At 46.1% G+C, this 114,033-nt stretch overlaps 2 protein-coding genes across 2 annotated transcripts; both read left to right on the top strand.

Annotated features, from left to right (window-relative positions):
- Positions 1 to 22,614: 22,614 nt before the first annotated feature.
- Positions 22,615 to 86,120, top strand: RAB3B (RAB3B, member RAS oncogene family; the record flags this gene model as incomplete). Its single annotated transcript, XM_080690803.1, has 4 exons — positions 22,615 to 22,842; positions 67,772 to 67,890; positions 72,651 to 72,775; positions 85,933 to 86,120. 4 exons carry the CDS (start codon positions 22,615 to 22,617, stop codon positions 86,118 to 86,120), a joined length of 660 nt encoding a protein of 219 aa, XP_080546929.1.
- A 17,494-nt stretch (positions 86,121 to 103,614) lies between these two features.
- Positions 103,615 to 104,751, top strand: LOC308260085 (actin, cytoplasmic 2-like; the record flags this gene model as incomplete). Its single annotated transcript, XM_080691415.1, has 1 exon — positions 103,615 to 104,751. Exon 1 carries the CDS (start codon positions 103,654 to 103,656, stop codon positions 104,749 to 104,751), a length of 1,098 nt encoding a protein of 365 aa, XP_080547541.1. The 5' UTR covers positions 103,615 to 103,653.
- Positions 104,752 to 114,033: the final 9,282 nt, after the last annotated feature.

Below are 114,033 nucleotides of genomic sequence, written 5' to 3'. Positions count from 1 at the left end.
ATAGAAGTTCTGAAAATGCTTGGTGTGGTGGTGCACGCCTGTAATCCCAGTACTTGGGAGGCTGAGACAGGAGGATTACAGGTCCAAGGACAGCCTCAGCAATTTAGTGAGACTCTTGGCAATCTAGCAAGATCCTTTTGCAAAATAAAAAAGGGCAGGGCGTATAGTTCAGAGGTATAGTACCTCTGGTTTCAATACCCATTACCAAAAAATAAATAAATAAGCAAGAAATAACTAATGTTAGGATTTTTTTAAACTTTTTTTTCTTTACTTTTTTTTGTGTGTGGTACTGGGAATTGAGACCAGCATTCTACCTTTGGGCTACTCTCCCAGCCCTTTTTTTTTTTTTTTTTTTTGGTGGTACTGGGTTTCCTGGAAGCCCTTCTACCTCCGGGCTACACTCCCAGTTCAAAAAAAAAAAAAGAGAAAAAAGGAGAGAGAGAGAGAGAGAGAGAGAGAGAGAGAGAGAGAGAGAGAGAGAAAGAAAGGCAGGCCTCAGAAATTTAGTAAGACTCTCAGCAACCTAGTGGGACCCTGTTTCAAAACAAAATATTAAAAGGTCTCAGGAGCAGGATATCTCTGGGTTCAGCCTCTAGTGCCAAAAGAGGAAAAGAAAGAAAGGAAAGAGAAAAGAAGAAAAAAAAAAAAGGAGAGAGAGAGAGAGAGAGAGAGAGAGAGAGAGAGAGAGAGAGAGAAAGGAAGAAAGGAAGGCAGGCCTCATTAAACTTCAGACACTGGCCTTGAACCTGTGATCTTATCCTCCTGTCTCAGCCTCTCTAGTACTGGGACTACAGGCGTGCACTACCATGCTGGGCTCAAACCAGTGCGTTTTTGTACATTGCTTTAGGACCCAAAAAGACCACAAGTAGTGAAAAAGAGGAAATGGATCCTGGTGGTCTTTCCTTGATATCGTGTGTGTGTGTGTGTGTGTGTGTGTGTGTGTGTGTGTGTGTGTGTTGCTGAGGATAGAACCCAGAGTCTTCTGCATGCTTGGCAAGCACTATAAGACCAAGCTAAACTCAGCCCCCTAGATATCTCCTAAAAACCTCACCCATTCATCACCAATACTATTCATTTTCTCTTTTTTTTTTTTTTTTTTTTTTTTGAGCTGGGAGATCACATTATGTTGCCCAGGCTGATCTCAAACTCACAGTTCAAGTGATCCTCCTGCCTTCGCCTCCTGAGTAGCAGAGATTATCATGTGCACCATGCCTGGTTAAATATATATATAAATTTTTTTTTTTTTTTTTTTTTTTTTGGTGGTCCTGGGGTTCCTGGAAGCCCTTCTACCTCGGGACTACACTCCCAGACCTATTTTTACATTTTTATTTGGAAACAGGGTCTTCTAAACCAGCGCACGCGCGGCTGGCTTCAAACCTGCGCGATCCTCCTGTCTCTGCCTCCCAAGCGCGGGGATTACAAGCGTGCGCCACCACGCCCGGCGTTAAATATATTTTTAAAGCTCACCCATTTCTTGTTATGGCTGAATTGCCCCCCGCACCGGTTTGCATGTTAACACTTTAATGCCTACTAACTCAGAGTATGATTGTATTTGGAGACAGGGTCTTTAAATGGTAAATACCACTAGTGTCCTTATAAGAAGAAAAGGTTAGAACACAGGCACACAGGGAAGACGACTGTTTACAAACCACGCAGGGAGACCTCAGAGGAGACCAGCCAGGAACTCAGATTTCTAGTCTCCAGACTGTGAGAACTAAATTTCTGCACACTCAGTCTGTGTGCTTTGCTGCAGCAACACTACACGTGTGTGCCTCTTTCCCTCCTCCTCACCATCGTCTAAACCATCAGCATCTATTGCCTAGACTCGTACAGTGTAAGATCCACAGATCCACCAGGGAAGGGCTTTTATTTGTCTTGTTTATGACTGTATCCTCAAAGCCTAGGATAGAACCTGTGTGTGTGTGTGTGTGTGTGTGTGTGTTTACATATTAATGGTATTACTAAATAAATGAATATCTAGTTAAATGGTTTGAATTCATTCTTGCTCCTTTGTCTAACTGTTCTCCACAGGACTGTTTCTCAGTCTCTCTCTCTTTCTCTCTTTCTCTCTGTCTCTGTCTCCCCCCCCCCATACAGGGAATTGAACCCAGGGCATTCTACCTCCAAGCTACACCCCAGCCATTTTATTTTATTTTATTTTATTTTATTTATTATTTATTTTTTGAGAGTCTGGGGATGGAATCCAGGGGCATTCGACCTCTGAGCTACACCCCCTGCCCTATTTTTTATTCTTTATTTTGAAACCGGGTCTCACTGAATTGCAAAGGGCCTCACTAAGTAGCTGAGGCTGTCCGTGAACCGTGATCCTCAGGTCTCAGCCTCCGGAATGCTGGGATTACCAGCGTGAGCCACCACGCCCAGCTTCCCAGCCATTTTAAATTTTGATTGGAAACAGGGTCTTGCTAGGTTGGTGAAAGTCTTGCTACATTGCTGAGGCTGTCTTTGGACCTGGTATCCTCCTGTCTCAGCCTCCCAAGTCCTGGGATTATAGGTATACACCAGGATACCTGGCTAAGACTGCTCTTTTGTAGTATAATTTGCTTACTTCTCTGCTTGAGATCCTTCATCTTCACCTCTCATTCTTCAGAAATCCTACCTAAATCTTACTTTGTGAAACTTTCCCTGATCGTGCCCCTAAAACAGTTTTTTCTCCTTTACATCTTCTTCAAAATAATTGTCACAATGGTAATTAATTATTGGTATGATTATTTGTTTAGTGTCTACCTTCCTCAGTGAGAATGTAAGTTATACTGGGATAGAAATCGAGAGACAGTGTCTGCTCATCCTTCTATTTCTAGTGCTCAGTGGCTGCAGCCATGTCTGGTGTATCACCAATGAACATTATTATTATTATTATTATTATTATTATTGTTGTTGTTGTTGTTGTTGTTGTTGTACTGGGGATGGGCATTGTGCCACTGAGCTACACCCCAAGCCCTATTTTTTTAGTATTTTTATTTTTGAAACAGCATCTCACTAAGTTGCAAAGGACCTCGCTAAGTAGCTGAGGCTGTTCACGAACTGTGATCCTCTGGTCTCTGCCTCCCGAATACTGGGATTACAAGTGTGCGCAACCACGCCCAGTTCCTGTTTTTTTATTCTTTATTATGAAACAGGGTCTCACTGAGTTGCAAAGGGCCTAAATTAGCTGAGGTTGTCCACGAACCGCGATCCTTCTGTCTCAGCCTCCCAAACGCTGGGATTACAAGTGTGAGCCACCACACCTGGCTCCAATGAACATTTATTGAATAAAAAAATGGGTAGTGTTAGCTAGGTGGTAGTGTGTGCCTGTTATCTCAGTACTTGGGAGGCTGAGACAGGAGGATCACAGGTTCAAGGACAACCTCAGCAAGTAGTAAGACTCAAATCAACCTAGAGAGATCCTGTTTCAAAATAAAAATAAATAGGAGGCTGGGCATGGTGGCACACGCTTATAATCCCAGTATTCGGGAGGCTGAGACAGGAGGATCGTGGTTCGTGGACAGCCTCAGCTACTGCTTAGTGAGGCCCTTTGCAACTCAGTGAGACCCTGTTTCGAAATAAAGAATAAAAAATAGGGCTGGGGGTGTAGCTTGGAGGTAGAATGCCCCTGGGTTCCATCCCCAGCACCGCAAAAAAAAAAAAAAAAAAAAAAAAAAGAAAAGAAAAGGAAGGAAGGAAGAAAGGAAACCATCTAGAAGGTTCCTGGAAGCTTGGTGTGGTGGCATATGCTTGTAATCCCAGCACTTGGGAGGCTGAGAAGGGGGATCAGGGTTTGCAGCCAGCCTCAGCTACTTATTGAGGCTTGTTGCAATTTAGTGAGACCCTGTTTCAAAATAAAGAATAAAATACTGGACTTGGGGAGTAGCTCAGAGGTAGAATGCCCCTGGGTTCAATCCCCAGCACCACAAAAAAAGGTTCCTGTTCCTGGAATATTAGTAGGCACTTATCAAAAATAAACTGAGCATGGTGACAATGTCTGTAATTCCAATACTTGAAAAACTGAGATAGAAGGATCTCAGGTTGGATGGAGGCCAGCCTTAGCAATTTAGTGAGGTCTTCAGCAATTTACAGACTCTGTTTCAAAATAAAATGTAGCTTAGAGGTAGAAAGCCATACAACACACACACACACACACACACACACACACACACACACACACACACACACACACACACACACACACACACACACACACACACACACACACACACACACACACACACACACACACACACCCTTCTTTTCATTCCCATAACCAGGCTGATTTCAGCACCACCGCGGCTGGTCCGTCTAGAAGGAGTGCAGTTCCCATTTAGGACACAAGAGGGAGCGTGAGACTGAGCCTTTGGGGAGGGTCCCCGCCAGCCTTAGCATCAAGCCTCCCTTATAAAGTCCTCTGAGAAAGACTAAAAAGGAGCCAGGGCAGTTCTTCCCAAACAGAAAGGAATCCTGACTTACTTTATAAATTCTAAGATGATTCTTCTGTTCCACTGAAATGTATCTGAACGGGAAATCATCGGCAAGCATGATCTAAGGGCCGTCAGATCTTTCAAAGCTGCTATTATTGAACCTCCCATTATGCACCACCTATTGTACATACTTTATCACTTTTAACTTAACAGTCTCAAAGGGCCCATGAAGTAATTCTGATCCCCATTTTGCAGATAAGCAACCTATGATCTAGAGAAATTCAGTCACATAACTATCAAACGGTAAAAGTTGTACCTGATTCTTAGACGTATTGTATTTATTTTATTTTATTTATTTATTTATTTTTGGTGGTACTGGGGGCGGAACCCAGAGGCTTTCTACCTCTGGGCTATACTCCCAGACCTTTTTTATTTATTTATTTGTGTGTGTGCGTGTACACGTGTGTGTTTGGTGGTACTGGGGGTGAAATCCAGAGGCTTTCTACCTCCAGGCTATACTCCCAGACCTTTTTTATATTTTATTTGGAAACAGGGTCTCATTAAGTTGCTCAGAGCCTCACTGAGTAGCTGAGGCTGGCTTAGAACCCGTGCGATCCTCCTGTCTCAGCTTCCCAAGCGCGGGGATTACAAACGTGCGCCACCACGTCCGGCTTCGTATTGTATTTATTTTAAATCAATCCTCTTATTTAACAAAGGTGGCTCAGAAAGAGGGCTGGTCACTGGTAGGTGATAGCTTGTGAGACCAAGAGAAAACTCTGCGCCTAGATTCGGCTCACCTGCACCGAGGCCCCGGATCCCAGGCCGCAGAAATACTTGGCCCTCTGCTCTGTAAACATACTGCAAGAAGGGAAGGCGTTGGCAGGAGTCACTTAGCCAGTGTCACCGCGGCAGAGTCACCTGTCCACTCTGCATGTTAACTTCCTCTCATCTAAAACGAGTCCACTCCTTCTCTTCCATCAGGTCTCAGCTCAACGCCACTCACTCAGAGAGGCCTTCCCTACCTAATTATTCTAAAAGAGTCCTCTGCCCTGGTCACTCTACCCCACCGTCTTGTTGGAGTAGTTCCTGAAATATGTTTGTTGCCATCTGCAAATTTCTTACATGTTTTGTTTACTTATTGTCTGTCTTCCTCCCAGGCTTCATAGCTTGCATGTGAGCTGGGGTTCAGCTGGGTCATGCCCGTGCGCTCTATGCTGGGAACATCTAAAGGATCAGTGGAATCTTTGTGGAATGGACAAATGAATGATATAATGATGAAGAATTAGGAACAGAGTCTGATGCTACTAATAGGCAGATTCTAGAAAAGGAAACTCCCTAACAACAACAGTTACCCAGAGGCAAACAGTTGTCCTAGAGAGGGTGTCCCCTTCCCGGGAAGGAGCATATCAAGGGTAGAGGGCTCCCCTGTTGGATTTGAGGTTCCTTTGGGTCCTCAGCAAAACCTCAATTAAGGTTTGAATTAAAACCTTGATGCCATGATGCTGTCCAGTCACAGTTTAGTCACTGTTGAATTATGGAGCAGGCACTCTCTCTGTTTAATAACTGGGAATAGCCAAGCACAGTGGCACATACCTGTAACTCCAGTACTTGGGAAAGAAAAGAAAGAAAGAAAGAAGCCAGCTGGGTGTGGTGGCGCATGCTTGTAATCGCTGCGCCTGGGAGGCTAAGACAGGAGGATTGCTAGTTCAAGGACCCCTTCAGCAACTGAGGGAGATTTTCAGCAACTTAGTGAGAAGTAAGACCCTCCTGTTTCAAAATAAAAATAAAAAGGGCCAGAGGGGTAGCTTGGGGGTAGAATGCCTCTAAGTTCAATTCCTATTACAAAAAACAAAAATAAGAACAACCTGGAGATAATGAAGCCCTGAGAGCGGGAGAGGCAAAGACAAGGCGACAGGCCACGCTGGATTCTGCATCTAGGCGCCCAACAGGAGAGGTCTGCCTGGGACACTGTGGGCTTGATTACATCTGAGTAAAGTAAATAAAGACGACAATGAATAGTCATTTCCAGAGTAGTTACTGCCTTTACTACTGGGTTTTCATCCTTCCTTCCTTCCTTCCTTCCTGTCTGTCTTTCTTCCTTTCTCTTTCTTTCTTTCTTTCTTTCTTTCTTTCTTTCTTTCTTTCTTTCTTTTTTCTTTCTTTCTGCAGTACTGGGGATTGAATTCAAGGGCATTCTACCACCAAGCTACACCCCCAGCCCTATTTTTTATTCTATTATTATTATTATTTATTATTATTGGTACTGGGGGTGGAACCCAGAGGCTTTCTACCTCCTGGCTACACTCCCAGACCTATTTTATACTTTATTTGGAAGCAGGGTCTCACTAAGTTGCTGAGAGCCTCACTAAGTAGCTGAGGCTGGCTTCAAACCTGTGAGATCCTCCTGTCTCAGCCTCCCAAGTGCTGGGATTACAAGCGTGCGCCACCACAGCCAGCTGGCTTCTTTCTTCCTTCCTTCCTTCCTTCCTTCCTTTCTTTCTTTCTTTCTTCCTTTCTTTCTTTCTTCCTTCCTTCCTTCCTTCCTTCCTTCCTTCCTTCCTTCCTTCCTCCTCTCCTCTTTCTTTCTTTCTTTCTTTCTTTCTTTCTTTCTTTCTTTCTTTCTCTTTTTTGTAGCATTGGGGATTAAAATCCAGGAACTTTCTACCTCTGAGCTACACTCCCAACCCTTTTTATTCTTTGTTTTGAAACAAGGTGTTGGTAAGTTCTTGATAGTCTCAGGACACTGCTGAGGCTGTTCTCAAACTTGTGATCTTCATGTCCCAGCCTCCTAAGTACTGATGAGATCTTTCTAAAACATAAATCTGCCAAGATCTCCCCTCCCTTCCCTCCCCACCAATCGGCCGTGTTCCCAACGCAGACAGAATTGTCTTTTTTACATGCGCATGTAACCATATTACCCCACTCACTGTTTAAAATCTTTTTGTTTGCAAGGTAAAGTCCCAAATTCTTTGTATGTGTGTGTAGTACTGAAGATTGAAACCAGAGGCATTTTACCTCCAAGCTACATCCCCAGCCCTTTTTATATTCTTGTTTTTTTGTTGTTTTGTTTTTCGGGTCTGGGGATGGAACCCAGGGGCATTTGACCTCCGAGCTACACCCCCTGCCCTATTTTTTTATTCTTTATTTTGAAACTGGGTCTCACTGAGTTGCAGAGGGCCTCACTTAGTAGCCGAGGCTGTCCGTGAACCGCGATCCTCCGGTCTCAGCCTCCCAAATGCTGGGATTACAAGCGTGCGCCACCACGCCCATCTGGGTATATTCTTGTTTTGAAACAGGGTCTTCCTCGGTTTCTGAGAGTCTCACTAAGTTGCTGAGGCTGGCCTTGAACCTGCAATCCTCCTGTCTTAGCCTCCCAAGTACTGGGATTACAGGCCTGTGCTACCAAGCCCCGCCTAAATCCTTAATATGATTGACAAGGCCGTGTGGTCCATTCCTCTCTCTGCAGCTCTATCTTTCACCATTCCTCTCAGTGAGCCTTATTATGTTCCTGAGCGGTTTCACAGGGGCTGGTGGGCTTCTAGTGCCTGTGTTAACCCCTCAGCTGCATGAGGCAACCTACTGAGGCGTTTGTATGAGGACACCCAGCCTGTGAACACAGCTGAGTCCCGAGGCTGGCCACAGGGATTCATTCTGGGATAGAGATTTGTCTTGTGAAGGGTTGTATATTCCAAAATGACGTCCACTTATGCCACAACTCTGTGTGTGTGTGTGTGTGTGTGTGTGTGTGTGTGTGTGTGTGTGTGTTTTACTGGGGAGTAAACTCAGGGGTATTCTACCTCTGAGCCCTTTTTATGTTTTGTTTTGAAAGGTCTCAGTAGTAGCAAGACTCTTAGAGTCTTGCTAACTTGCTGAGGCTGTCCTCGAACCTGTGATTCTCCTGTCTCAGCCTCCGAAGTACTGGGATTACAGGCATGTGCCACCATGTCTGGTTGCCACAACCTTTTTGAAGTGACTGATTCCCATTTGATAAAAAGCATCAATTATATATTTCATGTAAAAAGTATGTGCTGAGAAGGCTTATTACCCTAGCAACTAGAAAAGAGTTTAGGAAACTTTGTTTGTAGGAGTGTGTGTGTGTATGTGTGTGTGTGTGTGTGTGTGTTATTGGATATTGAACCCAGAGGTATCCTACCTTTGAGCTATACTCTAGCCCCACTTTTATTTTGAAATAGGGTCTCACTAAGTTGTTGAGAGCCTTGCTAAATTACTGAGGCTAGTCTCAAACCTGCAGTTACTCCTGTCTCAGCCTCCCAAGTACTGGGATTACAGGAGTGTGCCACCATGCCTGGCTTGTAGGACTCTTAATAACAATGGTGTTCACTGAACACCCCAAATACTGGGGTCTAACAGAAAGGCCTGGCTTTGGAATCAGACAGACCTAGGATCTATCTGACCCTTATATTTATCAAATATGTGATATTGGGGAAGTTTCTCTCTCTTTACTTCTTTTATCTTTTGTTTTGTTTTTGTGGTACTAGGGATTGAACCCAGGGGTATTCTAAATCTGAGCTCCCCCCGGCCCTATTTTTATTTTGGAACAGGTCTCACTGGGTTGATGAGTCTCACTAGCTGTTTAGGCTGTCCTTCAACCAGTGATCCTCCTGTCTCAGCTTCCCAAGTACTGAAATTATAAGAGTGTACCACTATGCCTGGCTTTGGTTAAGTTTCTGACTTGTTTACCCATTTATCAAAAGGGATGACAATTCATACCTTGCACAGTTATATTGAGGATTAAATGGGATAAAACACATGTAATTTTAGTATATTTGAAAGCTCCTAGAATATTTGAATGATTATAATTAGCCAACCTGATCCAAGGCCAAAGGTGGACTTTTGACTTTCTTTCCCCACCTTCTTTTCTCTTTCTTTCTTTCTCTTTCTTTCTTTCTTTCTTTCTTTCTTTCTTTCTTTCTTTCTTTCTTTCTTTTTCGGTACTGGGGATGGAACCCAGGGGCATTCTATCTCCGAGCTACAACCCCAGCCCTATTTTGTATTCTTTATTTTGAAAAGGGTCTCACTGAGTTGCAAAGGGCCTCATTAAGTAGGTAGCTGAGGCTGTCCTTGAACTGAGATCCTCCTGTCTCAGCCTCCCAAATGCTGGGATTACAAGTGTGTGCCACCACACCTGGCAACTTGACTTTCTTACTTGGGCATTTGACCTAGAAGTGAAGACGGTCCAATGTAGTCTGATTCTGATTTGTTCTCCTTCCCCCCTCCCACTGTGGTCATCTGTCTGCTAGTGAATAGGGAGGTAGCTATTGGAGGCATAAATGATATAGCGCAAATGTCAGACCTGGCTTTTCTGCCCCTTTAAGACCAAAATGCGATGGGCATGAACCTCGACTTTCATGCTTCATAACTCTTGTGAGTTCAAAGGTCTCCACTGGATTTCTGTAAATTCCGCTCAAGCTTTTGTTTCTATAGTTTCTTCAGCCTCCAGTTTCCTTTTTCAGTTAAGACAGAACAAGGCATAGCTCAGCTTCCTTACTCATGTGCCCTCCTGAGCCCCCTTTCCCAGAAAGTATTTCTTGGTGTGACTACTTTCCCGGCAGTCCTGTGAGTCACAGAAAGTGTCACATCATATGCATGACAAACCATTTACCCCATTTTAGGCGTTCCAGTGCTTACATGCTCTTTTGCCCACCTACTATGGGAGGGCTTCTGAGTCTTTTTGTTGTAATAGGAACTGAACCCAGGGTGGGTTGCCACAACTATAGCCCCAGTCCTTTTTTAATGTTATTTATTTATTTATTTATTTATTTTTATTTTGCAGTACCAGGGATGGAACCCAGGGGCAATCTACCTCCAAGCTATACCCCCAGACTATTTTTTATTCTTTATTTGGAAACAGGGTCTCACTGAGTTGCAAAGGGCCTCACTAAGTAGCTGAGGCTGTCGGAGAACTGCGATCCTCTTGTCTCAGCCTCCCAAATACTAGGATTAAAAGTGTGAACCACCACGCCTGGCTTTAACGTTTTATTCTAAAACACGGTTTTGCTAGGTTTATAAGAGTCTTGGTAAGTTGCCAAGGCTGGTCTCTAACCTTCAATCCCTCTGTTTCAGCCTCCCAATTACTGGGATTACAGATGTGTATCACCATGCCCAGCTCCTAGTCCATTTATTTATTTATTTATTTAGATACTGGGGATGGAACCCAGGGGCCTTCTACCTCCATGCTACACCTCCAGATCTACTTTACATTTTACTTGGAAACAGGGTCTCATTAAGTTGCTGAGAGCCTCACTAAGCTGCTGAGGCTGGCTTCAAACCTGTGATCCTCCTGTCTCAGCCTCCCAAGTACTGGATTATAAACATGCACCACCACGCCCGGCTCTTCTTTTTTATTTTGAAAGAAAGTCTTGCTAAATTTCTTACGCTGGCCTTAAACCTCCAGTCTCAGCCTCCCAAGTACTGGGCTTGCAGGTATGCCCTACCATGCCTGGACTCTTCTAATTCTTTACGGTTGTAGCACCTACACCGACACCTATCTATCTATCTATCTATCTATCTATCTATCTATCTTCCTTCCTTCCTTCCTTTCTTCTTTCATACTGAGGATTGAACCCAGGAGCTTTCTACCTCTGAGCTACATACTCAGAGCTTTTTATTTTGAAACAGGGTTTGGCTATGCTGCTGAGTTTACCCTTGAACCTTTGATCCTCCTATCTCAGCTTCCCAAGTGCTGGGATTACTGGCATGTACCCCACGCCTGCCTCTGACACCTATTTTCTTACTCATCTTTTTTTACCTCTCCCTCCCATTTTGCCAAGTGAATTCCAAGTCTCCTCCCTCTTTTTCATGGAACAGTTTGGTGCTCCTGCTTCTCCTCCCAGACTTACATATTCACACTAATGAAGGCCTTGAGTAGGACAAAAGTGTCATCTTGTACATCATCAGAATATATCCTTCTTAGAAGGCGGGTGGGGTTAAAAATAGCATTTTTCTGTTGAAACCACCACAGTGCCTCCTGTTTATTGAGTGCTTCCAGCAGCTCATTTCTCATTTGCCCTTCGTGGCAGCTCCCATTGTTCCTTCTACACACAAGGAAGGGGTGCATGTGTCAGAAAAGTAAGATAATTGACATCAGACAAGTAAACAGTGGGGCTAAGCCTGAGCAGCAGGCCTGTCTGGCCCCAAGCCCGCACTCCTTCTCCTTTACTACTTTCCAGGAAGGGAGGAGAAAGCAATCAGAAGACCCGAGGCTATGTAAAAGCAAAACCATCTGTCCTCATATTGTCTCACAAGTTTAGAAGGGTGTTTTTTTTTTAATGTTATCTCATTGTTCCCGTGAAGAATGGGGAATCATTATCATCTCATCCATTTGGAAATGAGGAAATGAGGGCTTGTGGGAGAAAGGGGGAGAAGGAGCCGTCCAGCATAGGACGTTCCATTTTGAGGTTACAGTTTCCAGTAGTGGGAAGCTGCTGTGGAGCTACAGGAGCCGGTGGCTGCGGTGATATGAAGGGGAGCAAGGACCAGGAGCCACCACGGCGGCTGAAATCACCAGGCGGATGTCAGGGCAGAAGCTGATGGGGATGACCATGAGCCCAGGGCTGAAATCCTCAATGCAGAAGGAGGAACTGGGAGTCAGGATGAGGAGGAGTGGAGGGTGGAATGGCTGGTGAACAGAGGAGAAGGAATCTTTGTACAAGAGCAGGTGTGGCAAAACTGACCACCTCTGTTTATGGTGTGTGGTGAGTACAGAGGGCTACAAGGAAGCGTGTCCTGGAGGAGTGTAAGGTTTCAATAAAGATAAGGAACCTGAGTACTCTGGAGAAGCTGTGCCCGTCGGGGGAGGTTGCTGAGAAAGGAGCAGGTTTCCAGGGGGCACAGGGGCAAGGGCTGGCAGTGAAGATGCTCAGTGCAGGTTATGAGGCAGAGGGGCTGTCAACTTGAGAGGTCCCCTAGGCCCGGGAGAGACGCTGTAGACAGGGTCATACGGAACTTGCGGGGGGTGGGGGTGGGGGGCTGGTTTTTGGTATCTGCCTCAGACCGCTCAGATTTGGTCTAGGAGAAGATGTTAAGGAATTTCGGTGACCCAGAGTGGCAACTGGCTCCTGTGACCTCAGGGAGATTGGAAATGGTCCACACCAGGGTTTGACGGTGAGATGCTAATTATCTCCAGTACTTACCATCCTTGGCCGACCTGGGACTTCCTGATGCCCAGTCAGGAACATTTTCCCCTTCCAGTTGGCAGCCTCTGAGCTACTGCTGGTAACAGGGCAGCGTTGAAAGTTTCTTAAACAAGGTCGATGGTGACATTTAGAAAGGTTACCCGGGCTGCTGGTGTAGAAGATGGATCGGAGAACGCCGGCATGAATTAGGAAGCTGTTGATTAGTCTAGGCAAGAAGGGATGCGGCCGAGACTGTAATGGAGTCTGTAATGGAGACTGTAATGAAGGGATGCAGTGGAGACCAAGGATAGACAGGGGTACCCTGAGCGAGGTTCTGCCATTACCAGCCGTGAAGGAATGCGAGGCCCAGGGGACAACGCCCAGGCTTCTGGCTCAGTTTCCTCCTGCAGTCCGCCTTCCAGGTTCTCTGTCTTCCTCTCTGGACTTTGGTGAGGATGGAGGGATGGAATGGAGAGGAAAGCAATTTGAACACGGGAAAGCTCAATATCCATCATCATCGACGGGATCACGGAAGCTCTCAGATCCCCCAGTAGGTTTAGTCTAGGAAATGGGTGCGAGGGTTCAGGTAAATCACCGCAGTCACCCAGAAACGTGGGACCCGGGGATACCTTGGATCCCCACACCTGCCAGGCGCTGGGGGCGGGGCGAGCGCGGACTCCGCCCCTGGGCGGGGCCTGGACTCCGCGGGAGCCGAGCCCAGCGGAGCCCGAGCCTCAGCCCGCGGTCGCAGAGGTGGGGACCGGATCCGCCCGCCGCGCCCCGCGCCCCGCGCCCCGCGCCCGGCTCCCACCCCGCTGCGCACCCGCCGCCAGGTGCGACGGTCCGGCTGCGCTGCCCGCCAGGAGCCCAGGTCCGCAGCCCGAGTCCGAGGTGAGGGGCGCGGCCGCCCACCCCGCCCGCCGGGGGGCCGCTGGGCAGCCGAGGGACGCCGAGGAGGCTGGGGATGGCCGCGGGGAGGGGGCCGCGAGGGGGAGCGGGCGCTGGCCGTGGCAGGGGCCCGAGGGGTCTCCCGAACGTGGGGGCCACCCGGGGGGCGCTCCGAGGGCAGGGGCAAAGGGAGCCCGGAGCCAGGAGGCGGGCGCCGCGGCACTGGGGGGCAGGAGGCATTGTTGGAGAAACGGGGGGCGTTGGCGGCGGGGAGGCTTCGAGGGTCGCACCGCGAGGGGCTGTGCGGGAGGAGGGTGCGGGTGCCGGAGGGACCGGGTCAGGGGGGCGAGCGCAGAGGGAGGCTCTCGGGGAGGGGTGGGCGGGGGTCCCTTTGGGCTGAGAGGAGCCGGGAGCTGAGAGGAAGGGGCGCTGAGCAGGAGGGGCGTCTGGGCGTGAGAGGGTCGGGGCCAGGGATCTGAATATGGATCATATCCAGGGGAGCTGAAGGGTGCGGAGCCTGAGCCCAATTGGTCCCCGCGAGGGGGTCGCGGGGAGTGGGGGGTGAGGGGCGGGGCTTGGAGGCGGCCAGCTTGGAAGAATGGGCAGTGGGGCCGGCTGGGTCCACCCTGCTGCGGAGAAGGGGCGGGGCTGGTGTAGAGGGAGGCCGGGGCGCGGGTGTGGGCCGGGGGCGCCTGGGTTCTGGTCAGGAGCGGGGAGGCAACAGTGGAAGTGGAGGAGCCATTAGGGAACTTGGAGAGTTTGGGGTGATGTGGGCGTTGGGCCAGGTGAAGTCTGGAGTCTGGGAGGGGGAGGTATGAGGGCACTCCCAGGGGAACCTAGTGCTTGCTGTGTGTCTGGGCTCCTCAGAAGATGGGGAAGGGGAGCAAGTACTGGATGTCATTATACTGCCACCTGGGACCAGGGACAAGTAGAGAATTTATGGACAGAAAAAATTCATCCATAGGCTCACCCTGTTGTGGGTCTACGGGAGAAAGGGCCTTCTATGCCAGAAGCTGGTAGAGTTGTGTGTGGGGTGCTGGGGGCTTCTCTATCCCAGCTTCCCAGAACCTAGATGTAAAGGGGCAGAGGATAGTAAAAGGAGAGGTGATGTGTGTGCACAGGTGAACACACACCTGTTCTGTGCCTATAAACAGAGGCAGACAATGAAAAACAGGAAAGGTCCTATCTGTGGTAGTGGGAAGCCATAGTGTGGATCAGAGGAGAGATGTTTTAGAAAGAAGGTGGGTCAGGGAAGCCACTGGAGTAAAGTGTGTTCCCACCAAAGGATGCAATATAGGCAGAGACAAAAACCTAAAATGATCTCCAGTCCAAGAAATAAATCTCATTTCTTAAGGATTGTGATACAAAAGGAGGCATCGGTAACTGAGAATGTTTAAGTAGGTTTCCCTTCTAAGCTTGGAGCACCTTAGGGTTCCTCTCTATGTCCCCAGATTACACAAAAGGCGCAGCGCAGAGTAGGTGCTTGGTGAATGTCAACCTAATGGGTAAGCGGTGCTGGTGCTCCTGCTTCACTTTCTTCATCTACCCCAAGAATTGTTCTAAGAATCCAGTAGGGTAGTTAGGTATGGTAGCACACACTTGTCATCCCGGTACTTGAGAGGCTGAGACAGGATGATCATAGATTTGAGGACAGCTTGAGCAAGTAATGAGACTCTCACCAATCTAGTGAGACCCTGTTTCAAAATAAAAATAAAATTGGAGCCAGGTGTGGTGGTGCACACTCGTAATTGGGAGGCTGAGACAGAAGGATGGCAGTTTGCGGCCAGCCTCAGCTACTTAGTGAGGCCCTCTGCAATTTAGTGAGATCCTGTTTCAAAATAAGGAATAAAAATAGGGCTGGGGGTGTAGCTCAAAGGTAGAATGCCCCTTGGCTCAATCCTCAGTACTGTAAAGTAAATAAATGAATAAATAAATAAAAATAAAGAAAATAGGGCTGGGAGTATAGCACAGAGGTAGAATAACCCTTTGATTTCCAGTCACACACACACACACACACATACACACACACACACACACACACACACACACACACACACACACACACTCCAGTAGTGTAATGTGGGCAAAAAGAGTTTTGTAAACTATAAAGATGGCTATTTTTCCAGTCTGGATGGAAATTAACATTTATCCAATGTCTACTGTGTGCAAGATAGAATGCGTTGAAAGCAACTATTAGCTTGCTTAACATTTAGTAGGTGCCCAATAAGTGAAAGCAATTATGATACTGTTTCCATGGCTCTAAGAGGCCTAGGGAAGCAGTGAGGAGGTGGCCTGGGCCAGGTTGGGCTGGTAGTGATGGGCGGGCAGTGGGGGGGGTGATCTAAAGAGACTACATTTAAAAAGTTAGTAGAATATGTCTTTTGGGAGAAGGGATATACAGCAAAATGAGCTTTGCCCAACATTTGCCTCTTATGGTCACTGACAAGAGGTCTGAAGGGTGACGGGGATCACATTTAGTGAACACCAAGCTGTATTCCATATACTGTGCTAAATGCATTCCTTGTGATCTTACCAACAATGCTTGTTTGACAAAAGAGGAGACTGTGTCTTAGTCATGTAAAGTCTTTTGCCTAGATCTCGCAGCTAATAAACGACAGAATGACAGAGCTGGGAACTGAATCTAGTTTTTCAGTTTGGAACCCCAAACTATTTTAATTATTCAGAATGACTTTTTAAAAGAAAGTTTTTTTTTTTTTTTTGGTGTGTGTGTGTGTGTGTGTGTGTGTGTGTGTGTGTGTGTGTATGTGTTGCTAGGGATTGAACCTAGGGGAAATCTACCTTGAGCTACACCCCCAGCCCTATTTTATTTTTGAAATAGGGAGGGCCTTGCTAAGTTGTGGAGAGCCTCGATAACTTGCTGAGGCTGGCCGTGAATTTGCAATCCTCTTGTCTCAGAATCCCAAGTACTAAGGTTACAGGTATGTGCTACCATGCCTGGCTAAAAAAAAAAAAAAAAGTCTGTGGAGCATTCTCTCATATACTGTTTTTAATTCTTACAATAGAATTGTCAGGAAGAATTGTTAAATTTACTAATTTTATTTTATATTTGTTTACTTATTTATTTTTGCACGTCTAGGGATGGAATCCAGGGGCATTCAACCTCTGAGCTACACCCCCTACCCTATTTTTTATTCTTTATTTTGAAACTGGGTCTCACTGAGTTGCAGAGGGTCTCACTAAGTAGCTGAGGCTGTCCGCGAACCGCGATCCTCCGGTCTCAGCCTCCCGAATGCTGGGATTACAAGCGTGCGCCACCACGCCCAGCTTACTAACTAATTTTATATATGGGGAAACTGAGGCCCGTGATGTGATTTGCCTAAAGTCACACAACTACTGAGAGAGCCAGGGCTCAACTCGGGTCTCTTGGACTCCAGTGTTTTGACTCTATTGAAAGAGAAATACATCCACGCCCATCTTTGCTATGTTTATTGAGTTGCTCCCTCTTGTTGGGTACAGTGTCCTTTCTTCCTCTTTGCCCTCTTCCCTGGCTGCAGTCGCCGCCTGGGAGACTGCAAGGGTTGTTTGTTTCTCACAGCAACGCTTTAAGGAGCCATTTCTTTCTTTCCCCCAGCCTGAGACCAGAGATGACTTCCCAGATGGTTCCTTGGCCTTCGTTTCTATGGCTCACGGAGATAGGGAGCTACCCAGCTTTATCATTTTCTGCGACTGTCACAAAAGAGAGGGAAGATTTGATCAATCTTATCTTACAAATGCAGTTTTGCACGCACCACTGGGCAGTGACCTGTCTGCTCAGATCTGCCTCAGGCGCTGCCTGCTGGGATGCTTTTTGCCTCTTCCAGATGTCTGCCCCCCTCCTGAGAAGATCCCTGTGGGGGCTTCCATCTGAACCCTTCAGCTCCCAGCCTCTCCCTGTTCTCATACCACCTATTGGGAAAGCTGAGCTGCATGGGAATAATGTTGCCAGTGCAGTGTGGCAGGTGCAGGTGGTAGCTGAGTGTTGGGGTGCTTCTTTACTCACCCTAAATTGTTAATGTTTTTATTTTTCTTAAGCCCAGTCAAATCTGGGAGACATTAACAGAATTTTTGATCATGAATTGACTTGCTGTGTGACCTTAGCCAAAGTGCTTCTCTGTGTGGAACCTCAATATTATTTAAATTAAGAGGGAAGTGGGGGCCGGGCGTGGTGGCGCACGCTTGTAATCCCCGCGCTTGGGAGGCGGAGACAGGAGGATCGCGCAGGTTCGAAGCCAGCCGTGCTGGCGTAAGAGACCCTGTTTCAAAAATATAAAATAGGTCTGGGAGTGTAGCCCGGAGGAAGGAGGGCTTCCAGGAACCCCAGTACCACCAAAAAAAAAAAAAAAAAAAGAGGGAAGTGGGGTACATCAGACCAGGATTGAAACCATCTTTTATTCTTCTCTTCACTCCCTACTCTTACACCTGTGGGAGGCATAGCTAATAAAGGGAGATATTTCTTACCTTTCTCACTGATTCTATATAAGGCATGTGTATTTCTCTCAACATAGTGTATGAAGCACTCTTATATTTATTCTTTTACTTAAAATTCACAGCAACTAGCCGGGCATGGTAGTGCACATCATAATACCAATACGTGGGAGGCAGAGACGGGAGGATCACAGGCTTGAGACCAGCCTCAGTAACTTAGTGAGGCCCTCAGCAACTTTTACAAACTAAAAAACCAGGCCTGGAGGTGTAGCTCAGAGGTAGACTGCATCTAGGTTCAATCCCTAGTACAAAGTAAATAAATTGCAACAACTCTGGGAAAAAGTTGTTATTATCAGATGAGGACATTGAGTTTTAGAGTTTTAGTGACCTGATCAAGTTCATACTTTGAGTTATTGGGGAAGTTGGGATGAAAAGCCAGGCTTTTTGTTATAATAAAGCTGCCACTCTTAAAATAATCTTTCTAATTCTAACAATTTAAGAGTACAATGCTGGGCCAGGAGTGATGGTGTACATCTATAACTCCAGTATTTGGAAGGCTAAGACAGGAGGATCACAGGTTCAAGGCTAGCCTCACCAATATGGTGAGACCCTGAGCAACTTAATGAGACCCTGTTTCAAAATAAAAACAAAAAGGAGAGCTGGGTGTGTAGCTCAGAGGAAGAATATCCCTGAGTTCAATTCTCAGGAAAACACACACACACACACACACACACACACACACACACACACACACTGTAATGATGACTTCATCAGAAAAAAATTAAAACCAGTAGTACAACATTTACATTGGTAGTATGGCACATAAAAATACTTATTGTTTATTGAAAGAAGGGACATCTCCTGTGAACTTACTATTGATCCAGTGTTGGTGGATGAAGGATGGATGAAACCCCCTTGAATCTGAATGGGAGGAAGATCATTTATTGCAATATAATGGAGCCCAGACAAGGGAGAAGGCAGTTGAACAAAATTTAACAGTAGAAGTGAATGAAAGGGGCTGATGAAGTCATGATTATCAAGTACCTCCCATGGGCCAAGAAACTGTGCCGGAGTGTTTGCATTTAATACTGCTTATTCTATTTGTACTGTAGCTCTGCGAAGTGGGAGTCATTTTCCCTGTTGGGCGTGGTGGCGCATGCTTGGCATGTAATCCCCGTGCTTGGGAGGCGGAGACAGGAGGATCACGCAGGTTTGAAGCCAGCCTTGCTGGCTTAAGAGACCCTATTTCCAAATTAAGAAATATAAAAAAATAGGTCTGGGAGTGTAACCTGGAGGTAGAAGGGTTTCCAGGAACTCCAGTACCACACACACACACAAATATATATGTATATATAAAGGACATGAAATTGAAATGAAAATCAAACCTTTGTTTTAGTAAATGGACTGGCAATTCCACTCCAAGGAATCTCTCCCAAGGAAATAATTAGGAAGTTTAACAAGGAGTTATGTAAAAATATTCCACAGCAATTTAATTTAGAATAATCAAGAAAAGGAAAATAACTCTTCCTAAGGAGAATGACAACATTAAAGAATTTGTGATATGACACATCCACAGAATAGAATGGAATGATATAAATATCACTGAGTAGATAATTTAGGAAGAATTTTCAATATCTTGGTACTTTTAAATTATTAAGCACTTTTTACATTTAAGTACTTTGCCAAATGAGAATATACCATACATTCTAGTCTATGCCTTCTTTTTTTTTTTTTTTTTTTTTTTGGTGGTACTCGAGTTCCTGGAAACCCTTCTACCTCCGGGCTACACTCCCAGACCTATTTTTACATTTTTATTTGGAAACAGGGTCTGTACGCGGCTGGCTTCAAACCTGCGCGATCCTCCTGTCTCTGCCTCCCAAGTGCGGGGATTACAAGCGTGCGTGCACCACCACGCCTGGCTAGTCTATGCCTTCTATGCATATGATCTCAACTATTAAAATACGCCGAGAAAGTATAGATTAGATTGCATGGTATGCTATCATTTGTATACAAATAAAAAGTGTAAATAGACTTTTATGCTTGTATTTGCAAGGACTATTTCTAAAGTGGAAATGTTTGCCCCAAGGGAGGGGAAATTGAGATTGGGAACCATAAAGGAAGCAGCACTTATTTTTTAGTGTAAACCTTTAGGTACCATATTACTTTTATTTTATGCTAAAAAGAAAATAACACAAATTAAAGATGGTGAAGTAGTAATACCTGCAAGTGTTAAAAATTTAGTGCATTATTTTCAGTAAGTGTATATTTCCTTTCATATTAAGAAATAAGATACAATTTAAAAATAGACAGCATTCTTTTGGATGAAGATTTATAGAAGGAAAATACTAAAATGTTAATGATAGTCATTTTTGAGTGGGTAGGGGTATCAGGTAATTTAAAATTTTCTTTTTTATACTTTTGCACACATTTTCAATTTGTAATAATGAACATGATCATAGCAGAATGGAGAATGGTGTGAAGTTGTGGTGTCTTGCCTTGTTTTAAATAGAAAAAAATGTAGTTATTTCTAATTGCCAATTTTTTGTGTGTGTGGTACTGGGGTTCCTGGAAACCCTTCTACCTCCAGGCTACGCTCTCAGACCTATTTTTTATACTTCTTTTTATTTGGAAACAGGGTCTCTTAAGCCAGCGCGGCTGGCTTCAAACCTGTGCGATCCTCCTGTCCCCGCCTCCCAAGCGCGGGGATTACAAGCGTGCGCCACCACGCCCGGCTTGCCAATTCTTGAGAGGATTTGCATCTCATACCATGACAGTCTGAACAGTGTCGGCTCTAAGGCAGTTTAAGCAGCCAAGGATATCCTCTTCTCCAGTCTTTCCCTTTTCCTCCATGTAAGTGCCATGATGCCTAGCTGGGTGCAGTGGCACAGGCCTGGAATCTCAGCTACTTGGGAGGCTAAGGCAGGAGGATGGCAAGTTCAGGGCCAGCCTGGGCAATTTAATAAGACCTTTTCTCAAAATAAAAATAAGAAAGGCTGGGGATAGCTCAGTGGTAGAGCCCTTGCCTAGCATGGGCTAGGCCTAGAATCAATTCCCAGTACTGCAAAAAACAAACAAACAAACAAACAAAACCTTCTATATTCATCAACTTCTTGTCCTTGTAGCTTATTTGAGGGGCCCACAGAGCCAAACCCACCACTCTCAATCCCTTTCGTTTTCTCTGCTGGAAGAAAAACAGCAGGAATTCCCCAAAGATTGACAACCTCAACACTATCTCACGTTGGGGCTGTCCTTCGCCCTCCTCTGACAGTCCACCCACCCTATTTGAGTATGTTGAGTGTTGAGCAAGAGGAGTGGCCTTTTCTTTTTGCAGCACTGGGGATGGAGCCGAGGGCCTTGTGCATCCTAGGCAAGTGCTCTACCACTGAGCTACGCCTCCAGCCCAAGAGGAAAGACATAAGGTGGGGAAGCAGGGTACCCGAGGCTTCTAAGATGTAGCAGAAGCAATTAAGAGCCCAGATCAGGTCATAGGACCAAGTGCTGGTTACGGAGTTCAGCATCCAAGTGTTCAAGGGAAAGGAGAAGATGATGGACGCCTGCCACATCATAAGTGTTTTCTCAATGAGTGAATGAACAAATAGAGGATCAAGGCTTTGGAGGATGGAATTATAAAGGCTTAAATTCACACCTCTGCGGAACTTACCAGTTGATAAAGGTCTTACTCGTTACCGCTTTTGAGTCCTGTAATAGCCTTGTGAGAAGAGCAGGGCACAAGTGCTCTTTCCATTTCCCAGATGAGGAAATGGGAGCCCCAGGGTGATTAAATGACTTCCTTCATTCAGCCCGCATTGACCAAGGCTGTTCTGGGAGCGGACCTGTGCTGGAAGCTAGGCATGCAGAAATGGAGCACGTTAAGTTCCAGTGCTCAGTCTAATAGAAGAACCAGAACAGTAAGCAGTTCTGGAATAGCACAAGCATCGTGAGAGCGGCTCAGGGATGCAGGGGCACAGAAAAAGTGACACGTGATCTGGACCTACAAGGATGAACAGGAGTTCCTTAGGGGGAAAAGAACATTCTAGGCAGGAGGAATATAAAGGGACAAAGGCAAGACATACCATGGCATATTTGGAGTAAAGTGTAATTTCATATGAAGGTAGCACAGGCTGACTAGGAGAGGGCTGGGAGAGGGGAGCTTAGAGAGTTGACTCTTTGGTTAGCCGGTTCCTTGTTAGTCTGGACTGTTTGGGTTTGATAATCAGAGCCGGGGAAGCCATACAAATTCTCAAAACAAGGACTGACACCCTGTACTGAGCCCTGCCTGCCACAGGAGATTCTCCTTGACCACCGTGTCTTCAGGTTGGGTTTAGAAGCTTTTGAGGACTTCCTCAGCCAGGGCTTCTGTATCTTCTCACTTTTTACCTACAGCTGCGTTACTTGTGTTTTTTTTTTTTTTTTTTTTTTCCTGTTCTTTTATTCTATCGTGTGGCCACCCAGAAATCAGACACCATGTCTGATGCCTGATTCATATTTGTACTCCCTGGGCCCAGCACAGAGCTCACCCCAGAGCAACGTGCTCAGTAAATATTTGCTGAGGGACCGAGTGGGAGGAACTGGGTTCCACCTCAGTCCTGAGACAACATTTGGGCAGGTGCAGTGGTGAGGTGATTCTGAGAAGTGTGTATTTCTTCTGCTATGCTAGGGTGAGGAGTGTGTAAATGGTAGGTAGCCATTAGAAGGCTGGCGAGTCAAAGTCACACTAGGGCGTGTTCCCAAGTGACCACAGGTCTCTTTTCTAGATGGCTTCAGTGACGGACAGCAAAACCGGAGTCAAAGATGCCTCTGACCAGAACTTTGATTATATGTTCAAACTGCTCATCATTGGCAACAGCAGCGTTGGCAAGACCTCCTTCCTCTTCCGCTATGCCGATGACACCTTCACCCCGGCCTTCGTCAGCACGGTGGGCATCGACTTCAAGGTCAAGACGGTATACCGTCATGAGAAGCGCGTGAAGCTGCAGATCTGGGTGAGTCCAGGCTGCCTGGTTCATCCCAAGAGATGACCAGTCTGCCAGTACAAGGGCGAGGAGTTGAGTGAGCTTGGAACTTCTGAGTATTACAGCATTAGGCATAAATGCCGTTTCAGGTCTGGCCCCTGGGTGTCTATGTGCTAGTTTTATATACGTGTATTCTCTGTGGGTTCAGTTGCTTCTGCTGCTTAGCTATTCCAGAAGCTTCATCCTGGCTGGTATAAACAAGCAACCAAGAAGCGGGGCTTTGGAGTTAAAGACCTGAGTTCCAATTCTACTCCTGCCACTTCCTAGCCACAGAAACTTGACTATATTACTTAACCTCTCTGGGCCACTTTTTCTTCTTGATTGAGTATAGTAGCATCTACACTGTAGAGCTGTTGGGTGGTTAGCATAGTTCCTGGAACATAGCAAATGCATAATAAATGTTTGCTATTGTTTTGATGATCAATTGTTGTATAACGAATTACTTAATAACTTGGCGGGATACATCAACAATAGTCATTTATTATCTCACAGTTTCTGTGGGTCTAACATTTAGCAATGGCTCAGAGCTTCTCATGAAGTATAGTCATATGTTGGCTCGGATTGATGTCCTTTTAAAAATTGGCCCTGGAGGATCCATTCCCAAGGCGGCTTGCACAGATGTCTGGTGCTGGCTGTTGGCTGGAAGCCTTGCTCCCTCCCATTCTTAGTGTTTTCACAGAGCTGCTTAAGCATCTTCATTGCATGGTGGCTGACTTTCCCCAGAGCAAGAGATCTAAAAAAACAAAAAGGAAATGGCAAGGTCTCTTAGGTAGTCTTAGAGTATTCTATTGGTCACTAGTTCAGTGTGGAAGAAAACTATACAAAGGTATGAGTACTGGGAGAAAAGGATCATTGGGGACCATCTTGGAAGCCGGCCACACCACTACTCTTGTCATCTATCCATGGTACTAATAAAACATGTACATACTTTAAGTGATATAGCAACATGTAAATCATACACTGGGATTCAGAAATTTTGAAAATTTGTGAAAGTATTTAAAACATATATTGTTTATTATTGGTCCCTTATATTTTTAAAATGTACATTAATGCATTCCATATTTATTTGGGGAGTTGATAAAGGCACTTTTCTTTTTATAATTAATTTCCCACATATTAATATTATCTCAAAATTAATATTATGGGGTAGATACTATTTTTATATATCCCTGTTTTACCGAAGAAAAAAACACAGATTTTTAATTTGCCTTAGGTCAACCACACAGGTATAAATTGAGATTTGGACTTAGATGACCTGATTCTAAATTATATGCTCTTTTTTCTACGCGGTATCTGAGGTCTTATAGAGCCCATATTTCCGTGTATGGTAATGTTAAATATTAACTTATAGAGAGATAAATGTTCATTTTGTTCATTTATTCTTTATTAAAGGCATTGAGGAACCATAAATCATTAGAAATGAGAGCAGCTATACAGGTCACCTAGTTCATTGGTTCTCAAAGTGTGGTCTCAAAACCAACGGTATCGGCAAGTTGCAGGTACACCTGGAGGGGATTTGTTAGAACTGCCAATTCTTAGGCCCCATCTCAGAACTACTGAATCCAAAACACTGGCAGTGGGGCCCAACCATCTGTGGTATGAGAAGTCTTCGCGGTGGTTTTAAGGCAGCCTAAAATTGAAGCGCACTGATTTAGTTTCACTATCTCACTGTAAGAGTAAACAAGCATTTATTAAAAACACCTATTACGCCGGGCGTGGTGGCGCACGCTTGTAATCCCCGCGCTTGGGAGGCAGAGACAGGAGGATAACGCAGGTTCGAAGCCAGACGCGCGCGCTGGCTTAGGAGACCCTGTTTCCAAATAAAAATGTAAAAATAGGTCTGGGAGTGTAGCCTGGAGGTAGAAGGGCTTCCAGGAACCCCAGTACCACCAAAAAAAACCCCAAAACAAAACAAAAAACAACAACAACAAAAAAAAAAACCCACCTATTATGTGCTAGTGCTTTCACTTGTGCTATTTGACATCCTCTTTGCAGCCAGTGCGCAGAGAAGGGCGAGGGCCCAGGGTTTTTGGGGCACGGGAGCAGTAGAGTGAAACCGGAGCAGGGAAGGGGGTGCTGAGTGGGACAGTTGCTGGAGAGGATAGGCGGCTGGCTTCCATCCCCAGAACACACAGAAGGTTCTGCTGTCAGCGAGAGGGTAAGTGCCTGATGATGCCTTAGGGAGATGAAGAAGTTATTAGAGCATATTTTTATTTTTATTTTATTTATTTATTTATTTTTGGTGGTACTGGGGGTGGAACCCAGAGGCTTTCTACCTCCGGGCTATACTCCCAGACCTATTTTATATTTTATTTGGAAATAGGGGTCTCACTAAGTTGCTGAGAGCCTCACTAAGTTGTTGAGTGTGCGCCACCATGCCCAGCTAGAGCGTATTTTTAATCTGTGAATATAAAATAATTTTATTAGCATTTGCCATGAGTATTAGACACAGATGTGTCAGATGGTCATGGATCCTACTCTTGACAAATCTTGATGTAGATGGCATTCCTGCCTGCTAAGGGGCAGACAGCAGTGGTGGCTTCCTCAGCCCTTGGTTGCTTCTTGGCCTGTTGTGCCCTTTTGCAGTTTTTCTATGCCTGGTTAAGTGGATTTATTGATTATACTATTTAGTTTTAACTATATGAAACCTCACGATGGATGTGTGGCTTTTTAAGAGTCCTGTAAAGAAATCTTTCACTGAAGACTATATGCTAAGTAAAGTACCCAAGTGAGTGTAAGAAAATGGCTGAATTGATATTTCTCTGACTCCTGGCACAAGTTAATTGCCAGCCACGTTTTGAGGTAAAATCAATGAAAATCTGATTAGATCCGACTGAGTCAATCAAATTGCTTTGCTTAAAAAAATTGTCATAGGCTGGGCGTGGTGGCACATGCTTGTAATCCCCATGCTTGGGAGGCAGACAGGAGGATCACACAGGTTCGAAGCCAGCCACACTGCCTTAAGAGACCCTGTTTCCAAATAAAAATATAAAAATAGGTCTGGGAGTGTAGCCTGGAGGTAGAAGGGTTTCCAGGAACTCCAGTACCACCAAAAACAAACAAACAAACAAAAAAGTTGTCAGGGTTTTTATGTGCATGCATGTGCTTTTATGTAGCAGAATTAAAGGGTTTTTATTCATAAATACATAAAAACCTAAATTTTAAATATTATTTTATTTTTATATATTTTAACAGCTTTTGTGTACAAAAGTAGATATATAAGTAACATAAATTAAGTGAATAATCATACATCATACATACTATACCTATATTTTCTTACTTATAGGGTTATAAGTTTGGAGGTAAAATGCCACCCAGTTCAATTTCCAGTCCAAAAATGAAAGAAAAAAAAAAATCCCTGGCTTCAGGTGAAGGATAGATGAAAATGAGGCAAAGAACTGTGGTTTGGATCCAAGCTTATCAAACTGTAAGCCGGGTGTGGTGGCGCACACTTGTAATTCCTGTGCTTGGGAGGCTGAGACAGGAGGATCACACAGGTTTGAAGCCAGCCTCAGCTACTTAGTGAGGCTCTCAGCAACTTAGTGAGACCCTGTTTCCAAATAAAATATAAAATAAGTCTGGGAGTATAGCCTGGAGGTAGAAAGCCCCTGGGTTCCACCCCCAGTACCACCAAAAAAAAAAAAAAAAGAATAAAAAATAGGGCTGGGGTTGTAGCTCAGAGGTAGAATACCCCTGGGTTCCATCCCCAGTACCACCCCCCCACACACACACACACAAAGTATACATTAAATATATGTACTTTCTGTTTTGTACTGGGGGTTGAACCCAGGGGCATTCTACCTCTGAGCTAAACAGGGTCTCACTAAGTTGCTGAGGCTGGCCTCCCAGCTGTGATCCTCCTACCTCAGCCTAGTGCTGGGATTATAGATATAGGCCACCATACCTGGTGTACTTTTTGTGTGTGTGTGTGGGTCTGGCGATGGAACCCAGGGGCATTTGACTTCTGAGCTACAGTCTCTGCCCTATTTTTATTTTTTATATTTTGAAACAGGGTCTCACTGAGTTACGGAGAGTCTCACTAAGTAGCTGAGGCTGTCTGCGAACCATGATTCTCCAGTCTCAGCCTCCCAAATGCTGGGATTACAAGTGTGTGTTATGCCAGTCCATTATCTGCCAAAGACCACCAGGAGCCGAGTCCGATGTAAATTACATGAGGGATTGTATTCAAGCTCGAGCTTGGGCTCTCCATATACACCAACACAGTGGTCACGGAGGAAGAGCGCTTTGTTCCCCAAGAACAAAGCTTTTATTCCCTAAGAAGACCATCCTTCCCACCATTACATTGACTGGTTGTTTTGTAGCCAAGCAAGCACTGTTGGTCCCCAATTGGTTTAGCTTTTGTGCCATAGGAAAGGGCTGTTGTCAGAAAAATTTCAGCCATCTAAGCTGACCTTTAAATTGATTGGTCCGGCCCAGGTACCTATCTCAAGAATGTTCAAGTAGAATGGGGGTCTTTTCTCAGAGCAGAGTGACCTTGCTTGGTTATCTACTGATTCGGGACACAGAGGTACTCTGCACCGATTGGCTGTGTCTAGGTGAATGTCAGATTAACACAGTTACAGCTTCTCCAGAAGGGACAAGGAGTTATAGAAACTTAACTTCTAAGAAAAGGAAACCTAGGCCTACTTTACTTAAAGCTTTGACTGATGCCTGTCATGGCATAACTTTGGTCCTTCATGTGCACCACCACGCCTGTCTCCCTGGTGTACTTTTTAATATATTAATTCTATCTCATAAAGCTTTTAAAAATTAATTTAATTAAATATTGACCAGATATAAAAGAAAGAGAGAGGAAGGAAGGAAAATAGAAAGAAAGAAAGAAAGAAAGAAAGAAAGAAAGAAGAAAGAAAGAGAGAAGAGGCACCAGTGGTTTGTGTATGTTATAAGGGCCTTCCTAAACTAAGTGTATTAGTCTGCCTGTGCTGCTATAATAAAGTGCCACAGACCGGGTGGCTTATACAACAGAAATTGTTTTCTCACAATTCTGGAGGCCGGAAGTCCAAGATGAAGGTGCCAGTGGGATTGTAGACAGCCCTGTCCCCACTGTGTGCTCCTATGGTCTTTCCTGGGGGGGAGGCATAGAGAAAAGAGGGAGAGTATGAGCTCCTTGGTGTCTCCTTATAATGCTAATCCTCTTGGATCAGGGCTTCATCCTTATGACTTCACTTAACCTTAATAATTTCCTTAGCAGTCCCACCTCCAAATTTAGCCATACTAGGAGTTAGGGCCCCAGCATATGAATTTTGGAAGGACACAAACATTCAATCTGTAACACTAAAACAATGACAAAATGACATAAGGTATTGAAATAAGGGGAGATTTAGGACTAGAATTTACTGTTTGATGGCCAATTAGTTGTAAAGGGAGAGGGAGGAACGTATATATATTTACTTTTAACACAAGTTCTGTGGATTTTCTTTTTTTTAAGCTCTGTGAGCTTCAGTAAGTCACTCTGCTTCTATGAATATATATCTTCCCCTGTAAAATCCTCCCAGGCTTGTTGAGAAAGGCTAGTGTGATGGCATGGTATGGTGTCTGGCACATATTAGGACTGCAAGAAAGTCTCCTTCCTTCTCTGCCTCCTGGTCTACATTCGAAGGGTGACTGGGTCCCCTCTCTAGGGTTCTCATCTGTGGTTCTGAAGGGCAGCACCTTGTGACCCCCAAGCATGGTATGAAGTGCTCCCTCAATTCCTCCAGCCGGGTAGGGCTCTCCTAGAGGATTTCAGAAAGCTGTTGGCAGGGTGGACAGTGGAGAGGAGAGAGGAGGAGGTTACGAGCATCGTGGAGCAGCACCACCCATGATAGGAGTTTCTGTCATCTCTGGGGATATCAAATGATAAGGGCATTGGGAATGCCTTGTTCCCTGGGATCCCTACCACACAGGTCCCTGAGAGCCCCCCTCTATTTCCTGAGAGGCTAATTATTGTGAATCAGAGAAGGAAATCTTACTGGGGAGGTGGGGTGAGGGGAAGAGTCTCATTAATAGCGAGTGAAAGCATGCCCAAGTGTGAGGGGAGGGAGACTTGGTAACTTCACAGCAACAGACCCCGCTAGAGGCCACTTACTGCTGGTGCTGGTTGCCAAGCAACCCTGGAGACCTGTGGACTGCTGAGAGCAGGAGGGGCTTCCACTGCCTCCGTGTGGGGCCTTCTGCAGAGGCTGGCAGGTCTGATGCTGGTCAAGAAGTATTTATGGGTCTTTGGGAGGACTGAGCTAACCTGGGACTCTGGAGTCCTGGGGTCTAGTCTTGTCTCTGCCCTGCAGTGATTGTGCTATGTGGAGTGACCCATCTCTAATTATTTTATTTATTTGTTTATTTATTTATTTGCAGTACTGGGGATTAAACCCAGGGATATTCTACCTCTGAGCTACACCCCAAACCCTATTTTTAATTCTTGATTTTGAAATAAGTTCTAACCAGGTTGCAGAGGGCTTCACTAAGTACCTGAGGCTGGCCATGAACTTGTGATCCTCCTGTCTCAGCCTCCCAAGTACTGGGACTAAAAGCATGCACCACCACACCCAGCTTGGACCATCCCTGATTATGAAATGGGAAATAATTCTTTCTCTCCTTGCCTCTTGGGTTGTGAAGATCAAGAGGGAAAATGAAAGTGAAAGCCCGTGTGGAACTATGAAGCCTTGAATAAGGATGGGGGATGTTGTCAGCCATGCATTTTTTTTTTTTTTTTTTTGGTGGGCAGTGATACTGGGGATTGAACTCAGGGGTGTTCTATTTCTGTGTCACACTCCTATCTCTGTTTTATTTTATTTTATTTTTTGGAAATAAGGTCTTTCTCAGTTGTTGAGGGCCTTGCTAAATTGCTGAAGCTGGCTTTGAATCTGTGATCCTCCTGTCTCTGCCTCCCAAGCACTGGCGTGTACCACCATACCTGGCTACAAATTCTTCCTATATGTGTTTTAAATCATTCATTATGTTGGGCATGGTGGTGCATGCTTGTAATGCCCACGCTTGGGAGGCTGAGACAGGAGGATCACACAGGTTCGAAGCCAGCCTCAGCTACTTAGTGAGGCTCTCAGCAACTTAGTGAGACCATTTCCAAATAAAGTATAAAATAGGTCTGGGAGTATAGCTCGGAGGTAGAAAGCCTCTGGGATCCACCCCCAGTGCCACCAATAAGCAAACAAACAAACAAACAAATAAATAAATCACTCATTGCGTCTCTCATACCTTCCCTCTAGTTCTGGAAGATAGTTAATTCCATAAAAAAGGGTGGTTGAGACCAGAAATGTCAAGTTACCTGTGCAGTGCCAAGTGGTAAACTTTATTGTCTTCATTCAACAGACTTTTTCTGGTGCTCACTTGGTGTCAGACATTGTTCTAGAGCAGGAATTTATCTTTCCTGCTCACATAGAATTTGAACTCTAGCAGGGGAGATAGACACTAAGTTCAAGAATCAAAAGGATCTTATTTCACCTATGGTATGAATTCTGAAGGAAAGAATAGACCCATTTTTGCCTCAGATCTGGGACTCAGAGCTTGGGAAGTGCTGAACTGTGTGACTTAAGTCTCATCCTCAGCTGGCATCCAGGCTTAGCTCTGTTCACAGTTTAAAAGGCTAGTTTATGCCAGATGTGGTGGTGCACACTTGTAATCCCAGTACTCTGGAGGCTGAGACAGGAGGATTGTAGGTTCATGGCTAGCTCAGCTACTTAGTGAGGCTCTCAGCAACTTAGTGAGACCCTTTTTCAAAATGAAGAATAAAAAAATGGGGCTTGGGGTGTACCTTAGGGGTAGAATGCTCCTGAGTTCAATTCCCAATACCACAAATTAATTAATTAGAATAAAAAATAAAGAAGGCTAACTTAGCTGATAACCTTTACTATACTAGTTCACTTCAGGCCTGGTCCCTGCTAGGGGATGCAGTGATAGGGACCTCGATCACAGAAAGAGAATCTCTTCTACTCCCACCAGTAGTTTTTTTTTTTGTTTGTTTGTTTTTTGTTTTTTGTTTTCACCTGCATGTCAAAGATTTTAAAGACAAGATACCTCATACGTCTGGGGTTACTTGTATAAAGACCAAGAAATGAACTGGTGGGCCTCTCCATCATGCCTGGATTACAGATTCAGAACTGTTATCTATTTCAGTCATCATTCTCACTGCTGTAATCTAAAACAACTGATCACACAACTTAGAGGAAGAAAGATTTATTTGCTCACAGTATTTTGGAGATTCCAGAGGTTTAGTCCAGGTCAAGCCAGGTCTGTGGAGCTCAGGGCATGGCAGAGAGAGAGCAAGAATTCTGTTCTCAGATCATGGAGGCTGGAAGCAAAAGAGCAAATGAGCAAGAGGATTCAAAGACAAAAACACATCCCCTCAGCCCACACCCAATGGGACCCACCTGTCTAGGTTATCACATGGTAAATACATTATAAATATTAACTATAATGGATTTATCTACTGATGAGATTACAACCTTCATGACTTAATTATATCAACTCTGAATATTAATACTCAAGCTCCTCAAGGGATAGTCTATATCTAACCATAACACGGTCTTTGTGAAGGACATAAAAGCCATTGTCCTTGCTCCTGCTTTTACCCTGGACTGCAATTTTCCTTCTTTTCAACTCCTGCCTCTGAAGCCCATAGTGATCATGGTACTTGTGTATACCTCTATTATTCCACTTGTTTTGCTAGGTTGGCAATGATTTAAAAGAGATAATGTGTATAAAGCACCAAAATAATGCCTGAAATGCTCAGCAAACATTACTTTTTATTAAGGTTCTAGAGAGATCAATAAATGGCCCTCCTTTTCTTCCCCACCTTAGTTTGGAAATAATTTAGAGAAGGATGCAGAAGTCACAGAGTTGGGAAGCAATGTGAAAGTCTTATTACTCATAAAAGCTAGGATGAAGCACATGACTATAGTCCTGGGCAGGTGGGACCTGCTAATAATACCTTATTCTGGATTCAGCATAAACCAGCCCCAGGCCAGTGTGGGCTTCTCCTGCCACCTTCAGGCAGGTGAAATCTAGGCACCTGAACCCAACCTGTGTTGGGGTCTGCTCAACCGCCTGACAAAACTTCCAATGAATCAGCTACATGTAGTGCCGAGTGTGTTGGGGTCTACACAGCCGCCTGACAGAACTTCCGATGAATCTTCAACATGTAGCGCTGAGCGGATATGGAGGGCGTAACTACTCTCCTTGCCCCCGCTAGCCCAATTTGGTAATGTTGAGCCTTATTGGCTCAAATAATGCTTCCGTGCTCATGAACCCCTCATGCATTGGATAATGATTGGCTGCAAGTTATGTGCTTTGCACATGCAAGAGTGACCTTTAGCTTGATAGCTTAGAACAGTTTCCTGTTGGAAATCCCCCTTGCAGTTTTTTGCTTTAAATTGGGTTTCCTGAGAGAAATAAACGAGATCCTGCTTGACTCGACTCCCGGCTCGTTGTGTTCTTCTGTTCGGGCCTTTGGCACTCTCCTTCTTGCTCAGCCTCACTGCTGATGGGCTGGACCCGTCAAACCTGGAGACCAATAGAGAGTCCAAAGGGTGGCACAAAAGGGTTTGGAGACTAAACAGGGAGACTGGGGCTCTGACAAGTCTCTGTGGCTGCGGGGGTATGGAGACAGTTTCTGAAGACACCATCTAGTGCTTGGCTCGTGTGATAATCAGAATTGATTTTTCTAAGCAGCAGGTTTTCTGGTGTGGCTGCAGAGACATGCTGACACTTTCATCTCCCTGAAGCCAGTAGGAGCCAGCTGCTTGAAGAAGTTTAATCTGATTTTTCAGATCACAACAAAGACTATGGGAAGTCAAATCAGAACTGCAGGCACAGTCCAGTCTGCCTTGTATTTGTAAATGAATAACCAGTGATCAAGGGGTCTCCCAAGACACATTCTGTGGGGCCACAACCCCCTTCCATTCATCCAAATTGGTGTGGGGGGGAAAAGAAGCAACCTAGAAGCCCTTTGTGTATTCATTCATTCATTCATTCATTCAGTAAAGATGTGTCATGCACCTATTATGTGCCACGCTGTGTCATGAGAGGACAAATAAACAGCCACAATGCAATACAAATAATGTAATCAAGAGAGGAAGAAAACATTGTGGAACATGGAGGATAACAACTACCTCTACCGGAAAGTCATTGAAGGCTTCACAAAGGAGGGCATTTTTGAGCTAGGTCTTGACAAATGAATACAAGCCTTTTTAGGTTAATGTTTGGGGAAGGGCTTTGCAGGCAAAAGAAAAGGCATCTGCAAAAGCATGTTTACTTAGAGGATCCTTTAAGTACCTGGCAGCGCTAGGCTCTGCGGGGATCCAGGAAATAACCTCCCTCCCTCTGAGGGGGATCAGGGTCTGTGGTGGGAATACAACACAGACACAAATGCTGGCGATCCTGATGGATACTGAGCAGCGAAGTGACATGCTCCGGCATTTCTTAAGTAATTTTTTTTAATCTGGATAATTTCAGATTTTTAGAAAGGTTACAATGATAGTATAAAGAATTTCCCATGTAGCCTTCGCCCATTTTCTCCAGTGTTAACATATCATATAACCGTGGTCATTTGTAAAAACCAAGAGACTGACATTGATACAGCATGATTCACTGAACTATATACTTTATTCAGATTTCATTAGTTTTCCCCACTAATGTCTTTTTACTATTCTAGGATTCAAACTTAGATGTTATATTGCATTTAATAACATTTTTAAAGTGGCATATAATTCATATGCCATATAGATATACCCCCCTAAAGGATATAGTTCAGTAATTTTAGTTTATTTGTGAAATTGTACAACTATTACCAGTAATTCCAAAACATTTTAGTGGCTTGTATCTTAACATTTAACAGTATTTCTCTGAGACAGGACTATGCATGTTTCAAGAATAAATTATGCGGAGCAAAGGGCAGACGCAGGGAAAACCAGTCAGAAACTGCTACAGTGGCGGCTAGAGCAGTGATTCCTGGAATAAGGGGGATCACAGCTGTGCTAGTCAGAGTAACTAGATTCTATGGATATGTTGAAAATATCGCTGACAGGATTTTAATTGGATGAGGGGGAAGAGACAATGGGATGGTTCAAGAGTATGGTCAGTGATTGGAAGGTGGGGATGCTTCTGACTGAGATGGGAAAGGCTATAGGGAGAGCAGGGTTGGGGGAATTGAGTCTGGTGATGTTAAATTAGAGACATCTAGCCAGGCATGGCGGTGCTAACTTGTAATCCCAGTAACTTGGTAAATTGAGACAAGGGGATTGCAAATTTGAGATCACCCTCAGCAACTCAGCGAGGCCCTCAGCAACCTGGCAAGATCCTGTTTCAAAACAAAACAGGCACGGTGTGCGTGCATGCGTGCGTGCGTGCATGCGTGCGTGCGTGTTACTGGGGTTGGAACCCAGGGGGGTTTTACTTTGGAGCTACACCCTGACATATTTTAGTCTTTTATTTTGAAATAGGGTCTTACTAAGTTGTGGGGCCTCACTAAGAAGCTGAGGCTGGCAGCAAACCTGTGATCCTCCTGTCTCAGCCTCCCAAGTACTGGGATTACAAGCGTGTATCACCACGCCTGGCCAAAGCATTTTTAAAAAGGTAGAATACTTTTGGGTTCAACCCAGTACCACCAAAAAGAGAAAGGGTGGGGGCTGTTGAATAGCCAGTAGAGGTACAGAATACACAGCTGCAGGGCAGGGCAGGGGGCCTGGCGCAGATATAGATTAACAAGTCATCACCATAGAGATGATATTTTTTCTTTTCTTCAAAGACAGAAACAGAGATTTTAGGAAAGTAAGAAATACATATTCAAGAGGGAAAGCAGGCCATCTCAAGAGGGAGATGCATTTTGGGGATTCTGTTTTTTTTTTAATATGCTTTTATTGGTGCATTGTAGTCTCACATCATACTGTATTATAGATGGTATTTAAAATCACGAGATCTGTGAGGCCCTGGGTTCAATCTGTAGTGCCAAAAATAAATAAATAAAATCCACAGTGCTAACTAGGAGCAACAAGGGAAAGAATAAAGACAGCAAGAAGAAAAGTTCCAAAGATTAAACTGAGAGATATTCTTTGATAAGTAAAATAAAAAATTAAATGCGAGTAAAATAAAAATAAGTGAGTACGGCGGAGTGTGAAAAACACGAGAGAGGTCCGGTACACATGGCATGTAAAGTTTTAATGGCACGGCTCTCCCGGGGATCAGGGCGAGGCACTGTGGGGCCTGCGCGCCTGTCCGAAGCTAGAGGACGCGGGCTCTCCTTTTAAAGGCATGCATCTCGCGAGATGGGGGTTTACTCGCGGGAATGTCCAATTCTCGCGGGGGTTTCAGCCCCTCCCTTGCCCTGCAGAGGTCATGTGACACAAAGTCACATGAGTGCAGGACCCAACTTAACATTCCGGCCTTTTGATGGTAGGGATAATGGATGACGATTGGACCCTCTAGCTTCTTCCTGCTGTCAAGGGGCGTCGTCAGGGGCCCCAGGCCGGGAGGAGTCGGGAGTTCAGTCCCCCAGAAGGGGGTGCAGGTGGGTGCATAGCTGCAGTGCGAATTGGAGGTTACCCTGGACAGCTTAGTGCTGTGCGCTTGAGGAGGCTTGAATAGGCAAGGGCTATTAAAGAAAAAAACAAATCATGAGATTGAGCAGGCGACCAAAAAGGAGACTGGCTTACTCAGTACCTGGAGAGCTACCCTGAGCTGGCAAAGAGGATGGAGGTTGAGGGATCCAGGAGCCATCAGTCTTCAGCCAGGCTGAGTAGGGCCAGCGGCGGGGCCTGGTCTGGAAAGGTGCTCCCCCTGTGTTGAGGCACCTGGGGCTCACCCTTTTCCAAGGGCACTGTTCCAGTGGCCCTCCTGGCCACACGCCGAGCAGTCTGATTGGTAGGCGTGGCTTTGCCCCACTTGAGGCAGGCTCCTGGAGGTAGTTGTTGTTGCAGTCCTCCACACCTAGGTGGCGCTCCAGGGGGCTGAGCCGCCACCGCCAGCCAAAGGGCAGCTACCAGGGATCTGCTTTTTGGCAAAGTCGGAGTGTATGCTCCATTTCTGCCTGTTTCTCTCTGGAATTAAAACTTAGATGCTATGTTAAGGTTCTGTCAGCTGTGACGGACCTATACTCACAAAGAGCGCGTCCCGGGGCTGGTGTCCGGCAAGAATGGCAACGCAGACTCCCCACGGGCAGAGGGTGTCGCCCCAGCCCCGGCGTTTCCCACAGCACCTAGGGCGCGCCCACGCGGGCCGCCCAGCAAAATTGCAGTCTGGCGCGGGCCAAGATGGCGACTGTGACATCACCAGGCAGTGACTACGCGCCATCACAAAATGGCAGCTGGCGGGAAAATAAATGGAAGCTGATGGGGGAGAGCATTTGGAAGGATACCAGACCGCTTATAAAAGTTCCTAACTATTCCTGGGCCACCGCAACCCATTTCCCAACTCGTATCAAGGCAGACAGGCTCTCAGGGCATCTGCTAGTATAAAGGTTCGACTCCCCATAATTGGTTCGCGGGCGGAAACGAAGAACAGGAAATGGGCGTCCCCGATTTCCCTGCTCAATCGTTCGGAAACAGAGGTTAAGAGATAGGGAAGAACGTCTTCATTCCTTCTCAAAACCGGAGGATGACCTGGTCATCCACAGCGTGGTCCCAGTGGACCGGGGGACAATGGGTCACCAAGCGCTTGGATTTTAAGGTCCCAGTGGACCGGAAGACCCAAGTCCGGAACCCGCTAACCAAGGGAAGGAGGCAGTTTACCGGAGTATAGTGATGTCGGCCAGCGCTGGCTGTGACAGAAGCGCTGAGAAGCTGCTGGGGGCGCGGTGGAGCCAGGGCGCGCGGATGCCAGTGGCTGGTGTGGACGGCACTGGCGGCTGGCGCAGGTGGGATCAGTGGGGGTGCGCAGGCGGCATGGCTTGCCGGGCCCGCGGCGTGGAGACAAAATGGCTTCCAGGCACGCGCCAGATGCTGAGGCTGGGCCCCGAGGAGCACCGCCAGTGAGCCTGGCTCGGGGCGGGTGGGGCAAACCGGCCAGAGGTCCCGGCGGTGACCGGAGAACCAAGCTGGAACTGTGCTTTAGGAGGTCCAAGCGGCAGGCAGAGGTCCTGACCCGCGCAGGCGGTTGGCAGGTAGAGCAAGTGCCAAGCTGCCTGGCTCGGGCCGGAAAGATGGCCGCCGACTCCTAGGATTGGTTAGGAGTGGAAAGTGGGAGGGATTAAAGATTGTGAGGCCTCCAGTGAGGCCATGAGGTGGGAGGGGTTAAGGATGGCAAGGCCTCCAGTGAGACCATGAGGTGGGAGGGGTTAAGGATGGCGAGGCCTCCAGTGAGGCCATGAGGTGGGAGGGGTTAAGGATGGCGAGGCCTCCAGTGAGGCTATGAGGTGGGAGGGGTTAAGGATGGCGAGGCCTCCAGTGAGGCCATGAGGTGGGAGGGGTTAAGGATGGTGAGGCCTCCAGTGAGGCCATGAGGTGGGAGGGGTTAAGGATGGCGAGGCCTCCAGTGAGGCCATGAGGTGGGAGGGGTTAAAGATGGTGGGGCCAAGATGGCGGTCCCCCAGTGATTCCATGTGTCCAAGATGGCGGGCCAAAGCTGGCGACCCCCCCCCAGTAATTCCATGTGGCTGCTTACCGGAATGGCCAGGCCCAGGCAGCAGGGGTGGGCAGGCACAGGGTGAAGGGCGCCAGGGCGCGAGTCCGAGTGGAGGAACCAGCTGGAGCGCGGGCTGGACTTGGCGGGCTGGGGGCTGTTTAGCAGAGTGGCGGCCGCCTAGATGGAGGAGGCAGGCGGCCCCGGCAGGCGGGTCTAAGCAATGCCAGGCGCGGAGAAGACATAGGTGCACGGCGTGGCGCAGTCCGCGGGCGGCGCGGTCCCATTCCAGCGGCGGGCGGCGTGGGCAGGCGGGAACGGCGGTTTTAGGAGGTCCAAGCGGCAGGCAGAGGTCCTGGCCCGTGCAGGAGGTAGTCCACGCAGGCACGGGGCGGCAGCGGCGGCAGTGGTGGGAGCAACGCCTGCAAGCGGAGCGCTGGTGTGGGACCTCGCAGTCAGCTGCTGGCGGGTCGGAGAGTCCGGGGCTCAAAAAGAGAGTAAAAATAAAAAGAGAAAAAAGGAAAAAAACGAAAAAAAAAGAAAAAATGGGGAGGGACCCAAGAGTTCTCCCGGTTCGGCACCAAATGATAAGTAAAATAAAAAATTAAATGCGAGTAAAATAAAAATAAGTGAGTACGGCGGAGTGTGAAAAACACGAGAGAGGTCCGGTACACGTGGCATGTAAAGTTTTAATGGCACGGCTCTCCCGGGGATCAGGGCGAGGCACCATGGGGCCCGCACGCCTGTCCGAAGCTAGAGGACGCGGGCTCTCCTTTTAAAGGCATGCATCTCGCGAGATGGGGGTTTACTCGCGGGAATGCCCAATTCTCGCGGGGGTTTCAGCCCCTCCCTTGCCCTGCAGAGGTCATGTGACACAAAGTCACATGAGTGCAGGACCCAACTTAACATTCTTTTTTTATTTTTTATTTTTTATTTTTTATTTTTTTTTTCAGTTTTGGAGATGGAACCCAGGGGCATTCTACCTCCAAGCTACACCCCCAGCCCTATTTTTTATTCTTTATTTTGAAATAGGGTCTTACTGAGTTGCAAAGGCCCTTACTAAGTAGCTGAGGGTGTTCTTGAACCAGGATCCTCCTGTCTCAGCCTCTCAAATGCTGGGATTACAAGCGTGTGCCACCACACCCGGCTTAAACCCAGAGATATTCTAACATTAAGATTAGCTGGGCAGCCGGGCCGCACGCTTGTAATCCCCGCACTTGGGAGGCAGACCCTGTTTCCAAATTTAAAAAAAAAGTATAAAAATAGGTCTGGGAGTGTAGCCCGGAGATAGAAGGGCTTCCAGGAACCCCAGTACCACCAAAAAAAAAAAAAAAAAAAAAGATTAGCTGGGTACAGTGTCCATGCATGTAATCCCAATAGTGGAGGCTGAAACATGAGGATCAAAGGATCAAGGCTAGCCTGAGCAACTAAGTGATACCCTCAGCAACTTAGTGAGACTCTGTTTCAAAATAAATAAAAAGGGCTGGGGGTGTAGCACAGAGGTAGAATGCCCCTGGGTTTAATCCCCAGTGCCTAAATAAATAAATAAATAAATAGGGCTGAAGTATACCTCAGAGGTAGATTGCCCCTGGGTTTAATCCTCAGCACCATGCATATACATACACACAAAGATGTTGGGAAGAAAAGGAAGAATTAACAAAGCATATAAAAGGAAATTGTAAAGATAAAGCACTGTATCCTAGCAGCCAAGTGAAGACAGTTTTAAAGAGCAGAGAGACCAACTGTGCTGAATACAGTTATGAAGCTGAGGGCTGCGGATTGACAACCGGGAGAGGCAGCGTGGAGGACACCAGTGCTTTGACACAAGCAGTTTTTGGTGGAGTGGCGGGGATGAAAACCCACTAAAAGAAGGGAGAAAAGACCTTGCAGACCTTAAGTATTACAAAGCACCCTTGATGGGTTTTCTTTTAAAGAAGAGGAGGCAGTTGGGGTGGTCACTGATGGTGAAGAGGAAATTGGCTAGAAGAGATTTGGGATTTAAGAGGGGAAAGTTACAGCATGTCTGTACACTAGTGGGAAAACCCAACAGGGATCAACAAACCGAACAACCAACAAAGAAACAAAATCACAAAACCATTATGGCATGCAGGAGAGAGGAGCATTGCCGGCATCCTAGAGGGATGAGTCCCTAGGGCCGGTGCTCCCTGCACCTCCCTCTGCAGGGGGAAAGCAGAGGGCTCACACACAGGTGCGCTTCTGGGTTCCCTGTGCTGATGGGAGTTTTCTTGGGTACCATTTTTCTGCTGAAGGAGGAAGCAAGGGCATTGAGTAAGGACGAGGGTGGGGGAGCAAGAGGAAAGACTTAAAAAAGAGAGGAGCACATCACCCAGGAAGGTGAGAGAGTGAACAGACTAGGGAAATGGAGTTTGATTGCTGATTAGCATTAAGGCTCCACTTGAAATTAGCAATCATCAATTGGAATTCATGTATTCACGGTCGGGTTTCTCCAGTCATATTTAGCTCTGTGGAGACGGGTGGTGAAGAGGCAGGGTTGGCTTGGATGTGGTTTGCTGAGTGAGTGTGAGAAAACAGTAGTTGGTGAGGGAGTCGAGGGAGAAGTCCTTGTCACAGCTGACCATAGAACTCAAGCTCGGTGCACCCGTAATCCCAGTACCTGGAAGGATGAGATGGGAGGACCCCAGGTTTGTGGCCAGCCTCACTAGCAGCTTAGCAAGGCTCGCAGCAACTTAGTGAGACCCCATTGCAAAATAAAAAAATAAAATAGGGCTGGTGGTGTAGCTCAGAGGTAGAATGCCCCTGGGTCTGGCCCCTTGCACCACACACACACACACACACACACACACACACACACACACACACACTTCAAGCTGGGCAGGGAAGGGGGTAAAGACACAAGGGGGTATGAGGACCAGTGAAGATAATGTTAGGGGTGAAGACTATTGGCTTGGAGTCTAGAAGGAGTGTACTGGAATCATAGTGTTCTGAGTGTGGGAGGCTTCAAATACCACTGGAGAAAAACAAAAACAAATGACTGTTGGGAACAATGAGGTCCAGGGTATAAGAGTGAGCAGCTAAGGTGGGGTGAGGGGTCCACACTTCTGGAGGGGTTTGAGGACATGACAGTCTAAGAAGTTGGAAGGCTCACCTATGCAGTCATTAAGATCACCAAAAATTATAGAGAGTAATGGTGAACCTGCAGTGGCTCGCTGACCAGCGGAGGGACGCGTGGGTGGTATAATCTCATGACATGAGATTCAAAGCCCAAGGGGTTTTGTTTTGTTGAAGAAGGGAATGAAAATGATCTGGAAGCCCGGGTGAGCAGCCACAACATCTATCCCACCTCCTGGCCTGGTGATTAAAGCGTGATGAAAAAGCAAGCAACCGGCAGTTGGGCAGCTTTAGGGGAGCCACGTCCCCAGAAAGAGCTGGGTTTCCATTTCAGCCACAAGAGGAAGAAAGCTTTGAGAGGAGAGGTTGACCAAAAGACTTTTCTTTTCTTCCTTCCTTTCTTTCTTCCTTTCTTTCTTTCTTTTTTCTTTCTTCTTTTTGGCGGGTCTGGGGATGGAACCCAGGGGCATCAGACCTCTGAGCTACACCCCCTGCCCTGTTTTTTATTCTTTATTTTGGAACAGGGTCTCACTAAGCTGTGGAAGAACTCACTAAGTAGCTGAGGCTGGCCACGAACCAGGATCCTCCTGTCTCAGCCTCCCGAATGCTGGGATAACAAGTGTGCGTCACCACCCCTGGCTGTCCAAAAGACTTTTCTGATGACTGATTTTTTTCAAAAAGTACAAGGAAAGTCTTGATTGGGGAGGGAAGGAGATGGGGGTTAGAAAAAAAGATGATATATTATCATCATATATTAGAAAAGATGATATACTAGACGGGAGTGGGAGCACACGCCTGTAATCACAGTTCTTAGACGGCTGAGACAGAAGGATCACAGGTTCAAGGACAGCCTTAACAACATAGCAAGACCATCAGTAATTTACTGAGACCTTGTTTCAAAACAAAACAAAACAAAACAAAACAAAACAAAACAAAAAAGGGCTGGGAATGGTGGTACATGCTTGTAATCCCAGCATTTGGGAGGCTGAGACAGGAGGATTGTGGTTCACAGACAGCCTCAGCTACTTAGTGAGGCCCTTTGCAATTCGGTGAGATCCTGTTTGAAAATAAAAAGAATAAAAAATAGGGCTGGGGTGTATCTTGGAGGTAGAATGCCTCTGAGTTCCATCCCCAGTACCACACTCACAAAATGAATGAATAAATGAATAAATAAATAAATAAATAAATAGGGCTAGGGGTGTAACTTAAAGGTAGAATGCCCCTAGGTTCAATCCCTAAACCGAGGGGTGGGGGAGGTGATTTGCTGAACTACATGGGAATCAAGACTCCAGTGACTAGGGACAGCCCAGGAGACTTGGGCTTCTTAACCGTGCTTGACAGGAGCAGAGGGACAAAGGGGCAATCGGAGCAAATTATAATCCAGACAGGTGGCCCCCAGGCCCCCCGGCCAGACAGTGGTTGTGGGGGGAAGGAGAATTGCTGCTTTTTTTATTTTCTTGTGGTACTGAAGATTGAACCCAGGGATGTTCTGCTTCTGAGCTATCCCTCCTACTTTGGCTGGGGTGGTGATACTCTTCTTCTGAATGCCTGGCATCTCTTTCTATTTTGCACATCAATAATTGTGGCAATAAACAGCAGCTCCCATTTATGTAGAATAGCCTGTACCTGTAAATAGAGTGTTTATTTATAGTTGGGCGCACAGGGCTGATGTGAGCTGGCAGTGATGCGGGCTCAGGCGCCAGCACTGTGCTCTCTGCCTTCATCAACTCACTTCGCCCTCACAGTCACCCTGTGGACCAGGTCCTGTTATTGCTCCGATTGTGCGGTGGGGTTAGGTGGCTTACTCATGTTCACACGAGCAGTAAGTGGTGGACTATGGTGTGAATCAAGGTCTGTCTGACTTCGTAGCCTCTGTATGCTGTGTGCCCTCTCCCCTGCTTCTTCTTCACACAGGTAAGGTCTTTGTAAAGCACTCAGGAAATAGAGAAACTTAAGAATTCTGTTTATGCTGCATCACCTACATATTATGCAGGTGTTTCCCATCTTTTTTTTCCCCTTGCAATTATCGCAGTGAATGATGCACAAAACAGACGAGAAAACTGAGACAGAGAAGGTAAGGGACTTGACCAAACCTTACACACTAGTGAACGGCCCAGAGGGGATTCACACTTAGGGCTGTCTATGCCAACCCATTTTCTTCTCGCACCCGCCACCTTCTCCATTCTTTTCAGTGTCCTGTGGGACCCCAAGGACCTCACAGGAGAGTGAGTCAATGCCACAGCTAGAAATTGGAACTTATAAGCAAATACAGAAAGGGGTGTATCAAACTGGGCATGGTGGTGTGTGCCTGTAATCCCAGTATTTGGGAGGCTGAGTCCATAGGATCGTGGGTTCCAGGTCAGCCTCAGTAACTTAGCAAGACTTGTTTTGAAATTAAAAAAAGAAAAAGAAAAAGAAAAAGAAAAAGAAAAAGGCTTGAGGGTGTAGGTTGGAGGTGAAATGCCCCAGGTTCAATCCCTAATACCAACATTAAATAAGATAAAATAAAACTAAAGCAATGCCTGTAATCCCTGTACTTGGGAGGTTGAGACAGAAGGATCACAGGTTTGAGGACAGTCTCAGCAAGCAGCAAGACCCTTAGCAATCTAGTGAGAACCTGTTTCAAAACAAAAAATAAGCTGGGCATTGTGGTGCACGCTTGTAATCCCAGCATTTGGGAGGCTGAGACTGGAGGATGGCGGTTCGCAGACAGCCTCAGCTATTTGTGAGGCCCTCCGCAACTTAGTGAGACCCTGTTTCAAGGTAAAGAATTTAAAAAATAGGGCAGGGAGTGTAGCTCAGAGGTCAAATGCCACTGGGTTCCATCCCCAGACCTGCAGCAAACTAATAAACAAACAAACAACAACAACAACTAAAGCCAAAGGTCTGGGGCTGGGGTGTGGCCTGGAGATAGGATGTCCCTTAGTTCAATCCCCAGTACCAAAGAAGGGGGCAGATCATCTCTTGCAAACTATGGCCTGTTAACTTTCTAGCTCCCTTCCCTTCCCTTTCTGTCAGCCCTTCTGTCTCTCCGCCCCCTACAACTTCACAGGTGCTCAGTGGGCACCCCGGCTGAGCCACACTGGGGAACAGCTATTAGTTAAACACGTGAATGAGTTGGCACTTAGCTTAGTGGTCGCTAAGGATCCACTGCACATTCTGGCTCAGGATGCAGGAAGGGACGGGGGACTTGTTGGTTCATCTGTGATGGAATGAACACATCAGCAGTCTCTGAATGTCAGTTTCCTCAGCTGAAAAACAAAAAGAATTCTTAGTATTACACTAAAGATTTTTTTTTAAAACGGTACTGGGGATGGAACCCAGGGGCATTCTACCTCTGAGCTACTCCCCCAGCCCAGCCCTATTTTTTAATCTTTTTTTGGTGGGGGGTGGTGGTACTGGGGATGGAGCCCAGAGGCCTTCTACCTCCAGGCTACACTCCCAGACCTATTTTATATTTTATTTGGAAACAGGGTCTCTTAAGCTGGCTTCGAACCTGCGTGATCTTCCTGTCTCAGCCTCCCAAGTGCGGGGATTACAAGCGTGTGCCACCACGCCCGGCTTAATCTTTTTTTTTTTTTTTTTCCCAGTACTGGGGGTGGGACTCAGGGGCATTTTACCTCCAAGCTACACCTCCATCCCTATTTTTTATTCTTTATTTTGAAACAGGGTCTCACTAAGTTGCGGGGAGCCTCACTAAGTAGCTGAAGATAGAGGCTGTCCACAAACCACTATCCTCTGGTCTCGGCCTTCCAAATGCTGAGATTACAAGCATGTGCCACCACGCCTGGCTCTATACTAACGGAATGAGACCAACCGGTTGTGGTGGTGCATGCCTGTAATCCCAGTACTTTAGTACTTTGGAGGCTGAGATAGGAGGGACCAACTTCAGCAAGTAGTAAGATTCTCAGCAACCTAGCAAGACCCTATTTAACAAAAAATATGGGACTCGGTGTGTAGTTTGGAGGTAGAATTCCTTTGGGTTCAATCTCTAGTACCACGGGGTGGGTGGGGGCAGGAGGACTGAATAAAGAAAAGGACCTTGCGTGGTACCTGGGCGGGATGCTGGATAATGGAAGAGTTACATAGCGAGGGGTGAGTTGAGGGGTGAGCCAGGATTTGTTTGTGACTCTCTTATGCCACACTGTTTGTGGCTGCTCATGGTGGTAACTACCACTTGTAAGACTGTGAGTCATGAGGTCAGATGGAGTCATCAGCAGAGCAATTAAGTGTGCGTCTGGCCCCTTTCCCCCGATTTTCAGTGGATGGAGAGAGCAGCAGTGCTCTGCTCCTGAAAATGTCTAGCTGCCTTTGAAGGCTGGAAATGAGCTTCTTGGATTCTGCTTTCTTGGATGTGCTGCTTAGGGCAGGGTTGGGAGTAAGGAGGCCGTTCAGCTGAGGACTTAAAACTCTTCCTTCTGCAGACACCCCCCCTCCCCACTGCCCCACACCTTGGTTGCCAGGTGACCGCTGGAAACTCTCACAGCTGTGCTCTGTGCTTCTCACCTTCCTCTGTGAAGACTCTGTGTTAGTGATGCGGAGTCCCTAAGCTCAGGCCCAGATGGACAAAAAGGTCGAGTCTGGGGAGATGTCTGTGCTCCCCTCTCCTGCATCCCCCCACTCAAGGCACCTCTCTTCCTGCCTGCACTTGCCCTGCTCATCCAGCTGTTCATGGGAACTGTCACTTCTGGCCCCCACTGTTCTCCTGCATGCTTCTCCTCAGTTCTCTTCCATAAACCTTCTTTGAGACCTGGAACCCTAGTTTTCCCCTTAGCCTGTCTCCTCCCTCAGATTTCTACTCTGGCCCTCTTAGACTGTCCCGACAGTCTGAATGGGGCTTCTTGCCCCCTGCCTTGCTCTCTCCCAGTGCTCTCCGAAGTTCTTAATTAAAGTCCGGGGAGGGCTCTCCATCAAGACACAGTGAAGTCCTTGGCGGTGTCCAGGCCCTCCCTGCGTCCCCAGCTCCATCCTCCACCCTCCAGGCAGACCATAGCCCGCCCAGGAGGGTTCCAAGCCTCCAGCCCCCCACAACAAGCACTTGCATTTATTAAAAAACTTGATTTAGAATAGTTTTAGATTTACAGAAAAATTGCAGAGATAATACAAAGAGTTCCTACTTACCACACAACTCAGTTTCCCTTGCTGGGTACTATCTTACATTAGTATGGTACACTTGTTATAATTTACCAATAGTGCTACATTGTGATGAATAAAAATCCATAGTTTATTTCACTTTTCTTACATTTTATCCAGTGTTCCCCATACCATTTGCATTTAATTGTCTCTTCTCCGTTCTCTCTCTCTCTCTCTCTCTCTCTCTCTCTCTCTTTCTCTCTCTCTTTCTCTGGTACTGGGGACTGAACTGGGCATTCTACCTCTGAGCTTTAGTCCCAGCTCTATTTAATTTTGAAACAGAGTCTTGCTAAATTGCTGAGAGTTTTGCTAAGATGCTGAATCTGGCCCCAACTTGCTATCCTGTCTCAGCCTCTCAAGTGCTGGGATTATAGGTGTGCACCCCATGCCTGGCTTGACTATCTCTTTAGGCTCTTCCTGGCTATGAGTCAGGACGTGCATTCTTGCTTTTGCTTTGAACAGGTGGTTCTGTTCTCCACAGTAACTCATCTTCTTCCCTCATTCTCTACCATTTGACTTTAAAGACTCAGTTCAAGTATCATCTCTTCTTGGAGACTTTTATAGACCAACACCCCAAACCTGGATTAAAGGCTTCTCCTTAACTTTCCATACCGGTCAGCTGTGTCTGCAACTTACCTGTCTCCCCCCCCCCGAGACCACACACTCCCTGAGGGCGGGAGCCAGGTCTCCTCATCTCTACAGCTCCAGCACCAGGCACAGGCTCTTGCCAAGAATAAGGGTTCAAAGCTGGGCGTGGTGGCGCACACTTGTAATCCTAGCATTCGGGAGGCTGGGACAGGAGGATCTAGGTTCGCGGACAGCCTCAGCTACTTAGTGAGGCCCTTTGCAACTCAGTGAGACCCTGTTTCAAAATAAAGAATAAAAAATTAGGGCTGGGAATGTAGCTCAGAAGTAGAATGCCTCTGGGTTCCATTCCCAGTACCGCAGGAAAAAAAAAAAAAAGGTTCAATAAAAACTGGCAAAATAGCAGGGTGCTGTGGCACACACACACTCAGGAGGCCAAGGCAGGAGGCCTGCAAATCTGAGGCCAGTCTGAGCAACTTAGTGAGACCCTGTTTCAAAACAAGCAAACAAATAGATAAAATGCTAACAATAAGGATTGGGGACATAGCTCAGTGGTAGGGTGCCCCTGGATTCAATCCCCAGTACCTCTCTCCCCTCTCCCCCACAAATTGGCAAAAGGAAAGTGAGTGCTCAAACAATGGCTTTCTACCTTTAAAAAACAAGCCCAGCTCTTATGTCATTAGCAGGCAAATGGAGAGAACTGGAGAGCGTTACATTAAGTGAATTAAGCCAGACGCAGACACTCAAGAGTTGTATGTTTTTCTCCTTTATGTGGAAGCTAAGGAGTAAATGGGAGAGAAAGGGCGGTGATGCTCCTGAAAACAGACGGGACCAGTAGAGGATGGGAAGAGGACCAGGGGAGGGGGGAGAGGAGGGAAGGAGGTGCTAGGATGTGGGCTGACCAAATTATCTGTTTGTGTACAAATATGTAACAATGAACCCCACTACTGTGTGTAATCATAATGCACTAATTTATAAAGAGGAGGCCAGGCATGGTGGAGTATGCCTGTAATCCCAGTCACTGGGTGCCTGAGACGTGATTGCAGATTTGAGGCCAGCCTCAGCAACTTAGCAAGACCCTCAACAAATTAGTGAGACCCCGTTTCAAAACAAAAGATAAACATAGGGCCGGAGCCGGGCATGGTGGTGCACGCTTGCAATCCCTGCGCTTGGGAGGCTGAGACAGGAGGATCGCATGGGTTCAAAGCCAGCCTCAGCTACTTAGTGAGGCTCTTAGCAACTTAGTGAGACCCTGTTTCCAAATAAAATATAAAAAAGGTCTGGGAGTATAGCCCAGGGTAGAAAGCCTCTGGGTTCTACCCCCAGTACCACCAAAAAAAACAAAAACATAGGGCTGGAGGTATAATTCAGAGGTAGAATGACCCTAGATTCAATCCTCAGCAACACACACACACACACACACACACACACACACACAGAGAAACAAGGCAAAAACCATAAAACAAAAACATAGCGCAGGGCCAGCTCTTCTCCATGCATTTCCAATGTTGACTGCTCTAGGCCCCAGGTCAAGCCTTGGCCCCTCCATCCGTCTCTCCCGCAGTGGCTGGCAGGTCTGCAGCTCCTCTTGGTTGAGCTCTCTGTAGAATGGCTGAACTTACTTCTTTCTTCCTTCCTTCCTTCCTTTTTTTCTTTCTTTCTTCCTTCTTTCCTTCCTTCCTTCCTTCCTTCCTTCCTTCCTTCCTTCCTTCCTCTCTCCCCTCCCCTCCCCCCTCTCTCTTTCTTTCTTTCTTTCTTTCTTTCTTTCTTTCTTTCTTTCTTTCTTTCTTTCTTTCTATCATACTGAATCCATGGACATTCTCCCCCCAAACTAAACTCCCAACCCTATATATTTTTTTGCAGGTCTGGGGATGGAACCCAGGGTTATTTGACCTCCGAGCTACACCCCCTGCCCTATTTTTAATTCTTTTTATTTTGAAACAGGGTCTCACTAAGTTGCGGAGGGCCTCACTAAGTAGCTGAGGCTGTCCATGTAAGCGCCACCACGCCCAGCGACCTATTTTTTTAATATTTTATTTGGAAACAGGGTCTCACTAAGTTGCTGAGAGCCTCACTAAGTAGCTGAGGCTGGCTTCGAACCTGTGTGATCCTCCTGTCTCAGCCTCCCAAGTGCGGGGATTATAAGCGTGAGCCACCACGCCCTTGGCCCAACCCTATTTTTAATTTTGAGACAGGGTCTCACTAAGTTGGTGAGGGTCTGGCTAAGTTGCTGAGGCTGGTCTTGAACCTGTGATCCTCCTGAATCAGCCTCCCAAGTACTGGGATTACAGGTGTACGCCACCATCCTTGCGGGCATCCTGTTTTTTCACCTGCTATTCTCTCAGAGCCATTGTGGACACCAGTCTAGGCAGATCCTCTGATACTTCCATGATCTCCCACGATCACAAGAAGAGATCTGGTCGTCTTTACTGTACACATGAGGAAGCGGAGGCCAGAGAGGTACGGTGTGTGCACGTTACCAGCGCATCCCAGAGGGCAAGCTGGTTAAGCCAGGCTTGAACCCAAGTGTTTGTGACTCGTTCCCAAGCCTGGGTCTGCCCATTGGGCCATGCTATTTGCACATATAAAAAGTGAGAACTAGCCGGGTGTGGTGGCACACACTTGTAACCCCACACTTGGTTGTTGGAGACAGGAGGATCTAGCAGGTTCGAAGCCAGGCGCGCTGGCTTTAAGAGACCCTGTTTCCAAATAAAAATATAAAAAAATAGGTCTGGGAGTGTAGCCCGGAAGTAGAAGGGCTTCCAGGAACCCCAGTACCACAAAAAGAAAAAAAAAAAAAGTGAGAACTAAAAGAAGCAACAATTAAGTGTCACAGTGGAGCCATCACAGGACATCCCAGCCTCCACTGGAGGGACTATTTATTTGTTTTGATATGGAGGTCCCATTATGTCCCAGGCTGGGCTTGAACTCCGGGGCTCAAGCGATTCCCTTGCCTCAGCCTCTCCAATAACTGGAACTAAAGGCACAGGACACTAGGCAGGGCTACTGGGCTATTTTAAACAGTGCTCCAGAGCTGGGTGTGGTGGTGCATACCTGTAGTTCCAGTATCTGGGAGGCTGAGACAGGAGGATCTCAGCAATTTACCGGGACTTTGTTTCAAAACAAAAAATAAACAAGGCTGGGGGGTGTAGCTCAGAGGTAGAATGCCCCTGAGTTCAAGTACCAAAACACTGATAAATAAATTGGGCTCCAGGCTGAACTTTTCGGTTTCTTCAGCTAGACTGGAGAGAAGAGATAAGGCAGGCTAAGAGAGCACGGAGAGGGAATGGAGGAAGCCCCAGATGACCCTGAGGCTGCCAGGAGGCGCCCCTGTGTGAGAAAGTTCCTCTCAGTGAACTGTCCCACCCACCAGCAGAGTGTTGCTGTGTCAATTGACTGAGCCCAAAGGCTGGCCTGGAAATTTACCACCAGCTGAGGCATAATTACTCCTTTAATTTCCTTCCAGCGGAAGTTTGCTCCAGCGGCTCCCAGCCCAGCTTTCTTGGGCTCCTCCCTCCCTCGCACACGTCCCACACCTCCATCTCCCCCAGAATCCGGCCCCAGCGCTGCGCCCGGGAAAGAACAGCAGATTGAGGGCAAACTGAGCTGAGCGAACAGGACTCACGTTTATACAGAGCTTTACGGCTGCTACGGCACTGTCGCCACACATCTCATTTTATCCTCCCAACAATACCAAGAAAGAGTATTATTACCAACCCTGTTTTGCTGCTAACGAGGCTGCTGCTCGGAAGTTCAAGTAACTGCTCCACAGTTGTGTGCCGGGAAGTGGCAGAGCTGGGATTTGAACCGGCGTGCCTGATGCCCACACTGCGCTTCCTGCTGCCCCTCTCGGCACCCTGCCCTTGCCTGCTTACAGTGTCCAGTTAGATGACACTGAAGGCAAGGGGAGGGTGAGAATTAGGGTGATTTTAAAAGCCTGCATGGAGGAAGTGATCCTGAAACGGGAACAGAGGAGGGTGTCAAGGAGCAGAGATTTTATTGTATCGTATTTTGGTTTGGTCCTGACTCTCTCCCGATCACCCCCTCTCACACACACACACCGCCACAGGTATGCTGTTCCAAATTACCTCCGAAAAGTTCATTCCACCATGTAAAAACAAACAAAACCACTGAGAGGATTTGTAGAAAGAGCTTATACGTAAGGTTGCATAAAATTCACTAGAAGAGCTGACAGCCTGGTGGAGGAGACGAACACTGGCAATTCGTGCAGCATTTGGTTAGAGAGGGGAGCAGAGGGGTCATAATCCTGTAGTCTCAATGCTTGGGAGACTGAGACAGGAAGATCGCAGGTTGAAGGCCAGCCTCAGCAACTCAGCAAGACCCTGCTTCAAAATAAAAAACAAAAAGGCTGGAGATATAACTCCCTGATATGGATCCTAATACCAAGAGAGAGAGAGGGGGAGAGAGCGAGAGAGACAGACAGACAGACAGGCACAGACAGACAGACAGACACGAGGAAGGCCATGAGGTCAGACTCTCAGGCTCAGATCATTACCAGGATGACCTTAGGAGACATCTCCCTCATCCTCAGTGTCTTTGAGTTTCTACTCAATGCAAAGAGCTGGTGAAGAGGATTGTTGAAGTAATGCATGAAAAACACTGTCACAAAGCTGGGCGTGGTGGCGCACACTTGTAATCCCAGTACTTGGGAGGCTGAGATAGGAGGATCGAGGTTCTCTGCCAGCCTCAGCTACTTAGTGAGGCTCTCTGCGACTTAGTGAGACTCTGTTTCAAAATAAAAAATAAAAAATAGGGCTGGGTTCCATCCTCAGTACTGAAAAAAAAAAAAAAAAAGAGAAAGAAAAGAAAAGAAAAAACCAAAATACCTTCATAATGCCTAGCACTTAGTAGGACTCAATTCATGCTAGCAATTACTATTATTTTATAGTAATAATTATTATGTATCCTAAATTACAGCTAGAAGGGGCCCTAAAAGTCATCTAATCTATTATCCCTATTTTATTTAATTTAATTTTTGCAGTACTAAGGATTGAACCTAGGGGCATTCTACCTCTGAGCAACATCCTAAAAGAAGTTTTTTTTTTTTTTTAATTTTTGGAGCAAGGTCTTGCTAAGTTGTGGGGGGGCCTCACTAAGTAGCTGAGGCTGGCCATGAACCTGTGATCCTCCTGTCTCAGCCTCCTAAGTCCTGGGATTATAAGCATGTGCCACCATGCCTGGCTCAATATCCCTATTTTAAAGATGGGAACCCAAGGTGCAGGGCCTTTGTAAGCACACAAAGCATTTGAGTGGAGAGTTAAATCATGCCCAGGGCTCCTGGCTCCCAGCCTGTACCCTGTGGCTTCTTACTATCGTCAGGCTGCCTCTGACAGATTCCTCCTCCATCCTCAGATGGTTGTCCCCTCTTCCCTTGTGAATACATTTCAAGCCTTTTGCTTCATGGAGCTGAGTGTTGATCCTATTTTTAGAACTCTCTAGCACCTGTATGCAAATGATCCTCAGGGGATTCATCTGCTATGGTGACTTGGACTAACTCTCAAAAGAAAGCAGCTATGAGACCCAAAGGGAAAGCACAGCCCAAGGCAGGTGGAGATCCCGGACTCCCGATTTCTCTTTTTAGTTAAGTCCCTAACGTCCTGGGGAGTTCATTTTATCTCTCGCCTGCCTTGTCTATGTTTACTCCTATGTCTCCACCTGAAAAGGAGTTCAGAGGTGGGTCATTGGGTTTGGCCTTGGGAATGGCATATCAAAAGGTGTGATGGGACTGGGGACTATGGATAGTCACATCGATTACCGGGCTGGCTTAGGTTCTGGGGAAACGATTTCTGCTTCCAGAAATATGGAAGTACTGTGAGGGCCTCGAGGGAGAAGAGACCTGGGGTTCATGTGATGACAAGGAGAGAAGAGTAAAGCCTCAAGCGCCCTCCCCACCCCTAATGTAAGCAGCTGTGTCCGTTCATGACCTTATGGTGGAGCACGCCTACTGAAGGTCCCCGGGGACAGGCCCCATTGGCTTCGCTCAGCTCCTGGGTGGTCCCTGCTCTCTTCAGGACAGCGTCCATGTGCCTTGGCCTGGTGTGCAAGGCCTCCACCATCCAGTGCCAGCTTCGTCTCCTACTTTCTCTCCCTTCTAGGGTTGTAAGTACTGTGTTTCAGAGAGTCTAAGGTCCTATCAATTGTAAGATATATTCTTATTTCAGAGATGCTTAAATGTGGACAAGTGGGCATTTAGAAATCTGTGAAATATGGTATTTTATACCCCACTGAAAAGGGCACTGCCTGTACTCTTCCCAGATGCCTACTGTTTCAGGTCTTCCTACTTTTTAAAGCTGCTTATTATGGAAAATTTGAAACATATACTCAACTGAAGCAGAGAGAGTAAATAGCACGTGAGCCCCACATTCCAGCTATAATAATGATCAATTTATGGTTGGTCCTCCACATTTTTTCCCATATTTCCTTCTCCCTGGGTTATTACTACTACTAACCATGGCAAGAGCCAGTACTTACTAGGGATTTAATTTTTTCTTACTTATAAAATAACATACGGCTGGGCGTGATAGCACACAGTTGTAATCCCAGCATTTGGGAGGCTGAGACAGGAGGATCACGGTTCGCGGCCAGTCTCAGCTACTTAGTGAGGCCCTTTGCAACTCAGTGAGACCCTGTTTCCAAATAAAGAATAAAAGATAGGGCTGGGGGTGTAGCTTGGAGGTAGAATGCCCCTAGGTTGCATCTCCAGTAACACACACAAAAAGAAAAGACACATATGAGCCAAGCATGGTGGTGTGTGCCTGTAATCCCAGTACTTGGGGGGTTGAAACAGGAGGATCTCAGGGTTGAAATCAGCTTTGACAACTTAGGGAAACCCTGTTACAAAATAAAAGAGTTGGGGTATAGCTTGGAGGTAAAATGCCTCTGGGCTTAACTCCTAGTACTGCCTCTCCAAAGTAATATAGGCTAACTCTAAAATATTTTGAAATTATAGTCAAGCATAAAAAAGAAAATATTATTGGTTTGGAATTTTTGTTGTTTTCTTTCCAGTTTTTTCCTATGAATTTTTAATATAGTTGAGGTCATGTTGTATATTCAATTTTATATCCTGCCTTTTATTTTATTTAGCATTATAACGTAAGTCTACCTAACATTATTAGGAAGTTCTTATGAATATGTTTTTAGTGACTTCATTGTACTTTATGGAAAGGATGTGCCTTTCAGTACCTCATTAATTCACTTGTTTCACAATATTTGTTGCACTTACGTCATGTCAAGCACGCTAAACTGATAAAAGAATATGCGGCCCAGTCTCTGGCCTCTCAAAGCTTGTGTTTTCCCATTATTTGACTCCTGTAGCTACTTTCCAATTTACAGCTGATATGAATAATGTTGCAGTGATCATCCTTGTTTGCAAAACCTTTCCAAGGTTTCTTAGGTTATTGTTTCCAGACAATAAATTTTAAGTAGTGAAATTCCTGTTTTACTTTACCTTCATGGACATTAAATATTCTCTTAGTCATAGTTTAGCTAATTAAATGGGTAAAAAATTGTATCTTGTCATTTCAATTTGTATTTCTTTGATTTCTTCTTGAATACTCATCTCTTTATTAACCATTTCTTTTCTGTGAATTGTCTATTTGACAAGAGTACTATTTTTATTACCTGCAATTTCTCAGCGCCAGATCTGACTTTTTTCATTTCCTTTTACTGGCTGTGACCTGGGGATATATTAAGTATAATTTTGTTCCAAGCTTCTTTTTTCCCTCCTGGCCTTCTCCCACCTCACTTTTCTCTCCACTTCTTCCTGTCTTGAAGGGGAGTTGGGTGAGTCACATAAAGGCTACAGCAGGTGGCAAATTAAGTGAATTCCCCAGAGAGACTTCTCAGAATGCTGTGAATGGTGCTGATGTCAATTTGGATGCAAAAAGAGTGAGGAGGAAATGGGTTGGTAACTCGGATGCTAAATTTGTTCTTGCGAAGCCCTGGGATCTTATGGACGATGGTTCATTCAGCAGACATCTTTAGAGTATCTGTTGTGTGCCCAGATATGTGTGGGCTTGTATTTGCTGGAGAAGACACACATGAAATAGGTGACAATGAGTAATTAACTGTGTACATCTCGCAGAGATTCAGACTCAGTGGAGATGTCCAGCAGACGGTTGGAAATTTCCATCTGTGACTTAGAAGACCCAGGGGAGGATGAGTAGCTGGTACAGGGGCAGACACAGCAGGAGGGAAAGAACCAGAAGAGGGAGGTATCACAGAAGCCAAGGAAAGAGAGGGTTTCAAGAAGAGAATCTTGGCCTGGCATGCAAGACTTCCACAGTCCAGTTCCATCCTCGTTCCAGTACAAGGGAGTATGTTTGGGCAACGTCATTTAGGCAACAAAGAGATGATAGTATCATCCTTCTCTCCTTCATTCATTTCTTTGTTGATTCAATTTTCTTTCCTGGTACTGGGGTTTGAACCTGGGGCCTTACACATGGTAGGCAAGCATTCTACTACTGAGCTACATCACCAGCCCTTTTCATTTGATTTTGAGATAGGGTCTCATTAAATTGCCTAAGTTGGCCTAGAACTTGTAATCCTCCTACCCCAGCCTCCTGAGTAGCTGAGATTAGAGGTGTGGCCACCACACCCAGCTTGATTCGATATTTCTGCTGCCAGGTGCCAAGCACTCTAGACCCCGAGGGAAACAGAACCGATAAGGCTCAGCCCTTCTGCCACCATCTAAATGGGAAGCGTAGATGGGCGTAGAAACAAATCTCTGACCTAGGTGCTGTGGTCCATTTGTTCAACAGGTATTTATTGGATATCGAAGGCAGGCCAGATACCAGAACAATGGAAGGAAGCGCTATTGCGCTTTATCTGCTTTAAGCAGACTGTGATGCCTCTTTGTGGAAATCAACAGTCGTATCTCTGAGAGTTTTTGAGGCTTTTAGAGAAGAGGCCGATGCCAAAAGTAAGAATGCAGAGAACTCATCTCTCTGGGCTTCAGTTCCCCATCTGTAAAATGAGGGCTTCAACTTTGTATCTACCTATCGTAGGATTTATCACAGGCATGGTGAGTCCACTGGACTGTGAGTGCTCTGAGGGTAGGGATCACACGGGCCCTATTCCTTGGCACAGGATAGACCTGGTAAATATATGTGGAAGTGACACTTTCTCAAGGACCATACAGGTCAGACGGTCTGTGCTCTGGCATTGCTAAAACAAAGGCCCAAATACATTCTGTGATTGCCCAAAAGGAATGCTGATTAATTTTTTTAATTAATTTTTTATTTTTTAATTTTTTTAGTGGTACTAGGGTTCCTGGAAACCCTTCTACCTCCGGGCTACACTCCCAGACTAATATATATATATATATATATATATATATATATATTTTTTTTTTTTTTTTTTTTTTTTTTTTGAAACAGGGTCTCTTAAGTCAGTGCGGCTGGCTTCGAACCTGCTCCATCCTCCTGTCTCCGCCTCCCAAGCATGGGGATTACAAGCATGCGCCACCACGCCCAGCTTAATGCTGATAAATTTTGAAGCTAAATCTTGAAGGACTTCTCAGGATGGGTACCCTCTGACCTGGAGCTCAAAGCCTACAAAGGATCACAGAAGTCAGGGAAGTGCTTCATAATACTTGGTCCTGGATTCCAGTGACTCCTTTCCTCCCTAATCAGTTACTATCTATGTGTCTTTGGACTCCAATTTCCTTACCTGTAAATCATTAGTGACAATGATACATGATATGCTGGAAAGAGCAATGGACATGGAGTTGGAATATTTGGATTTGAGTCCCAGCCAAGTCAAAATGTATTTACTTCGGGCGGGCGTGGTGGCGCACGCTTGTAATCCCCATGTTTGGGAGGCGGAGACAGGAGGATGGCACAGGTTCGAAGCCAGCGGCGCTGGCTTAAGAGACCCTGTTTCCAAAAAAAAAAAAAAAAAAGGTCTGGGAGTGTAGCCCGGAGGTAGAAGGGCTTCGAAGCCAGCCGCGCTGGTTTAAGAGACCCTGTTTCCAAATAAAAATATAAAATAGGTCTGGGAGTGTATCCCGGGGGTAGAAGGGCTTCCAGGAACCCCAGTACCACCAAAAGAAAAAAAAAAAAAAAAAGTATTTACTTTGTAGCTATGTGGTCTTGGGAAAGTCACCGAGTGCCTGGGTCTGTTTCCCTGACTGTGTAAGGAAGAAGTCAGGCTGAATGACACCTCTTATGTCTACAGTGTCTGTATCACAGGGTCACTGTCAGGATCTATGAGATGGGGGACCAAAGCCTTTATAAACTGCAAGGTCCTCTATGATGTGGTCTGCAATGTGGGACAGATGGGCGTAATATCAAGTCAGCTCCAAAGGACCTTTCCCGACTCAGTCTCTGCTTCTCCCAGGCTCCACGAAGTTGCGCTTCCTCTCCAGTTTCCTCCCATCCCCTTGGGACAGGATGCCTCGGCTCCCAGCTGCTATGACACACAAAAGGCTTGAAGTGGAGCATCTGTGGGCTGGAGGGTGTGGATGGAGAGCGCCAGCCTTCAGGCTCTCATTATGTGCCACCCAGCTCCCCCTCCAGCCTGGCCTGGAGGAAGTGAACTGAGGAGGGGGAGAAAGCAGTCCCTCTGGGGAAGCAGGAATCAGGGATAGGGCCCCAGAGTTAAGCTCTCACTCACTGTGCGACCCGCAGGTTCTGTCACTGCTCTGGGCCTCCTCCTCTTTGGAGGGACCAAAAAGAGGAGGCCATGTGTAGGATGTCGCAGACCTTATTTCCACGAACTCTGAGGTTCTAAATGCATTTCCCCTCACGCAGCACATAGTCAGCCTTTGAGTTTCATCTACTAGCTTCTTATTAAGTGCCTACCTACTATGTGACAGGCACTGAGGTTGCACAGCTGAGATTTAGCTAATATTTTGTGATCTCAAAAAGAAGACAGATAAATACAGATAAATAAACCAGTAACTATAATACATACAATGATATAATGCCAGACCTTTCATGGGGAGGGTAAGAAGCTCCTCCGTGTGTGTGTGTGTGGGGGGGAGGATGTTAGAGAAAACTTTAGAGAAGACCTTTGAGTGAGGCTGTGGATTATAGAAGAGAAGGAGCAGCCAGGCGTGGTGGGACATGCTTGTAATCTCAGTACTTGAGAGTCTGAGACAGGAGGATCACAGGTTCCTGCCTGGAGGCAAAATGTTCAATCCCCAGTACCACAAAATAAATAAATAAATAAATAAATAAATAAATAAATAAATAAGGAGCAGTCTAGGCAGAGATCAGCTATGCCAGGATGCAAGGGTGTGAAGGAGCAAGTGTGTTTGGGAGACCATAGGTAACAAGGCAGACCTGGAGCTCATTGGTTCCGTCAAGGAAAAAGACCCAAGATCCTGGAAAGGAAGCCTGAGCTAGATCTTGCAGGTTACCTATCTACTGAGAAGCTGTGAACTTTGGAAAACCAGGGATGGGCCAAGCGCTGATTGCATGTATATCCTCATCACTCTAAACTTCTCTATCATGTGAGATTACAATGCACCAAAAAAGTGTATTTTTTTTAAAAAAGGAAGGGGGGCATGGTGGTGCACACTTATAATCCCAGTACTTGGGAGGCTGAGACAGGAAGATTGCAGGTTTGTGGCAGCCTCAGCTACTTAGTAAGGCCCAGTTTCAAAATATGAATAAAAAGCCAGACGTGGTAGCACATGTTTGTAATCCCAGCATTTGGGAGGCTGAGACAGGAGGATCGCAGGTTCGCGGACAGCCTCAGCTACTACTACTACTTAGTGAGGCCCTTTACAACTCAGTGAGACCCCGTTTCAAAATAAAGAATAAAAAATAGGGCTGGGGGTGTAACTGAGAGATCAAATGCCCCTGGGTTCCATCCCCAATACCACACACACAAAAAAAAAAGACTAAAAAATAGGGGCAGGGGGTATGGATCGGAGGTAAAAATGCCCCTGGGTTCAATCCCCAGGACTACAAGGAAAAAAAAAAAAAGGAGGAGCTTCTACACATTGTTTCAGGCACCCAACAAACCCATCCTTTCAACAAGTGCGTGTTGGAGCACTCCAGCCTGTGTGTGTGGTGCTGTGCCAGCCCTGGAGACGCACTAGTAAGCGAAACCAGACATCCTGTTCTTGTGGCACTTGCAGTTTGGCAGGGGAGACAGACCCTAATCAAATAATTACACAAATAAATGCAAAATTACAGCGAGGATGAGTGCTACAAAGGAGAAGCACATGGTGCCAGGAAAGCACATAATTGGAACATTTGATTTTGCCAGGGTGGTCGGGAAAGCTTCTCTGCCTAGCCGAGCTCTGAGGGAAGGAAGAGTATCATCGCAAAGAAAGAAATAGGATGGTTGGGGAAGCGGACTTTCCTGCCTAAGCACCCCCATCCCACACAGGTTTATCTTCTACAGTAAACAGACCCTATAGTTTTTAAGCAAGGACTGTGTTGTAGCCATCTTAACCATCTTGGCATAAAATCAGTGCCCAGTGATGATTTGAAAGACAGGGAGAAGGTCAACCCTGCGGGTGCTTTAGCTGTGTGAAGGTAGCAGCCCTCCACCCATCTTCCTCCAGAGGCTTTCTAGTCCACGTGGCTGTTCCGGTCATTCTGCTAACTGTCAAGGTCCCTATGGCAGGCAATTGAAATATCAGGGATGGAGGCTCACAACAGGAGCCTGAGGCTCTTGGGAGACAGAGATCTGGCTTTACTTAAGCCCCGTCATCTTCCCTGTCTTGTTCTTTTCAAGCCTCAGTTGTTCCTTTGGTGGAATGGCGATTTTGCTCCTCCTCTCACATAGTGTCTTTGGGAATTAACTGAGATAGTAGGAGGAAAAATTTTGCAAACTCTTATAGTTAAACACAGGATTTAAATATTTGGAGAGCTGCCAGGAGTAAAGCATTAAATTTATTCTCTGTGTCTCCAGAGAACAGAGTTAAATCAATGGATGGAACGTACCACATGCAGATGTCAGCTCAGCAAAAGCAAGAGCGATTCTAATAATGAGGATGGTCCATCAGCGGGATGACTGCCTTGGGAGGTAGTAGGCATCCAAGGCTGGAAATACTCATATCAGTGTGGTGTGGAAGGAATTTCTCTTATGAGCGGGGGAGTGGACTGAATAACTTCTAGCTCTCCTTTTAACTTTAGAATTTAACAGTCTGCCAGGCGTGGTGATACAGCTTGTAATCTCAGTACTTGGGAGGCTGAGCTAGGAGGATCATAGCTACTCAGTGAGGCCCTCTGCAACTTAGTGAGACGCTGTTTCAAAATAAAGAATAAAAATAGGTCTGGGACGCCGGGCACGGTGGCGCACACTTGTAATCCCTGCGCTTGGGAGGCGGAGACAGGAGGATCGCGCAGGTTCGAAGCCAGCCGCGTTGGCTTAAGAGACCCTGTTTCCAAATAAAAATATAAAATAGGTCTGGGAGTGTAGCTTGCAGGTAGAAGGGCTTCCAGGAACCCCAGTACCACCAAAAAAAAAAAAAAAAAATAGGTCTGGGGGTGAAGCTCGGGTGTAGCTCAGAGGTAGAAGACCCCTGAGTTCAATCCTTGGTATCCCCCCCCCCCGAAAAAATTAACAATCTGATAGTCAAGGCAAGGGGAAGATCTGGGAAAGGGCATGTGATGGGGAGCGTGGCACAAACAGAAATGTGGAGCAGAAATGAGCGGGGCATGTGTGGGTGATGGGAGGAATCTCCAAAAAGAAACAAAGGGTCCGTGTCAGTGAATTTTAGTTGAGCATCTGTGTGCTGGCTGCTTGTGATTTCACTGAAGCTTTGCAAGTAATTTCTAGCCTCAGCAGAAGGCAGACTGTTGGTCCCTGGAAGCCTTGGCCACGGTTGGAGGACATCCTTCCTGGGGGCCGCAGAGTGGATTGGGACCTGTCCCAGGGGGCCAAGGAGCAACAGGAATATGCAGTCTGATTGGACTATAGACTATTGAAGATGTACAGGCTTTGGTCAAAAGGTGGAATTTGAATCCTAACTGCCTTTCTGTAGCTTGTGACTCTAGCAATTGACTTAACTTCTGTGACCCTCAGTTAACGTGCACTTGAAGTGGGGATGGAGCTGGGCGTGGTGACACATGCTTATAATCCCAGCACCTGGGAGGCTGAGACAGAAGGAACAAACAGGTTCGAAGCCAGCCTCAGCTACTTAGTGAGGCTCTCAGCAACTTAGTGAGACCCTGTTTCCAAATAAAATAGAATATAGGTCTGAGAGTATAGCCCGGAGGTAAAAAGCCTCTGGGTTCCACCCCCAGTACCACCAATAAAATAAAATAAAATAAAGTGGGGATGCAAACTTGACCCGCTCCAGGCTGATGTAACAATTAAGAGAAATAATACAGAGTGAACGATATCTTGGAGAGCACAGGCTTTGGAATCAGTCCCAAGTCTGATTCTGAGTCTGCCATGAACTGACCACAGGATCCTTGGGCAAGTTATTTCATTTTGCTCATCTGTAAGTAGAGATCATGGTATTTTAGGAGGTTCTTTTAAAATTAAATAAAAAGTTGGGCATGGTGGCGCACGCTCGTAATCCCAGCATTTGGGAGACTGAGACAGGAGGATCGTGGTTTGCCGACAGCCTCAGCTCCTTAGCGAGGCCCTCTGCAACTCAGTGAGACCCTGTTTCAAAATAAAGGATAAAAAACAGGGCAGGGGGTGTAGCTCGGAGGTCGAATGCCCCCGGGTTCCATCCCCAGACCCGCAAAAAAATTAAATAAATAAATAAATAAAATTAAATGTAATGGGGAAAGTGCTTAGTGTGTGCCTGGCATATAGCAATGCTCAACTAGTAGTTTTATTTTATTATTACAAATAATAAGTGAAATCCTGTATGTAAAGTGTTTACAGAAGTACCTGCCTGGCACATAGTAGGAGTAGGTGTTCAGCTGATGCTAGCTCCCATCCCCCTTGCCTGTGTGTCTCTCCGTCACACTGCCAGGGCTGCTGCAGGCCAGGGCGGTGGTTGCTCATGCTGCTGTCCAGCCCTTGCCATAATGTTCTGCTCATACAAAGAACTCAGCGAACATCTTTTGCTTAGAAGTGACTTGATTGTCCTTAATGACACGGTCTCCTTCCTTAAGTAGCCAATGAGTCATTCCCCTTTCTTTCTCCTCCTTCCTGTCTCCTCTTTGGTTCTATTTCTGACTCTCATCAGTGGGAGAGGAATCAATGTTCATCAATGTGATTTTTAAAAATAAAAGACAGAGGGAGGTTTAGGAGCAATTCTCTGGGCTACTTTCCCTTGAGCACAGACTGGTGAGAGCGGATTTGTTTTTTAAGCTTGCTTTTCTTCACATGAAATAACAAAGCAAGATCAACAGTAAAAACATTAGCTACAGCCGGGCGTGGTGGCGCACACTTGCAATCCCAGTACTTGGGAGGCTGAGACGGGAAAATTGCACAGGTTCGAAGCCAGCCTCAGCTACTTAGTGAGGCTCTCAGCAACTTAGCGAGACCCTGTTTCCAAATAAAATAGAAAATAGGTCTGGGGGTGTAACCTGGAGGTGGAAAGCCTCTGGGTTCCATCCCCAGCACCACAAAAACAAAAACAAAACATTAGCTACTATGAGCTTTCCTGAGCACCTCATGTGCCCGACGCTCTGCCAGCCTCTACCCGTGCGTTATCTCTAATTCTCATGCGACTACTTTCAGGCCAGGATTGTTATCACCACTTTACGGATGAGGAAACTAAGGCCTAACATTTTTTTTTCTTTTTGTACAGGGGATTGAACACAGAGGTACTCTACTAGAGGTACTGAGCTATATCCTCCGTGCTCCTACCCCCTGGTCAAGACAGGATCTCACTAAGTTGCCCATATTGGCCTTGAACTTGCTATCCTCCTGCTCCAGCTTCCTAAGAGGCTGGGATCACAGTCACACACCACTGTACCCAGCTAAGACTTAATAATAATAAAAAATTTTAAGTTAAATAATAATTGTACTCATATTTGATTACTTACTGTGACTCAGGTATTTAAAAACATTTTATCTAGAGTGGAGTATGGTAGAACATGCCTGTAATCCCCATACTTGGAAGGCTGAAATTGGAGGATGGCAGGTTCAAGACCAGTCTCAGCAATTTAGTAAGGCCCTCAGCAACTTAGTGAGACCCTGTTTCAAAACAAAAAATAAAAATTAGAGCTGGGGATGTAGCTCAGAGGTACAGTGCCCTGCGTTCAATCCTCAGTACCCCTCCACACACACACATACACATTTTATTTAAACACAAAAATCCAGCCGGGCGTGGTGGCACATGCTTGTAATCCCAGCATTCGGGAGGTGGAAACAGGAGGATCATGGTTCAGCTACTTAGTGAGGCCCCTTGCAACTCAGTTAGACCCTGTTTCAAAAATAAAGAATAAAAAAAAAATTAGGGCTGGTGGTGTAGCTCAGAGGTAGAATGCCCCTGGGTTCCATCCATCCCTAGTACCACAAAAAGCAAAAAATAAAAAATAATAAAAAATAAAAAAAATAAACACAAAAGTCCTACAAAGTAGGGTTTTATTCCATATGTGAGGCAGAAAGTTTCAAAGAGATAAAATAAGCAACCTGTCCAAAATCACATGACTTAAGCTAGGTGTGGTGGCACATGCTTGTGATCCCAGCTACTCAGGAGGTTGAGGCAGAAGGATCACAAGTTCGAGGCTAGTCTTGGCAACTTCATGAGACCCTAATTCAAAAAAAAAAAACAAATAAAAAGGGCCAGAGTATAGCTCAAGGTAGAACGTTTGCCTGGCATGTGCAAGGCCCTTGGTACCTAGTACTGAACAAAACAAAACAAACTAAAACTATGGCAGATAATGGCAGAGCTGGGAATCAGACCAGCTCCTGCTGGACTCTTGAGCTCATCCATTTTTCCCTTTCCGTTAGGGGATCTAAGGGAAGCGTCCCATTGAAACTGTTTGGAGGCGTCTCTGGACAGGTTTGAACGGAGAGGAAGTGACCCATGGCATGGGAGCTGTCACTGGAGCTGGCCAGACCCTGGGAATCTGTCCCCGGGAAATGCAAATGCGATGACAGACGCTTCCATCTAGCTCACTAAGCACCAGCAATTGTTCCAGGCATTTTGCATGTAACTTTCTTCATCCTCAACAAGACTCTGGGAGGGAGGTATTATTATTCCCATTTTATAAATGAAGAAAATAAGTCCCCCAAAGGTAAAATGTCCAAGGAAGGGATTGTACAAGACCAGGAATACCAGGAGGCAGCGATCATTGGAAGCCATATTAGAGGCTGCCTATCATAGTCTCATGATAAGTTGGAGACCACCATTCACACCCAGAGGTCTAACTCCAGAGACCATGGTTTTAATCTCAAGCCTTTTTACTACTTAGCAGGCAGTGATTGAATCTCTACTGTTCAGAGCTCTGTGCTAGGAGTATAGAGATGAAACTAACTCCATGTCCAAGTTTATTAATGATTACATATTAAGATTTCCAAATAGCCAGGCATGGTGGTGCACGCTCGTAATCCTCACACTTGGGAGGCAGAGACAGGAGGATCATGCGGGTTCAAAGCCAGCCTCTCTGGCTTAAGAGACCCTGTTTCCAAATAAAATATAAAATTGGTCTGGGAGTGTAGCCTGGGAAAAGAAGGGTTCCATCCCCAGTACCACAAAAAAAAAAAAAAAAAAAAAAAAAAGATTTCCAAATAGTTGGGCATCAGTTGGATTACAAGTCTTTTCTGTCAATGAGCTGTTAATCCTTTGTCTTGAAATTTTGACCCTAAAAGATAAACTTCATTTCCCATAGCATAGCATTCTTTTCATGTAACTGGGGATTGGACCCAGGAGTAGTCTACCACTAAACTATACCCTCAGCTCTTTTTTTCTGTGGTTCTGTGGATTGAACCCAGGGGCCTTCTACCTCTGAGCTATATCCCCAGGCTGATTTTTTATTCTTTATTTTGAAACAGGGTCTCACTAAGTTTCAGAGGACTTCACTAAGCAGCTGAGGCTGGCCTTGAACCCGGATCCTCCTGTCTCAGCCTCCCAAGTACTGGGATTATAAGTGTGCACCACCACACCTGGCTACCCCAACCCCTTTTTATTTTTTACTTTGAAAAAAGGTCTTGCTGAGTTAGTGAGCACTGGTCTCAAACCTACAATCCTTCCATCTCAGCCTCCTAAGTTCTGGGATTCTAGGTATGTGCCACTGCTCCCAGCAATAGCTCTTTCTAGCTTTATTATTTACCCACTCCCATCTCCCACCATTTTAAAAATTCTTCTGGAGTAGTCATGGGCAAAAACTCTTTGTACTGCCAAAATACACTTCCTTCACTTCTCTGCTTAGAAAACCTTCCTTTAAATGGGAAGATCACAGGTTCAAGGCCAGCCTCAGCAACTTAGCAAGGTGTCTGCAACCTAGTGAGAACTTGTTTCAAAATAAAAAAGTAAAATAGAGCTGGGGGTATAGCTTGGAGGTAGAATGCTCCTCAGTTCCATCCCCAGTACCACAAGAAACAAACAACAACAACAACAACAAAACGCTCTTCTTTAGTCCCTCTGGGCTTCCTAGTTTTGTCAAATAAGCACATCTTCAAGATCATGCCCCCGGGCTCTGTGCAGATTCCACCAGTGGAGATTGTTATGTTGTCTACCACATATTTCTGGTTCTTTTTCTGGGTGTGTTGTGGGATTGTCCTTGCTTACCCTCGAAGTTGGGTTATGGATATTTGACTTGCTTTGGCCAGTGAAATGGAAACAGACGTTTTAAGGGCTAACACATGATCACGCACTCTCTTTCCTTCTGGTAACAGTTCTGTCAGTCTTTATCTTGGAATAAGAAAGACAAAGCAGCAATCCAGCCAACCTTTAGAGTGTATGTACCAGTAATGAACTCAAGCAGCTAATTATTTGGGGGATACATGTTACTGGAAGGCCCAGCCTCGCCTAACTGATACACTATCTCTGCTTTGAAGTCTTCTACAACTTCCCCAAACTACCATGTCTCCACCTTGCCTGAACTTGTGTTTCACCTTCTGTCTATACCACTTGCCTGAGTCTAAGGACATCTTGCTAATTACCAGCTGGTTGGTATGCTCTGGCCAACTCCACAACTCTGCTGAGGCTTCCTCAGAGCAGGGAGGGTGTCAGTTCTATTTTGTATCACACAAAGCATGGCTCGTGGCACGGGCGGTATACGGCAGTGGGTCTGGGAGTCAGCCGGACATTATTCGGATCCCAGGTCTGATACTTCTTGAGCAGTTTCTCGGAACTGTAGTTTCTTCCTCTGTCAAACAAGAGTAACAACACATACTCTACCTACAGGGCTTCCTTGAGTTTCTAGATAGCAGGTCAGGTGCAATCTATGAATAAATAATGGCACTGTAGTTATTATTGTTCTTATTTGTTTTATATATTGTTATAGATGGTATTCAGTAAGTGCTTGTGGAAAAATCGGTCTTTGTGCACTGGACTTGGAATCAGAAGCCCTGGGTTCAAGGCCTTGCTCTTGCCACCAGCTCTGTGACCTGGGGAAGGCCATCGGTCCTCTCTGCATTCTTAACTTTAAATATGAACGCGAGTGGCCCCTTTTCACAGCATTGGAGGTTGAATTCAAGACCTGTGAACTGCTGGCAAATGCTGAATCACTGAGCTACATCCTGGCCCTGTTTCATTTAATTAATTTATTTATTATTTTCTTGCAGTCGTGGGGATGGAAAACAGGGGCATTCTACCTTCAAGCTCCAACCCCAGCTCTATTTTTTATTCTTTATTTTGAAACAAGATTTCACTGAGTTGCAAAGGACCCAATTAAGTAGCTGAGGCTGTCTGCAAACCGAGATCCTCCTGTCTCAGCCTCCTGAATGCTGGGATTACAAGTGTGTGTCACCACGCCCGGCTTCATTTCATTTTTTAAGATTTTATAAAATTTAAATGAAATGCTATGCGAGGAGATATTTTATTCATGCTCATGCATTACCTGTAGTGACAGAGGTGGGCCAGTCCCTTGCGTGAGGATGGTGTAGACACCGTGAACACCCTGATGCGCTCCAGGAACAGCTGGCTGCTGCCCCTGCCTTGGCTCACTAGGCCTTGCCTTTCCAGCTAGCTGTGAGCTGCTCGCCATCAACAATGTCTTGGGCATGTTTTGTGGGGAGAGGAAAATGTTTGTTTTTCCTTATATAAGAATAGAGAGTAAATACAAGATGAAGCCGGGCATGGTGGTGCACCCGTGTAATCCCAGTACTTGGGAGGCTGAGACAGGAGGATCACAGGTTTGTAGTCAGTCTCAGCTGCTTAGTGAGGCCCTCTATAACTTAGTGAGACTCTTTCAAAATAAAAAATAAAAAAATAGGGCTGGGGTGTAGCTAGGAGGTAGGATGCCGTAGGATGCCCCTGGGTTCAATCCCCAGTACTCCCCCCTCCCCCCACACACACACAAAGAGTAATACAAGCCAGGCATGATAGCACATGCCTATAATCACAGTACTTGGGAAGCTGAGACAGTGGGTTCGCAAGTTTGAGGATAGTCTCAGTAACTTAGAGAGACTCTCTGTAACCTAGTGTGACCCTGTTTCAAAACAAAAAAAATAGGCTAGGGGTGTAACACAAAGGCAGTGCCCCCGGGGTTCAATCCCCAGTACCACACAAGCACAAAAAGTGAAGATAATAAAAATGCCAGTAATTCTTGTCCCTTTTTCAGGGATATCTCTATTATAGTAACCTTTTGATGTTTTTTACAGTTTTCTGCATACATATTTACAATACTGATATTATATCACATAAGCATTGTCTCATGTCATTATATTTCCTTACATACATTTGCATATATTTTCTTACACTTTAAATATTGTATCATTGAATGATGTTGATGGTACTTCTTCACTGTCTAAATAAAGTTATATTTTTAAGGACATTTATATATTACCATCATAAGGACATTTATATATTACCAAATTAATTTTTTTGGAGTACTGGGGATTGAACCCAGGGGTGTTCTACCTCTGAGCTACACCCTCAGCCATATATATATATTGTGTGTGTGTGTGCGTGTGTGTGTGGTACTGGGGTTCCTGGAAGCCCTTCTATCTCCGGGCTACACTCCCAGCTAAATAAAGTTATAGCAGACACGTATGTGCATAAATATTTGTCTGATTTTCTATTTTTGTAGAAAAAATTTTACAAGGACTATTTCTAGGTCCAAGGGTCTGAACATTTTTTAACGCTCTTGAGACTTTCAAATCTATTTCCAGGAAGGTCAAACCAAGTTCCATTCCCACAAATAAGGTTGTAGATCTCACTGCATCCTCCTCTATGACGAGAATCATTATTAATAGTAAGGTTGAAGCTTTTTAATTCAATAATTATGCACTTGTATGTCTGTGAGTCGTTCATGCCTCTTGCGATTTTCTATTGGGATTTTAATTACTTTCTTATTAATTTCTATGAGGCTTTAAAAATCACTTTATTCTAGTCACAAGCACCATGCAATACACATAATAGATGCTCCTTAAATATACCTTGGATTATTAGCTCATTGGCTTGGGGACTTTTTTAGGAACCAAAGTAGACTTTCTAGCAGGCTGACTTTTTCCTTTTCTTACCTAGGACACAGCTGGGCAGGAGCGATACCGGACCATCACCACCGCCTATTACCGTGGGGCCATGGGCTTCATTCTGATGTATGACATCACCAATGAGGAGTCCTTCAATGCTGTGCAGGACTGGTACAAGACTCCATTCATTCATTCATTCATTCATTCATTCATTCATTCATTCACTTAGCAAACTGTGAAATCCTAACATGTGCCCGGCCCTATGCTATGTGTTAGAGAAACTCAGATGAATTAGACATGGCTCCTGCCCTCAAGGAGTCCTCAGATGAGAGAAGTCAGAGCGGCAAGCCGGCAAATGTCACGTGGCAGGCACAGTGATGGAGAGAGGCGACTGGCTGTCGGAACCCAGGACAGGGTTCCCTGGCCCAGTTCAGAGTCAAAGAAGGTATTTGGGGGTTAGTGGCACACATGCCGCATTTTATAACATGGATAGGGCTTAGCTCAAGGGACAAATGATCGGAATTTCCAGAAAAAGAACACGGATGCGCAAAGCTGAGAAGGTAGGTGAGAGGACCGTGAAGGATGGTCCGTGTTGGGGTGAGAAGTTTGGATTTTATCCTCTAGGTGGTGACATTTGAAATGCAAATCAACACATTCAGATTTATGTCTGAGGAAGATTATTCTGGCTACAGTAAAGATTAAATTCACATAGTACTTCTCTATCTCTGGGCTGGGCTTGGGACCCAAGAACACATCCAGTTAAGTTCATAAAGATTCAATTTGCAATGGAAATCATTACAGCACCCCAGAGGTACAACCTCTGAGCCACTGTGTCTTTCTTACTGGGGCATTACACCCAGGAAGAATGGAGGATGAGGGGAAGGACGCGTGAGAGGGAGGGGCCAGCACTCAGTACTCAGTGCCCCTAATGAAAGGAGGATGGGAGAAAGGAGGGCACCTGTGCCACTGCTGTTCTTCGGGATCGGGGAAGCTGAGTGAGCCAGGCACCCAGCAGCAGTGCGGGCCAGCACCATGCATGTCTCCTGTTCCCTTTTGCCCATAGCTACTATAGTAGTTAGTTTTCTTTTACTATAGCAAAATGCCCAAGGCTAGATACTTTCTAAAGAAAAAGTGATTATTTAGCTCACAGTTTTGGAGGCTAAACGTCCATACAGGGTGGCACTGGTTCTTGCAAAGGCCCCCCTGGCTACATCACATCATGGTAGGAGCAGGTGCAAGAGGGAGAGATCACATGACAAGACTGGAAGCCAGAGAGAGATGGGAAAGAGGCCAAGAATAAACCTATTCCTTCTGAGGATAGCAACCCCAGTGACCTAATTCCTTCCCACTAGGTTCCACCTCCTAAAGATCCCACCAGCTCCTAACATTGACGTCCTGGGAGCCGAGCTTCCAACACATGTACCATTTGGGGACAAACCACATCAAAACCACAGCAGCTACCCTTTGAGGACTTCCTTCCTGCCGAGGAGCAGCTGTCATGACAGTGTGAAGCACCGCTGGTGGCATGGAGCCTTGAGCCTGGAGTGGTCTTGCAGGCTGCCGGCTGCACCTCCGCTCTTGTTACATGTTAGGGTGCCATGTTACTCCCGGCAGCCTTTGCTCTCTTTTTCTGCCTCCTAGCCATCCTTTTCTTCCTCCTTTCTCCCTCTTCCCTTTTGACGACTTTTTCTGCTATCGTCCTTTCTCCTTTCCTTTCCTCTTTTCCCTCTCCCTTCCCTTCATCTCCTTCAATGCTGTGCAGGACTGGTACAAGACTCATTCATTCATTTATTCATTCACTTAGCAAACTGAAATCCTAACATGTGCCCGGCCCTATGCTATGTGTTAGAGAAACTCAGATGAATTAGACAATCCCTCCTCCTCTCCTCCTCCTCTCCCCACTCCTCCCCGGAGTGACTCGCTCCATCATGATGTGCCTCCACACTGCTCATCCCCGGTTGGCCTTGACCTCTTTTCTCTTTTGCGTCAGTCTCTGCTCATTCCGCCTGAGAAACACCTGGTGACGATTTCTCCAAGAATAACCTGAGCTGGTTGCTAATCTGGGAGCCGAGAGAGAGGATGGGGTGGGAGGAGGGAGGAAAACGAGAAGAAGAGTAGTGTGGAGAGATCAGGAGAGTGGGCTTCAAGTGCCTGCCTTGAGTTTGAAGACTGTCTTTCTGAGCCCTGGCCTTTGAGATTTGCCCTGGGCAACAACTTGGTCTCAGCCTAGTTCTACCCCTCACCCTGTCCCCTGTGCTGCCTAAGCCCCAGTGCCCAGAATGGGGCCAGACTCTGCGAGCTCTCAGCAAACAGTGGGCGAGTGCATCCCGTCCTTCAAGGGAATGACTGCTAATCGGGGGTGCGAAGGTTGGTGGTGGGATGGGTTTTAGGATCAGACTCAATGATCAATAATAGGTCCACGTTGCGGTTAGATTGTTAGTGTCAGGTTAGGGTCACATTCAAGATTTGCTTCAGGATTAACCATTTGTTGGCCCAATCATTCATGAGACACTCATTAACACCTTCGCTGCTCTGTGCTGGGCGCTAGCACCCCAAAGATGAATAGGCCTGTTCCCGCCCTCAGGGAGAGACAGATACATTTAACCAAGTATAATAGGTGTCATGGTGAAGGTTCAGGGAACCCGGAGAGAAAGTGATTATACTTAATGGGGTGACTAGGAACAGAGTTAAGCCCATTTTTGCAAAAAAAAAAAAAAAAAAAAAAAAGACCCTATAATGTAGGGTCTGACTTTTTTATTTCTTTTGCTAAATTTTTGTTTCTAATTATAAAAGTAGTGCATGTTCATATGCAAACGTTTGAAAAGTACAAACATTTAAAAGGTATTTTTTAGCCGGGCGTGGTGACGCACGTGTGTAATCGCAGCATTTGGGAGGCTGAGACAGGAGAATCGTGGTTTGAGGACAGCCTCAGCTTAGTGAGGCCCTTTGCAACTCAGTGAGATCTTGTTTCAAAATAAACAATAAAAAAATAGGGCAGGGTGTAGCTTGGAGGTTGAATGCCCCTGGGTTCCATCCCCAGACCCTCAAAAAAAAAAAAATGTTTTAGAGGTGCACGCCTGTAATCCCAATACTTGGGAGGCTGAAACAGGAGGATCAGGCTTACAGCCAGCCTCAGCAATGTAGCAAGACCCTGTTTCAAAATAAAAAATGAAAAGGGCTGGGGGTATATCCTGGAATGTAGAATGCCCCTGGTTTCAATCTTTAGTTAGTTAAAAAAAGTTTTGAGCCCGGCGTGGTGGCGCATGCTTATAATCTTGTAATCCCCATGGTTGGGAGGCTGAGCAGGAGGATCGCACAGGTTCGAAGCCAGCCTCAGCTAGTGAGGCTCTCAGCAACTTAGTGAGAGCCTGTTTCCAAATAAAATATAAAGAATTGGTCTGGGAGTGTAGCCTGGAGGTAGAAAGCCTCTGTATTCCACACCTAGTACCACCAAAAAAAAAAAAAAAAAAAAAAATTTTGTAATCATCCTGTATGAAAAATACCACTGCTGATGTTTTGGTATCTATAAATAATGATGATCAAAGGCCTCAGTGAGGGGTTAGGAGTCACAGAGGAGGGAGAGCTAGCTGGGACTAGGGAAGCTTGAGAAGCTCCTGCAAGGGACTGTGGGATCAGCACTGGGCTCTGGAGGAGGAGCTGGCTTTGGGGAAGTGATTCCCACACAAGCAAAGCACAACATGGAAGGGCATTTGCGGAAGGAGTGGGAAGGTCTGTGAGACAGGACGTGAATGGTCTTGAACTGAGGAAGCCAATCTTTATCACAAAGCTAGTCTGGGGCCAGAGAAGGCTTTTAACAAAGGACACACTACAGTAGTCAGATACTCATTTTAGAAAAAACTTTTTGCCCTACAAGGACAGGAATGGCCAGATATTAGAGAATTCCAGAGTAAGGTTGCGGCCGAGGCTTGGGTCAGCGTCTGTGGCAGCCGGCAATGACAGGCCTCTTTGCCTGTTCTCAGCTGAATTAAGTGGCAGTAACTTGGGTGTTGCTAGCTTCATGGAAGTTTTGAGTTTTTGAAGTTCTCTTTCCAGCCTAGGAGAGTGTGTCTTAGTCTGTTTGGGCAGTTATAACAAGAAGAACATAGACTGGGAGGTTGACATGGAAATAAATAAACATTTATTTCTCATTGTTCTGGAGGCTCAGAAGTCTAAAATTAAGGTGCCGTGGATCTAGTATCTGGAGACAGCTTCCTCCTTGTTGTGTCATTACATGGCAAAGAGAGAGAACACTCTAGTTTCTTTCTCATCCTCCTCCCCTCCTCCTCCTCCTCCTTCTCTTCCTCCTCGCCCTCCTCTCCCCTCTTCCTTGCCCTCCTCCAGTCCTCCTTCTCTCCTCCTCCTCCTCCTCCTCCTCCTCCTCCTCCTCCTTCTTCTTCTTCATCATCTCCTTCTCCTTCTCCTTCTTCTCCTTCTCCTTCTCCTCCTTCTCCTCCTCCTCCTCCTCCTCCTCTTCCTCCTCCTCCTCCTCCTCCTCCTCCTCCTCCTCCTCCTCCTCCTCCTCCTTCTTCTTCTTCTTCTTCTTCTTCTTCTTCTTCTTCTTCTTCTTCTTGGACTGGGGATTGAACCCAGGGGTAGTCTACCTCTGAGCTATAGCCTTAGCTTAATTTTATTTCATTTTTGGAAACTGGGTCTCCCTAAATTTCAGAGAACACCACTAAGTAGCCAAGGCTGGCTGCAAACCTGCGATCCTCCTGTCTCAGCCTCCCAAGTAATGGGATCACAAGCATGTGTCACAATGCCCCACTCTCTTTTCTTATAGGTACAAGAATCCCACTTCTGTGGGAGCCACTCTCATGACATCATCGTCTCCCATGACAACACTGGGGTTTAGGCTTTAACGTATGCATAGAGTTGGGACGCAGCTCTTCCCTCGATAGCAGGATGATTAACACATTTCTCTCTCTTTTTAGGGCCACTCAGATCAAGACCTACTCGTGGGACAACGCCCAGGTTATTCTGGTGGGGAACAAGTGTGACGTGGAGGAAGAGAGGGTTGTCCCCACTGAGAAGGGCCGGCTCCTGGCAGAGCAGCTCGGTATGTGTGTGGCAGCTGCGTGTGCTTGCGTACCTGGAAGTGGGACCCACAAATGTGTGTTTATATTTATGACATTTAGGCATATTGTGATTGATTGTGCTCTGTGTGTATTTTTGTTGTTGCTGTTGTTTTTGTATTGGGGATCGAACCCTGGCGCATTAGGCCTCTGAGCTACACCACCAGTCACATTTCATTTTTTACTTTGAAACAAGGTCTCACTGAGTTACCGAGAGCCTCACTAAATTGCTGAGGCTGGTTGCAAACCTGTGATATCCTGTCTCCGCCTCCCATATACTGAGATTATGGGCATGTGCCGTTGCACCCAGCTTGTATGTATTGTTGTACATTTGTGTGGTACATATGGGCTTTGTGCTTGTGAATTTCAGGTCCTTTGTCTATTAGGATATGTATATATTTTGTTATATTGAGCATATAAGCCAGGCGTGGTGGTGCACACCTGTAATCCCAGCACTTGGGAGGCTGAAACAGGAGGATTGCAGGTTTGTAGCCAGCCTCAGAAACTTAGTGAGGCCCTCCATAACTGAGTGAGACCCTGTTTCAAAATAAAATAAATAAATAAAATAGGGCTGCTGGTATAACTTGGGGGTAGAATGCCTCTGGGTTCAACCTCCAGTACTAATAAATAAATAAATATTAAGGTCCAGAAAACTTAAAGTTACACTCACAATTTCTGAAATATCGGTATGTGGATTGTGTTATATATATCTGTATAATGTATATTACAAGTATGAGCACGCATGTGTGTATGTGAGCACCCTAAATGTCTTTCTCCTGACCCCTATTCTCCAAGGTGTCCTGGACTAGAAATTAGCGAGCTAGATGAGCTTAATAAAGGGGGGAGCCGGGCGTGGGGGCGCACGCTTGTAATCTCAGCATTCGGGAGGCTGAGACCGGAGGATCGCGGCTCACAAACAGCCTCAGCTCCTTAGTGAGGCGCTCTGCAACTCAGTGAGACCCTTTTTCAAAATAAGGAATAAAAAATAGGGCAGGGGGTGTAACTCGGAGATCGAATGCCCCTGGGTTCCATCCCCAGACCCGCAAAAATAAATAAATAAAGGGGGTGGTTGGGTCATCTTGGGTCTTGCTGTTCCTCCTCTGTCTCAGAAGTTCTCAGGGTCTAGAAAGTACTTGGTCTACAGAACCGTAATCACATGGTGAGCCCCACACTTGGACAACACCAGGCCGCCTGTGCCGTCACCACGTGCTCTCAGGAGACTCGGCACAGGAACGTGGGGACACGTGAGTTAGTGCTTAGCGCACAGTGTAGGGAGACACTCGACAAAGGCCTTCATCGAATGGGTCAGTTCTGGGCTGGTCAGACTAGCTCGACTCTGTCCTGCACCATTTCCTGAGCTTTCCTCTATTGCTTACAGAAAATATTGACTTATTTATCTCTTTTCCTAGCCCTTGAGGACAGGAAATAGGTCTGATTTGTTTCATTATCTCCAGCATCCAGCACAAGTTAGACATCCATTCACATATTTCACTTATTCATTGAAAAATATTTACTGAGGCGGGGCGTGGTGGCGCACGCTTGTAATCCCCGCGCTTGGGAGGCGGAGACAGGAGGATCGCGCTGGTTCAGAGCCAGCCGCGCTGGCTTAAGAGACCCTGTTTCCAAATAAAAAAATACAAAATAGGTCTGGAAGTGTAGCCCGGAGGTAGAAGGGCTTCCAGGAACCCCAGTGTCACATATGTATATGTATATGTATATGTATGTATATGTATGTATATGTATGTATATGTATATATATGTATAATATATTTTACTGAGCACATGTGTTGAGCCAAGTCCTGGCACTTGGTATATAATTAATAGTGAACAAAACCGCTGCAACTGTTACCATCATGGAATAGGGAAAGTACTATTAAAAATAATTCTGTGAGCCGGGCGTGGTGGCGCATGCTTATAATCCCAGTACTTGGGAGGCTGAGTCAAGAGGATCATGCAGGTTCGAAGCCAGCCTCAGCTACTTATTGACTCTTTTTCCACATAAAATATAAAAAATAGGCCTGGGAGTGTAGCCCAGGGATATGAAGCCTCTGGGTTACATCCCCAGTAATGCAAAAAAGAAATTAATAATAATTCTGTGAATAACATATAATTAAGCATTCTGTAGCCGGGTATGGTGGCACACACTTGTAATCCCCGCGCTTGGGAGGCGGAGACAGGAGGATCGCGCAGGTTCAAAGCCAGCCATGTTGGCTTAAGAGACCCTGTTTCCAAATAAAAAGTATAAAATAGATCTGGGAGTGTAGCCCGGAGGGGCTTCCAGGAACCCCACTACCACCATAAACAAAAAAATAATTCTGTAAATGGGTGAATTGCAAGGCATGTAAATTATATCTTGTTCTGTTTTTTGTGATACTGGTGATGGACCCAGGGGCACAGGGTCTTGCTAGGTTGTTGAAAGTTTCACTGTGTTGCTGAGGCTGTCCTCAAACCTGTGAGCTTTCTCTCTTAGCCTCTCAAATACTAGGATTGCAGACATGTGCTGCCACACCTGGCTAAATTATATCATTATAAAGTTGTTAATTGTGATAAGGTCTGTTTGAGTTGGACTGTTGAAGTGGTAAATTCCAAATCAAACTAGGGTTACCAGAAAAATGAATTTATTTATTTTGTATTTGTATTTGTATTTTTTTGTGTGTGGTACTGGGGATGGAACCCAGGGGGAATTCTACCTTTGAGCTACACCCCCAGCCCTATTTTTTTTTTTATTCTTTATTTTGAAACAGGGTCTCACTAAGCTGCGTAGGCCTCACATGTGTGAAGTATCTGAGGCTGGCCACGAGCTGTGATCCTCCCATCTCAGCCTCCCAAGTACTGAGATTACAAGTGTGTGCTACCACACCTGGCTAAAAATGAATTTATTAGGTCAGTGGGCTGGGAAGTCCAGTAGACGTGGGACTCAGTCGCGCCATATGTTTCTCAGCTTGACATGTTCCCTCAGCCCTTTCTGTCACCAGACTCTGCCTGGGGAATGGGACAGAAGATGGCAGATCCACGTTCTTATTTTCCAACTCTGACAAAAAGAGGCCTTCTGCCTATTTCTTCCACTATATGTCAATCTCAGGGAAGGCTGTCATTGGTTGTTCATGAGTCAGATGCTCATCCCAGTGGCTGCAGGTATTGTAACTTGGAATCCCACTGTGATCGTTTACAGCGGCTCCCAGGAGGATGGAATGGTGGGCAGGTAAGAGTCATGTCAATCCACCACATGCTCTAATAAGGAAGTGAAAAAGAAACGACTCCTTTGGCTCATTTTAGGCTGGAGAGCCAAGGTCTTCTGAGAAAGTAATACTTAGCTGAGAACAAAGGGACAAGAAAGGATTCGTCAAGCAAAGAGTAATAGTGGGGTCTGAATAATGTGGGCTAGCGTTAAAAAATTCGTGAAATTGAAAGAAGACTATGTGAGCCGGGTGTGGTGGCACATGCCTGTAATCCCAGTACTTGGAAGGCTAAGACAGGAAGAAGATTGCAGGTTCGAGGATAGCCTCAGCAATCTAGCAAGACCCTGTTTCAAAAATAAAATAAAATAAAATAAAATAAAATAAAATAGGGCTGGGGGTAGAGTTTGGAGGTAGAATGCCCCTAGGTTCAGTCCCCACTACCAAACCAAACCAAACCACATCACACCAGAAGAAGACTATTGCAGGGACTGAGTAATCCAGGGAAGAGTGGTGTGAGGCGAGGCAGAGGGAGAGACGGGTTGGCTCCTGGGCTCTCGTAGATTACGTTAAGAGTTTTGCAGGGATGTGGTCAGATCTGGGAGGGTTCTCAGCCTTCCTCACCCCAGCACCCAGCCCCCCAGCCCCTGCCACTATCCCAGGCTTTATCAGTTTTAGTGGTCTGCTTCATGGGATTCTCCACTGTGTGGGATTCTTCCCCAGGACTCTCTGAGCTTTCCTCAGCTCACTCAGGTAAGACCACTGTCTTGGCCAGCATCTAGCACTTACTGAAGCCGTGAGTAGCTGCAGGGCATCCATATCCTCCAGGTTCCTGGGACCTAGGTGAGTTCTTAGAGTTGCTGAGGTGACAGGCCAGGAGTGGTGGAATCCCAGTACTTGGGAGGCTGAGACAGGAGGATCGCAGGTTCAAAGCAGCTTAGCAAGGTTCTCAAGTAACCCTGTTTCCAAATAAAAAATAAAATTGGACTGGGGGTGTAGCTTGGAGCTAGAATGTCTCTGGGTTCAATTCTCAATCCCCACCCCCACAAAAAAAAATAAAAAAGGAGATGCTGTGGTAGATGGATCTTTGGGAGACCAGAGTAGTTTCAGGAAGTTCTTTTCTGGGAAGCATAAAATGTTGGGGTCTCTGCTTCCATGTGCCCCTCTGAAAGTGGTTTCTTGTCTCTTTTCTGGATTTAATTAGGGATAACTCTGGCCAGAGCCCAGGGAAGCTAGTAAAAGGGGAATGATTTGCACCTGTGTACAAGGGAGAATGTTTAAGCATGGTTTTGAAACATGCACACCAGCACAGTAGAGTGGGAAAAGTGCTCCCACAGTAGGAGTTGGGCGGCTGAGGGTTTATCCTACTTTTGCTGAGACTTCACTACGTGATCTTAAGCCTCTTGATTCCTGTCTCTGGATCTTAGTTTGCTTATCTGTAAAACAGTGGGGGATGGATTAGTTGAATGGCAAAGTCTATTTTTTTTGTGGTATTGGAAATTGAACCTCTGAGCTATACCTCCAACCCTATTTATTTTTTTATTGAGAAATAGGGTCTCACTAAGTTGCTGAGGGCCTAAATTGCTAGGCTGGCCACAAACCTGTGGTCCTCCTGCATCAGCCTCCCAAGTACTAGGATTACAGGCATGTGCCACCACACCTGGCTTGGGAGGTCTATTTAGGTCTGTCTACTTTGATTCCATATCTATTCACACAGTGGCCCCCACTGATCATTCATCCTGCAAAGCCTTGTACTTTGCATGTTTTTATTCTAGGTGCTCAATAATTTTTTATATGAATGGTTGGAACCTTGTCTCATTGAGCCTGGTAGCAGAGAAACAGAGACCTAGTTGGCCTTGATAATAACTAGCAGTGACATGGTTCGCAACGTGCTTTCACAACAATTCTTTTGTGCCCTTCACTCTCACTCCTGGCCTGGAAGACGGTATCATCATCATCAGTCATAAGTAGCGCGGTATCTGTACCTGTGCAGCACACATTACCATCAGCACAGCGAATCGGCGATTCTACTCATGAAGAGGCTGAGTCCAGGCCACTCAGGTTTTCTTGTGTACAATGAGCTATGCCACACTCTGTGTCTATTTTTGCACTTTAAAATAATTTATCAGTCAAGGGCGATGGTGTACGCCTGCAATACCAGTATTGGTGAGAATGAGACAGGAGGATTGCAGGTGTGAGGACAGACTGGGCAACTTAGCAATACCCTGTTTCCAATTAAAGGCTGAGAGTGTAGCTCAGAGGTCGAGTGCCCCTGGGTTCAATGCCCAGCACTGTCAGCTTTCTTTGCCTCAAGTAATACTATTTGTTGCTATTGATACTTTCTGGGTTTTCTTTATTCTGTTAGGCTTCCCAATTCTTCCAACACCTATATAACAACCCCTTCTGGTTTAAATGCTAAGAATAATGCCAGGCATGGTGGCCCAGGCTTGTAATCCCCGCGCTTGGAAGGCTGAGACAGGAGGATCGCACAGGTTTGAAGCCAGCCTCAGCTACTTAGTGAGGCTCTCAGCAACTTAGTGAGAGCCTGTTTCCAAATAAAATAGAAAATAGGTCTGGGAGTATAGCCCAGAGGTAGAAAAGCCCCTGGGTTCCACCCTCAGTACCACCAAAAAATAAAAATAAAAAATAACTGCTAAGAATAGTTCCCATTTTCTTGGTTATAATCTCACTGAAACGACTGTGCAAAACGCTGTGAGAGCACGGGGAGGGGGCAGTGTGCAGGCCCCGGGGTCAGACATGCCAGAGGTGAGTGGTGAAGAGGGTTAGGAGCAGGCACAGGTGCAAAGGCGCAGAATGAGAGCGCAGCCATGTTTCTGGAGCAGAGCGTGCACCTGGAAACGAAGGCGGGAAGTGGACAGAGGCCCGGCCACGCAGGGCTGCTGTGGTTTGGATGTGGCTTGAGTGGCCCCCACAGGTTCATTGTGATTAAAGGCTTGTCCCCAGGTGACAGTACTGGAAGGTGGTGGAACTTTTTAAGAGCTGCAGCCTAACTGGGCTTGGTGGTGCACGCCTGTAAGCCCAGGACGTGGGAGGCGGAGACAGGAGGATTGCAGGTTTGAAGCCAGCCCCAGCAACTTAGTGAGACCTGGTTTCAAAAATAAAATAGGGCTAGGGGTGCAGCTCAGAGGTAGAATGCCTCTGGGTTCAATCCCTGGTACAAAATAAAAAGAGGTGCAGCCTCGTGGGCGGTCTTAGGTCATTGGGGGTGAGCTCTCAGTAGGTAGCTCTCATGGACCCCGCAGTGCTCCTGAGAGCTCCCCTGCTGCTTCCTGAGATGCAGTCTTGCTCCCACGCCTGCTCCCTTCCTTGCTATTGGCCACGAGGTGACGCAGCTGACAGTCCTCACTGCAGAGCCCATGCTATGCTCTTTGGACTCTGAACTCCCTGAACTATGAACCAAATAAGCCTCTTTTCTTTATAAATATCTTGTGTCAAGTATTTTGTTATAGTGATGAAAACCTAATACTAGGGTCTTGGGTTCAAGCCAAGGAAGCTGATATAAAATTAATCAGGTTTTTTTTTAGTTCCAATGATACATGTCCAAGTCAAAATAGTTCAGGTTATAAGATGGGGCTTAGCTGAAGCAAAATGGAAGAGAAGGTCACTGGAGATTAGATGGTCAGGAAATTAATAGGCCAAGGTGTTGGGTAACTGTTCACATGATGCTCAAAGCAGTGAGAATGAGAGTAAGCCTAGGGTGGGAAGCATGGCAAGAGTCCCTTGCCAAAATCGCCAGTGACTGGGGGTTTGAAGGGAGCACTGGTAAATGCCAGAGATGAGGCAGTGTCTGAGCAGGTGGAGAAGGGACTTGAACAGAACGATCGTGGAGATGTGTTCTGGAGCAGCGTTGGGAGGCAGAGAGATGAGTTTAGCTGGTTCCGAGTTTGTGAGTTTGTCAGAAGCAGGCAGTGTGGGTGGTCCGTGGCTCTGTCACAGCTGGCTGCCTTTGGGCAGGATAGGTAAAAACTATCATTTGGGACATAAGGAGCATCTGAGAATAAATTAAATACTGGGCTCTATTAAAGGCTGCAGAAATCCCATTGTTCTGAAGCCAATTAGAAGGAGGAAGGAACTGGGGGTGGTGGCTAGACTGCTTAATTGGTTGTCAACTTTCTGGCCTCACTAGATTCTCTGCTCTTGAGAATCTTTATTAATGAACCTGAGGAAAAGGTTACCACCTGGGCCTGCTAATGAAAGGCCTTCCAGGAGCCTGGCAATAATTGGGTGGGGGGTGCAGTGGGGATTGATCTGTTAAGCAAAAGAGATCCCTGAGCCAGGTATGGTGACTCACAGTATTTGGGAGGCTGTGACAGGAGGATCACAGGTTTGAGGCCAGCCTGGGGAACTAAGCGAGACCCTGTTTCAAAACTTAAAAAAAAAAAAATCAAAAGGGCTGGTGGTATTTCTCAGAGGTAGAGCACCCCTGGGTTCAAGGCCTAGTAGCACAGAAAGAGTAAACCTAAGAGCATGAGCGGTATCCCCGAGCTGACTAGACCTATGAGCTGGTACCTTGAATTAGGGTTCTCATATTTTGGGTATCTTTAAGATGACAGTGAAGCTGGGCATGGTGGCACCCTTGTAATCCCAGTACTTAGGAGGCTGAGATAGGAGGATCTCAGGTTCACAGCCAGCCTCAGCAACTTAGCAAGATCCTCCACAACTTAGTAAAATCTTGCTTCAAAATAAAAAATAAGTTAGAGCTGGGAGTGTAGCTCAAAGGCAGAACGTCCCTGAGTTCAACCCCCAGCACCCCTCCCCAACACGCACACAGGAGGGTGGCAGCGAAGCCAGCTCTGAAGGGTGGCATGGCAGCTCCCGTGTTTGGCCTCCTGACGTCACCACTCCCATTCCTGCTCTAACCAGAACAAAGTACGATAGCCCTTCTAGCGCGTACCAAGGTGGTCTTCTCACCCCTTATCTCTGCCCACACTGTTTTCCTGCCTGGTGTGCTACACATAAATATGCTCATATGCACAATCACAATCACGCATCTTCATCTAGTTGCTATCTGCTCAGGCAACAGCTTCTCCAAGAAATTTTCCCTGGCGCCCAGGACTGGTTAAGCACCGTCTCTGTGCCTTGGCAGTCTCTTAGCGTCCTGATGTTTTGACATGCTCATTAAGGTATTGTCAAAGCGTCTGTCTTCCAGGAGTCTCGAGGTCCCAGCCCAGAATCTGCGTTTGCTGAGCTGGATTTTCATGGCCCCCCCACTGTCAGCCCCTCAGCTCCACGCTTGTACCGTCCACGCTCATTCCTGTGTCCTCCCACCACGCTCCGGTGCTGGGCTCTGGTGGGCGGCACGGTCCCTGCTCCAGGATCTCCCATCAAATGCACGTTCACACACAGGGTGACAGGCGCTACGACAGAAGGAAATGGAGAACCATATCCACGCTGGGTCCCGAGGAAGGAGTCGGGGTGAAGAGTTTGGCTGGCTCTGACATCAAAGGCTCACATTGCAGTTAACTTCAGGAAGCTTCCTTCCCATCTCCTCCCCGCACTCCTGCATGGCCGCTGGTAACCCCAGCGAGGATAGAATGTTATCGTTTGCTCTGTCACCGTGGCAGCTGAGAGTGAGACAGCTGCGTAAATCATAGAGCATGTTTGCACGTTTGTACGTTCTGTCTCTGATCCTCGGTTTTCCTGTCTACAGACTGCAAGTGATAAGCCCCGCCTTGCCCTACACCCTTCACAAGATTGTTCTAAAATTGCATTTGTGAACTCTGAAGGGCTGCGCAGAGGTGAGGAATCAACACTCTTATTTATTTAGTACTGGAGATTGAACTCAGAGACATTCTACCTCTGAGCTCTGCCCCCAGCCTTTTTTTTTTATCTCTTTATTTGCAAACAGAGTCTCTCTAGGTTGCCGAGGGTCTCACTAAGTTGCTGAGGCTGTCCTCGAGCCTGCTGTCCTCCTGTCTCAGCCTCCCAAGTACGGGATTACAGGCGTGTGCCACTGGGTCCAGTGACCCTCTTATTAATGTTCCTTTTCCACAACTAGATTCTCTCTCCCCATGTCCCTGACACTCAACACAAAACCTGGAACAATATCAATAACCTGGCTGTTGACTGACCTGAATGGTGAAGAGCAAGAGGGTTTCCTGAAGGCTTTGAGAGACAGTGGTGGGCAGAGAGGCTGAGACAAATGAGGCCGGAGCACATGGGCAGGAGAATGGCCACGGACTCCACATACCAGCCCCTTCACGTGCATTGGTGCATTTGATTTTCATTACCTCCCAATGAGGCAGGTGATACCCCATTCTACAGATGAAGAAACAGAGTTTGGAAGTCATTGGGCAACTTGCCCAAGGTCACACAGCCAGTGGGTGGCAGAGGCTAGTTCAAATCCAGGCTGGCGCCCAGGCCTCTTGCCACTGCCCACCTGTCTGGTGCGGCACGTCTCCACCTCAGTGCCAGCTCCTCATCTTCGTCCAGACTGATGGTGAAAGCTTATTCTCTGCTTTACCTGCCTGCCCCTTCCCTAGGCCAGTGACCACTCCCCTCGACCTCCCCAACACCGCAGTGAGCCAGGACCGAAGACGGAGGAGTCAATTCATTAAGCTCTGTGCTGCTGGGTCTCTGAAGCCGACTGGGTTTCCTTGGCCTGAGGATAATGAGCCAGCCGCAGCTGCCTCCTTTCTGCATGTCTGCAATTAGCGAGTGCTTTTGCGGCTTGCCGCCCTCAGGTCCGGCACCTCACAGGAGATCTGAGTGCCTTCACGCTGGGCAGGCTGGGGAAGAGACGCCTTGTCTGTAGCGGGGGCTTCAGGCCTCCCCATGGATGGTGGGATCATAGGCAGAAGTAGGGAGGAGGAAAGAGCCCCCTTCCTTCCTGGGAAAGCACGATCAAAGAGTCAGAAAGATGTGGAGGCGAGGGGAGTGAGATGAAAGAGAAGAGCAGACAGAAATTGTCCTCGTAAGGGGCAACTTTTGTGCAGGAATTTATCCAGGGTCGCACCCAATCCTCCCAGCTGCTCCCTGTAGGAAGACACTTATTATTTCTACTTGACAAACGCAGAGTCTGGGAATCAGAGAGGTTAAGTGACTCAGACAGGTGCAGCGACTTGCCCGGATTCACACACTGTGGTAGTCAGATCAAAGCAAACAAGACTCTTAAAAGAAGAAAAAGATATGATCAGGAAAAGAAAAAAAAAAAAAAAAGCAAAGGGGAAGGGAGAAAGAGGAAGAAAAGAGAGGCCAGGCTGTGTACAGACTTCAGAGCCAGACAAAGCCAGGTCTAAACCCAATTTCCATACCACGTGACCCAGTGTGAGTTACGCAATCTCTTGGAGGCTTCATTTTCTCATTTATAAATCGGAGCTGATGATATTTACCCAACAGGCTCTTGTGAGGATTAAATAAGATGATTTTTGTAAAGCCCCTAGTATAGTGTCTGGTATATAGCAGATGGTCGGTAGATATTAAGGATTCTAAGCAGAAAGTGCAAGGAACATAAAGGAAAAAGATGGGACTAAATGAAAAAAGAAAAAAAAAAAAAGGATCCAGGCGTGGTGGTGCATGCCTGTAATCCCAGTACTTGGGAGGTTGAGACAGGAGGATCACAGGTTCAAGGCCAGCCTCAGCAAGTAGTGAGATCTGTTTCCAAATAAATAAAATAGGGCTGGAGGTGCAGCTCGGAGGTAGAATGCCCCTGGGTTCAATCCCCAGTAATACACACACACACACACACACACACACACACACATACAGTGAAAGGCTGTTCAGGAGAAATGAAGAAAGACTCAGAGAAAAGAGGAGGACTGCTGGGCGGGCATGTGAGAAGGCTACCGTACACCTTTGAGGGCCGCCATCAAGCTGGTCAGGATCCTTGGGTGGAAGAAGCCACTTTGTTTTGTTGTTGTTGTTGTTGTTTTTTGTTTTTATTTATTTAATTGGTGCATTGTAGTCATATATCAATCACATTGGAGTACAAGACTTGAGAGGATATACAAGCACACATCATCCAATTAGCCCTCATCCAGCCCCCATCCCATTCCCTCCCCCTCCCTCCATCCCATGCTTGTTTGGTGATTAACTCTGATACATTTGTTTATGTACCTCCTGCCTTTTAAAGAGGCTCCATCCTCCCCTATTCCATACCCTCTGATTGGTCACCTTAGTTGCTTCACTATAGGGCCCTTTCTATAGCTCGACCACTTCCTTTTGCCCCTTTCCTCCTAGTTATTGCTGATCAGGGGAAGCATCTGATTTATATTTTCTGCGATATTTCTCTGTGCATGCCGCGTTGCAAGTACCGATCCCACTCTTGATGGCCCCAGTAGTGTACCTGGTGGACTGATCCAGACCTCGCTGATTCAAGCAGCGGCCTTGCCTCATGGGAGGGATTCTGGCCTCACTGGCCCTGACACCAGCCTAACCCCTCAGGTGGCTCCGATCCCAGCCTCGGAGGCCCCAGTAGTGGCCTTGCCTCACGGCAGGCTCCGATGCCGGCCACTGGCCCCAGCACCAGCCTAACCCCTCGGCAGGCAGAAGAAGCCACTTTGTCTGAACCAGGAGGGCCTGTGCTTGTGTCTGTTGGGACAGCCACATTTTGTTCATTGGTACAAAAAATGTTGCAAAGGAGCTCAAGGCACAAAGCAGATGAGAATGTGGCATGCCTCAAGTACAGCTTCCCCGGACCTTTTCTGGGGCTCTGGGGAGTGTCGGTAGGGTCACTGTGGTGGGACTTAGGGAGGCGGAGCCCCGCTGAACGAGACCAGCCAGTGTGTCTGTGGGTACACACAAAGGGCCGAAGGCAGCTTTGCTTCTTCCGGTGGCTCTGGTGGTGCCTCCCGAGTGGAGCTGGCCAGGCTGGGAAGAGGAGGCAAATCCCTCACCAAGAGCTCCAGAGCCCCACCTGGCTGCTCATCCTGGCACTTTCTCCTGTCTTGGGCACTCCAGCTGACCTCCCCGCATGGCATGGTATTGGCATCAGTGTGCTGGAGAGGAGTCCCTGCTGTCCCTTCCCCGAGGGGCCGCAGGGCCAGTGAGTGTGAGTGAGATAAAGGATGTGCTAAGGCTTTGGCAAGTGTGAAGTGCTCCACACACTTTTGCGTATTCACTCTTTCAGCAAACAGCTAATGATCCTCTCTGTGTCAGGCACTGGCCCTATAGTCACATGCATTTTCTTATTTCATACTTGAAATAACTCTAGGAGGTAAGTAAAATTATCCCTGTTTACACATAAGGAGATTGATTTGTAAGGAGAGCAAGTGATTTGCCTGGATCGAAACAGCTGATCAAGCTGGGCGTGGTGGCGCACGCTTGTAATCCCCGCGCTTGGGAGGCGGAGACGGGAAGATCGCGATGGTTCGATGCCAGCCTTGTTGGCTTAAGAGACCCTGTTTCCAAATAAAAATATAAAATGGGTCTGGGAGTGTAGCCTGGAGGTAGAAGGGTTTCCAGGAACCCCAGTACCACCAAACAAGAAAGAAAGAAAGAAAGAAAGAAAGAAAGAAAGAAAGAAAGAAAGAAAGATAGAAAGAAAGAAAGAACCAAAAAGAAATAGCTGATCAATGACACAGCCAGGGTCTGTCTGACTCTAAAACCAGCACAAGCCGGGTGTGGTGGTGCACACTTGTAATCCCAATATTTGGGACGCTGAGACAGAAAGGTTGCAGGTTCTAAGCCAGCCTTGGCAACTTAGTGAGGCTTTCTGCAACTTAGTGAAACCATTTCCAAATAAGAAATAAAATCAGGCTGGACTTGGAGGCATAACTTGGAGGTAGAATGCCTCTGGGTTCAATCCCCAGTATAAATAAATAAATCCAGCCTAAGTACCCCCTGCTCTGTGTGGTCCCCATGAAACAGCGCCCCCTGCCCGTGAAGTTAGGCCTCTTTGCTTTACCTGGAGCACTGGCCATACTGATTTACAGTGTTTTGCTAGGGACACAAAAGGGTTCCAGCCGAGGGGATGGGAAAAATGTCTGTTTCTCTTTTCTCTCTAGGGTTTGACTTCTTCGAAGCCAGTGCCAAGGAAAATATCAGTGTGAGGCAGGCCTTTGAACGCCTGGTGGATGCCATCTGCGAGAAGATGTCCGATTCGCTGGACACGGACCCCTCCGTGCTGGGCGCCTCCAAGACCACACGTCTCTCGGACACCCCACCACTGCTGCAGCAGAACTGCTCGTGTTAGGCGAGGCCCACCCTCCGAATCTTCCCTTATCGTGGCCCCACACGCACTCTGCTTCTCCCTGCTACACGCTGTCCACTCCCAGCCCCGAGCAAGCCGAGTTGCTGCTGCTGTTCTTTGCCAGCCCCTGGGGTTCTCTGCAGATGGCCCCAATCGCAGACACACAGCACTAGACTAATAGCGCGGGTTACAGCGTGGGCGGAGAGTCCCTTTGCAAAAGAAAACTCCACTGTACGAAGGGAATTCAAAAGAGGGACTTGGATAGAGAGTCTTCTTTTTTTGCCTTTAAAATAAGATGTCCTCTGTGTACTAAAACTCGTCACACACCCACGCTTTTCAGGGGCTGGCCCAATGTGTAAAGTGAGGTCCACCTCCACAGCTAATCCTATTAAAGAAAACTTCCCAACGTACAACCTTCTTGTGTTGTATCAGGCTCCCCATGGGGTTTGCTCTCATCACAAGTCAAGCTTTGGCTCCAAAGCCCTGTGCCTGTTACCACGGATGCCCACAGGGCCCGGGCAGTTGCTGTGGCGACAGGCCAGCGCTAATCTCCGGAGAGCTCAGGCTCTCTGGTGGTGTTGGAGGAGCAAAGGCTGAGTCAGAAGCATACTTAAAAGGATTATCTCCTGCGAAATGTCAAAGGTTCTGGCTGTCTGAAAGATCAAGTGAGTGAGTGTGGGGAAGAGCAGGGGACACGGGCAAGATGAGGAGTGGGTCATCAGCTTCTGATTTGTCCTTGACCGTGGAAACCCCGTAACATTAATTCTTGGTTCCCTAGCTCCCCAAATCTGAAGATCTTAGAGTTAGTGAGATCACCAGATTTACCAGGTTTGATCAGTCAATTCCAGCCTTCCCATCTCTATAAGTGGCTGTGAGACCCCACAACCACATTTCTTTCTTCTAAAACACACCCTTCAGACGGACTATGGCTCGTGGGCGACACCACCTTAATGTAGTTCTCATGGGAAGCTTTCTTTGCTTCATGCTGAAATCTCCCTCTTGGAAATTCTTCCACTTCCTTCCCAATTTGTACCAGCTCTGTGATGGGCGATCTCAACGCCTCTGCTCCCTCTGCCCCAGGACACCCTCAGATGATTTGAGAACAGGAATCATGACTGCTGGATGTGCCCCTCCCCCGGTTCAGTCCCCCCATAATTTCATTTGCAGAGGGTCTTCCTCCTATCCTGCCTCTTTTCTCCAACCCACCTGCCAATTACTCCTGAGCAGCCCCCCTGGGAAATGTGATTCAAAGCAGAATACATTGAAGAGGACATGACCCTGAAAAAAACTGGGAAAATTAAATTTGGAGGTCCCAGTCCCAACCCCATTCTCCCAGGAGTGACAACTTAGAATCTACAAAGAGCCTATTCTGGTAGGAGCCCCTGAACGAAGCACTGGATGAAAACGAACAAAACCAAGGTATTCTGAGATTTGATTGGATTAGCTCGTGTTTCCAGCTTGCCATGGACACAGACATATATTTACCTTTTAGCTGAGGTAATGGCGTTATTATTCCCGAAAAAAGAAAAGTGTTCTTCTCAACCATGGCCCCAGCCTCCTCTCTCCTGTATTAGTGGGCTACCTCAAAAGTCAACAAAACTATAATTTTAGTATTTGGGGGGCTGAGATAGGAGGATTGCAAGTTTGAGGTTAGACTTGGCAATTTAGAAAGACCCTGCTTCAAAATACAAATTAAAAAGGGCTGGGTTTGAACCTTAGTGGTAGAGTGTCCCTGGCCTCAATCTCCAGTATCATGGGGGTGGGGAGGAAGTCAGCATGTGTTTAAAAAAGGAGTCTGTCTTTGGTTTTTCTCTCCATTTAAAATACAGCTCTTAGCCAGGCGTGGTGGCGCACGCTTGTAATCCCAGCATTTGGGAGGCTGAGACAGAGGATCACAAGTCCGTGGCCAGCCTCAGCTACTTAGTGATGCCCTCCACAACTTAGACCCTGTTTCAAAATAAAGAATAAAAAACAGGGCTTAGAGTATAGCTCAGAGGTAGAATGCCCCTGGGTTCAATCCCCAGTTCAAAAAATAAATAAATAAATAAAATACAGCTCTTAAGGCAGTCGTGGTGGTGCACACTTGTAACTCTAGTACTTGGGAGGCTGAGACAGGAGGATCACAGGTTCGAGGACAGCCTCAGCAATTTAGTGAGACCTCAGCAACTTAGTAAGACCCTGTTTCCAAATGAAATAAAGTCAGTCTGGGGATTTAGCTCAGAGATAGAATGCCTCTGGGTTCAATTCCCAGTACCACACACACAAAATTAATCAATCAATTAATTAAATAAAATGCAGCTCTTTGTCCAAGGAAAGTGCATTAGCTGCCCACGAGTTCAATAACCGTATAAAGAACTCTCCAGAGTCACCTCTATGGGTGTTTCTTTTTTCTTCTTTTGGTGGTAGTGGGATTGGACCCAGGGGTATTCTACCTCCTAGTTATACCCTAAGCCTTATTTTATTTTTTAATTTTGAAACAGTCTTGCTAAGATTAATTAATTAATTTATTTATATTTTGTGTAACACAGTTTGGACTTGAAGTCAGGAGACCTGGACTCTGCCATTTAATCAAAGGCAACTCTAGACTAGTTATATTCCCATCTCCGAGTTTCAATTTCCAACTTACAAAATAAAGAGTTTTAGACAGGTGTGGTGGCTCACACCTGTAATCCCAATACTCGGGAAGCTGAGACAGGAGGATGACAGGTTTTCAAGGACAGCCTCAGCAAATAATGAGACTCCCAGTAACCTAGCAAGACCCTGTTTCCAAGCAAAATAAATAAAGAAATAAAAAGGGCTGAGGGTGTAACTTGAAGATAGAATGCCTCTGGATTTAATCTCCAGCATCACAAAAAGGGGCGGGGGTGTTTGGTTCACATTAGGGCCCTTCGTGCACTAACAACCCAGTAATTTACTTTTTCTCCTTTACCATTTCAATTAATCTGCAAAACAAACCTGAGAGGTCAGGATTATTATCCCAATGTTATTTTAACATTTTTTAACATTTTCTTATCTTTTTCTTTTTCATACTGGGGATTGAACCCAGGAGCATTCTACTTCTGAGCTACACCCCAGCTTTATTTTATTTTGAAACAGGGTCTTGCTAAATTGCTGGGAGTGACCTCAAGCCTGTGGCTGTACTGTCTTTGCCTCCTCAGTACTAAGATTACAGGCATGCGTCACCAAACCTGGATCATCCCAGTGTAATTTTAACTAACACAGATGTCATGCTTACTCTGTGCTAGACCTTGTTCCAAGCACTTGACATGTATTAACCAATTCATCTTTCTAACATCTTTGTGAATGAAACACTGAAATTAATCAACCTCATTTAAAGATAAGGAAATTGGGCTGGGTGTGCAGCACCATGGTAGAACATTTGTTTAGCATGCGTGAGGCCCTGGGATTGAACCCTGCCCTGCACAAATAAAATAACGATAAAGAAATAAAGTTGTACAAAGAGGTCCTTAGTTGCCTAAGGTCTCATAATGAGTAAACAGTGGAGCTGGGGTTTGAACCCAGGCTGGGGGCTCCAATATCAGTGCTTGTTTTTTTGTTTTTTGGGTTTTTTTTTTTTTGGCTATACTCCCAGACCTATTTTATATTTTTATTTGGAAACAGGATCTCTTAAGCCAGCAAGGCTGGTTTCGAACCTGCGTGATCCTCCTGTCTCCGCCTCCCAAGTGCAGGGATTACAAGGGTGTGCCATCATGCCCGGCTCCAATATCAGTGCTTTCAACCACATTCTATTTTTTTTTTATTTATTTTATTTTTTTGCGGGTCTGGGGATGGAACCCAGAGGCATTTGACCTCCGAGCTACACCCCCAGCTCTATTTTTTATTCTTTATTTTGAAACAGGGTCTCACTGAGTTGCAACGGGCCTCACTAAGTAGCTGAGGCTGTCCGCGAACCGCGATCCTCCAGTCTCAGCCTCCCGAATGCTGGGATTACAAGTGTGCGCCACCACGCCCGGCATATACTACATCTTTTAGATAAATATGATTCAGACAGGTTAAGCATGAGAGCTACACTGGGATTCAGTGCCAGGATCATCAGATGCCAGGTCATTTATATCTTTAATCTGTTAACAAATTGCTCAACTACTCAGACTAATTTGAGGTAATAGATGTCTAATGCTCAGGAAAAGACAGTCTCTGAGGTGACCAGATCCTAGGGGCCCAAGCAAAAAATGCCCAGTGCGTCTTGGGGCCAAGTACTGGCTTTCCCAGTATCTGTGCCTCAGTTGGCATTTCACTGCTGTATCCCAGCGAACCTGACCACGCAACTTAGAGGAAGGGAGATGTACTTGCTCACAGTGTTTTGAAGATTCCGTGTTCAGTCCATGTGAGATCAGAGTCTGGAGTTTAGGACATGGTGGCGGGAAAGGGACAGAGGGAAAGTGCAAGGCTTTGCTCTCACATCCTGGGGGCCTGAAGCAAGAGAGACAGCCAGGGATCAGGGACCATATATAATCACCAAGGCCGCACTGCCAGGGATCCGCCTTCTCCAGCCACCGCCCACAGGCCCAGGTTACCACCCATTGTAAAGGATGTGTCTACTGATGAGATTACACACCCAGGACTGAACCCTATCAGTCCTGAATTTTAACTCATGAGCTCTGCAGGGGCACTCTATATCTGACCATAACAACCTGCCTGTTAAGTAATACTTACCTGACTCCAGGGACTGCTTTGAGCAGCCGCCCTGCTCCAACAATGGGACATTTTAGGGAAGTGATTTTTTTTTTTTAGCTATTTTTTTTTAATTGGTGCACTGTATTCATACATCATAGTGGGATACAAACTTTTGTAGACATACATGCACACAGCGACAGTCAGCCCCCACCCGATGCCCACCTCATTCCCTCCCCATCCCTCCTTCCCATGCTTGGCTTAGTGGTTGACATCTATTATTATAGCAATTTATCCAAAATTAAAAATGATAATCTCACATAACAGTTTCATTTGTCTGATACCAAGCTTTTGATGACTTAAAGGTAACATTTTAATATTTCTTTTTGCTTTCTTTCTTACCAGAGAATATTTTTTTTCTATTTTTTTAGGTGAAACTATCATATATTTATACATTTATTTTTCAGAAAAAAATCTATCCTAATATGGAATATGGATTCTAGATACTCAAAACGATCTTGAAAAAGAACAAAGCTAGAAGATATATATTTTATGATTTCAAACCATATAAAGCTACAATAATTGAAACAGTGTAGTATTGTTCTAAAGGCAGATATATAAACCATTGGAGTTAAATACAAGCCTAGAGCTAAATTCTTCCCTATATTATCAAGTTATTTTTGACAAGGTTTCCACGAACATTTGGTGGTGGAAATAATAATCTTTTAACTAAATATTGTTGAAAAATAATAATTACATGGAAAAGAATAAAATTGGACCCTTACCTAATCCCATATACAAGTATTAACTCAAAATAGATAAAAGACCTAAATATAAATCTTAAGACTATAAACTTTTAGAAGAAAATCTGGGTCATAAAACCTCACAACATTGAAATTGTCAGTGATTTCTTGGATATGATTTCAATGGCACAGGCAACAGAAGAGTATACAAACTCCCTAAAAAATAAAAAAAATTGTATATCCAAAGACAATGTAAACAGAGGTAACAGTTACTAATAGAATGGGATAAAATATTTCCAAATGCTATATCTGAAGGTATATTAATATTCCAACTAGAAATCCTAAAAATTAACAACAATAAAGGCAAACAATACCATTTAGAGATAGGTAAAAGACTAACATAAGTAATGAATCTCCACAGATAACCAATCTTAGTTGTCTGTTGGATGGAAAATCTTGTTTCTCTGGTTCTGGTGTGTGTTACCTATTTCTTCTTTGTAGTTAATCTCTTTGAGTATTTTCTCTAGTGCTGGTTTTGAAGACATAAATTCCTTCAGTTTCTGTTTGTCATGGAAGCTTCTTATTTCTCCATCTAATTTGATAGAAAGTTTTGCTGGGTAGGAAATTTTTGGCTGGAAGTTGTTTTCTTTCAGAGTTTGGAATATGTTACTCCAAGCCCTTCTGGCTCTCATGACTTGGTTTGGGAAGTCTGGAGTGATTCTAATTGGTTTGCCTCTGAATGTCACTTGGCCCTTTGTTTTTGTTGCCTTTAAGATTCTCTGCTTGGCTTCCACATTGGTCATTTTGACAATTATGTGGCGTGGGTATCCTCTTCTCCGATCCTGTCTAAAGGGAGTTCTATAAGTTTCCTGGACCTGTGTATCAACCTCTTGCTCTATGTTTGGAAAATTTTCTGCTATTACTTCCTTGAAGAGATTGTTGATCCCTTTGGTATCACTTTCTTTTCCCTCCTCTATTCCAATTATTCTTAGGTTAGCTCTCTTAAAATGGGCCCATATTTCTTCAATGTCAGATTCCTGCTGTTGGATATTTTTTTCTAGATTAGAAACTATGCGTTCATTTTTGGAATGATCATCTTCTAAGAGCAAGATTCTGTTCTCCATGTGGTCTAATCGGTTGTGCTTTGAATTGAGGCCTTTACTTCATTAATTGCATCCTTTATCTCTTTTTGGCTCTCTCTGAGTTCTTTTCAAAGCACCTCTGTTATTTCTACAGTTATTTTCCTGATTTGATCTTCTAGAAATCTCTGATTTTCTGTTTTATCAGGTTCTGATGTTGTGGGGTTGTGGGCATTCATTGCTCCAGTGTTATTCCTCTTTCCCATGATTTCGGAAGTTTGTGCCTTCTCTGGGTTCTTCCCTTGGGTCACTATGACTTCACTTAAGGTGCTCTGGATCTCGAGTCTGTAGTATCTCAGACCCCACTACTCCTTTACTGGGTTGTATCACAGAGTCTCCGACCCAGGGAGTCGATAGAGGCTGCTTTAGACTATGGGGGGTGCCAGGTTGCACGTTCTCCTATGGTGTGATATCTCTGCCACCGCCACTCCGCCACTGGGTCAAGTCCCAGGGAGTACAGTACTGGGATTTCTCCTCTGTGGCCTGCAATTTGACTCACTGTTCTTGAGTTCGCAGATGTAGCTGTACTGGACTCGTTGAATTTGCTGCTGCTGCTGCCGGTGGCAATATGGAGCTGCTGCTACGCCCTCGGCCGTGAGGCTGTCTTATTTCTTCTTGGTTTTGAATTCCACTCTGAGTCCTTGCAGCGTGTGCTGAGCTCAGCCACTGGGAGCTTTAGATATTCCCTGCACTGAAAAATCCCACCTGGCTGTTCCGCAGCGGCTCACCTCGGCTTGCTGTAGCCGTCCGGTGAACTCGCCGCTGCCGCCGGCAGTATGGCGCTGCTGCCGCTCCTCGGGCGTGAGGCCGGTGTATCTCCTCTGTGGCTCTGAGCTGTGTTCTCAGTCCGCTTTCTCTCTGGAGCCTGGTGATTTTTTTGTTTCTCTGGTGATGGTGTTTTCTGGCTATGAAGGGCGCTGATTTTGTGGTAATGGAGATTGGTTGTTAGCGGGGTAGGGAAGTGATTTGATTAACTTCTCTGACCATGGAAAAATCCATTCCCTCACAGGGCAGTGTGGCTGAGTGTGCCTTTTACCCTGTATAACCGCATGGTGTCACGAATGATTACTATTTTATCTGGGCAGTAACACCATCTACCCTAATCTTGGGATTTCAGAGCAAGGTCCTTATAAACTCTCTCTATTTTAATACCTATACTCGATAATGTTTTCTCTCCTGTGAAATGTCCAGGCAAAGACCCAGTCTTTTACTTTGAAATTGCTAAGGTCGTTAAAAGTCAGGAGCCAGTCGAGGGAGCAAGCATCTTTACAACAGATGGGATCGGGAGTTAAATGTTACAATGGTAAACTCTGCTGCTGGGCAAGAGGCAAACAGACCTGCTTGCTAGATGGCGGTTCCCCGGCCCTGCTCTGTGGCCTCATTTCTGTCAAGTGGAGGAAGCAGCCGCTTCCAGCTGATTGCAGTGCCACACTCATCAATCACAGTAATAGCGCAATTAGCCACCAAGGTTCCAGCTAAATAATATGTGTTAGTGGCAACTTGTCCTGGATTTCATCTTTCTGAGCAATCCAAATGAAAGGGGAAAAAAACTTTCTTGATCTTTAAAGAGGTAAAAGTAGGGCATGAGTGCAACCGTATTGTGGCTGTTTTAGCACAATCTGTTTTAAATGTATGTGTGTCTGTATTTACAAAGCAATTCGTGACTTATTACTGTCTCCTCAGTCTATAATGTTACTAATTTCTAAGAGCAGCAACAGAGTTGAGTATGTTGAATGGGCACAGATCCATCGGATATTAGCACTGAAAGCCTGGCGTGGTTGTACATGCCTGTAATCCCAGGACTTGGAAGACTGAAACAGGAGGATTACAGGTTCGAGGACAGCCTCATTAATGTGGCGAAACTCTCAGGAACCTAACAAGACCCTGTTTCAAAAATAAAATAGGAGGCTGGGCATGGTGGCGCACGCTTGTAATCCCAGCGCTTGAAAGGCTGAGACAGGAGGATCACACGGGTTCGAAGCCAGCCTCAGCTACTTAGTGAGGTTCTCAGCAACTTAGTGAGACCCTGTTTCCAAATAAAATATAAAATAGGTCTGGGAGTGTAGCTCGAAGGTAGAAAATAAAATTGGACTAGGGAGTGTAGCTTGGAGTTAGAATGCCCATGGGTTCAGTCACCAGGAACACACACACACACACACACACACACACACACACACACACACACAGAAAGGGCTTAGAGGAGAGCTCTTCCCAGGCTCCTGTGTTGCAGAAAGGAAGGTTGAGGTCCAAGAAATGGGAAGAAATCTCTTAATCACCCTGAAAGTCATTAATAATGGAGCCACGACTAGGTCTTGCATCACCTCTAAGAAGAAATTCACCTATTCTGAGTATCTACTATGGGCCCAGCACTATTAAACACTGAATAAAGCCAAGTATGGTGGTGTACCCCTGAAATCCCAGTATCACAGGCTTGAGGCCAGCTTCAGCAACTTAGCGAGGCTCTCAGGCTATTGCTAAATGCTTCAAAATAAATAAATAAATAAATAAATAAATAAAAAGAGCTGGGGATTTAGCTCAGAGATAATGTGACCCTTGGTTCAACCCCCAGAACTCCCCCTACCAAAAAAAAAAACCCACTGAATAAATATAAACAAACACAAATGATCCCTTCCTGCAAGGTAGCTATAGTCTAATGGAGGTGCTTAGAATATCTTATTTCTAAGACATTATTATCACAACTTGGAAGACAAGGAAACATGGCCCTTTCTGAAAAAGTGAACATCCCCAAGTCGCCCACTAACCTCATTTGAACCCGCCTCTGTCTGCCTCCTGTTCTTTACGTTTTCTTCCTCACAATGTCTCACATGAAAGGTAGATGATTCGGTGGCAGTGACTGACTTGCAAGGATGCTCAGAGTGCATTAACCTCAGGTGAACCTTGGTTTCCAATTCTCTGTGACTGTCGCCCCCCGGGCCTGACTCTCCACGCTATCACCTGTTCCCACTCCAGAGCCCTTCCTTGGATATCGAGCTTCCTGGAGTGTCTCAGGAATGTTTGTTTGACTTTGTTTTCCAACATTTGTGGAAAAATGAAAGAAGTTACAACAACCAGTGTCCCAGGATCTCATCAATTTCGATTCCCCATTCCACGCCTACAGACTATCTACTGTAGCTGAAGAATCACATAACAGCCTGTGGTTGGGAAACTGGCCCATGAGACACAAATATTGTTGAGTGATGTTTGGGTTTTGGGCTTAGAGTACTGGGGATTGAACTCAGAGGAGGTCTTTCTCCAAGCTACACCCTCAGCCCTTATTTTTTGTTTTGAAATAGAGTCTCTCTTGCTACATTCTTATTAGGTTGAAAATAGGGAGCTTAGGAGGGAGGTAAAAACACCAACCGGGTTATCAGAGACCGCTGTTTTATTAGGGCCCAACCCTAGTACCTTCCGGAGAGTCAGCCGGCCTGGGGAAAGGGACCGATGGGCCACGCGTCTGGAGAGCTGTGCATAGTCCTGATCGGCCGGCTGAGTCACTTGGGGGATCAGAGGCACCAATGTTTTATAGGCATGCCGATTCTCCCACAACATCTGGAGTCTCGCGATGTTTGGCGTCTCGAGGCACCTGAAGTTTCATGACCGCTTCTGGCTTCCGGAGTTCCACTACGAGATCACGCGGGGAAGGGACCCAACTTATCAATTTAGAGCCTGAGAATTAACCTATGATTCTCCTGTCTCAGCTGGCCAAGTATTGGGATTACAGGCATGTACCATTGTGCCTGGCTTAGCGATGATTTTTTAAGGTCTGAATCCCTTATATGAAATAGGCAAGACTCAAATTTATTCATTAATTTATTTTTCATTGGCTGGGCATGGCGGCGCACACTTGTAATCCCAGTACCTGGGAGGGAGGATCGCGTAAATTCGAAGCCAGCCTCAACTACTTAGTGAGACTCTCAGTAACTTAGTGAGACCCTGTTTCCAAGTAAAATATAAAATAGGTCTGGGGGTATAGCCTAGAGGTAGAAGACCCCCTAGATTCCATTCCCAGCACCACAAAAAAAGCATTTATTTTTCATTTAGCAGATAAGTGTCTAGTATGTGCAAAGGCATATAATCAGTGCAAATTAGACACATTCCTTACCTTCATGAAGCATATAGCTTTTCAGTTTAGTCCAGATGTTGTCAAATCATCACCCAATATAATTACAAAGTACTCAGAAGGATAGGTACATGGTGCTATGAGAACATACCTGGAAACCTGGATCACCTCTGGTTTCAGGAGCTGAGGGAAGGCTGCTCTACTCCTGGATACCTCCACTACCCACTAGCGCTGCTTCACATTCCTCAGTTAAGCTTTCATTCTTTGGTTCCTGTTACGGTGAAATATGTTCGGTGTGTGAAGGGGGAAATAATTCCCCCAACACAACCACACAAACAGAAAAACCGCGGGTCCTTGTCCTGTGCTAAGTATAGATTCACATTAGCCCGGACTCTTGCTGGAGATTTAAAGAGGTTTATTAAAAAGATAGAAATACAGGAGATAGTTACAGCCCTATGACAGAGAATGGCACAGGGGGGCAATTTGAGTGAATTTACCAAAAAACCCAGTATGCTGAGTGTTCTTATCCTGACCAAGTCTGTGGCAGGTCTTGTGATATGTAGATATGTTGCCCTATCTCTTAGCCCAGTTTTCTGCTGTCTCCATCCCAGCAGGATCTGCCCCTCGGAGGCAGGGGGGCAGCCCTGTCTCGGGGCACAGACCTCCACACCTTTTGTTACCCTCCCAAGATGTGTTAAGTTGCTTCTCTGGGATCTGGGATTTCCTCCCATCCTTGAGGCAGTTTGTCTCTCTTTAGAAATGTAAAGAACCCTTTTCCCTGGCTCTGGCTTTCTTTACTTCTCTTTAGAAATGTAAAAAGCTCCTTCTTCTTGACAATCCTGGCTTTCTTTAGTACAAAAGATATATTTTCAAAATTGGCAATCTTTCCCAATACTGGTACATTAATACATTTTGAAACCTCTTCCCAATACTAGTATAGTTCCAATCCTTGATGGCTGATCAAATGCAAACCTCCCAGAAAGAGTAAGGGTGGGAGAAAGAATATCTGTACCTGTGGGACACTCCTAGACTCCATGGGTAAAGGTTAGTTGGTAGACCAGATGTGGTGGTGCATGCCTGTAATCCCAGGACTTGGGAGGATGAAACAGGAGGATCGCAGGTTCAAGGCAACCTTCAGCAATTTAGCAAGACCCTGTTTCTAAGTAAAAATAAATTAAAAATTAAAAATAGGGCTGGAAGGTTAGCTCAGTGTGGGTGTCTGTCTGTCTTTCTCACACACACACACACACACACACACACACACACATTTAATTGCTGTTATTTATTTATTTATTTATTTATTTTTGTGGTACTGGAGGTGGAACCCAGAGGCTTTCTACCTCCAGGCTATACTCCCAGACCTATTTTATACTTTATTTGGAAACAGGGTTTCACTAAGTTGCTGAGAGCCTCACTAAGTAGCTGAGGCTGGCTTCAAACCTGTGTGATCCTCCTGTCTCAGCCTCCCAAGCACTGGGATTACAAGCGTGTGCCACCACGCCCAGCTCATTGCTGTCTTCTAAAGGACCTAACAAACTACATCAAAACTCAATGGCTAGCCGGGCATGGTGGCACATGCTTGTAATCCCCGCGCTTGGGAAGCAGAGATAGGAGGATCTCGCAGGTTCGAAGCCAGCCATGTGCGCTGGTTTAGGAGACCCTGTTTCCAAATAAAAATGTAACAATAGGTCTGGGAGTGTAGCCCGGAGGTAGAAGGGCTTCCAGGAACCCCAGTACCATAAACACACACACACACACACACACACACACACACACACACACACCCTTAATGGCTAAGCCGCGTGTGGCAGCACACAATCCCAGCATTTGGGAGGCTGAGACAGGAGGATCGTGGTTCGTGGACAGCCTCAGCTACTTAGTGAGGCCCTCCACAACTCAGTGAGACCCTGTTTCAAGATAAAGAATAAAAAATTGGGCAGGGGGTGTAGCTCAGAGGTCAAATACCTCTGGGTTCCATCCCCAGACCCGGGGAAAAAAAAAAAAAAAAAAAAAAAAAACCTTAATGGCTGTTCAGGAACGGTGGCACAGGCTTGTAATCCCAATACTTGGGAGGCTGAAACAGAATCACAGGTTTGTGGCCGGCTTCAGTTGCTTAGTGAGAGCCTGCTTCAAAATAAAGAATAAAAAACAAGAGCCGGGCATAGTGGCACATGCCTGTCATCCCAGTACTGGGGAGGCTTAAACAGGAGAATCACAGGTTGGAGGACAGCCTCAGCAAATAATGAGACTCTTGTCAACCTAGTGAGGGCCTGTTTAAAAAAAAAATTAGGGCCGGGCGTGGTGGCACACACTTGTAATCCCCGCGCTTGGGAGGCAGAGACAAGAGGATCGCGTAGGTTCGAAGCCAGCCGCGCACGCTGGCTTAGGAGACCCTGTTTCCAAATAAAAATGTAAAAATAGGTCTGGGAGTGTAGCCCGGAGGTAGAAGGGCTTCCAGGAACCCCGTACCACCAAAAAAAAAAAAAAAAAAAATTATTTTTAAATAGGGTGGGGGTTGTAGCTCAGAGGTAGAATGCCCCTGGGTTTCATCCCCAGGACCATAAACAACAAAACTTAATGGCTTAAAAGAGCAAGCACTATTTCCCATGGTTCTGTGCGTTGCCTGTGTGTGCTGCTCCTAGCAGGCCTGGGTGCTCCCTCATGCTCTTTCCTACTCTGGGGCTCCAGCTCGGTGACCTGATGATCGCCACCTCTCTCTGGGTGGTCTCATTCTCCAGAGCCTTCCCAGGCTTGTACATGTGGCAGCAGAAGTTTTCCCAGCAACAAGAGGTCACCCTCTAATGCAGAAGAACCTTTCAAGTCTCTGTTTACAACACATTTGCTAATGTCACACAGTCAAGCTCAGGGTTTTTCTTTTTGTTTGTTTGTTTTGTTTTTGTTCTGTTTTGTTTTGGGTACCAGGATTGAACCCAGAGGCATATTACCTCCAAACTATACCCCCCAGATTGAGTTTGTTTCTTATTTGGAAACAGGGTTTCACTAGATTGCTGAGAGCCTCACTAAATTTGCTGAGGCTGGCTCTAAACCTGCAATACTCCAGTCTCAGCTCCCAATACTGGAATTGCAAGCATGTGGCACCACGCCCAGCTCCAAGCTCAGTTTTAAGTGTTGGGAAAATAGATGTCATCTCTTAAAGGGATGAGCTATAAAATATTGTGGCTAATTTTCTAGTTGACCCCATGAAACAACCCTACGTTATGTGAAACTCTATCTGGTAATTTCCTGGTCTTAAACCCTGGCACTACAGATACCCCACAGAGAAGTGACAAGACGGTGTAGCGCAGGGCGGCCTCGTCAATCATTTATTGTCCAAGGGGTCTACCTTGGAAGAATCAAGACACATAAGGATGGAGAAACAGTGCTTGCTAAACGGTCCACTTGATTACTTCTCAAGTTATCCCTGAAAGATCAATCTGGCTTCTCATTTCTTGAGATTTACTGTAGATAATGATTGTGATACCTGCCTGAAGTGCCTGGCCAGAAGCCTTGCTGAAGGATTAAGTTAGATGCAGAAAAGATGGCTCAAAAACAGTTGGAGCCGCTGGGCGTGGTGTCGCACGCTTGTAATCCCAGCGCTTGGGAGGCTGAGACAGGAGGATCGCACAGGTTCGAAGCCAGCCTCAGCTACTTAGTGAGGCTCTCAGCAACTTAGTGAGACCCTGTTTCCAAATAAAGTATAAAATAGGTCTGGGAGTATAGCCCAGAGGTAGAAAGCCCTTGGGTTCCACCCCCAGTACTAAACAAACAAACAAACAAACAAACAGTTGGGCCCTTTGCTCCAGCTATATTTTCTTTTTTGTAGTACTCATCTGATTCCTGTTTTAGATGCCAAGACTTTGGTAATGACATGCGTGCCCAAATGCCTACTAGACGTTTCTCTGTCTCAAACTGCAAATCCCCAAATTAGAACATGATTCTGTTCCAAATGTGTGTTGACCCTGTCTTCACAGAAACTTAGGTGTCATCCTTAATTTCTTGATTTTTCTCTCTTCTTAGTGTCCACATCTAATCCATCATCAAGTCATATGATTCTGTTTTTTGTTGTATGTGTGTGGTACTGTAGATTGAGCCCGGGGCATTATACCTCTCAGCTACATCCCCAGCCCTTTTTATTTTTTATTTTGAAACAGAGTCTTGCTAACATACCACATGCTGGCCTCAAACCTGCAAACCTCCCATCTCAGCCTCCCAAGTACTGGGATTACAGCCATGCACCACCATGCCTAGGTATCTACTTTCTTCCTTCCTTCCTTTTTTTTCTTTTCTTTTCTTTTTTTCTTTTGCAGTAACCCAGGGGCATTCGACCTCCGAGCTACACCCTCTGCCCTATTTTTTATTCTTTATTTTGAAACCGGGTCTTATTGAGTTGCCGAGGGCCTCACTAAGTATCTGAGACTGCCCACAAACCACAATCCTCCTGTCTCAGCCTCCCAAATGCTGGGATCATAAGCGTGTGCCACCACGCCCGGCTGGTATCTATTTTCAAATACATTTCAAATCTAGCCAGGTATGGTCCTGTATGTCTATAGCCCAGTAATTGAGAGGCGGAGACAGGAGGAATGCAGGTTCAAGAACATCCTAAAGAATTTAGAAAGACCTTCAGCAACTAAGTGAGATCCTACATTAAAATAAAATAGGGCTGGGGGTGTGTGGCTCAGAAGTAGAATTTCCTTGGGTTCAATCTCCAGCACAGAAAAAAGAAAAAAAATATATTTTTATTATATATTTCAAATCTTCCCACTCTTCTTCATTTTCATTACCATGACCTTGGTCTATGGCACCATTGTTTCTCCACTAGAGAGTTATCAGAGTTCTTAACCAGTCTCCCTACTCAGACTTGCTCCTCTCTAGTCCACCCTCTACACAACAGCAATCTTTTAAAAATAAAAATGGCTGGGCATGGTGGCGCACGCTTGTAATCCCCGTGCTTGGGAGGCGAGACAGGAGGATCGTGCAGGTTCGAAGCCAGCGGCGCTGGCTTAAGAGACCCTGTTTCCAAATATATATATATATATATATATATATATATATATATATATATATATATATATGTAGTGTAGCCTGGAGGTAGAAGGGCTTCCAGGAACCCCAGTACCACCAAAAAATAATAATAATAAATAAATAAATTAAAATGAATAAACAGCTTAGTAAAACTGATGTTTGTACTGGTATTGGGAAGAGAGTTTAAAAAGTATTAATGTATCAGTCCTGGGAAAGATGTCCAACCTTGAAACATATCCTCTTTACTAAGAAAGCCAGGGTTAGCCAACATGTCCTTGCATTCCTAAGAACAATTTAACACATTGTGGGGGAAAAGACGAAATGTAAAAGCCTGTGTTTGAAGACAGAGATGCCTCCCACTCCGGCCATAAATCTGGGTCTGTGTTTGAAGATAGAGATGTTTCCCCCCTTTCAGGCCATAAACCTAGCTGGAGAGATAACAGAAGCAGAGCCGGGGCTGGCGATAAGGTGTAACATGATCTCCAAAAATCAAAGGGACCTGCTGGACTTAGACAGGATAAAAATCCAGGAAACTGGAGTTTGTTGGCATTTTCGTTCGAATTGCCCCCCTGTGTCTGCTCCGGCACAGGGCTGTGACTATCTCTATATTTCTATCCTTTTAATAAATTTCTTTAAATCTGCAGCAGCTGTCCAAGCGATGAATACTTATTCTTAGTTTAGGACAAGAATCCACGGTTTTTCTGTTTGTCTCTGTGTCTGGTGGGGGGGGGGGATTATTTCACACCACACACCTTCCCCCCTCCCACCTATCCCCTGCAACAATGTTTACGTCCATACACATGAAAATAATTCAGAGACATTCAGTACTTGTTTGTTTAGTGTGTGTGTGTGTGTGTGTGTGTGTGTGTGTGTGTTGCACTGGAGATTAAACCCAGGGACATTCTCCCTCCAAGCTTTATACACCCCCAGCTCTTTTGTATTTCTGTTTTGAAACAGGGTCTTACTAAGTCCCTGAGAGTCTTGCTGAATTGCTGAGATTGGCTCCAACCTTGATCCTCCTGCCACAGACTCTCAAGTATTGGGATTACAGGCATGTGCCATCACGCCTAGCTTTCTTTACTAATAATACTAAATTTTTTTTTTTTCTTTTTGGTACTGGGGATGGAACCCAGGGGCATTCTACCTCCGAGCAAAACCTCCATCCCTATTTTTTTGTTCCTTACTTTGAAATAGGGTCTCACTGAGTTGCCAAGGACCTCACTAAATAGCTGAGGCTATCTAAGACCATGATCCTCCTGTCTCAGCCTCCCAAATGCTGGGATTACAAGCATGCGCCACCATGCCTGGCTCACTAATAATATCACTTTTTAAACTAATTTTGCTTCTCACCCTGAATCTGCCCCTAACTTTCGATAGGACCTCTGAAAAATCACTTCCAGAAATAATCAGCTATAATTTCTTCCGGAAATAGCAATCTCTTCTTCCCTCACCCAAACCAGGTGATTCCAGTGAAGACTGTTAGTAGAGGATCCATGTAGAACCAATCAGAATTCTTCCTAAGATTTTTATTAAAAACCTGGCAGCTGGGCATGGTGAAGCACTCTTGTCATCTCAGTACTTGGGAGGCTGAGACAAGAGGATCACAGGTTCGAGAACAGCCTCTGTAACACAAAAAGACTCTCAGCAACCTAGCGAGAGCCTATTTCAAAATAAAAAATAAAGAGCCGGGCATGGTGGCGCACGCTGTAATCCCCGCGTTTGGGAGGCGGAGACAGGAGGATCACGCAGGTTCAAAGCCAGCTGCGCTGGTTTAAGAGACCCTGTTTTCAAATAAAAATATAAAATAGGTCGACTGCCAAGATCGCATCCACCCCGCGAGCACAGTCCCCTCGCTGCTCCGCCGCCGTGGGTCCACACCCGCCACCCAGCTCCCCGTGGATGATGACATCGCTGTGCTCCTCGTTGACAAAGGCTCCGGCATGTGCAAGGCCGGCTTCGCTGGTGACGATGCCCCTCAGGCCGTCCTCCCATCCATCGTGGGGCGCCCATGGCACCGGGACATGATGGTGGGCATGGGCCAGAAGGACTCCTATGTGGGTGACGAGGCCCAGAGCAAGAGAGGCATCCTGACACTCAAGTACCCCATCGAGCACGGCATTGTCACCAACTGGGACGACATGGAGAAGATCTGGCATCACACCTTCTACAACGAGCTGCGTGTGGCCCCTGAGGAGCACCTGGTGCTGCTGACTGAGGCTCCACTGAACCCCAAGGCCAACCGTGAAAAGATGACCCAGGTCATGTTCGAGACCTTTAACACTCCAGCCATGTATGTGGCCATCCAGGCTGTGCTGTCCCTGTATGCCTCTGGCCGTACCACTGGCATTGTGATGGACTCCGGTGACGGGGTCACCCACACTGTGCCCATCTACGAGGGGTACGCCCTTCCCCATGCCATCCTGCGTCTGGACCTGGCTGGCCGGGACCTGACAGACTACCTCATGAAGATTCTGACTGAGCGCGGCTACAGCTTCACCACCACAGCGGAGAGGGAAATTGTACGTGACATCCAGAAGAAGCTGTGCTATGTTGCCCTGGACTTCGAACAGGAGATGGCCACTGCAGCCTCCAGCTCCTCCCTGGAGAAGAGCTACGAGCTGCCTGACGGCCAGGTGATCACCATTGACAATGAGCGATTCCGCTGCCCCGAGGTGCTCTTCCAGCCTTCTTTCCTGGGCATGGAATCCTGTGGCATCCATGAGACTACCTTCAATTCCATCATGAAGTGTGACGTTGACATCCGCAAGGACCTCTATGCCAACACAGTGCTGTCTGGTGGTACCACCATGTACCCAGGTATCGCGGACCGGATGCAGAAGGAGATCACAGCCCTGGCCCCTGGCACGATGGAGATCAAGATCATCGCTCCCCCTGAGCACAAGTACTCCATGTGGATCGGCGGCTCCATCCTGGCCTCGCTGTCCACCTTCCAGCAGATGTGGATCAGCAAGCAAGAGTACGACGAATCCGGCCCCTCCACCGTGCACGCCAATGCTTCTAGGTGGACTGTTACTTAGCTGCGTCACACCCTTTCTTGACAAAACCTAATGCGCAGAAAAATGAGATCAGATTGGCATGGCTTTATTTGTTTCCTTTTTTGTTTTGTTTTTGTTTTTTGTTTTGGCACTTTTGACTCAGGATTTAAAAACTGGAACGGTGAAGGTCACAGCAGTCGGTTGGAGCGAGCATCCCCAAAGTTCAACAATGTGGCCCAGGACTTTGGTTGTACATTGTTCTTTTTTTTTTAATAGTCATTCCAAATAATAGTGAGATGCGTTGTTACAGGAAGTTCCTCGCCCTCCCAAAAGCCGCTCCACTCCTCTTCAAGGAGGATGGCCCAGTCCTCGCCTGAGTCCACACAGGGGAGGTGACAGCATTGCTTTTGTGTAAATTATGTAATGCAATTTTTAAAAATCTTCGCCTTAATACTTTTTTATTTTGTTTTATTTTGAATGGTCAGCCATCAAGGCCCCCCAACTTTTTGTCCCCCAACTTGAGATGTATGAAGGCTTTTGGTCTCCCTGGGAGTGGGCTGAGATGTGGAGGCAGCCAGGGCTTACCTGTTACACTGACTTGAGACCAGTTCAATGAAGTGCACACACACCTTAAAAATTAAAAAAAAAAAAAAAAAAAAATATATATATATATATATATATATATATATATATATATATATATATATATATATGTGTGTGTGTCTGGGAGTGTAGCCTGGAGCTAGAAGGAGGGCTTCCAGGAACCCCAGTACCACCAAAATAAATAAATAAAAAATAAAAAAGGCTGGAGGTGTAGCTTGGAGTTAGAATGCCCCTGAGCCCAATCCCCAGTACTGTTATGACCAAAGTCGGGGACCCCAGGGTGACAGAGACCACCACCTCACAATAATGTAACAACAAAAAGGGGTTTATTGAGAAACTAGCTCAAGCTAGTGTCCAAGTCCCCTCCAACACAGTGGAGTCTTGACAAGGACCCCGAGTCTTTGTTCCAAGGCGGTTTTATACATTTTAGTCACTCGGGCTGTGATTAACATTTCAGTCACTTGGGCTGTGATTTACAAAGGAGTTATCTTTAAACCAAAGGAATTTTTACTGCTGTTATCTCAAGCAACAGACAGGATGCTTGGTCCCTCCTGATTGATTCGTGCCACCTGGGTTTGGTTGGGAGTTTTTCACCCTGACCCAGGTGCCAAAACTGGCACTTAACTGTTAATTGTATTCCTGGGAAACTGAAACTTAGGCCTAGCGTGCTTGCTGTATGGATGAAGCCTGTCATGGCTCTGCTAGGGATCTACAGTACCACAAAAACAAAACCAACCAAACAAACAAACAAAACTCCTGGAGATATTCTCTTTCCTTATGAGTGAAAAATATGCGAAGGGGTGCTGTCTAAAACTCTGATGACTGGGCGTGTTGGCAAGTGCTTATAATCCCAGTACTTGAAAAGCTGAGAGAGGAGAGTTGCAGGTTCGAGCACAGCCTCAGCAACTTAGCAAAACTCTAAATAACTTAGCAAGACCCTATATCCAAATAAAAAAATAGGGCTAGGGTATAGCCTGGAGGTAGACGGTCCCCTGGTTTCCACCTCCCACCCCCATACCACACACAAAAAAAAACCTGTGATGGACTACCCAACCCATGTGAAAATGGTGGTCTATCATAAGAGAAATCAAGGCTGTTATGAAGAAAGAAGCAAAAATAGAAGGTGAGAAAGGTGGGCCCCTGGCTCTGCAGGCCCTGACTCTGAGGCCTGGCCGACCACCTCCTTGATTCTGTTAGAAAGCTCAGCATATCGTTCTAATAAAGCTCCAGTTAGCTCTGCTCATTGAAGTCAGATTCTTACACTTGAAACCCAAAATATATTTGTCTCTTCTTTGGTTCTCAACTTTTCCTTTCATACCTGCTCCGAGCTTCAAAGCACAGAAGTTCTAAATTTTAAGAACCAAGTCTTTCAGAAAATCCCACTCACATGGACTTCCTGATCAAGGCTGTATAATCTGGAATCCTCTCTGTACCTGAACGCATGAGGAGGAGGGTTTCAGAAGGTGAGAAGCTCTTCTCTATGAACGCCAAGGACAGCACAGGCAAAAGTCCCCATGACGAGGGGCCACTGGCTCTGCAGAGCGAATAGCGCCGCCCTCCTTCCTCCACATCCGTTCCTGTTTCTAGGCCATTTTGGTCACACACCATCTTGGGAGTCCACCACTGGCTGGCCCAGGTTGTGTGGCAGTGCTTTTGCCTCCTTCTCATCTATTGTTTTGAGGAGACACAACAGAAAGTACCTAAATAGGACATTTCTGGGAGACCTCAACGAAGGACCTCCCTTTGCTTGGTACAGGGTCATGTTGTAGAAATGCTAATGGAGAGCGAAGTCAATCAGTAAGTCTGCAGAGGAGGAGTAGGATTCTGGGCTCCCTGTAGATCCTAAGGTATCTCTTCCCAGTGAATGGGCTCTGTGTCTTGGTTAAGTCACTCCCTATCTCTGGGCTTCAGGAGCTTAGGCCAGATGGTTTTTGTGGCCCTCTTGGCACTAGTGCTCTTTGATTCTGTGCCCGTTTTCTGTAAGAGCTGCAAGAGGTAAACAGGATTTTGGCAGGAATCCTTTCATTACGAAAGCCTCCTTTCTTCTTGGGTACAATGAAAATAGCTGTGTGACCCCCTTCCTCACTCAGCCAGGTTATGGCCCCGGTCTCTGAGGCTGCCAGAAAACTCAGTTAGTGCCTCTGGATGTCCACGCCTGATTGTCCTAGGCTAGAGGTTCCTAAAGGGTAACAGAAAGAAGAGCAGAAATAAGAATCTCCAGGGAGACTTGTTGAGAACAGAGCGCAGACACGTATGTTTGAGAAGAGGCACCAGACAGCTGTGTCTAAGAGCCAGAAATGCTTTTCAGTTCAAGGAAGACTTAGTTTATCCAGCAACAAGTGTGTCCTGGGTAGAGCAGAGCAAGATTTTTTTTTCTGAGGACAAACTGCTGTGCAGCTGGAAGCCTGGAAACTAAGATTGGGAAGATTTTCATGCAGTAAATTATCTTCAAATCCTTCTAAATATCAAACCACAGGATAGGGTCTAAGTATGGCAGAGCAGTTAAGCACATAAGGCTTATAGTCTGAGAGACCCAAGTTCAGTCTTCCTCCTCCTCCTCCTCCTCCTCCTCCTCCTCCTCCTCCTCCTCCTCCTCCTCCTCCTCTTCTTCTTCTTCTTCTTCTTCTTCTTCTTCTTCTTCTTCTCCTCCTCATCCTCCTCCTTCTCATCCTCCTTGTCCTCCTTGTCCTCCTCATCCTCCTTGTCCTCCTCATCCTCCTCCTCCTCGTCCTCCTCCTCATCCTCCTTCTCCTTCTCCTCCTCCTCCTTCTCCTCCTCCTCCTCCTCCTTCTCCATCTCCATCTCCATCTCTATCTTCTTTCTTGTGGTACTGGAATAGAACCCAGAGGCATTCTACCTCTGGCTATAACCTCATCCCTTTTTATTTTTGTTTTGAAACGGTCTAGCTAGGTTGCTGAGAGCCTCACTGCATTGCTAAGGCTTTCCTTGAACCTTTGATCCTCCTGTCTCAGTGTCTCAAGTACTGGGATTGCAGGTGTGTGTTACCATGCCTGGCTCACATTCATTTCCTGGGCCTTCATCGCTAACTAGTTTTGGGTAGATTACTCTTAGAGCCTCAGTTACTTTAAATGTAAGTGGATAAATAACATCTACCTCACACGGCTATGGAAAGGACTGAGAGAATGGGTGTAAAGGCCTCAGCCTGGCACACACAGTAGGAGCCAGTGTGTGGTGTTGACTATTGTACCCCATCGGCAGCGTCAGGGAGGGAAATCGAATCCTAGGTCTTTGTGAGGCAGTGTAATGCTGAGATGAAGGAGCAGCAGAAGGAGCTGTGAGTATGAGACTTAGAAATGATCAGGGTAGGAGAGTCCCGTCAGGGAGGAGAGGAGCGAGCCCAGGGAACTGACCTCAAGTAGCTCTTTTACGTGGCCTTGTTGAGCTGGTTAAAGCAGGGGCTGTCACTAGGCACCTGGCATGTGCTTTTTTTTCCTCCAGGAACTAGCTTGCAGAAGTGCAGAATGGAGCCAATAAAGGGATTTCAAATGTTCTAGAACCTTTGCAAGAGGTGTACTTCAACACTCAAAAAACTAGGATTCTAGGACTCTGGGTCTAAGTCCTGACTCTGCCACATACTAACTGAGTGATCTTGGACAAACATATTTTCCTTCCTTCCTTCCTTCCTTCCTTCCTTCCTTCCTTCCTTATGCTGGGGATTGAACCCAGGGGCATTCTACCTCTGAGCTACACCCCCAGCCTATTTTATTTTTTATTTTGAAACAGGGTCTTGTTAAGTTGCTGAGGCTGGCCTCAAACTTTCTGTCCTCTTGTCTTGGCCTCCCAAGTACTGGGATTATGGGTGTGTGCCACTGTATTTGGCTATGAAAAATACATTTCACTTATAAAATGAGATTGATCCAGGTGTGGTGGCTTGTGCCTATTGTAATCCCAGTACTTGGGAGGCTGAGACAAGAGGATTACAGGATCAAGATCTTCCTCAGCACCTTAGCAAGACTCTGAGCAACCTAGAGAGACACTGTTTCAAAATAAAAAATAAAGGGCTGGGGGTGTAGCTCAGAGGTAGAATGCCCCTGAATTCAATCCCTAGTACCCCCTACACACATGATATTAATACTCGTTGCCTACTTCACAAAATAGTTATGAGTCACATAAAAGTGCATTTTAGAAACTGAAATGTAAGCCGGGCGTGGTGGCGCACGCTTGTAATCCCCGCGCTTGGGAGGCAGAGACAGGAGGATGGCGCAGGTTCGAAGCCAGCCACATGCGCTGGCTTAGGAGACCCTGTTTCCAAATAAAAGTGTAAAAATAGGTCTGGGAGTGTAGCCCGGAGGTAGAAGGGCTTCCAGGAACCCCAGTACCACCAAAAAAAAATTTTTTTTAATAAATAAATAAATAAAAGAAACTGAAATGTAGTGGAGACAAGTGAGGGGTTAGACATGGTGAGGGACTGGAATTGAGCAGCATTCATCACAGAATGAAACTGAACATACCCCTCCTGGAACCAGCTCCAAAGATTCTCTCCTTCCTTCACCTCCTCCCAACTCTCAGAATACAACTTGGTCCCAACAACTTAACCTCACCTAAAACTATCAGGGCCAACACACCTTGATATTGGTTGTTTTCAGAGACACTTTTGGAGGCTAAAAGCAGCCAGGAAATTTCACCTGCAGCATGCTGGGGATTAAATGTACAGAGCAGTAAACTGGGATGGAAGGGAGGCCCAAGATGAAGGAGCAGACAGGAGAGTTCCATGTGCTCTGTGATTAGACTAGTATAGCAAAAATCATTAATTGTATGTTCAGCATTTTACAGTCCCCCAAACCCTGGGAACTTTTTTTTTTTTTTTTTTTTTCAGTACTGGAGATGGAACTCAGGGGCATTCTACCTTTTAGCTATACCACCAGCCCTATTTTTGATTCTTTATTATGAAACAAGGTCTCACTAAGTTGCTAAGGGCCTTACTAAGTAGCTGAGACTGTCCATGAACTGCAATCCTCATGTCTCGGCCTCCCAAGTTCTGGGACTACAATCATATGCCACCACACCCGGCTCCTGGTAACTTTGGACACAATTCTATGATATGGATTTTTATTATTCCCAGTACTTGGATGAGGGAAACTGAAGCCCACATCAGTGAAGTAATGGATCCAAGAGTACACAGACAAGACGTTAAATGGCTTGGTTGGTCTCAGAGAAGGGTAGGATTTGCCTCAAAGAATAGGTAGCTCTCATCCCAAGCCCTACCTATGGCAGAGAGAAGGTTGGGGGAGAGATAAAGGAGGGAGGCTGAAGAAAAACCCAAGGTCAGTTGTATCTACATCTGGCTTTCTCTCTGCATCTGGAAGAGGAGGAAGAAGAGCGCGCTCCTCCCACCCCCACCGCGTGTGTCCCAGCAGAGTTAAGCCTGGAGCAGAGCTAACAGGCAGGGACTTTCCTGTCACAGAGCCAGGGCAGGCGGTCTTCACAGTCACAGAGACATGTCACCTTACCTAGCTTGCACACCATCTCCAATTCCCCTAATTGCTCTTTCTAATTTATTCAACTGGGGACCAGTCGGTCTCATGCCAACCTAGGAGATGTACAATAACAGGCTAGGCAGAATTCCTCAGGAGGAGCAATTAGCAAAAATTGGAGTTATGCCTCTGTATTACTGAGCAGAGAAAGAAATAATAACTCTCACGTCGGTCCCCATCAGATTCTAGCTAAGCAGATGTTTTCATGCTTTTTTATTCTACCTATGATCTGTGCACTGGCACCTTTTTTAAGTGGCATATGGACTATGAAATCCCGTGTGGTGTTATGAGTTTGTATAAATATAAAGGAGATTCTGGATCTATCATCTATCTATCTATGAATGGTGTTATATACAATATCAAAAGGAAGGATTCCATGTGCAAATATCTATGGTTGATGCCTCCTTGTTCTGTGTTGATGTGCTTTACTGGTACAAACTGGATTCTCTCTTCTCTCTCTCTCTCTCTCTCTCAGTGATGCTGGGGATGGAACCCATGGGCATTCTGCCTCTGAGCTCCATCTCAGCCCTTTTTTATTATTTATTTGGAAACAGGATCTTATTAAGTTGCTGAGACCCTAGCTAGGTTACTGAGTCTGCCCTCAAACCTGCGCTCCTCCTGTCTCAGCCCTTAAAGTACTGAGATTATGGGCATGCACCACCACACTTGGCTGGATTTTCTTAATTTGTATCCTATCCTTACAATAGTGGTAATGATGGCATTTAAATTAAAGTTCATCTGAAGTGAAAAACTTGATATAAACAACTTAGAGGAGGAAAGATTTACTTTGGCTTATGGTTTCAGAGGTAGTTCATGACTTTGGGCCTGAGATAAGGCAGAACATCATGGCAGAACAGTATTGTAGAAGAAAGCTGCTCAGCTCATGACACAAGAAGGAGAGAGAGAGAGAGAGAGAGAGAGAGAGAGAGAGAGAGAGAAGAGAGAGAGAGAGAGAGAGAGAGAGAGAGAGAGAGAGAGAGAGAAAGAGAAAGAGAGATATTGGATGGGGTCAGGGTCTAAACAAGAAATACTTTCTAGTCCACATGCCCCACAGCTTACAGTTTCCACCAGCTCCCAGCAGTCCTTTTAGCGACAATGGACTCATCCACTGATGCGGTCAGAGGGCTCATGATCCCATCATTTCCCCAAAGCCTTCTCTCTGAATCTTGCCACCTTGGGGACCAAGTCTTCAACACAGGAGACTGTAGGGAATGATTCCGATCCAGACTATAAAAATTATGCAAAATTTATAGAATGACTTTTCCCTGAGTTTGTGCTAAGAACTCTGGGATAAGGCTCCTATCTCCTAAGACCTTGAAAAGGAACGGGGAGTCAGGCATGGTTGAGCACACCTGTAATCCCAGTACTTGGGAGGCTGAGACAGGAGGATTATAGGTTTGCACAACCTCAGCAATCTAGTGAGACCCTACTTCAAAATAAAAAATAAAATAGGCTGGGAGTATAGCTCAGAGTAGAATGCTCTTGTATTTAATCCCTAGCACTACAAAAAAAAAAGAAAAAAAAAAAGAATTGTGAAAACAGGCCCAATGCAACACAACAGCAGTCACAGTGCACTGCAGAAGTTCATGATGGACTCAGAAAAGGGAGACGCTTGATGGGGAGGAAGGACTAGAACTGCAAGAGCTCAGGGAGAGGCAGGCTGGGCGCTGGGCACGGCTCTGTGCTGATGGTGCAGGGTACACGGAGAACAGCAAGGAGCCGCACACACCTCCCAGCAGCTTAGCTTGCATCATAGCCGGGTACTAACTCCCAGCAGAGCAGGGCTCCTGAGCTGGAAACTGGATAGCCCACAGGAAATGAAAGAAAACGCGGACAGAACTGGCAGCTCCAGGAAGGGGCAGAACCCACTCCCATCTCCATCTCTTACTCCCCCAAAGTATAACAAGTCTCATCAAGCAGCAAATTAGTTCAGTCCTACATCCATTTCCACCATGGTGTATTAGGAAGCCGTGTGTGTGTGTGTGTGTGTGTGTGTGTGTGTGTGTGTGTGTGTGTGTTGCCAGGGATTTAATTCAGGGGCATTCTACCTCTGAGCTACACCCTCCAGCCCCATTTTATTTTTGATTTTGAAAAAGGGTCCCAATAAATTGCAGAGAGCCTCACTAAGTTGCCTAGGCTGGCAGTAAACTTGCAATCCTCCTGTCTCAGCATCCCAAGCATTGGAATTACAGATGCGTGATACCATGCCCAGCCCTATCACTTTCTTTAATCTGATTGGCTTCTATTCACCATGAAGACCTGACTGGGCCAGGGTAGACACAGAGCTTTAGAAGCACGGGGCAGCCGGGCGTGGTGGAGCATGCTTGTAATCTCAGCATTCAGGAAACTGAGACCTGAGGATCAAGGTTTGTGGACAGCCTCAGCTACTTAGTGAGGCCCTTTGCAACTCAGTGAGACGCTGTTTCAAAATAAAGAATAAAAAATAGGGTAAGGGGTGTGGCTTGGAGGTCAAATGCCCCTGGGTTCCATTCCCAAGCCCGAAAAAAAAAAAAAAAGAAGCACAGGGCAGAGCTAATTGTCAGATACTGCAATTAGTACAGATTTTTTTAAGTTACAAGGGACATAAATCAACTTATATTAATCACAAGAAGAAATGAAAAGAAAAAAGGAGGAAGGAGGAGGAAGAAGATGAGAAGGTTGTGGTGGGAGGGGACTTTGTTAGCTCATGTTACTGTAGAACACAGGGGATATATCTAGCTTCTGGTATATCTGGAACCAAATGATTAAATTATGTTGTCAGGATTCTGTGTCTCTCAGTCTCATTCTCTTGTGGATTGGCTTTATTCTCTGGCTGCTCAGGCTTATCCTACCAATGCAGCCATCTGTGTAGAGAGAGGATGCCTCTACTTTGAGAGTTTTGGCAAAAGTCCTGGGTTATGTATAAAATAGTCTTGAATCAGTCATTATGCCAAGGGATGAGGTATTCTGATTGGCCAAGCCCGTATCCTGTGCCCATCTCTGCAGTTGAAGAGTGGGGTCAGTCCCATCCAAACCAGATGAACTACAAGGGGGAGAGGAATGGCTACTCCAAAATCAGGGTGCTGTTTCCAGAAGAAAAGGGAGCAGGTATTGGACAAGAAAAATACCAGAATGCCAGGTATTCACAGGAGAGATGGAATCAGATCATTCCTTGACAGACAGACAGACAGACAGACAGACACACACACACACACACACACACACACACACACACACACACACACAT

Source organism: Muscardinus avellanarius (genome assembly GCF_963383645.1).
Source record: "Muscardinus avellanarius genome assembly, chromosome: 3".
NCBI classification, from domain to species: Eukaryota; Metazoa; Chordata; class Mammalia; order Rodentia; family Gliridae; genus Muscardinus; species Muscardinus avellanarius.
This window is presented reverse-complemented; position numbering and strand designations above follow the sequence as displayed.